We start from the raw sequence: 105222 nt of genomic DNA, 5'->3' as shown, positions 1-105222 counted from the left end.
TACTCCAGTCTAGTCTTCTCTGGCGTGTATTACTCCAGTCTAGTCTTCTCTGGCATGTATTATTCCAGTCTAGTCTTCTCTGGCATGTATTATTCCAGTCTAGTCTTCTCTGGCGTATATTACTCCAGCCCAGAATATCCTAGCACCATCAGCACCATCTAGTATGATCTAGGCTAATTAACGTAAGTTAATACATCAATATACACTAGAAAATCTCCCCAAACTTGCAAAAATAACTGCTGCTTAGAAGAGAAAATCAGAACGCCTAGTTCACCAAAAAAAATATAATACTAAATTGAGCCTTTTTTTTTTTTTTTTACATATTCTTAGTTTTTCTGGGGGCGTAACTGTTGAGCTCTACGTAATTTGTCAGACAAAAGTGATATATCGTACTGTATTATGTAAAACACAAAAACCACAATAGCAGAAACATTAAGAAAGTTTACTAAACTTTGTACATTAAGTTAGGATTTACTGTTAGTAAGAATTTACTAAGTTAGCGAAGTTATAAATAACTGAGTGGTAATTTGAACATATTTGATACACTACTCCAGATAACCTTTGAGTCTTTGTACCGCACGGGAATATACAATAATTTCCTCTCAAGTGATAATCTTTGACTGTTTGACAGCTGAGGCGATGGAGGGAGTTGGCGGAGGAGAGCCAGTGGATGAGGCTAAGCAAACTGAGGCGTCTGGCGAGCTTCCTTCCATCACCGGCCCCCTCCCTCACTTCACACCGGAACACATCGACCTGCCCAGGCTACCTCACTACCACACTTCTTCCGTGCGGTAAAGTACACCAGTTTATAACAGTTTTTATTTATTTATTGACTATTGTGGGGGTTTCAGGGGAATCCAAAATGTTATAACGATTTATATTTGCCATGTATTCGTCTCTCTCTCTCTCTCTTTCTATATATATATATATATATATATATATATATATATATATATATATATATATATATATATATATATATATATATATATATATATATATATAGTATAGTTGCTAAAACAACTATCTGTGCATACCTTGTGGGAAACAATATGAGACCATGTTACAGGCTCATGTAAGCGACTAGGAATATACTGTATTGCTCAGCGTCGTGTGGCTGCTTTCCGACACACGATGCATCGTGATCATGCTCGTGATCGTCATTATCGTCGTAATGACTAGGAATCCGGCCAATGTGGACAATAAATTTGGGTATGTGAGGGCTGTCACCAGTCACACGTAAAATTTCGGAGCATATCGACCCCCACCTGCAGAGATAGTTGTTTTAACTACTGTACTTTTTAGACACTTCCTTTGTTCAAGGATTTCACAGTAGAAAGTGTTTATAAGCCGACGTTTATGGTCTTGTCACGGAATGTCATCAATACCTAAAAACATCACGGTATATGAGATCCATTCTTTATGATAATGACAATAGTGTGACTCAAGCAAGATATATTTCGGACTGTTTAAGAGAAATCTACACAAATAACAGGAAAGAGGAGAAAATCTGTTTGTACTTTTTATCACAGAACTCCAAAACTGCCTTCTTAAACTGAATACATTGACCAGATGGTCTTGCGATATTTTTGCTTAACGAATACCACGAAGACAAGCTGGATAAGAAATGGATCAACTGCCTAGATTTTACTGTGGATCATTTACTTTTAACTTTGTGTTCACAATGCGAAACGACAAATTATTATGTCTCGTCATGTGGTACTAAAATCCATTATAACACTTGGCAGACACGGTAGTGACGCTCAACCAGGACAACCCAACCTGCGCTCATCCCAGCCCACATTATCAACAACACCCACGTCCAGCGGGAACCTGTCACCACCTATTCCAGGATAACACACCACCTCCCATGGGTGTTACCCTGCTCCACCCTCACTTTTCGGAGTCACGGTCTTGGGTTAGAAGGGAAGGCCTCACCGTGAACACACTAACGTCCCATTACAATTTGGGATGGAAGAAGCATCTTATGAAGGCTAAGGTACTTTCGCTCTGGTGACTCCTGTATTACTGGTGGAGTATTCAGTGTTTTTGTCAGTAGTAAGGAAGGGAAAGAAGGAACAGTGTGCCCAAAATGCCAGTTTCAAAAGTTCAAAGCAATACATGTATTGGAAATGGTTGGTATAAGTATCTCATAGTTGGTCATATATTTTCCTAAATTTTTACTATGCATGTGTTTTGATTAATGTTATATATTACGTAAAGTAAGAATGGTGGTGAATTAAAACCCTTGTCCTTGGGTACAAAGGGTCAAGTTTTAAGATTTGGCAGAATATGTTCTTATTCTAATAATTTTACATGGTAGGGCAGGGTTACTCAAAGGAAAGGATAGATTAATTAAACATATGAGGCGTATGCTCGGTAATAATATTGTTATTCTTAATAAATTTGGGTACGTGTCTGCTTTGGAAGAAAAAGAAAAGGTTGACTTAGTATGCAATGAAAGTTTTTGTAATATGGTTTATTCAGAGGTGTGGTCCATTTGTGGGTCACTGGCCACGCCAGCAAGGGTCAGAGGGCCATGGTATACTGGCCGAAACCCGAACCCTTTCCTGGTTCCATCTGATGACGGCGGTTGGTCTATTCATTGTTAGTACAGTAGGAAATGAGGGACCAGTAAATCTGTGATCACACTGTGTGTCCGGGCCGAGGTTCGAACCCTGACCCTAGATAAGAGATACGCGCGTGTAATACGTTTAAGAGTAGACACAATATAGGCTAACAACCGTTTAACCTTATGGTATACCTGTACTGGCTTAGAAAACTACGCGACCGACAGTGTGGACTACAACCAGGCGTGATACACAAGCTGATGTGGATGGAGAAGAGAGAGAAGAGACAGTATCCCCCTCACCCTGCCCCCACCCCACTTGCACCTCCTACCCAGGTGAGACAGGTGCTGGTATGAGAACAGGTGTACCATTGCCTCAACATGTTGTGTGCCTCGTTTGACGGTAAATATTAAAGCTACTTGTTTGATAATCTTTAATATTATTTTCCTGCACGTGTGTATAGTGATTATATAAGAAAGCTCCAACTCTCAACAGAAGGGAAGACTAGTGATGTGACCGATGACCTGAAGCGAGTGAAAGGGCTAGAAATGCCCCTTTGCCGAAAACTCCAGCAGCTAAAGCGCCTCCGACAGATAAAGAAGGTGAGGCACCGAGGAAGGTGTTCAAGATAGTGGTATACATAAGGTACTAGGTACTAGGTTATGATGTCCAATACACCTCTATAGTGTACTTTATTGCTCTCTGAAATAGTGATGTGTATAAAGTATATCTAGAAGTTCCTCCATGATAAGACCATAAGATGATTTACGTCCTCACAATGCGATGTTCTCAGGTGTGTCCTCGGCGAGCGTGGTGGGCAGGGACACCTTTCATGCGGCAGTTGCGTGGCGGTAAACGGACGTGCAATAGTGACAGAGCGACTTTACAGGTGTGGTCATTGTATCCCTACCTTAGTTATAATACAGCTGCCATATGACTGTGCTGTATAGTGTGTGTAGGTGCTTCATGACAAGACCATGCTAGTTGTGTAGTCATTAGTGAGTGTCTTAATGAATGGTTAAAATGTTCTAGTTTTAACAGAGAGTCTACACGATTTCTCTCTAAAGTCCGTCTGTTTGTTGTAGCCCAAAGTTTATGTTGCCATTCACTACACTGCTGCCACTCACTACACTGCTGCCTCTCACTACACTGCTGCCTCTCACTACACTGCTGCCTCTCACTACACTACTGCCTCTCACTACACTGCTGCCTCTCACTACACTGCTGCCTCTCACTACACTGCTGCTACTCACTACACTGCTGCCTCTCACCACACTGCTGCCTCACCACACTGCTGCCTCCTCACTACTGCTGCTACTCACTACACTGCTGCCTCTCACTACACTGCTGCCTCTCACTACACTGCTGCCTCTCACTACACTGCTGCCTCTCATTGCACTGCTGCCTCTCACTACACTGCTGCCTCTCACTACACTACTGCCTCTCACTACACTGCTGCCTCTCACTACACTGCTGCCACTCACTACACTGCTGCCTCTCACTACACTTCTGCCTCTCACACAGGAAGTCAAGTGCCAAAGTGAGCAGCGTGGCCTGTGCCCAGGGATGTACTGTACAATATCTCGTCCGTGGTGGTGTTCCCGGAGGCATTTATGACCATGGGTAGCCTTGTCTATACATACTGTGATATTTCTTCTCCATATCAAGCTAAACACAAGTCATTGATTTCCTTTAACATTCAGTTTTATAGTATTTTGTGTCGTGTGTTTCGTAGAAATGACGAGACATAACCCAACAAGAGGTATGCTATTAGGAAGGGGAAATAGCTATTCACTTGTTCAGGAATCAGTACAGTACTGCTTATATTCTGGGATAGAGTCCATCCTAAGCCTTTGGTAGCGGGATGACGATGTGAACAAACACCTCACTAAATATTGGTAGCGGTAGAATGGATATGTTCCCACACACTTATCGCAAGACTCGTGAAAAATGTCATTGTTTTGGTCTGATTTTGATATTTACTGTCACTGTATAAAGCTAAACAGTGAGGATGGTAGTGAACCAGCGACCCTACGAGGCGAATGCTGTATCAACTTGGTAGAAAAGGGTAATTTCCCAAGGGTAGCTTCTTGTGCTGCCCCCTGTGCACTGTGCACTTTTTGGTCACTCTGGTGAACATGTATGAGTCGTACAGTCTAGCCGCGTCATTTCATTAGGTGTCTCTTCCAGGTACCGGGGGTCCTGCTACGTCAAATCAACGCCCATTTCGGCGCCAGCGGGGTAGCTGTCTTCCATCTTATTAGAGATTTGATCATCCTGAACTTGGTGATAAGTGTGGTGCTGTGCATCAGCTTGGTGCTGCCTACACTGTACCAGCTGCTGGTTCTGGAGGACACAAGCGTCGTGACGGCAGGCTGGACCACCACCAATACCTCCACCAGCAGTACTGACACCCACCACCACTGCCCGCTAGTGCTGCCCACCTACGATGATCCCAAGGTATTGTACCATCGTCAGTTAGTTTCCATTTAAGTTTCTCTATGTCTCTCTCTGTACATTATTGTATTTTTACGTGATTTTGTTGTTGTTGTTATTGTTGGGGGGGGGGGGAGTAATGGTGGATACTAAAATTCGGATGTTGATGTTTGTATGAATTTTCCCGCACTATAACACAAAGTTTTCACGAGATCTCAAAATGAACAATTTGCAGGTGTCCCTTAGTAACTTTCTCAATTTTCGTATTATGTACAATCTTTCCCTGATCTACTTTAATGCATTTTATTTATTAGATCAAGTATTCTTTTCATATTAACCGGTGCTTATCTCATGATCGCGTCTTTTCACTCTGGGTGCACATTGACAAGGGTTTCCACGATGAATATAACCTCTTATTGAAGTTGTAAGAATATATCTGGTTAACTTCAGCAAGAACACAAAAATAATATCCCCAAACGCATCAAAATTACACTGAAACTCAACTCGAATGTTCACTTAGTACCCAAAATCAAATAAACTTACTGTGATTAGTTAAAGGGAGGCGCCTCGTCGTTAGAGCAAGATGGTTATCAGAAAATTAATATTTACAGCTGATTAGTCAATAGCGAAGTTCAGAGAAAAAAAATTATAAATTGGGATTAATCCGTCCGGAGAAGAGAAAACCCGACGACTATGAGAAGGTGCGCGTCATGTACCTTCAAGCATCTCACCAGCCTTTGTGTTACAACAGGGACCTCATATTTCACAATGTCTTTGAACGAAAACACTTCATAGTTGAGAAAATTAATTAAGTGCTAGACAGACTCAGACAAACTTGTTGGCTACCCATTTGGCTTTGCCTCGTTTAGTTGATTCCTTGAACAAAATTTGTAAATATGTCGACCTTGTACCTGTACTATACCATACCTTTTTCCCACTTGATATGTGCAATGCACCCTTTTCTGAGACACTGTTTTGTTTATGCAATATTATTTTAGTTGAGTCGTGTGTGTTCATCTTAGTGTTGATCACAGGTGAGGAACTGCAGCTTGATCTACCTCGACTCACTTGCTGCTGAGCTCAACAACACGTGGAGCAGTGAGGCGACGTGGTGGGTGTCGCAGCTCCTATCAGGTAAGGGTTGCCTCGAGTACTCTCCGCTCTTTCTCGGCTTCTATCCCGTGCTACTGCTGGGCGACACATACTCCGTGGCAGCTGTTCAGGTACTGGCCGTGATGACTGTGTTCTTGGTGTCACTGGTTACTGTAGTGACACGGATCGGTCAGTGGCTCCGTTATAACTCTGCCTTCTGGGGAGGACTTACCTTTTCCAAGATGGTTTTGATGAACTGGGACTTCTCTTTACAGCGTGAACAATGTGTCATGAACAAAAAACGCCTTCTGTTAAATGAAATTCGTGCCGCTTTTGATGAGGACGAATTTCAGCGAGCTAAGTGTGAGCGAACCCGCTCACAAGTGGTAGGACTATTCATTAAACGTTTCGTCGTCAATTGTGTGATACTTGCAGTACTGCTTGTTGGATGCATAATCATCATTTTAGTCACCAATTATCGCTCGATCTTAGAAGATTGGGTTGATAAACTGGATTTACAAGAAATATGGCAACAAGAAACTTTGGAATCGGTGATAAGCTACCTAGACACGCTGACGGTGTGGCTCTTGGGGCTGTTACTGCCCTCTCTGATATCCTCACTGGGGTCGCTGGAGCAGTACAGTAGCCGCATCACGATGCTTCTCTTCATCCTTCGTAACATTTCTATTCGTCTTATCTCTCTGGGGGTGTTAGTGGTCTCCCACCTTATCTATGTCACCAGTAACTTGTCGGACGATTGTCGCCTTGATATACCATGCTGGGAGACTGCTCTGGCACAAAAACTCTACGCTCAAATAGTGTGGGACTTCGCGATGCGTGTAATTGTGACCGTGTTGTTGCTCGCCTACAGACTCCTTACGCTGCCTTTCTCCTGTCTAAAGATCTCACTATTACCGGAGTTCGACGTACCAGGCAGGGTACTTGATGTCCTCTTCCTCCAGACTATCTGTTGGCTGAGTGTCCCCGTGTCGCCATTGCTGCCGGTGCTGGTGCTAGTGTCCCTTTACCTCTTGTTGTGGATGGACGTCGTGGGGGCATTAATTACCACAAAGCCTTCAAGTCACGTGTTCCAGGTGTCCCGCTCTTCGGCCATGTTCATGGTGGTGTTGGCTGTATCCTGGGTGTGGGCCGCCATCCTTACCATCACTGTTTTCGTCTTCATCCCACCGTCCCTGAGCTGTGGACCCTTCAGAGGGCTGCAGACCGCCTGGGATGCTCTCACTTACAACATCTGTAGCTTGGGTGCCAGGATGCGTTGGCTAAGGTAATAAAATTTATACTTGTTGTAATCTTACCCGGAAGTCCATTCTTATATATTTCACTAATGTGTTTTTATTAACGATATTTTCAGTTGTTATAGAATCCCAGTACTTTCTTTTCCTCTTTGTACTCTTCCTCTGCCTCTACACTACCACCACATCACTTACTGACGTACTCATATGATGTTACCTACAGGGAGATGTTGTTTATGCTCAGCAACGTGATAGTGACTGGCAGCGTGGGAGCGGTACTGGTCGTGGCCATCCTTTATTACTTCTGGGTACTCGAGTTCCGCAGTGGGGCCATCAAGCGGCTCGAGAATAAGCTCAAAGGTATATCTCAAGATAAAATATTCCTGATGGAAATGCTGCAGAAATTTCGTGGTAACCGACAGCCTCCTGGTACTGACACAAGATGGCGCCGAGGCTGCCAACGGTGACGACTCCGGGTAGAAGCTATCTTTGGCGGAAGGATAAACAGTTAGCGATGTTATAAAATTGAAATGATAAACTCGTGTTTTCCATAACTGTTTGGGAAAACCTGTTGGTCACTCTGCAAAAAAATTATGAGGATGTCTTCTGTAAACTTACTGAATACTGTTCGAAACCATTTACAATTGAACCGTGATCATCACCCTGAATAATTATAGCACTGCTCACTTTCACTTTTCAGTCTAACCTAACTTATCCTAATCTACTGTAATCAAACCTAACCTAATCTAATCTAACCTAAATAGACTAGATTAGGTTTGGTTTGGTTAGTTAGTTGAAAATAAACAACATAAACAAAATCACGATCTTAAAAACAATGTGACGTGTACCTAAGTGTGGCATCCTTTAGTCACCGTCGCTGTGTCTTAGAGTGAACAATGTTAACTCGTACTGTACATATCACGACATAATAATAAATAACTCCAGGAACTTCTTCTTAAACATAAAAATCCCCCAAAATGTCTCAGCTGTTACTTCAGTTTTTGCTCGTGTAAGAACTTTGGCAAATTGTCAATCAAGAGTTACATGTGTTGAACTACTGCTGTGGTTCATCCTAGAGGTGAAATATTAACACGCACACATGTCGCCAGAGTACACCTGACAAGCGCTCGACTCACCTGTGGTACAAATGAACTAGAGTACTAGACAGTCAGGTACGAGTTTCCTGGTGTGAGTACCGAGCCTTAATACCCCATCATCTAAACCGTAACTCTGATTAGTTATTCCTGATTATGTGCCATAGTTTATCAGTGTTTTGTACAGTGTGGGTGATGTTCTACTGTCGTTTTATTCTTTCTGAGACAAGTTCTAACAACGTACAGTACTTGTCACTGTTGTTCGTGATTAATTGTCACTAAGGCTGTAAAGACAACTTACAATTAAGCGTCTCTTCCCAACAAAACACAAACGTTGTCGTAGAAGCTGATGTAAAACTTTAAATCTTCTAGGAGAAAATATGTAGATAGTGTACTAGGATTGTACACTTATTGGAATTATATTGTATATGAGAACAACACTGAGTCACTGACTATCTCAGAGTATATGACAGTATTCTCAAAATATCTGTATGATCGATGTTTCAGTGTACCGTTTCATCTATTGCTAATTATATCGACCCAAAATTGTGTCGAACATCTGTGTCGAGGTTCCGGAGTTCTTCCACACATTGGTGACACATAATTTTATAATTCATTAAACGTAATAATAATGAAGAAATTGATATATAGATTCACGCAGAAAACAAATGTCAGTTCTATTAACAATTAATACACAGTAAAATATTTGGTCAGTTTATGGATGGTGATGACTCGCTAAGACAAACATTCACCAACGCCTGCAGTTACAACATGCAGTCACCTCTAACCTTCCAGTTATCATTATCTCCGAAAATAAGTTTTAATTACCCCTGATGTGCTTTCAAACAATTTATTTTGAAAAGCCTAACTTATTTTATTTAATTGTATACTGATTAAACCTATTTGACAAGATTAAAGAAAAGATTCAACAAGCAGGTGGACTATTTGGCAACTATGGAACCACTTTCGCTGTCATGGTCACAGCCTGGCGGGGGGTCAAGGGGGTAAGCAGGGCGGGTCAGTGGGTGGGTGGCAGGGTGCCCAGTGAGTGTGTTGAGGTTGTGGTGTGCAGGGTGGACGCTTCAGACATAAAGGATATGATGATTGATCAGTATTCTGGTAAATGTTTATAAGGTCGCCACAGACTCAATAATGGGTGGTTGTCTCCGGGATATTGATTTAAATGTTTGTGTTTGTACAGCGACTATAGTTCCGGTAAAGGAGAATGGAATAAACAACTCTGGGTTATCAGGAAACAACGAGTAGGACGTGGCCTCTGAACCTCTGGTGATAACTAAATGACTTCAGAGTCGCTTATTGTTTGTTCCTCCTCAAGTTGTACTTATTGGTGAAAACCCTGAAGAAAACAACCCTTTATTAAGTGCGCGGAATCACTATAGATATTGACTTGATTTTTACCAAACTTGTGGATTTACGTAAAGGATCTGTGAGATGGAGGCGTACAGGAGCCCAGACACGAACTACCCGAGGAAGGTAAGACAATAATCTGTATATACAGGTCCTGTGTGTGTGTGTTTTGACGATCGAGAGCTGAATTTGGTAGGGAGGTGCGGGTGACCTAGGGGTTGGTCGTGCACCATCTCCTGTCCCCCAACCAGGACGAAGCTGGGTTACTCACCTAGTGAAGAGTATGAATGATAACATTATTATTAGCTATATATAATGATGGTACGAAAACTTGTAGTCTTATGAGAGTGGGCCCCATAGGACTAGTGGCCGTCAGGGGCAGTACGGATCAAGGACTGAAAACACAAAGGACAGACCATTGTGACGTTATAAACTATAGCTCAGGGGCCCCATTCAATGACGTTACCCTGGCGACGCGCGTCACCTGGCGACTTGGGTGCAGTCACAGCTGTTGATGGCCTTTCCTTGGTTAACGTTTGATTGTTTCATTTGTTGGGAATACTCTTAAGGCTGAAGCTTTTCTGAGGCCAGGTATACTAAAATGAATGCCTGATGCTCGTGGGGGGGTCCGGGCATTTCGCTGATGGCAGGGACGAAGCAACTCAATATTTTAGCTTATTAGCAATGCAAACATTTTCCTTTTGCCAGACACTGATGTAAAACTTAAAATTCTCTGGGAAAAAAATATGTCGGCAGTGTACGAGGAGTGAACACGTGTTGGAGTCATATTATATATAATTATATACTGTACAAGGTGAGGGTGTGTGGTGGCGTGGGAGTGGTGTGGATTAGTGTTCACAAGGAGACGTCAGTGAGTCAGGCACCATCCTCGCTACACCAGCCTAGGCACGCCTCTCGCCACCACCACCACCTCCACCACTACAGTATCAGTGATATTAGGAAATTATTTAGCTTTGTTGTTCTACGTAAAAACAGTAGTAAATGATAATGCGGCACACCATACTCTCCCTTCCTACACACCCCTAGGGTATGTCAGGGGCGTGAAGGACCGCGAGTATAAAGCGTCATGACAAGGCACAGGCACGACACCCTCACCAGTGCCACTCAGTTCACCTTACCTTCAGAGATGACATTCCGAATCTAAAAAACAACATAATTCAGAAAGTCACGAAAACTGTACGCGAACTAACAGGCACTTCACATTCTACTACAGTACGATCGTTATTTAAGCTGTACAACAGTCTATGCTGAAGTTATTCAAATCACCACGACAAACTGACTGGTTGATCCCGACAGGACTGGCCAGTGAAAATATGCAGGTTCAATATAAATTTGGTAGCAGTTATGCATCCTGAGCCTGGTGGTAACACTGGCTGTGGACACGGACAGAGTGACAACTATCAGGCGGAAGCAACACCCTCTAACACAACCTAACACAACACAACAACAACACAAAATGGACTGTAGTTATTTCTTGGCACAGAACACAAGTTTCTACTCAGTTATTTATGCCCACCAGCCAGCTGAAGGTCCAGGAAGCTAGATGATGCTCACTTATTAATGCTCACGCCCGTACTTTACTCCGCGCCGCTTGTTGGGAACCTTAATACGACCAAGACGACGCCCAACGTCTTATGAATAACCTGTTATCATATTAAACCTAAACATACACGATTCTTAAGTCATTTCCAATACGTGAAGCACCAGTATGAGTTAGGAAATTGTTGTATTATATGCGATGTACATTTCTGACCGGGTTATATGTAAGGAACGTGCTGATGTCTGTATTATCGGCGTGTGTTCCCCCGCCTCCACCCCTCTACCTTGGGTTCATATTCTCAAAGGTTCGTTCGGTGTAGATTCCTCGTAACTAGATATTAAGAATGCCTGCAATTGTGTGGTTTCAAATATAGCATATAAATAGCACCTACCTTTCCTAGTTAAATTCAGTTAATATAAGTCAGGGAACAAAACTAACAAAACAAAATTCTTTAAAGACTGTGTTTTAGTGCCATGTCTTGTGCTAATTTATTAATTGATATATTTTATTCATTTTTTTTACGCGGGGATTAGCCCACCCCAGCACGGATCACCGACCCACATCGAGGCCTGGGGAGAAATAAAACAAAAATAAAACACATAAAATGGAAAAAAATCAGAGAGAGAGAAACGATGTGTATGTTGCGTTGTTAATGAAAGAGAAACAATTGAGACTCTGCAATTGTGTGTAAATGAGGCAGAAAGTCAGATCACTGATCAGCAACCTGGAAGTTCCCAATGTTCGTGATGCCATATAGCAGCAGGGTCTACCATTTGACAACACATTATGCTTTCAATATCTTCCCAGGCAGTTGTACCTCCCTGTTTGATGGCTGCCTACTACGTAGGTGAAAGTTGGCCCCAATGTTTTCTTTTTATCTTCAGGTGTTATATTAACGATTAAACTTAAGCCAAGCACTTAAGTACATTCTTATAAGCTTCCTCAAGAACTACATTATTATGTTATCATGGGGGTACTACCGTGTTATCATGGGGGTACTACCGTGTTATCATGGGGGTACTACCGTGTTATCATGGGGGTACTACCGTGTTATCATGGGGGTACTACCGTGTTATCATGGGGGTACTACCGTGTTATCATGGGGGTACTACTGTGTTATCATGGGGGTGCTACCGTGTTATCATGGGGGCACTAATGTGTTATCATGGGGGCACTCCACTGTGTTATCATAGGGGTACTCACTGTGTTATCATGGGGTACTCACCGTGTTATCATGGGGTACTACTGTGTTATCATGGGGTACTACCGTGTTATCATGGGGTACTACCGTACATCATGGGGGTACTACTGTGTTATCATGGGGGCACTACTGTGTTATCATGGGGGTACTCACCGTACATCATGGGGGTACTACTGTGTTATCAGTACCACTGCAAGTTATCATGGGGTACTACCGTGTTATCATGGGGGTACTACTGTGTTATAGGGGTACTACCGTGTTATCATGGGGGTACCGTGTTATCATGGGGTACTACTGTGTTATCATGGGGGTACTACTCGTGTTATCATGGGGGTACTACTGTGTTATCATGGGGGTACTACCGTGTTATGGGGGTACTACCGTGTTATCATGGGGTAATTAATTGCTATCATGGGGGTACTACTGTGTTATCATGGGGTACCACTGTGTTATCATGGGGGTAATACTGTACATCATGGGGGTATCACTGCAAGTTATCATCATGGGTACTACTGTGTTATCATGGGGTACTACCGTGTTATCATGGGGGCATCACCACTGTAAGCATCATGCGGGTACTACTGTGTTATCATGGGGTACTTCACTGTTATCAGGGTACTCACCGTTATCATGGGGTACTACCAGGCTATCATGGGGGCACTACTATAGCATCATGGGGTACTCACCGTGTTATCATGGGGGTATGTTATCATGGGGGTACTACCGTGTTATCATGGGGGTACTGTTACCCGTGTTATCATGGGGGTACTACCGTAGGTACTACCGTGTTATCATGGGGGTACTATCATAGTACTACCGTGTTATCATGGGGGTACTACCGTGTTATCATGGGGGTACTACCGTGTTATCACTACCGTGGGGGGTACTGCCGTGTCATCATGGGGGAACTACCGTGTTAACATGGGGGGTACTGCCGTGTCATCATGGGGGTACTACTGTGTACTATCATCACTTCCTACTCTCATGGCATATAAGGCTCTGTTATCGCGGATTATCACTCACCTGTTATGGGGTATTATTCTCTGTTATCACTGTATATCACTTTCTATCATCGTGAGTTGGCATCAGTGTCGGCCATCATGGTACTACTGTAATTATGGATACTTACTTTATGTTATAATAATGTATGTATGTTGGATACTAGCATAGAGATCATACTTGATATTTACTAGTGGTGAGAGTTGCGTTTAACTGGTGTATTACATCATAGGAGGGATGAGGTGATGAAACTGTTATTAAGGTCGTTTGTAATAATTCCTCTATTGTATTTAGGCACCAGAAGGGTCAGGGTATTCAGTACAGTTTCTTCACTAAGGGAGTTTTGATTTGTTCGTATTGAAGGAAGTGTATCCAAAATGAGGCGAGTGTTTCAATAGGAATGTTCCGTCCCACCGTCTCGCATGTCCGTGTGGGTGTTGGTGTGTAGGAGGTTACCTTGAGCTGCCCTGAGAACATTATTGTAAGTCGTGCGCTGGAAATATAGTGTTAATTATGTTATATCGGTCGACGGTAGTTCGTAATAGGGGGTTATGTTGTGGTGAGTTGAAGGTCATGATAGGATACAACGTGGTGAGGAATCAGTGGCAGGTTAAAACCTTATCGTTAAATTTATCTTGATACAAAACATTTAAATTGTGTCTTTCTTCCGAAGTGTATATTGTTTTATGATGATTTTGTTGTGTCAGTTTACACATATTTGCCCCCACACAGTTTGGTGGCAGGTTGCGTGTGGTGATCTGAGATGAAGTTCCGAGCATTGGTTCACCCACACGCTTATACCCTGTTTGGCAACTCTCCCCGCCTCTCGCCTGCTGCTCGTGTCAATACTATTCGTTGATCGTAATGATAAGGAGGCGGCATCGTGGGATATGACCCTTACTAATTAATCACGGCTCTTATTTTGTATAAAGCATAATACAAGAACGTCGTTTTTGATGGGTTTTTATCAGGTATTTAGAGGTGATAGGGTGTTTGAACGAAACATTTTGGTCATCACTCATTCCATCATCTTGCATTAATATTACGTCTGTTTACTGAATTTCGAAAAGGAATGTAGCTAAATAAACTAAAACACACATATTTATAAGGTTTGGGCCATCTAAGTATAAGTAAATTCGTTGAAACTGTTGACAAGTCACTGCATCATGGGGGTGTTGAGTGAAGACTTGTGGTTATCACTCAGACTGGCAAGGCAGGGCAAGGCCAGATCGCACGAGCCGGGTTAGTCCTCATCTTCACCTGGTTTTGTCAACACGGTCTGAGGTGCCTCGCTGCTGTGGCACCCATCATCAACCACTACCTGACTCAGTGTTACGGCCATGTCATGCAGGACCTACTGTAGTGAGGAATATGGTGACAACTTTAAGTGAAGTGAAATTTGATAAATAAATTATTCTGTGCACGGTAATTGTGGCGTCAAGGGAATATGAATAAAGATTAATAATTTATTTATAAAGTCACAGGTCGGGGTTATCTCCATAACTTTGCCCTGAAAGTTACAACAAATCTCCATAAACCTTATTTCGTTATAAGAGAACGTAACACTAGATTTTAATCCTTGCACTGCCACTGGAGAGCCTCGACTCAGCAAAGGTCTCAGAACTGACGCATTTATTTCCCGTTCAGAATCGTTCCTTTATACCATTTTAGCTGAACATTAAGGCAAGATGAAGGCGAGCGTCGTGGAGAAGAAGAGTTACGAACAGTTCATCCAGGGCGCCATAGACCAGTACAAGACTTCCCGCCAGGATATAATGGTTAAGTTCCGGTATGTGTGGTCATTAAGCAAGTTACTAAGACGACTATTTATTTAAGCTTCGTAGATTATAATAAGCTTAATAAACAGTAATAGCGATAAAATCAATAGATGATCACAAGCTTAATGCTATAGTGATAACCGTGCATTGAGGTAGAGAATCGTGTTGATGTTTTCAGTAGCGCGCAGACGTCCAGTTGGTGGCGGCTACATCCGTACATTGGGACAGCAGTAACTAACATGCATAAAGAAGTGTTGTCTGTAGACCTAACTAACATGAGTGATGACATGGATAAAATGGATAGATAACTATAATGGGTTAGGGTTGTGTAATTGACTGGAATGACTTTAGAATAGAATAGATAAATAGCTAAGGAGTAAGTTTTGGTTGTGTTTTTTGATTGGAATTATAACAATGATGGGATCGTGGGTACGGACTAGCGATAGATGAAGTAGGGTAGACTAGGAGAGCAAACTACAGTCAATAGGAACAAGAAGTGTAATACAGTGGATAGCTTCAACGTTATGGAATTTAGACAGAGGCAACAAAGTTAGATGTACCGTACTTAGCTAATAGCGTAATGTATAGGTTCTAACCGATTGCCATGCAGTGCCGGATTTAGACCTGTGGAGGCCCATGGGCAGCCTCTTTGTGGAGGCCCCCCTCATTATAACTACCCAAGAGGGTGGGGTGGCGAGTGAAGCGAGCCTAAACATCTGGGAGTTCCGGGGGGCGCTGTAAGCCCCCTGGAAAAATTTTGAAATTTGATCACTTCTTTGGAGAATTTTGAAGCCATATGCAGTTATATTGAGGAAATTCGAACATTGAGACATTTTTAATTAACTGTAAATATATTGATAGTGTACAAATTCCCATGAATTTTAAAAAATGAAAATAAAAATAATCCAAATGAATAAACAAAAATAAAATATTGTAATATGTGGAGGCCCCCAGATTGTTGAGGCCCCTGGGCAGCTGCTCACTTTGCCCACTCCTAGTTAGGTTAAGTTTTACAGTTAACTACTTATACTGCAATCCTTTGAAATACGAGTAGTTTGATAGTTCGAAGTTGTATTGTGCTTCCACGTAAATACTTTAGTAGAGGGAGCTGTACACGACGTTAGCATGACAAATGCTTGAAGAGTTGAGAAGTTATAGCATAGTTTAGGTTCATATACTTTAAGAATATACTGTAGTGTGGGGTAGTTAGGTGATTAGAGCAGCATAGAAGACTAGCATATCAAACTGGGTAGTTCCTAACATCACTAGTGACTGGTAAAAGTGTAGCATAGCAGACACATAGTAACAGAACACAGAGATGATAATGCTTAGTCTTGGTATACTGTATCACAACCTGGATATAGATGCACACTGTTTGAACTTAATAATTTTTTCGTCATTTTCACTTCAATGTTTAGTTTAATACTTGGTCTTCAAATCCGATGATGTGAGGAAAAAACAATCCTGACTGTGAAGGAAACAGCTCAGTGGGTCGTTCCTTCTGAAATCATAGACCAGTGAATCAACCAGAGTACCGTCTTCATATCTGAGGGTTGGCGACCACGGTCCTCCACTCCAAACGTTCTCTGACTTTGAAGGATTTGTCATTTCCTTAAGTGTTGAGGTCGTGGAATGGCTTTACCTGTCGTTTTCACAGTAAAGTCGTTTTTCCTTGTTCTTTCACAGGCTTAGGGTTCTATATATTAAAACAAGCGTCTCGAGTGAAATTACCTTAAGAAAGTAAACGATCATTAAGTCCGCGGAGTGTATACAGGATGGTAGTGATAAATAAGTAGTATGATGATATACACGTACTGGTAGTGGGTAGATTAGGTGGTGATGACACTTAACTGGTGATAGTGTTAACTGGTGTTAGTGCATTGCTTATACGTTGGTGGTGAATTATCTAAATGGACATGGTGCTCATTGTAAATTTAATGGTGTTAATTGTATTTAATGGTGGTGAGTATAACGTTTATGATGATGGGATATGTCTTAGGAAGTTTTATATTTATTATTGGTATAAATTATTCAGTTTAGTGTTTACAAAGGTGGTTAAACAAGACCCACAATTTTCAAAAGTTCATTTGGTCACTGATTTCTAAAGAAGGGTTTAATTTGACCATTTTTATTATCGTTAGGTAAATGTTTGCTTAAGTTTACATTTTATTAATAGACACATTATAATTTATGACTATATTAGATTACAAATGAATGTTCGTGTGAACCAGTGTGTATATGATGCTGTTTGCTTGTGAATATTTATTTCGAAAGTTAAGGTTGATTGCTCAGTAAATTATTGGGTCCATTAATTAATTTATATTTGTTATAAGAAATTAAGACTGAAATTTACGTTTTGCGACCATTTGTTGAGTAAACAGCGAGCCTGAGCCGATGGTCGGATTTTCGTCAATGTTACTGAACTACTGAACTATGATGTAATTAATGGATGTAAAAATACATCTGATTGGTTGATTTATTCTAATGCACAACAAAATCATCAATATTTGCATACAATCTTTTGACTGAGTTTATTGTAACTGCTGTATAACAGTGGCTAAGTGATCTGCAGTTCTGTAGATGGTGATTTTTATGTTATTTTTGTGTTTTAACTCAAGGCAGCCAGCAGTGTGGTGCAATTTGACATCTTCAAACACATCTTAAAGAAAAAATAACGTATGTATGTTTAAGAATTCAGCCGTGAATAACAATGAAAAGGTGAAATGTTTGCGTTAGAACACGTAAGCCAGCGTTGATTGTGAAATAATTTAACGAGCGATAATTTTCTAACATTTGAGTGATAATTGAGAAACAATGTAGTGAGTCTTGACTGCAACACAAAGCTGTTGGGTTTGTTGTCAAACTTTATAGAGAATTGACAAGTGATCACGGGCACGTCCGTGCCCAGTGAAAGTTTGAACACTCGTGACAGCGTACAGCGAATGAGGGTGCGCCAAGTCGGTAGACTTGCATGATTAATTAATGCCTTCCTAAAGAAACCATCGACATGGGACCAGGTTTGTTCCACTCTACGAATTTTTTGCGATTTTTCCACCAAATTTGATGAAAAACGATTGTGCAGTTTCGGCTGCCCAGAACAGACAGACAGACACGCCTAGTCCTATCGTATATATTAGATTGACAATTTTTAGCGAGTGATAATTGTGACTTTAACGAGTTCGTTGAAAGACATTTCAACAAGTGATGATTGTAAAGGATTTTTAGGGGTGATTGAAGCATTTTAGCGAGCACTTAACATAAGCATTTTATCTAATTTGACTGAGAAACTGAAGTATTTCAGCCAGGTTTAATTTTAAAACATTTGAATAAATGTTGACATGAAATGTTTGAAGAAATGTTGATTGTGAGGTATCTAGTAAATCATTGATTGTGAAGCATTTAAGCAAACGTTGATGTGAAGTAAAGGTGTAAGAGTTGGGTGTTAACTCTGGGTTGATTAGCCTAATATGGGTGTTGACGCATCGTGTTGTGTGTGGGAAGGTGCTGTGCGGGTTACGTGTGTTACTGAGAGGGTTAACCCACCGACTGACTCCTGGGTTGACGTCTCCTCTTGGCCGTAGCATCCCTGTAACATTAAACCACATCTTAACATTAATGAATTAATGTTGTTCAGAATAACTCACTATGTATGCATCGGTACATGGTCCTTCCTTGAATAATTTTGAGAATATTCCAGGAGTTCAAGGATGAAACAGCTGTGAGGTGAGCCATTGCAATGGTACTCTTGCCAGGGTGTGGGGCGCAGTACCGCGCTAAAACATTATTGGATAAAATGATGTGAAAACTCTAAGGAGTTACACATCTCTTATCCAGACAGATTTTTATATCATTTTCGTTTATACAGAATGATTTTAAATTGAAATTCTACTCTAAAAATGTTTTAACAACAGTAGAGAGAAACATCTACTCATAATGTATAATACAACAGAAGTAACCTGTTTTATGAGGTGTATGTCGCCCCCCTCCTGCTCCCTCAACCCAGCAGAGGTGACGACCCCTCCCTCGCCCCACCTGGTAACACTACACCCTCTCCAGGTACACCACAGGCGTGTACCAGCTGCCTCAAGAATACTGTACTCCTGAGATGCCTTCACCGCTATACCCCTCTCTCTATGTTCACTCTCCTCATGTGTACACCGTCATTTAATACACGATACTCTCACAAGCTCGATAGTGTAAGCTGGGCCGGGAGGAAGACGAGTTACAAGGTCTCTTTGGCTCCGAGAGTGAGTGTGACAATTGGCCGGGTTCTCGAGAATTCTGTACGTAATATTTGTCATCTAATTTGTGTCGTGTGAACATAGTCTGGTTTAGGTAGAGTTTTGGTGTAATTTGGGTTTACTTTATAGATTATATATGTTTTATCATAAGCCAGACGGTAAAGTGTGATCTGACAGCTTCCGTAAGGCGGTAAAATGGATCGTAGTATCGTGAAAGTTATTTACCTGCGTTACTGACCTAATAGCCACCCATTAAAGTCTTTATTGTTAAGTGAGGTAATTATTAATGCTAAGTATACGTCATTCGCCTCTCTGTCCTGTACAAAGGCGAAAGTCTCTACTATATTGGTAGTATACTGACCACCTCACACACACGTACGTTCTCCGCCCACCGCCACTCTCCGTCCCACGCACTCACACACGAGGCCGCCGCCCCTCTTCCTTCTCCTACACACACCTGCTACTCCTCTATAGTTGTATTATTCATCTCCTCCGTAACACTACCATCTGTGTACCTGCCTTATCTTACTTATTTACTTATATTTAACTTATCTCTTCACTTATATCAATAATTTATCACAACTATCCCTCACCATCGCGCCTTTATACGTGTTGTCCCTCTAGAGGAGATAAAATTAACTAATAAAAATGGTGTTGATTTTGCGTCCTACGTTAACTTTCTCGCTAACCTAACCTAGCTATTAGTTCATCGTGGTTTGTAGGCTGTCAGTTAGTCAGTCCGTCAGTCAGCAAGTCAGTCAGTTTTATCTGTGGTCCTCAGTGTTTCCATATATAAAGCTATAATCTGAAGTATCTTTTATCAAGTGTTGGTTCGGTTTAGTTGGAGGGTGTTGGAGGGTGTTGGAGGGTGTTGGAGGGTGTTCTGGCTCACTCCTGGTGCCTCACTCACCATCATTGTTACTACCATCATCACCACTACACCATCATCACCACTACACCATCATCACCCCATACTGTGGACTCAGGGTATAAGTGCCACATCACTACACACATTACCCAACATGTCAGATCTTTAAGACAAACTCGTTGTATACATTCGATACGTAATACACACGGTGGTGGGGAGGTCACGTGTGTGTGGTAGAGGATTGGTGGTGATGGTGGTAGAGGAATGATGGTGATAGTGGTAGAGGAATGATAGTGATGGTGGTAGAGGAATGATGGTGGTGGTGGTGGTAGTAAAGGAATGATAGTGGTGGTGATGGTGGTAGAGGAATGATGGTGATGGTAGACAGTGTTAATGTAGGACGAGGAGGAAATGATTCAGTTACCTCACCTGGCCCTCACTATCACCTCACCATCATCTCATCTGAACCTCACTATCACATCACCATCATCTCACCTGGACCTCACTATCACCTCATCATCTCACCTGGCCCTCACTATCACATCACCATCATCTCACCTGGACCTCACTATCACCTCATCTCGCCCTCACTACCAGTATGAGGCAGAGGGCGAGGAAGGACTGTACAAACATGAGATATTTTGACGGTGAAGTGTGTGTGATCTCTCTCTCTCTCTCTCTCTCTCTCTCTCTCTCTCTGGCTCTCGCTCTCTTATTCTCGCCTTCTCTCTTACTCTCCCTCTCTCTCTCTCTTTGTTTCATTGCCTTTTAACTTAATTAGAAACGCTGGAAATGAATAGACTAATTTTAACTACATTTAAAAATAATTCTTTGCTTTTTTCCTACACAACTTGTCATTTCTCCTTCATATTAAACACATTTCTGGTTATTTTACACGAGGGTCACATTAAACAGCGCCGCTTATATTTTTTTCTTCTCATTTTTCTCTGGTTAAATACGTCTTCTCTTTAACAACCTTTCGCGGTCACTTTATTGAAGGTGGGGGTGGGGGTGAGGGGGTGTCAACGTGAGGCAACTGAGACATGTTTTACGTCACCCGGAACACATAAACAGGGTCCAGCGTGCAGTCTGTGTACTGTCTGCTGCCTCGAGAAGTTCATTTGAGTGTTAGAAAAATGGGTAAACACTTATTTGGAAACTAATGTGGTCGTGTGGGGTAAGGGTGGTATAGGGTTAAGGTGGTGTGGGATGAGGGAAGGTCGTCTGGATAAGGGAGGGTCGAGTGGATGAGGGAGGATCGTGTAGGTGGTGGTGGAGACGACGGTGGCGAGGCTGCTGCTGACAGGAATGTGGCTCCGCTCTGGGCCGTGTGAGGCTGCCCTTGCTGGCTCTGGTGCACTTTGTAGGACTAAACACCCACTGAATTAATCATACTGTAATGTATAAATATATATAATTGTATAAAGTAACCAGAAATCACATACTCTGCAGGACCAAGCATGGTGCTTCATAGGGTATAAGAACGAGCTGGTCTTACTCCTCTGATTAAGTACCAACCAGAGGAAGGAGGGAGGGAGGGAGCACATTGATAGGCAGGTCAACACTCCTACCCAAGACATCCACATGTCCTAGAGATCTGTGCAGTGAAACTATTACATTATAAGACAAAATAGAAGATAATTTTTCTATTAAGTACCGTCCAGAAGAAATCCTCGTAAGGTTTATTGATTGGAGGGAAACTGGGGTGATGGCTTGTCGGTGGGGTACTTACCTAGTCCCTACAAAAAGTTATGTCCCTAAAACATCGCTGTAGAATAAATAATTTCCATACACATAGCTGTATTTTCCACCAGTTACGTACGGAAATCTTGGGAGAATGGCCATACAAAATTTTCTTCCCTTTTCCGCCAACCTTTTAACAAGTCAGATGCATAGTGTGAGTTAGTCCACGACTCCATAGGGGTGTTTATGGGGGTGTAGCTTCTTTTGGGGCTTCTATACACTAACATCAAGGTACTTTGTAAACATCAAGGGCCTTTGTAAACATTAAGGTACTTTGTAAACATCAAGGGCCCTTGTAAACATCAAGGCACTTTGTAAACATCAAGGTACTTTGTAAACATCAAGGCACTTTGTAAACATCAAGGTACTTTGTAAACATCAAGGGCCTTTGTAAACATCAAGGTACTTTGTAAACATCAAGGTACTTTGTAAACATCAAGGGCCTTTGTAAACATCAAGTTACTTTGTAAACATCAAGGTACTTTGTAAACATCAAGGGCCTTTGTATATACCTTTGTAAACATCAAGAGACAAGTAAATATTGAAGGGAATGAGGGAGACGTAGGGAATGGGGAAGGAAGTTACAGTGTAAGGAAGCAGAGAGAAGGAGGGCAAGTGAATGAAGATGGAAGGAATGATGAAGAGGAAAGGGGGAGGGAGGGAGGGAGGTAAGAATGGTAGAGAGTTACTCGCCGCTGGAACACGACACTTCACTCACAATGTCTGTGTCAACTTCCACCGCCCTTGTCCAGTCAGGTTAGGCTAGGTGGAGGGTCGTGATTACAGTTGACAGGTGGAGGGTCGTGATTACAGTTGACAGGTGGAGGGTCGTGATTACAATTGACAGGTGGAGGATCATGATTACAATTGACAGGTGGAGGATCGTGATTATGGGGAACTCCTGTTTTAGTTATGATTAGATCAAGTTAATAGACGAAAACTATTTAATGTCGTATCCCTACACTTAGTACAGTGGAAGGACCCGCCTCACACACACACACACACTCACACTCTACGGCTACCAGGATTAACATAGACCTTTGTAAATGATCTCCCTGTGTCGAGTCTCACCGCCTCGCCCCCCCACCCATGGCACTCACGGCCGCAGTGACCCACCCGGCAGTGTGGTGAAGATGAGAGCCGCAGAGGACAAGATTGTGACGAGATAATTGCAGGTACAAGTTGACTGAGGTTCGTGATCGAGGTCAGTGGTTCGTGATCAAGGCCAGAGGTTCGTGATCGAGGTCAGAGGTTCGTGATCGAGGTCAGTGGTTCGTGATCGAGGTCAGTGGTTCGTGATCAAGGTCAGTGGTTCGTGATCATCAGTGGTTCGTGATCGAGGTCAGAGGTTCGTGATCGAGGTCAGTGGTTCGTGATCAAGGCCAGAGGTCGCCCTATATTCAACCATTACATGAGGTGTGTAGTTAGCGAGACGTGAACAAGACAACATTCTAACAGGCATTCTTAAGATAGTGAGGGCGTGGTGTTATCAGCGGCCCTCTTGCCTACCCACAACTTAGCGCCTGCCTGACCCTCCTCCATCAAGCATTATAATGACCCATAGTGTAAGTTAGGTGTTATCTTATCATTATCAGTGTATCTGAGTGACTGACGGGCCTAGAGTGACACTACAGGGGGAGTGGTAGGGTAGATAAAAGATAAGTATGTGTAGCTCTTTGATATCCACTCACGTTTCCACCCCAGAAAAATATATTGATAAACAAGAAAGGTTCAGGATTTTAAGACGAACTTTGTCCATGAATGAGAGAAATTTAATGCTGGTTTATTGTTGTTTAGTTCTTAATGTGGACAAAAAACATTATTCTGGAGTGCACTATTTATAATATTTTGAATGTTTAATAATCACGTTTGAGTTTTGTTCATCAGAAATAAGAATGGATATATTTATTTGTTCTCAGGTATTCAATTAGCCGTTATAACCTCAACACATAGAGGAATGTTGATTTTTTTTTACCTGTAAGGGGATACGAGCATATGTCTAACTGGCTTCCTAATCAACCAAATAAATGTTCTAGCCAAAGTTACTAGCTGCAATATTTTTTTTTCATAATAAGAGAAAAAAAAAGATGGGATACCACAGTCTCTTTCTCTCAGTACAAGTGAGTATAACAAGGTGAGGGGCGGGGATGATAAGGGTAGGGCCATAATAATAATGCCATCTATTAGGTCTTGTTACCCTAAAGATCCGGAAGAACGACACTCCCTATACACCCACTGCACCTACACCCACTACACCTACACCCACTGCACCTACACCCACTACACCTACACCCACTACACCTACACCCACTACACCTACACCCACTACACCTACACCCACTACACTTACACCCACTACACCTACTATATCACATAACTGGAAAGATAAACTATATATATTCTTTAGTTCAGTTCATCTTGTCTTTCAGTAAAAACACGTTTCAAAGCTTATAACTAGCTGGATCACGTGAAGATTAGGCACCCCAGTTTATTTCAGTATTAATGATTGAACTCCTTAACATAGCCAAGCCCTCGGCCGCAGCTGGCGTTAGGGTGTGTCCTGGCTGGGGCTCGAACCCTTGACGTATTAGTGAGAGTTACGCGCGTTACCGGTGTACCACGTTCTGGTTTATAATATAATAGATGATACTGAAATGGTGTTTTGTGTGTGAGACCCACCAAATACGGTGTACAGTAATTGTGTCAACATTATTTCCTTATTCTCATAATCGTAATATTAAAAATAGGAAATTGGTTTACACTTTAATCTGTTCTCGTGAGTCTATATAACTTCAGGCAATAAACTTCGGAACTCAACTTTATTGCTCTATACAAGTCTACGGGGTGAAAACTTTGGTCTTCCCACGACATTAGTGGCTGGAACTATTTCATTAACTAGTAACACCTTCCCATCATATCCAGGTGTCAGATGAGAAACCTCTGGACACAACAGTCACCCAGTCTTGCCGTCATGAGAACGATAAACCATCATTTCAAGGCAACAATCATCATTTCCACCTACTGTTGTTGACCCAGTGGACGCCTCCCTGTTCGTCTCACAACAATCCCTCATCTTCTTGGTCCCGTCAGCAGGTTTTGATCGTAGCCACGCAGTCTTAAGTGTTAGTACATGTATCAGTGATGGTAATTTTTGTCATAGTTTCGTATTGCAAGAACGTTGATATTATCTTAGCAACTCGGCACCGTGTGAAGGCGAGGGAGCCTGGTTGGATGGTGCGCAGCTCAGATTGTTGTCGGACTAGTTTTTTGTATTACCGGATGTTGGTATGACCTAAGGTAGAACTAGAGGACTTACTGTGCTGATGGTCGCTCTTTTATGTTCTGTATTTGATAGTGGGTTACGCTGTCTAGTTGTGAGCTGGGTGTTGGGGGCACTGTTGGCTGGGTGTGGTGTGGGGTACTGTGGGCTGGGTGTGGTGTGGGGTACTGTGAGCTGGGTGTGGTGTTAGGACGCTTCACTTTTTCTATTTGGTGTTCTATAGATTCCTACTTCCTGTACCATCACCTCGTCTCCACCATCTGTGTACGAGACATCTGTGATCCCCCATGTCCTTGCTGTCACTATTCCAACTTGTAGAACTTTTCGTCAATCTGAAGCCATTTACACCTCGGTTTAAGACAGTGTTGAACTCCCTTACCGCAAACCTTTTATTCCTCTACGGTTTAACCTCCATCGGTTGAAAATATCCTGATGCCTTCGTGAATAGATATAACGACGGCACATTCTTATCTCTTACTGCGTTATTTATTTATAAGAAACACTTCATGACTATGTTACACTGATATAAGTTATAATTAATAATGTTTATCAATTTTAGGTATTTTTTCACTCCTCTGATGGTGGTGGTGATCCTTGAGGGGCTATTAGGTAGTGACGTAATATATTTCCTGATTATGATTTGACGTCAAAAGTTTCTGGAAATGGTGTTATTACGTGTGTCTTCAGAAGCTGTGTGTGTTATGACGCCTGTTGTTTATAATGTCTTTTAATTGGGTTATTAGAGGTAGACACGAGCCCACACTCCTGTATTCATTTTGGTGCCAGTGAGCAGTGTAGTGCGTGTATATGAGGATGGACGATCTTGATGGTGTGTGAGAGTAGCAGGTAGGTGAGGTGGTTACAAGTGAAGTATAATGTTATTCCCGCTACAGCAACACGAGCCTGGCCACCCCCGCCCGCCGCCCCACCCCGGAGCCCCCTGACAAAGATGTGGCCCCCACCAAGGAGGCGGCCAGGACCAACAGGGTGTGGGGCAAGACTAATGGAAGGAGTGGCCCATCTACCCCCAACTCACCCGCCACAAGACGACCTTTATCTTCTGAGGTCACTAAGAAAGACCTCAGCAATAATAGCCGCCCCAACAGTCGAGCGGGCACCCCCATCAGGCGTGGACTAGGAACCAGGAGTGCCACCTCCTGCATGATCAGGCCCCCAACTCGGGAGAAACTAAGCAGTGACTCCTTCAGTAAACCTCGAATCCAGAGACAGAACAGCAGTATTGTGGACCGGCACAGTCCCTCCAAGTTATCCAGGTCACCAGGTAGTGGCGTCAGCAGGCTAGCAACACCTCGACGTACTGACAGCCTCACGAGACTCGACAAATCCCCGGGCATGGGCAGCACCCTAAGACTGAGCACCTCACCCCGCCCAGTCCAGCTCATGAGGCACAACACTTCCCTCTCCATGAGAACCTCGTTAAGAGGCGGTGCTGCCTCCAGTAGAGCAGATGTCTTAACAAGTAGTGGAACCCCAAGTAACCTTCTCACTAAGTCTTACAGGAGAGCTGATGCCAACAAACCAGAAGGCAGCAAGATAGACAAAGCTTCAGGTACGGGAAACAAGACAGCGAGGGTGGGAGGGTCTATCAACACTGCCATCTCGCCCTCTGTTGCCAGACTTACTGGTCGCGTCACTAGTGTCAAAACCAAAAGTTTCCCCATCGAAAAAAGTTTATCCTTTGTCACAAAGTCTGTTCGAGAGCGTGGAATTAACAGCAGCCTCCAGCCCCCGGTAGAGAGTACTGACGCAGACGGCCGCTACAAAGAGGCAACATCCCCCAACAGTAAACCTTCCAGAGGTAAAAACAATCAGTTCTCGGGAGGGAGAGTTAGCACCAGTAACTTGAGCACTCCACAAGAGCGTGGTGGCTCGAGCAGAAAATTTACGGAAAGAAATGTTCCTCGAGGCACGTTGACCAGGGAAGGAAGTACGCTGAGACCTCGAATTGCAGAAGAGAAGTTTCGCCGTGTTCCAACCCCTACAACTGTGTCTCCCTCCAGCCAGGAGTCAACAGCAACTAAGTTATCGAGCAATAAGGTGACTGGCAGGCCTACGGGAGGGAACTCTAGGCACATCCTCCCCAAGATCACTCTCACCAGAACCAACAGCAGGAGCAGTCTGGGTCGCGACGACACCCCCACCAACGGAAGGGCCACTGACAAGGGTAACAGCAGGACCGTGTGTCGTGTGTGCCCTAGCATGGTGTTCTGTGGAATGCTGTATATATTTCCAAACGTAGTTTTTTTCCGACGTTTAGTAATGAATCGTGCGCCAGGTATTCCTAAGTAGTGTGAGCTTTCTTGATAACCTCCTGGGTGCGCTTCTCCCTGAACCCGTGCATGTGGGTTACTTTCATTATCATATAATGGGAGTAGTGCATCTCAGGTGTGTTGACCCGAGGCGGGGGCCCTGCTTAGGTCATGCAAGCTGCCAGTCATCGTGGAAGGCGGGCGGAGAGACCCGCTGGTGTGCACGAGTCTTCCCCGTCCTGATGTACAACAATCTTTGTTGGGCTCACGTTCACAGCAGTCAGCATGAGGGACGACGCCCAGTACATGTTCTTTAACTTCGTGTGTGTGATGTGTGGCTGTGCTTATGACTAATAACTGGATTATTTTCCCTGCAGTTTATACAGCAGTGCATGATGTGTGTGTGTGTATACGGTAGCGTTGAGTTGTGTGGAGGCTTGATAATGTTGTAGCTTACAGGTGAGGATGAGGACGCCGCCGCTGGAGACTGTCACTGTGTCTGTACATTCTTCTTCTCTATGAACATTATTCATGTGCCATTCATATCATGGAATTAATTGCTACATTTGTGCTCTTTTTTTTTTCTCCTAATTTTTTTTCACGACCATGCTATACCACAGTTGATGTGGATAATTATGCGGCAGAGTTGATGGTGCATTATTGACCACCTGGGATGCAGAATCTCAAAGGTTCATATGGAGAAATATTCCTTAAAACTCAAGATGTAAGACTGTACCTCATTGGTTGGTTTTAAGATAAAGCAAAAAGATAATATTATAAAAATGGCACATAAATGACATAGAGAATAAGATATACATTCACCAGAAACAAGTTCACCCTAAGTGTCCCTCTAACTGGGGCTAAGATGGCGTTTCTAGTTAAAGTTTTGTCTCATTAGGAATTTGATTGTTTTCGACTTTGTTTATGCTATAGAGTCAGCCAGTTGGGTGTATTGTTACACCTCAAGTTACAAGGAATATTTTGTCTTAGGAACCTTTGAGTCTCTGGACCCGGGCGTGGGGGGTGACCCAGCTTACAGCCATGCCAGGCGCCCCACACGGAGGCCGGAGACCACAACCCACACGCAGTGTATCCCAGTTCATGATTAACTTGTGGTGAATAGTTGTGTAGAATTCCAGAATTAATTACAGATGTGCCTAAAGTCATGGCAGCGAATTAGTATATAGTTCTGACTAAACTTTTAATAATCACTAAGAGAGATTCATCATTAAAAGCCAATAATTACACTACAGTACGTTCAGTGTTGATGTACAGTAGACACTTGTGTAGTCTCCCCTGAAATTGGAAGAAAACCAGGATAACTTAAATTGAAATAACAAATCACTCCGCGTTCCATATTTGTACAGCATTTAAAAGAAAATAACTGACTCTTGGATATCAAGGGATGTTTGAAGACAAATCATTAAGAGAAGCAAACTCAAAACTCAAGAGCTCACCTAACTTGATATGACGTCACGTGTAAACAAACTCCCCTCACGGTCTGTTGATGCTTCCATCTAGTTGTGGTACCTCCTCCTCCCTACCACCCACCATTACCTGCTTGTGGTACCTCCTCCTCCCTACCACCCACCATTACCTGCTTGTGGTACCTCCTCCTCCCTACCACACACCATTACCTGCTTGTGGTACCTCCTCCTCCCTACCACCCACCATTACCTGCTTGTGGTACCTCCTCCTCCCTACCACCCACCATTACCTGCTTGTGGTACCTCCTCCTCCCTACCACCCACCATTACCTGCTTGTGGTACCTCCTCCTCCCTACCACACACCATTACCTGCTTGTGGTACCTCCTCCTCCCTACCACACACCATTACCTGCTTGTGGTACCTCCTCCTCCCTACCACACACCATTACCTGCTTGTGGTACCTCCTCCTCCCTACCACACACCATTACCTGCTTGTGGTATCTCCGCCATCCCCTGCTTGTATTGCCTCCCCAGTATCATATTATATTGTATAGATAAATCCTAGGTATGGCCCTCTGAGACACTGCTAGTTGTTGTATTTCATAATTATGTAAGAGCTACGAGTACTGTATATAGTAAACCTCCAGTGTGTATTAAGTGTAGCGAGCTGTTCTTTCGTGTACTTGTTAACTCCACAATATATTTTATACAGCTGTGTAGTTGATGCTATGCTATTTTGCCTTAACATGATTTTCTTTAAATTTTTTATACTTCCATATTACTCATTCAAGGTTTTATTATTTGTTAGTTCCAATTTATTTAAGTTGGTGAAATTTAGATTTTTTTAAAAGAAATACTCCATTGTGTCTGCATATGGACATTCACTGGAGGCCAAATATACACGGGTATACGTTAAATTTATTAACCTTTTTAATTAGGTTATATAGTAGGAGTAAGAACAGTAGTACTTCTGTTACATGAGAAGTCATTTGTCGTACTAACTGAGGTGTGTTGCAGGCAGCACGACCCGCGCCGTCCACCGATCTACCCACCCCCTCGCTCTGAACTTCCCGCCACGCAGACGCACTATTGATTTGGCTCCCCCAGGCTTCCGTGCCGTGAGTTTCCAAATAATTTTACATTTCCTATTAATTTCTTTAGTATTAGCTTTCATTCTTTTTTGCTTTTAATTTAAGTAATATGTACGTAGGTTTTATTTATATATAAAATCTCCAGGAAAATCTAGGGAATCTCTAAAATTTAAGCTGTTTTACACTGCATTTCCCTATTGAAACATGTAATATTTTATTTAGATCTCGTTGGAAATGAGCTTAAGTTAGTCGAAATAGTTCATACGAAGTTGTGCAAATATTTTTGTTATTCTAATGCATATATAATATACTAAAATACTTGATTCTTCATTATTTTCCAGGAAGTTCCCAAGATGACCTCCAGAGGGCTCGAGGGGTCTCACCACCCCTCGGTGATGACGTCACACTCCAGTGACAACAAACCTGCTGGAAGGGGAGTACCGTCACGCACAGACAACTGTCTCGATTTCGAAGGGAATATTCGGCCCAGGAGCTACATAGACAGTGGTGTTAGTGAGGGATATGGTACGGGGGAGGAGGTGAGGGGTCGAAATAGTGCAGATAAAGTGGGATATACAGACGGGGAGGTTGTGAACACGAGGCCAGACTGTGAGGGCAACAGACACTACAACGCCTTCAACTACTGGCGGAGGAACCTGCCTGACGTGTCTAGTGAGATAAAATATATATTACGGCCAGGTGATCTCAAACTCTCCCCGGATGTGAATGGTAACCGACACCTTATTTACAACTCCGAGGCCCGCAGTGTTGAAGGCGGGAGGAGAGGACCGCATGAGAGGCGGGTGCTCGAGCTAACCTCCGACGGGAGGCCACGCCCACGGAGCCTCACGTACTCCCTAAACGAGTCCTCCAAATACTACGCCCGACCATTGACGCCTTATAAGCAGCGGCAAAACCCTGACCTCAGCCCGCTGGTGTTGTTTGATCCTGTCGGAGAATCAAACACCGACGACAACCTACCTTGTGGGGATGTTGACAGGGGGCCGCCCCGCTACGGCGACAATGACACCATCGACTATGATGACGAGACAAGCGAGGAACGTCTACGCATAACCCGCTGCCGCCCAAAATCCGGCTCCTTCAGCGACTACTCGAGGTAAGTAACTCACTACTATGTCAAGTGTTGCATTAAGACTAACAGGTGGTGTTGATGGACGGTAATACCTCACACCTGTCGTATATAACTTCACATTCACTTATTTTGGTACCTGGTGACTAAGGTACTGCACAGTAGCTAAAACAACTATCTGTGCATGCATTGTGGGGAGCAATATGGACGATAAATATTGTTATATGAGGGCTGTCACTAGTCACACGTAAAATTTCGGTGCATATCGAACCCCACCTGCACAGATAGTTGTTTTAGCTACTGTACGTGTAGTTAATGGAGGGAGTGTGACGCCCACCATGAGGGAGCAGAGGCAGATGCTCACACTCATAAGATAGAGTTTTTAAGGTCATAATGAAGTGAATTAAGATATAGGACTTGGTAACCAGGTGAAGTATGTTAATAGTAAAGATGAATGAGTAGTGAATATACTGTAGAAGGTGGTGGTGAGGAGGATGGTGATGATAGGTAGTGGTGAAGGTATGGTGGTGAGGAGGATGGTGGTGGTAGGTAGTGGTGAAGGGATGGTGGTGATAGGTGGTGGTGAGGAAGAAAGTGACAGGAGAAGAATGAGGAGAAGAGTCACAAAAGGAGGAAGAAGAGGAAGGAAGGAAGACGATTACGTCAACATAACACGACTAATAACCTTAATAATGTTTATGGTCTGACTAAACTACTACTTTTATATACAACTTACCTCACCTAACCAGTAGACCATGTTATTGTTAGTGTGTAATTGTGGTTGTTATTTTTAGTGCAATTGTGGTTGTTATAAGTCTAATTGTGCTTGTTATTCGTAGTGTATGATTGTGGTTGTTATTTTGAGTATAATTGTGGTTGGTATTTTGAGTATAATTGTGGTTGGTATTTTCAGTGTAAGTGTGGTTGGTATTATAAGTGTATAATTGTGGTTGTTATTAGTGTAATTGTGATTATTAGTGTAATTGTGGTTAGTTTGAGTGTAATTGTGGTTGTTATTAATGTAATTGTGGTTGGTTTGAGCGTAATTGTATTTTTATTATTAGTAGTATATATACTTATATATTTGTGTGTGTGTCTTAGTGTATGTATATGGGTGTATGTGTATATATGTGTATCATGTGTACCGGTATGTGGGTGTATGTGGGTGTATGTGGGTGTACAGTATGTGTGTTGAACCGGACGCGTCGGCGACATAACACTATTGATCATGTCTGGACTTATGGTTAGTTTGTACACCCCCACAGCTAGTTGTACATCATCACAGCTAGTTGTACACCCCCACAGCTAGTTGTACACCCCCACAGCTAGTTCTACACCCCACAGCTAGTTCTACACCCCCACAGCTAGTTGTACAACCCCACAGCTAGTTCTACACCCCCACAGCTAGTTCTACACCCCCACAGCTAGTTCTACACCCCCACAGCTAGTTCTACATCACAGCTAGTTGTACACCCCACAGCTAGTTGCACATCATCACAGCTAGTTGTACACCCCCACAGCTAGTTGTACATCACAGCTAGTTGTACAACCCCTACAGCTAGTTGTACACCCACCCCACTAGTTGTACACCCCCACAGCTAGTTGTGCATAGTTGTACACCCCACAGCTAGTTGTACACCTCCACAGCTAGTTGTACATCATCACAGCTAGTTGTACACCCCCACAGCTAGTTGTACACAGCTAGTTGTACACCCCACAGCTAGTTGTACACCCCCACAGCTAGTTGTACATCATCACAGCTAGTTGTACACCCCCCAGCTAGTTGTACACCCACAGCTAGTTGTACACCCCACAGCTAGTTGTACACCCCCACAGCTAGTTGTACACCCCCACAGCTAGTTGTACATCATCACAGCTAGTTGTACACCCCCACAGCTAGTTGTACACCCCCACAGCTAGTTGTACACCCCACAGCTAGTTGTACATCATCACAGCTAGTTGTGGATAAGCACTAACTCAACAAGCTATGCATGTGGCAATGTTGTGGTATCCAGTGTGTGTGTGTGTGTGTGTGTGTGTGTTCTTGGTAAGCTTGTGGTTAGGTTAGGTTAGGTTCGGTAGATCCTTATTGATGAAGGCACCGTGTCCCTCCCTCCCTTGTTGCTGTGTCACTCTTCCATGCTGTCACTCACACCTCCACGCCGTCACTCAGACCGCCATTGATGAGTCATCTGCTTGGGTGTGGTGAGTGACCAAGAGCAACGTCGGTGACTCATGGTGACTCTTGCAAGGTATTTATTGGCTGGTCTTCATGTTTTGTGCGAAATTGATTGGTTCCCGCTCGTTTTCTGTCGTGCCATGAGCTCAAATCCCAGATTGTGATTGGTAGAAGTCCAGTGCGGTTGTGTTGCGTAACGTGATTGGGTGAATTGAATGCAAACGCCTTGGGGTCTGATTGTATCACGAAACATGATTGGTAGACATACAGGTCCTCGTGAGAGAGAGAGAGAGAGAGAGAGAGAGAGAGAGAGAGATAATGCAGTATTGGGCCTGATAATGTAGAGGGGGGGGGGTGGTGAGTCTTGATATGGAGGAAGGAGAAGAATCACAATTCATATCACTTCCTTCATGTCATTACGCTTCCTCCCACGCCTGTTGGTCCTTGGTTAAATGGCGTGTACATGATCACCTCCCACGCCTGTTGGTCCTTGGTTAAATGGCGTGTACATGATCACCTCCCACGCCTGATGGTCCTTGGTTAAATGGCGTGTACATGATCACCTCCCACGCCTGATGGTCCTTGGTTAAATGGCGTGTACGTGATCACCTCCCACGCCTGATGGTCCTTGGTTAAATGGCGTGTACGTGATCACCCCCTCCTGGGCTAGATGACCACGACGTGTTTTGCAGATCTCGGATAACTTCTTCACTTTAGGTAAATAGATCGTGACTCTGCATACAGTTAGTGGTGTCCGCGCGCTGCTCAAGCTCACCTGGGATACTTATAATGTTTGTTGCATTTTTTACCAATTTTTATGCATAAGAATCATCAGGTGTGTGGTGTTTAATGGTGTTTTATCTGCGTGTTTTACGAGGTTGATGATGCTCTCGTGTATAACTTGATAGCCTGTGTGTGTATCATATGTATGGCTGGAGGGAATCTCCTCTCTACTTGGTGGGCAGTCTTGTCCCCTGTTGCTCCCTCACTTCTCTCACCCCCCTTCCCATTTCTCCTTGTTCCTCCTCCTCTGCTTCCACTCTACTCATTCTCCTTGGCTCTTCTCTTCCTTATCCTTTTCTCTTTACTTACTCCACCTCCTACATCCTTGCTCCGTCCCCCCTTTCCTCTCCTCAGCCCTCCCTTTCCCGTGTCCAGTCCCCCCCATCCCCCCGCTCTCGCCCCATGGTGCCTGGCGTCCACTAACCTGCCTCTGCCTCCCACAGGTTAGTCTCTGCGCGGCCCTTCGCGTCGCCTGGCAGCCGCTCCCCTTGCGGCAGCACACTCCATGTCGACCATCTCAACGACCCTGCCCGCAGGAACTCGGCGCCCGTCGAAGTATTCAGGGACCTGGTGAGCGCCCTACACAAGAAACAGAGCGACTGTGTACAACCACCCTTGAGGGCAAGCGAGTGTTGGAGGTCCTCTGGGGACGAGAGTGTTGATAGTGAGGGATTCTTGTCGGGACGCTCATCGGAGGGGGACATCAACCACAACTCCCACAAGTTACAAGACCTCGACTCCGTTACCCCACTCGAATTTGATACTGACGATAGTGACCTCTTCGAAGGCTTCTACGACATGGGGAACATCCAGGGCGCGGAGGGCAAGAAGGCAGGGAAAGCCGAGAAACATAAGGGCAAGGGCCGGGGCAAAGGTGTTCGGGGCAAGTCACCCTCGAAGGCAAAACTATATGCAAGTAGAGATACATTAGATGGGGGTGACAGAGGACCCGTGTGTGCCTCCCCCGTCAGCACACCGGGCACCATCGCGGCAGCCACAGTAGGCATTTCCACGGAGTCTAGCGTCCCTCGTCCAGTCCCAGCTGCATCCCAACGTCCCACTACCATAGTAACTGACTCATGGAAAGAGGCACGAAAACCTAAACCTCTTGCAGCGGGTGAGGCTGTAGCCGGGGCCACAGGTGTAGCCTTCGTGGATTCTTCCTCCAGCTCGGAGTCCGTCTTTACAGAGGCGCGGAGCGGCGGGGGACCCTACAGCCTACACGATGCCCTCACTCCCGGTGACGGGGCCACCACGCCTGTGTTCACAGAGGCGTTGGATTTGCCCATTGATGCTATTATGTCCGGCCAGTACAGCTCAAGTGAGACTTCCACTGCCTCGTCCAAACCCCCTACTGTCGCTGAATCAGTGAAGTCCACCTTAAGTTCAACCGACGACTTATTAAAGAAAACGCCACCAATATTAGAGACGGAAACTAGTTTAGAATTGTTAAAGAAAACGGCGAGTGCTGATGTCACACGAGAGAAAACGTTGGTTGGGTCGGGGAGGCATGGAGGGAAGGTGCCGGAGGCCACACCCCCCCATTCTTCCCCCACTCAGGTAGACATAACAACACACACACGAGTTGAGGAGAGTCAGCAGACCCCTACACACGTTCACACGCCGTATCTGTCCTCCGACCAGCGCGCCCAATATGTGAGTGAGGCTGTTGTGGCCCCTATACATGGCGTCAGTTCAGTGTCCAGTGGGGATGTGGTTTGCCCTGATGGTGTAGATCTTGATTTTAGTGTTTTCTCGAGTGATCAGTGTGTGTTTGAGGAGCATAGTGGAGAGTACTCCGGCGCCCGGTCCACAGAGCAGCCGCCCAGGTATCTTTCGCTGTCAAACAGTGCTGGTGAGGAGTCTGTCGGCTCCTTCATTTGTGTCAATTTAGAGCCTGTGTCCTCAAGGCCCAAGACACAGTCTCTTGGGGACGTTCTCGAGGACCAGGATGATCCGGGGGACAATTGGTCCCCTGAGGGAAAGCCCAGGTCCTACTCCGCCGACGACCTCGAGTTAGACCTTGAGGACTACGACGACGAAGAAGACTACTACGTCGACGAGGACATGCCACAAGCTTCGGCGGCGGCTGCCCGAGGTGGGGGCAGTAGTGCATTCAGGGTATCCCGCCATCGTAAGGTGGAGCTGCAGCCTGCTAAGCCCTTGGCCGCCCGCTCCAACAATAACAACAACAATGCCGCCAAGAATAGAGCCCTGTCGGAAAACTGCATCTCTGGTGAGTAGACAAAACCTTTCATGAGTAATTTCTTTCTGTTAACCTGAACTTTTGGTTATTGAACCAATATAAGAAAAAAATTACATGTACAGGTATTATATTGTATCAGCAGTTTTCCTACAGCATCCACTTTTGTAGTTTTGTCAATGATTGATAGGAACTATGTTAATTTTTAGTTGAAAAAACATTAATTTGTGGCGATACCGTGAGTGAGACGCCACACACTGGTGAGTAAACGCGTGGTGAGACAACGTCCCGGGGAGACTGTTGGGGGACGGTGACCTCAGCTTCCTGTAGGAGTCCGCGATACAAGTCATCCTCCCCGAGGACTCCCAGTCATACCATCCTTCACAAAACACCCGTAGCACTGATCATAACACTCCCCTACACCATACCAACACCATCCACCACGACATACAGCACGGACCACACCATCCACCCACATCGCACCGCCCACCATGACACATGTCCACCCACCCACACGACGCCACCACCACACCCACACGACGGGTGTGGTGGGAGGTACAGTGTGCCAGTAGCTACACTATATCAAGTGTTCTGTCATTGACGATCAAGTTCCCACGTTATGTTGCACTTGTTAACGTGTGGTAAAAATTTGTCTAAATTGTTTGTTTTCAGGATCAGTGACCAATTTATTTTCTGTTAGCTTCTTAACCCACAAATGATAGGGAACACATGAAGATAAGACACCCCACCATATTTCACCTGATGATTAAGCACCCTGTAACGGTTAGGTCAGGTCAGCGTGTTTAACTGAAATACCCCGGGGTGCTTAATCTTCACGTGCTCCAACAATAGATGCAGGTTGGTTGCTAACTTTAATATAAATTATTTTACTCTACTTTTATTTCGTTCAAGTTAAAACCGACATTTGTAAACTATTTATTTGTTTGAGACTTGAAGGATAAGGTAACACAATTTGGGTATTTGAATAAACTGAATGATATATAAGATTCGTTCTTTCGGCCCCAGGTGTTGGAGGCACCATCTGGTCCGCATTTTGGCGCGCAAACCTCTTGGCCTGGCGGAGTTGAGGTGAGGTGAACCGTTCGCTCGGCCCTCTGTCGACTCTTGACCCCGTTGGTTACGCCTCTGTGTCACGCATGGCTGGGTTTTGCCCTTGGGATGGGTAGAAGTAATTATCCAATTTAGTTAGCCCCAGAAGGGTCCAAAACGCCGTCGAATAGCTACCGAGGAGTGTTTACGTGAGGCGCATTGGTATGATACAGTACAGTACGCAGCTCCAGCGGGAGGCAGGAATGTTGATCATTGTTTAATATCTGTGAGGAGACACTTAAGTTATTAGATGTTGAAGGTATTTAGTTGTGTGCGTTTGTGTCTATTTTTTGCGTTTACAAGATTAATTATCAAAGATGTAATAAGAGGATAACCTTATTTGGGACAGATAAATTTTATCGTCTTTTCATAAGGTCAAAAGATGAACAGTAAGGAAGAGTCGCCGTTCATGTGCTTGGTTAGAGATTCAGGTGCTGGTGCAGGGGGAACACAACCACACAGCGGAAGGGAAACCTGTCCCGCTGGTGGCTGGAGAGGGTGGTGGTGGTTGGGGAGCCAGACAAAGACCCCCCCCACCCCTCCGACACTGGTAGGGTGGGGGGGGGGGGTACACCTGCCCTTCCTGTGGTAACGGTGTTGGAGTGGTAACGAGGTTTGTGAAAATCTGAATCTGTACAGGAGATTTAGTAAACAAAAATTGACCGAATGTTTTGAATATCGTCAGGAGAGTATTAAAGGTTCCCTGTGATGCTGTAGTACAAGTAAGATAGATTGATGAGTAGTTACGGTCACGGGGATAATGTTGTTTACCCATCACTGAGACTCAGGGATGGAGGGAGGGACCAGGCCAACCAACAAGTGGCTTAGATGAGTGACAGTGACGGTTTGTTATTGTTGACAAATGAGTGACAACAGAGACCCGCTAATATAAGGGTTTAGTTGTCCAGGGATAATTCTTTACATTCATATTTCCGCTTTGTGTCCTGGCGATATCTCTAATATTTCAGCGGATTTTCTATCAATATATTAAAGCTGCTTCAATGTAATCCTGCGGTGGGTCCTCCTGCTCACCATATTAGGATATTAATTTTCTACCCTTTTCTTGGCTGTGTCTTTTATAAGTAATAAAAATGTCTACATGATTTTTTTTTTCGTAGTGATGGTAAATATTGTGTTGTAGTAGGAAGTAATTCAAGAGTTGTGAGGGAGAGGAAGGGTTTTGTGGTGTAGTGAAACATCCAGGTTGTTCATCAGTGACTCATTCTCCAGGTTGTTGATCAGTGACTCATTCTCCAGGTTATTCATCAGTGACTCATTCTCCAGGTTGTTCATCAGTGACTCATTCTCCAGGTTGTTCATCAGTGACTCATTCCTCAAGTCATACCTAATGAACGCCTCACTTATGGTATACTCTTATTATAATTAGTTATGTGTGTGTGTCGTTGCTGTGTCGGGTGGTATTATTGGTTGGGTTAATGCCATTTGGTGTTGGGTATTTGTAAATATTCTCTTAGTTCTCGTTTTCTGATACACGAACTTTTCTAATCTTCATATTTTCATCTGCAAATTCTTTTCTGATGACTGTTTTTAGAGTTTGGCAATTATGAATCATATTAACCCTTTTGAAGACGATAGTTTAATCTCTTGAATACAACGGTTTAACCATTTGAAGACTGGTTTAACCCTTTGGATACTGGTTTAACCCTTTGAAGACTGGTTTAACCCTTTGAAGACTGGTTTAACCCTTTGAAGACTGGTTTAACCCTTTGAAGACTGGTTTGATCCTTTGAAGACGATGATTTAACCCTTTGAAGACTGGTTTAACCCTTTGAAGACTGGTTTAACCCTTTGAAGACGATGATTTAACCCTTTGAAGACTGGTTTGATCCTTTGAAGACGATGATTTAACCCTTTGAAGACTGGTTTAACCCTTTGAAGACTGGTTTGATCCTTTGAAGACGATGATTTAACCCTTTGAAGACTGGTTTAACTCTTTGAAGACTGGTTTAACCCTTTGAAGACGATGATTTAACCCTTTGAAGACTGGTTTAACCCTTTGAAGACGATGATTTAACCCTTTGAAGACTGGTTTAACCCTTTGAAGACGATGATTTAACCCTTTGAAGACGATGATTTAACACTATGAAGACTGGTTTAACCCTTTGAAGACTGGTTTAACCCTTTGAAGACTGGTTTAACCCTTTGAAGACTGGTTTAACCCTTTGAAGACAGGTTTAACCCTTTGAAGACGATGATTTAACCCTACAGGACTCAAAGGGTTAAACACTATTATTATTAGCATTGAGGTTAATTAAGCCCCGCCATGCTGTAGGAGACCGCGTGGGGGAGTGGTCGTCAACTTGGTGTCAAGAGCAAGTAGTGAAGATAGTGTTAATGATGAGACTGGATATTCTCACCGGTCTCCTCATGTTAACTTTGGTACGTATGGAACACCCTCGAATAATTCTCAGAGCTTAAGAGTGTGTGTGTGTGTGTGTGTGTGTGTGTGTGTGTGTGTGTGTGTGTGTGTGTGTGTGTTGCTTTGTGTTTTAAATGTGCAGTAAACTATCGATGATCTTCTGTTCATTATGTTAACTATATTAATGTTATCTCGATGTTTAGGTGATTTTTTTTTAAATGTTGATACGTCTGAGATTTTTTCTTATTCGTGAAAATCTGATAAGGCGTCAACAAATATTTCTCCTTCTGTTGTTATTGATGATGTGTATGAGATATGTCCTTTGGCGTCTCTCTCTCTCTCTCTCTCTCTCTCTCTCTCTCTCTCTCTCTCTCTCTCTCTCTCTCTCTCTCTTGTATGTGTGCCGAACAACTTTTAGACAACAGGAAGACTCACAAATTCTCCTCTCACACCTCCCTGACCCGTACCCGTTAGGCGATGGTGGTGGTGATAGTAGTAGTAATGGTGGTGACGGTTGGTGGTAGTAATAGTGGTGATGGTGAGTGCTAGAAGGTGATACTAGTGGTAGAGTAGGGCTCAGGTACAAGGTGTTGGGTGTCACCAGGTGTACGAGGCGGCCAGACCATCCTATAGTCGTCCAGGTAGGAATGACGAGACACTTGTTGAATAAATAGTGTCGTGGTGTAACGGCATAGCAGAAAGAAGGGTGGGTGTGTGTGTGTGGTAGATAAAGGTCATTATGGTGGAGAGTATAGTGTGGTTGTGGTCTCTCTCTCTCTCTCTCTCTCTCTCTCTCTCTCTCTCGGGGTAGTTATTATTTGCAGCGATAGTGAAGGAAATAAACTAAGCGTCGTAGTACTAAGATACGATGTTATATGAAAGAGATAAACTAAAGCCAAATAAGTTGTCAGGTCCCGATGAGATATTTACCGGAGTATTAAAGGAATGTGAGGAAGAGCTTAGTATACCTTTTGGCGAGTGTGTTTAGCATGGTATTAAAAATCGGGCGTTGTACTAGAATCATGGAGGATAGCGAATGTGATGCCGATTTTCAGAATGGGAGAAAGATTACTGTCTTAACTATCGTCCAATCAGTTTCATTCAAGCGATTTCGAACTGTGGACGATGGATACGACTATGATGTGGTTAACTTTAACTTTAGCAAAACATTTGATTTGATAACTCACGAAGGACTGACACAAAAAGCACTTGGTACTGGAATGGATGGAGTTCTGGATGAGTGGAACAATATACTAAACGATATCATTAACTCGAAATCGTTGGGAAGCTTCAAAAAATAGACTGGGCAAAGTATTATATGAGTGATGAAGGCTGGGTGTATACGAGGCTGCGTAGTATTGACCAATAGGCCTACTACTACTACAGCCTCCTTCATTCTTAAGTTCTTATTCTCGTGGTCATCAGCTAGAGAATGTCAGGGAGAAGAGAAAACGCCCAGATGCAGGGAAAACCACGACTATTCAGGGGAAAAACCCGAGTGTGGTGCCCTGAGTCTGGGGAATATTGATCTTACAGTCTCTCAAGCATGAAAATCTTCCTCCAACTGGTATGTCGTGTTTGTTGATGATTATTGATATCTGGTGTCATGTTTTGTTATTGTAAAGGAATGAAGAATGAATTGTCGTACGTTTGTGTGATAGATTATTAATATTATTAGTGCAAATGTGATTATTGACGTCCTTGTAAATTTAAATAAAACCCTTGGAAGTGTGCCGTGGTAACCCGGTATCGAGGAAGCCACAGCAGGCAGGCGCGCTTACAAGCACCTGAGTTTCGCGTGAGTGGTGGTGGTCGGTTAGTCACAAGAACTGTCCCTGCTTGACGGTCGTGTCTACACCTCCAGGGACGAAAGTTTGGCTACCTGGCGGGCGTTCGTCTCGTCACAACCCTATGAAAATATTGAATCATTATCTGTGTATTATAGTGAGAATTAAGTGGTTATGTTCCTACTATGTGTGGGCGAGGTGAGGAAGTTGGCGTTATGGGTATTGGCACTGACGGGGTATAGGGAATATTATGACCCCACGCCCGACACACCATTACGACCTACCGTACGAGAACTGAGGAAACGATTTATAAGTAAGTTATTATCATTATTATTATTAGTGTTGCTATTATTGTTATTATTTATTATTTTTATTTTATTTACCCTGAATCATAAATTTACTGTTGTTAAAATAATAAAAGTTACGATGCCTACTTGAAGAAATATTGGCAGTGAAATAGTCGATAAGTTTGTGAATGCCGTAGATGCAAGACACCGGCTAAGGCGACTCGCTGTTCCTGACTTATGTGAGGGTTACACGCCTGAGTAAGTCGCTGACGAGGTGAAGACACACACACCTGTCATTGATGTTGTCTTGATCCTTGGAGGCGCAGACGAGGTGGTGACCCGCTTACACTCACAGCCACACCTGTTTTAGTCTCAGCCACACCTGTTGTAGTCTCAGCCACACCTGCCAACTAGCCCCTCATTGCCAACTACTCATGGGTGTGAGGAGAGTTGATTGTAGTGATGATGGTAATGGATGATCTAGACTCTGTGTGACTTGACGGTGTGGTGGGTGATAACAATGGTGGCAGTAACAATAAGACGAGACAGGTGGTGGTAACAATAGCTGTGTTCTAATGACTTGTTTCACTCTTGTCATGGTTAGCCTATGAGCGGAGGAGCTGTGTGTGTGTGGTGTGTGGTGAGTGAGTGAGTGTGTGGAGGCTGGTGTGTGGGGCGGGAGGGAGGAGAACACTAAACTCGTGTCATGTTACCCTGTCACCCTGTCCTCTATCATGATGACACTGGAGGTCGTTGTCATTAGATAGCTTACAATTTTAGAAAGGTCAGGTCAGGTCAGGTTAGGTTAGGTTAGGGTAATTTTATTTTGTCTCAGTGTTATCATAAAGTTAAATGGAAGTCACAAGTAGATAGCAGCTATTTCTTATGTAGGTGTGGGTTATATATACTTTACACCAGCCTGACGCTATTCTTCATTGGATTTTGTTTTTGTTGTAAATGAAGCGAACTCTGAAATTATTGTTATCGTTGTTATTATTGATTATTAGTCTTATTGTTATTATTCTTAGTATTGTTATTGTTGTTGTTATTATTATTATTATTATTATTATTATTATTATTATTATTATTATTATTATTATTATTATTATTATTATTATTATTATTATTGTTGTTGTTTTTGTTGTTGTTCCCAGAGAGTATGAATTTATTTTATAATTTTAGAGACGTGAGGAAGAAGAGGAAATCACAGAGATGGATAAATAAAACAAATGTAAAATACACTATAATTATTGCCGGCTCAGATGTCGAGTCGAACCGGTTTGATAGCGGCGTGGGTGTAGGGGGAGGAGCAAAAGGAGGGGCGATAATGAAGAGAATAATAAACAGGAGGGGGAGGAAGAGCAACATCAGAGGAAAGAGAGGAGAAATAAAAAAAATGATGAATGGCAAAAACAAGACAGAAAAATAAATAAAATAGACTACAGGAGGGGGAGACAGTTTTCGGTGTTCAGGAAGAGAGGAGACGGGGGACTTGTTTTCGGTGTTCATATAACAATAACATAACATTACAATAACAAATAACAACAACATAACATACTAATTATAACATAACTCTCCAAGGTAAGGTGTTTTAATTAATCATCAGGTGAAGTAAGATATAGGGGTAGGGGGCGAATCTTCAGGTGATCCCAGACGCTCTCCCAGCCACCAGTATACAGAGGTGAATGTGCACACCAGCGAAAACACGGTTAATTACGTTGAATTTGTACAACAGGTGAGGTGGAATGACGGTGGAACGCGATGTGGTAAGAAGGAGGGAGGGTTGTTACCTGTCCCCCTTCCTCCCCCCTTTCCTTTTTCCCTTCCCCCTTCCTCCCTCCTTCCCTCTTCCCCCCCTTTCCCTCCTCCCCCTTCCCCCTTTAGGATGTTCCTCTCAGGGCTGGGGGTAGAGTTAAGGGGGATGGTAGTGTTATTGGTGGTTCTTTGTCTCCGGTTGGTAAGGCGCATCACGGCACCACCACCACCGTACTACCACCACCATCCTATCACCACCTCCCTGCCACCACCCTATATGATGATGATGATTCTGCATTACTCAGAATTTTTTGATGGCGCCTGGCCTCTCGGGGGGGTTGTTCTCGTCTGGCCTCTCTCGGGGGGGGGGGTTGTTCTCACTTGGCTTCTCGGGGGGGTTGTTCTTGTCTGGCCTCTCGGGGGATTGTTCTCGCCTGGCCTCTCGGGGGGTTGTTCTTGCCAGGCCTCTCTCCGTGTATCTGTTGTAATTACTGATGAAGATTCTGTAGAGTCAGTATTAAAGGTATGCTGGAAGTAACGCAGGTAAAGGTTTATGGGTTAAGTTTTTATACCCGAGTGGTCTTTTCTTCATTTAAGAAAATAAACCATTGCATAAATGGGGAGGGAGGGTCACATTAGGCACCCCGGGGTCACCACTACGATGCTCTTCCTAGTCCCCTTCGTCCCTGTTCACCCAGCAGCACAGTAGGTACCTGCTGTAAGTCGAAATTTGCGAATTCGTATTCAGGGACAAGTTGTTGGAACTTCCAATAACGTGCTTAGACATAAACCATTGACTCTTCAGGCTTCTACGCCCTGGACTCTTCAGGCTTCTGCGCCCTTAACTCATGAGACATAAGGCAAGCATGAACTTGGCATGCTGCCCTGTTGGGCGTTTTAAACGCTTCTGCGCTTCACCTTACACAAGAATATAGGGGGGTGCCCAATAAATAAAAAACAAAATGTGTAGTGAGCTTCGTGAACACACGTTTGGCGTGGTTGAGTGACTGAGCAGGACTCACCATTATACAGCAAGGTAATGGCCTGGAGCCGGGTCCTTACTGCTGACCTAGCCAGGGCAGAAAGGCTAGAGGTCAGAGGTCATTTAATAGGTAAGGAGATTACCACTTGCATCAACATTAAAGAGAATAAACTAGACACATGCTCGTAGTTTAATTACCGTGGACGATGTAATTATACAAACATAATTTGCTTGTTTGTAGTTTACATTATGTAAGTATTACTCTGTTAGGCAGGAACTAATACAACGTAATGTACAGGAAAGTGTTCTCTGTAAATGACGGTCTGTTTAGGTAGTAACTCTGGTATGTGAACCGTAGTTAGAATAAGAAATTTGATTGTACCTGTGAACCGAGTTGTGAGGTTGGTGGTGGAGCCTAACTCAACCAGGCCAGGACAGGTGACCTTGGGTGGGCAGAGGGTCACATACCTAGCGTACCTGTGGCTGGGGTAGTGAAAGTTTGGTATGCTGCGCCGCGTATCGTCACCACCATAACACACACATCCTCTTGGACTATGACACATGGGTGTAGTTGTGATCTGGTTTTGTATTATTCTACCAGTGTTGTCAGGGTGTGTAGTATAGGTGTGTTGAGCGTCATTCCGTGCTTGGAGCGGTGTCATGCTTGTCACCACCACCACCACAGCGGCTCTTCAGTAGACTCGATCACCCAAACTGCATTTTTGAGGCCCGCTGTATGATATAAGAATTTGTTTACTTATATATTGATTGTATTAAGTCGCCAATATTTTCGTCTGAATTCATTTTAATTTATTATTATTGTTGGTTGATTATCATTATTGAACAAATAGAAACTGGCCTTGATTTGTGTGTAGCAATAGGTAGTGTGGTGAAACAGGTAAGCGGCTAGTGGGCTATTGGGTTTGCTGCTAGTATTAAGTCGTTAGTGTATCTGTTATCTTGATGTACCCGCTAGTACACTCATTTCTCAGTGGTGGTGGGGTGTGATTAACGACCATGCAGCCCTTAAGGTCGCTGAACTACACCTTTCTCCCGTACAACCTTATACTTTCTCTCGACAGGATGCCCACTGGTCGATCAGGGAGGTCGGGGTAATTAGTCGGGGGAAAATATACCGACTGGTCAGGTGGTGGGAGAGCGCGACGTCCCATCACTTTCAAATTTCGGGTAACCTGAAGATTAGACACCCCATCAAGTATTAGCATCATGGCCTTTTGACGTCTGTAATGGTCACTTAATTTTGAGTTAATTATACACATTAATAAAGTTCAGAATATATATAATCACAGTGTAACGCTTGGTTTTTAATGACAGAACTATAACACAGCAGCAGGAGATACTGTGATTATCAGTCCCCTGGCAACACGCTACCAACCTGGGGCTTCCTGCACTGTCTTGTTATTCCGCGCGAGAGAAAGTTACCCTTGGCACAGCTTTTCACGCCAGGCTTCCTCAAGTGTATAGCTCCCGGGTTTCTTAGCTTATTATTATTACTTTTTTTTATTCAACAGTAGCTTTCCAGAACACACTCCTCTCCTGGGTGTAGATGAAAACTGGTTCATAAAAGTTTACAACAGAATTAATGCATCAATATTAAATTACATAACGTATTTCCTCGTTTTGTCTTCCTGGGAAAAAAAAAGTTGTGATCAGTGGTTAGTGAAGACTTGTGGTGCTCCCCTCGCCATCCATCACGCCGTCAGGCAGTATGATGTAATGGGTTAGGTCAGGTTAAGGGGGTGGGGGCTGTGGCTGCCTCGGTAATAATGTGACTTATTACAGCTCCCGGGGCGGGCTGTGTCGCGCATGACCCTGATATGGGGTTGAAAGGATCCAGAGAAAGTAGTGGGTTAGGTTAGGTTATGTTAGTGAGGAGGGTCTGGCGGTCACCTTCGCTACTGTGTGGTGAATGACCCGCCCGGATTCACCCTCCTGGCGCCATCACGAGTTTCTCCAACATCATTGTGACTTTCTTCATGTAAATTAGTCATGTTGTGGAGTGTACTGTGGGTCACGCCAGCAGTGCAGTTTACTCGACCACTTCAGTTGACCTGCAGACCAGCCACAATAAGACGCCTCCACGCCTTGGTGTAGAGAATGCCGCCCATATCTTACGAACACAAAGATAATGCTGGCAGGGGATTTTAGACGAATTTTTTATTTCGACTGTACTTTAAACCTGTACAGTACATACCCAATACTAGCCAACAGTGAACTGACCGACAGTCCAACCCGCTAGTTAGCTAACAGGTGGTGAAGAAATTATAGAACAGCTGCAGTTATTACCGGTGGCAGTATATAACTATTGTATGCTGTAGTTAACTTGTCCACTGTATAACTTTGGTATAATCTGTCACTAAGCCCCAGGTCATGGTCTTTTGTGCTACATAGTGAGTATAATAATGTAGCCGCTACCGTCCACAGGCAGGAGAGTGGAAGACTTGAGAAAGGAGAGGAGGCTTGTGAGAGGCAGGGAGGAGGGAGAACTTGTGAGAGGCAGGGAGGAGGGAGAACTTGTGAGAGGCAGGGAGAGTTTTCATATACCTTCCTATACAGTATGTGTGTTGGTGCCATACAAAGCAGTGATACAACAGGTTAGCTTTAAAAACACAGACATACATTACGTTGGAGAGCCTGTGATGTAACCCAGTGAGCCGAGACGAGCACGACCAGGTTAAAAAAAAAAATCACGCATAGAAGGAAGTCGAGGAGATGTGTCAAGTGATAGGGCCATGTTACCGGAGTGGCCACCACCTTAATCCGGGCTCAGGGGAGGGGGTTGTAAGGGTGAAGGGGAGGGGGGTTAAGGAGATCTTGAGACGGTCTCTGAAGATCCTCCAGGGGTCTACCAGTGTCACGTTAACAAATGGGGATTACTCAGGATTTGGGGGATTTAGGAAGGTGAAGGATTTATAGGAACTTGTAGTCGGTCCAATTGCGTGGTTGAGTAAGGAGGATGGTGAAGGATTCTTTATTTGTTTGAGTACAGGATATGAGGAATCAAGGCTGTTCGTCGCCATATCACACGGGGGGCGGTTCGTGTGAGAGAGATTAAGAAGTTATAGTATTATACGTGTAACTGGAAATAAGTGAAGATCGATCAGGTACACTTTCAGGGGCGCTCCACTTCGTTACCACCAGATGGACTCGAACTGGTGACTGTCGGGTCGGAAGGTGATTGCTACTCGTATTTCCACTGGGCCACCGAACCCTGCAGCTGTGATCTATATACATATTTCCTTGATAAAAACTGAGAATGAGAGGTGTAGTCACGACACATTAAGCTGGGTTGTTGTACACTGTTACATCTCTTATAACTAAATAATTGATTGGCTCACCTGAAGATTAGACAACCTAGCTTATTTCACCTGGAGCTTAATTATCATAGGGTGATCTTTTTCAGGTGAAGTAACTTGTTGGTGTATGATCTTGAGGTGAGGCAATCAATTCTTTTCACCTTAAGGAGCAACCATTCTCAACTATACTTGTGATTATTTTAGATGTTCGACCTTACATATATACTTACATATTCCTCACCATTAATTTTTACTTCAAGACAACTAAATAAAACACTTTTATACGAGGAATAATGTCGCTTAAACACATCTTTTAGGTTAAGGGCAAACTTGACTGTCATGGGAGGGGGGTGATGTATTGTTTGCACCTCCCCCCACCCCCTCCTCCCCCCCTCCACTGGCTAAAGATGAAGGTGGTGGAGGGAGTGAGATATGGTAAGGGTTGGGGACTGAGGAAGGGATGGGGAGAGGGAGGGAGGGAGGGTCACATTAGGCACCCAGAGGTCACTTACGACGGTGCTTCAGGCTGTATTCTTCACCTGCTGGTCTTTCGTGTTCTATACATTTACTTAATTATGGTGTTGATAATTGTTGTAATTTATTTCCATGAATGACATTAACTTAACGTTTTCTCGCTTCTAATCTTAACTGAAGTTCAATATCCACTCCACTTGAATACGATAACTCGGGTATTTGTGTACGATAACTCGGGTATTTGTGTACGATAACTCGGGTATTTGTGTACGATAACTCGGGTATTTGTGTACGATAATCCGGGTATTTGTGTACGATAACTCGGGTATTTGTGTACGATAACTCTGGTATTTGTGTACGATAACTCGGGTATTTGTGTACGATAACTCTGGTATTTGTGTACGATATTTACAAATCAGATGAGTATGATAATTTGAGAGTTCATTAAGACATCGACAGGTGACACAATGTAACGTAAGTGTGTTGATAGGTATCGCAAGGTAACATAAGTGACAGTGTAACGTACAGTCGGTGTCACAAACTGTAATTAGCCTTGTTACTGGCTCCGTCAACAGTGAACCGAGCCAGAACAGAAGAGATGAAGTGAATCAGGTTTGTCTGTGGTCTTGTTACGTCTATCCAGAGCTATCAGTTAATGTTTGTTCCTGTCTTGTTATTGTCTGTGTGTTGCTCTTTATCATCTTTAATACTACTTCTCTCTCTCTCTCCATTTCATACAAGTTCTTCCCCCCCACTAAGTGTTGAAGTAGACAGTGCCAAGAGGCTGTGAGGGGATGGGGGAGGGGGGGTCCAGGGTGCCGTGAATTATTACACGGCCAGGCAAACTACAGCAGTCTCTGATTAACTAACGGGTACAGTTGTAAGTTGAATTGTTTAACTTGGCTGGCGGCCAGTTCATGTTTCTGTCATGATATAACCATTCATTTTCCCCACTGTGTACGTCTACCGCTATGTTTGTGCAGGGTGTAACACAACCCAGAGTTTATGCCACGGTCAGCCACCAACACCAGCTCACATTCTCTCTCGTATCAGGTTTTTGAGAGAATTATGCAACATTCAATCCTTTTTATCTGCCGCTGCCGTCGGGTGTCTGGCTTTGCAACGTAATAGCATTAACATGAGGGCGGGCGTGAGGGAGGCGCTGCAGGCCGGGTCTTCATTGTGGTGTGGGACTTGGCGCTGGTGGCCAGGAGTGTCTTGTGCAGGACCTCTAGTATGTGATCTAGAACAAACAGTGTCTGACTGGTTCTCCGGTGAGCTGGAACTGCCGTGAGCTCTGCTGTTGTCTCCGAGTGTTCTAGAAACGTAATTGGTGCCCACAGGCAGACCTGGAGGTGCCTGCCGGTAACCATTAAGTAATAAGGGAGGTCACAGGTTGAATCTCTATAGGAAAGTTTGGTTGGATAAGGAACTATTGATCATATCGTCCGCATGGTTGGTGGTTGTATCTCTTGTTCTTGTAAATATTTATCAAACCTGGAACATTCCACATACATGGACATACCTGCACGTCACCATGAACAAAGGCTAGTAACTGTACCACTAATGAACACTGTGGGGACATCTGACCCTGAGAAGAATAAAAACACTCCGAGATATTGTTCGGTAGTCAATCAATTTTACGAAACATTGAATCAAAATCGAGTGAAACATTTACAAACAGCGGATAAGTTCCCCTTCACCGTACACCCTGTAGCTAGGGGGGGGAACAGAGAGAAAATTACGGATAAATTTTACACAGCTTCACATTTTGTTCCTGAAGTCACACTGCATAACGAAGACTATTATCGTACTGTAATGAATCTTTAGTTATGCGAGTGGCAGTAATTACTAACCATGGCGTAATTTCGTTTACCTGAAGACCTCGTGAGTGTTGTGGCTGCTGACTCATTGATTGTGGGAAACTTATTACCCAACAAATAAGACTGAAAATTTTAGTGCGTGTAAACTGATCAATATTGTCCGTCGCCCCTGCTCTCACGTCCTTCCTGTGTCACGGTGCTGCTCACGGCGTCACACTTGTCTGAGTTTGTATTTCATATTGTTTTTTTATGTTTGTTATTTTTCCTTTTATGCCTTAGTTAACATTACCAGATGGCGTTCGTTTATTATTATTATTATTATTATTATTATTATTATTATTATTATTATTATTATTATTATTATTACTGTTGTTATTATTATTATATCAATATTATTATCATTATCATTGTTGTTGTTTATTTGTTTATTCAATGTTTAGTAATCAAGGCTTGCATGGGTAGACCTCTGAAGTGAACTATACATAGGAGTGATGAGATCTCTGGAGTCTGTTGCAGTGTCGTGGGACTGTTAGCGTGATGCGATAACAACATGAGTAGCGGCGGAAATACCACAGTTAGGAACCACTCTTACAGGAGATTTGGTACATGAGCTTACAGGTGTGGGTCTCCGGGGCTGGCGGGGTGGGGTGGCGAGGGGCTCCGGGGCCGGTTGTGGCAATATTATGTACAGGGCAGGAGTTTTCTCTACATGTGCTATAACTCAACCTGTCAAAGTATCGTGGGAAAGTGACAGAAGAGTTATATCCCACTAGCGATTTCCTGCAGAAGTTTAAGGTACAGTACGGAGCTAAGAGAACTAGGGCTTTTCTCTACTGACGATGTTGACACCCTCTTCCCTCCACCCACCCACACCCTCATCCTTCCACCCACCCCTCCTCCCTCCACCCACCCACACCCTCCACCCACACAAGGAGGGAGGAGTTCACCAAGCCGTCGTCTCCCCTGATGTTCACACACTCAGGTTGAATGACACGAGAGAGAGTGAGGAACGGGACGGGCGCCTGGCAGTACTGGGGGGTACAGTCCTCACCGCTGGGTCCCCTGTAAATTACCGCTGCACCCCCTGTAAACCACCGCTGCGTCCCGTGTAAACCACCGCTGTGTCCCCTGTAAACCACGGCTACACCCCCTGTAAACCACCGCGGCGCCCCCTGTAAACCACGGCTACCCTGACACTTATATCATCAACTAAAGCTAATACATACAACATAGGAATCCCAAAAATGCAGTATCATGTAAATCTAGAATTAATAGTCGAAAACATTAACCAAAAAGACTCCAAGTAGACCTGTAGACCTCAGTTTGTTGGTCACTGTTACTCGGTTAGGGGGAGAGTTATGTTGGTCGCGTGTTGATTTCATTCCTCACGTGTGTGGCTACAGACGTCCATGCATAACTATGTACCCAGCTGAGGTCAAGCGGAGGTATCTCTAGCTAGGAATAGTGATGTCCTCCTCATGTGTTCAAGGCTCTTAATATGTTACACTACCACCAGGGGGAAGGTGGTACATGAGCAGTGCAGGGAGGAAAGGTGAGTCAGGAAGTAGTTGATGATTAGTGTTTATTATGTTATTCTGTTGACTTGTTCCCGGTGTCTCCTACTCTCCTGCCTTGTGTTTGTCACCTCTGGCTACACTTGTCTCATTAAGCTGTTGGTCTCATCACAGCTGTACTAGTGGGTGCTCCTCGACCAGGTCCTCCCATCTCTCACTCACTATAGGTCACTGCTACACCGGGTACAGTACACCATGTATTAGCTGGGGTCACACAGGGCACCTTCAGATAGGAGAAGCTTTTAAGTATAGTGGCACAACGTCCATACCTATTGATGTGTACAGGAAGATACATTACATATAGTCGTATCGCTTCCATAGTTATCAGGGAACAGTCGTCTGCTCGTCTTCTTTGGGTGACTAACGTAGAAAACACTGCAAGAAAGTCGTCGACACACTCCCACGCCCTGGTTAATGATGAGGGCGCGGGGGGCGTGGATCTGCCCTTTGAGGTACAGGGTGTGAGGTGGCGGGCTGAGGGTGTAAGTACTGTGTGTAGGATTAGGGAAGAGTGAGGGGTGTAATATTAGGGAGGTGTGTGTGTGTGAACTGGTAGAGGCCAGAGATGTTCTTACACCCACCAACACTGTCTCACTCACCCCACTCCTACACTGTACTGGCACTACACCCTCACACAACACTATACCCTCATACAACACTATCACTACACTGACACCCGCTAGAGGAAATACTGAAGCTGGTTAGTTATACTGTGTGATTTTTTTTATTAGCAATCGAACTTGAGCAAGCACTAGCGAATGCGCAAAAACAAATGTTCGTTTACTAGTGTTCGTGTACTCTTATCTACATTTTAAACCAAGCATGTAGGTTGAATTCAGGCAGATACATTAACGGCCTGAAAAATTAAGAGACATAAAAATTCAAAGGAAATCGAAAAATAGACATTCTTAGCGAATTTGTTGCGGACCAGACAGACTCTCCTCTTAACAGCTAACCTTACACACTTCGTCGTCTCGTCTCTCTGGTTCTCACTACATCAGGGTTGTTCATCTTTGTGAATCCATGAGCTGAAGCCATTATATATCCGGAAGCGATCCACGGAACCATAACACTGCAGTTGAGGCTTCCGGATCAGGCACACCCATCAGGAACAACGGGGTATAGTGAAGATGAGTAATGCCACGTTTGACGAAATATGTGCCGTGAAATTTGAAGATCCTTACTTGCCGGTGCAGGATTTACATTGCCTCTTGTTCACACTGCACAAAACCTGACGAGCCCCTGTAAACGCACTAGTGAAGGGGCCTGTAGTAGTACCTCTTGACTATCGTATTGGACACCTCAGTTTCTGTGGAATACAAGAGTGAAGAAGTTAATGTCCCAAATGAAGATTTAGTCAAGTAACGGACAGGTAAACGGCTATTCAAGGGCCTGCAATCTAAGCTGCAGAAACCTGTAATCTTCGTCATCACTTCCTCGTTCAGATCCACCAGGAAGCACCACAATCACGGCGAGTCACAGCGGTATCTCCAGAATTCGAGTCACTGACCATAAGAAGAAGAAGAAGCAGAAGAAGAAGAAGAAGAATCAGCAGTAGTAGTAGAGTGTGTGTGAGATATAACTAACGACCCTTGAGTAAGATAGTTAGGACGAACGACCTTGAGTCTCATCTTGTAGCCAACCTCCTACACTTTTGTCATGTTGTTTGTCTCTCCCTTTACTAAATCTGTCCCCTGTCACCCTCCTATACTCCTCCACCCGTCTCTTCTTCCTCTTCCACCTGCATCTGTCCATTCTTCCTCCTCCATGTCCCTTCCTCCTCCCACTCTTCTTCCCCCTCCACCATGGTAATATAACTGTTGTGTGATCGGGATTATCGCCGTGTATGAGGGTGGTGGTCGGGTGTGGGTGTGGGCTGGGTGGTCGGGTGGGCGTGAAGTGTCGCTGGTGGCCATAACGACCTTGTGGACCCTCTACCGCCGCCCCCTTCCGCCGCCCACCACTCTCTCCTCCACCACCACCCTCGTTGGGAGCGTTAGTGGCAGTGTAGTGGTAAGCCTGGTAGTGCCGATGCTTGCTCGACTCTGCTGACACCTGGTGACAGACGAGTGTACTTATAGTGATGCGTTACTCGTGTGGTGACGCTCTGTACTAAAACCAGAAATTATTCTTATCAGAGAAAAACTATTTGTAATTTAACGTAGAAAAGACGAAGGAAAGAGGGGGGAAATGATCTACTTACGTACTCGTTTGTATATGATGTTTACAGTGTTTAGAAAATATAAGTTAGTCATCATATCATCGGTTAACTTTGAGTTGACCGCTTGACAGACAGACAGACAGACAGACCTTTACTGTAGACATTTAGACTAGGGTCGTCGGAAGCAACAAATTGTATCAGATTAACACTAAATATCTTAATGAAATATAGAATTAAACAGAAAATTTTGACGAGGGTTTTAGAAAGTGGCATTAACGTCTTAAAAAGTGTCATAAGCGTCTGAGAAAGTGTCAAAAAGTCTTAGAAAGTGTCAGTGTGATCAAAACAATTATGTTAGTGATTGTGGATGTATACCTAAGAGTTAAGTGAATATATGTATGTGAACAGATAAATATTAATAGCTAGAACTCAGTTGGTTGGTGATAGGCGTAAAACATCGTCAGTTGGTTGGTGATGGGCGTAAAACATCGTCAGTTGGTTGGTGATGGGCGTAAAACATCGTCAGTTGGTTGGTGATGGGCGTAAAACATCGTCAGTTGGTTGTTGATGGGCGTAAAACATCGTCAGTTGGTTGGTGATGGGCATAAAACATCATCAGTTCGTTGGTGATGGGCGTAAACATCGTCAGTTGGTTGGTGATGGGCGTAAAACATCGCGTTGGTTGGTGATGGGCGTAAAACATCGTCAGTTGGTTGGTGATGGGCGTAAAACATCGTCAGTTGGTTGTTGATGGGCGTAAAACATCGTCAGTTGGTTGGTGATGGGCATAAAACATCATCAGTTCGTTGGTGATGGGCGTAAAACATCGTCAGTTGGTTGGTGATGGGCGTAAAACATCGTCAGTTGGTTGGTGACGGGCATAAAACATCGTCAGTTGGTTGATGGCGTAAAACATCGTCAGTTCGTTGGTGATGGGCATAAAACCTCGTCCTGATAGTACTGGTAAGACTGTGGCAAGATCTCAGGTGAGGTCTTTCTAACTGTGTGTGTGTGTGTTCATGATGGTTGTGTGAGTCTTGAGTGTAGGAAAGTTGGTTCATATTGTGGGACTCGCCGTAGGACAGCCTCGCCCCCCCCCCCAGGTATATTCATCACGAGTGACCGGTGATGAACAACTGCTGTCACAAGTAGTTGGGGGATGTAGTGTGTGGTGGGGGGATTGGTTGGCAGTGGTTGTAGGAGGGGCAGAGAGGGTGCGTGGCTCAGTAAGGAGCTGGGAATAAACTGACTCGTTTAAACACACTTGTGCCTTAGTATGTAGATAAATACTCTAGTGAATTCTCCAATGGTGTTTTAATATATAACATAAACATATATAGCTATAAAACACTTGTATCGCTATTCATAAATGTTTGCAAGTTTGTTATTTTACATTAAGCAACGTTATAGAATTTGTTTGAGTTGCTCATTTCAAAGAGTTTGGCGTTCGTGAAAGTTAGTCCTATAGGCCTGTCTGCTCGTTAGGGGCCGTGTCTATACAACACACTGACTACTAAGCCTTTGGCGTATAAAGAGGTCACTTAGGCCGGCCTGCTCTTCATTGCCTTCAATTCCCCAGCTGTAAAGTTACCATAAGTGCCTGTTGACAGTTGGATGGATGCTCTTGCCCTGAACCAGCTACTTTAAGACAGAAGGCGACAGTTTTATTGTGTCCTTTCAGCACTTATTACCTCACTAGCAGTACTGGCTGGTGGTTTTTTTTTTTTTTACACAGAACTTCATTGTCCTGTGTTGGTTGTATCCACTGCTGCTGCACCCTTGTTACCTTCTTAATTATATCTAATAAATCTGACAAATCATAATGATATTTTGCATAATTATAAGTAATGTTTATCTGAAAATTAATTATTTTAATAAAAGGTCGAAAACATTCATCAAGTTAGTATAAGCTGTTAAATGTATTAAGGCCGTGTTATGCCGCGGGCCGGGAACAACGAGAGGCACTTGTGACGCCGCCTGTGAACAGCAGATGACGGAAGCAAATGCTGCCTGACCTTGGCCACCAGTTGAGGGGAATGTCTGCGGTGAACCTTTTTGTGGGAGGGTGTGGACACTGATGATGTGCACCATGATCCCACACCACACCCGCATCCAGCTGTCTGACTCAGTTGGTACAGTCACCTCCATGGGCGTCCAGAAAAAAAAATAAGAATAATGTTAAAAGAGCGTCAGTAGCTGGCATGAATCAAGGAAATAACAGTTGAGAGTTGGTAATGGAAATATTAATTTATAAATGTCATCATAAAATGGAGAAGCCTCGTAAATTGTGCCCAGGAGGATGCTAGTTACAGCCAAGGACTAAAACCAGTTTCTAGTCTGCCCTCCATGGTTACAGCTAGTATGTTTCGGGCTAGTATAATGAACGCTACGCTGATTAAGAGGTCCGTTAGAGCGTAAAGATTGTGACCTCTAAGTTTTGTTTATTTATATTGTCCTCGCTTTAGTGTTAATTTCATTATTTACACATAAATAATAAATATAACTACGTCATTTTGTGATTGCAATTATGATAAATTCAGGATCATTCCTGAGAATTTACTTTATTCAATTTTGAGGAAGGTTGATGGAAGAGGGTAAATAAAGTTCTGACGATGTTTTACCATTTGTAGAAGTGATCGACGTTTCCCAAGCGTAGTTTATGTTGGAAGGTAGAGGTTGTTATAAAGGATGAAGTGTTGTAATAGGATGTTTGTGTGATGTTTTAGCTTTGCGGTGTACCTACTTCCTGAATTTTTTTCTTTTACACTTATCATTACTCTTTCTACCTCTTTCCTTTCTTCCTATACTCACAGTTCCTAAAAGTAAACCCATTTGTATCACCAAGCCTAGCAGAGGTTGTATCGACTGATCAGAGAAAACAGAAACGAAAACTTGCCAGTATATTAATGAACAGCGGGAAGCAACTGAAGACTTGTGTACAGTAGTTAACTAGAGTATTGTTTGGGAGAATAATGAAGTGTTCGAAATCTTGCAAGAGCAAATGACAAACAGTGAGATAAATATTATAACTGCAACAACCCGAGCCTTGGTGTAGTGGGCAAGGCCTCGACGGAACAACATTGAAATTAAAACTGATGAGGCACTGATAAAGTGAAGATGATAGTGAAGGTGACGACCAGAGCAGCATGAAAGTGATAGCAGAGGGAGACAGTGATGATAATGGTTAGTATAAGAAAACAGCACATGTAGCTTATTGATTCAGGGTAAGTAATTTATACGCCATACATCTGTACTCAGTTGAATGCTTTACTTAAGTATTTTGTTAAACAGTGAGTACCTGTATGTATTTTTTTAAATAAATAATTTTATATATAGAAGTTGAGTGGAGGATGAAAATGGAGCGCAAGCGACTTAACCTCAGTAGGGTGAGCGAACTGGGTATTCAGGAATATGTTTTTATGATAACTGGTATGAAACTCAATTTTGTTTCATAGATATACTGTAGTATATCTAAAACTCTCCACACATTATTCCAGGTTAATTTATTCTAACCAAACCTAACCAAATATGAGCAAACCTTCCCTAGATGATATTAGGTAAGACATGGTTTGCTAGTAGCGTAACCACAGTTTAACGAGGTTTAAACTGGTATAACTGAGGCTTTGTCAGAAATTATTCAGTACTGTGACGTCACATAAAATGGGTATAGTTCATGTATTTTCATTTTATTAACTTCACTGCTCCAGTTATGCCTCCCCTAACTTCCATATAAATAATTAGTTAGGGACAGTGTGGCTACAGCACACTGTATAGTAAACCTTCAGCGCATGAGGTGGCATAGCTGACATTGTATTTAACCACTTTCCATTCTAACTGTAAAGTTAGATACCTATTTATAAACAGGTAAACTGGAAATTCCCCAGCATCGACCCATCGAACCAAAGGGCAGATGGCGAGTGTTTTACAGGGGGCGGATCCAGGGGGGGTCCTGACCCCCCTTTACATCAGAAAATTTCGATACTTTTTTATTTAATGCAGTATTATACTTAGCCGTTTTTGTGTAGTAAAAAGTAATTATTATTGACTTCAGACTGTCTCCTAATATCAAGTGCACACGGCTTCAACATGGCTCGCTGTGCTCGCCATGTTGCCCCCCCCCCCCCTACCTTTTGATATTACTGGATCCGTCTCTGCATTATCAACTTGGCCACCACATACCATACGTTTATTAATGCACAGTCGTAAGCTCAGATTTACATGAACACTTACACGAAACAGTTCACCTTACACCTGCACCTTAACACACACAGTGACACTTACGATTTCGCTTATATTTTTCCACAGATGTTATTATTAAAGTAAGTATTTCAAAGGAGGCGAGAACTATATATTTTAATAATAAGTATTTTTTTCTGTCTGCAAGGTGAAACACGTAAAGAAATTATTTATTTACCTTAAACACTCGACAAATCTGCACCTTCTGCAGTCACCGCGTGTCGTCTGTTGACAACCGACCCTTCCGGTGCTGGTGTACTGTACTTGTTGGGGTCCGACTAATTACCCAAATGTAGCCAAATGTAGCCAAATATAGCCGGAATGAAGTCAAATAATGGTCCTAGATGAATAAATCGGACTGCTAATCACTTCTCGACTAGTATTTGGTGTCAGAAAGTCACAAAAAATTGGTAAACTTAATTTAATCTGAGTTAATAGATCAAGTGCATGTACCTAACCTAACCTAACCTAACCTAACCTAACCTAACCTAACCTAACCTAACCTAACCTAACCTCGACTAGTATTTGGTGTCACGAAGTCTAAAAAAATTGGTAAACTTAATTTAATCTGAGTTAATAGATCAAGTGCATGTACCTAACCTAACCTAACACAACACAACTCAGATTAAATTAAGTTTACCAATTTTTTGTGACTATGACACCAAATACTAGTCGAGAAGTGATTAGCAGTCCGATTTATTCATGTAGGACCATTATTTGACTTCATTCCGGCTATATTTTGCTACATTTGGGTACATTTGGGTAATTAGTTGGACCGTACTTATTGTACTCTCACGTCCACAAAAAAACGTAAAATTACACCATAACGCTAAAACAAAGTTTTTTTCATTTTGGTACCAGATATCAAAGTAAGTACTTTCTGTTTAATATGGCGGGAGGAGGTCCCTTCCGGATAGGAAGTTCAGTTAGGTTAAGTAGGTTTCTTTGGTTGGCTGGGTCAGGTCAGGTCAGGTTCGGTTCGGTTCGGTTCGGTTCGGTTCGGTTCTATTAGCTTTTAATAAATGTCGCCTCGTTTAAAATATTTATTATGGTCAATTTGTAGTTTCGACCAACCACGGAATTTGTTGATGAAAAATACGTCAGCACTAACGTATTTTAGGGTTGTGGGATTTCAGACATCGTTGTATCAAGGAAAGCTTAAAACGACAACATTTTTGGACAACCCACCACCTTTATTTTGTTCCCAGCGTGTAATTGGGAAAAATAAGTTTTTGACTGAGAATGGCGGAAATTTTACCCAGTGTGATACCTACATTACTTTAAACATGTAGGCTATTCGTAATGACCCCCAAGTTAATTCGAGTACACATAATAACACCAGGAGCTCATAATGACCCCAGATGATTAATACTGTAGGTACTTATGATCCCAAGGGACTCACAGGTGTTCATAATGGTGTTAGGTGACTCACATGTACTCCTAATGACCACAAGTGCTTATTATGTCAATTGGCAGTGGTATAAAATGCAGTATAGTACAGTATTTCAATTATCTTTTTCAATACATGGGTACAGTATTATCTTCCATATGGACACTCATGCATCCAGCAGGTACTTGTAAGTTTAGTATTTGGACCATGAATTTAACACGTCCACATACTGTACTGTTATGCGTTGTCTTACACACACACACACACACACACACACACACACACCCACCCTCCCCCACACACGTCCATAGCCACACACACACACACACACACACTGGAATGTACAGGAGTTCAGAGTATATAACAAAGAACTTTTTCCTGTATTTTTGTAAGTTTTATGAATTGACTGTCTTTAATTTTCAGGCAATGGCACTGATCAGCGAGGAAGACGGAGTGGCAGCAGCGGGGATGTGGGTGTGGTGGATAGCAATGTTCTCCGGAAAGTGGCCAGCCTTACCCTTGACCGGGCCACCATCGACAAGAAGGTCACCAAGCCAAAGTTTGTTCCAGAGAAACTAGACTTTAAGATTTACGAGAAGTTTGAAGGTAGGTACTACGTGTACCCTGATACTGTGTTGTTTGGTATAAAGTACATTTTATTTCATTGATGGTGCATTTACTATAAATATCAATAGGAAAAAGGTTGATTCATAGATATGGCTAAGCATGTACTGTACAGTATTAATAGATATTATATATTGAAAGTGAAAAGAGCTTGAAAGATGTATAATACAGTACTACAGTAAGCACTGTATATGTACACTATACAGTGTAGGTAACAGGTATTTTCAATGTCTTTAACAAATATTTATAAAAAAATCAAGCTCAAATCAATATTTAGCTATCCTTCATACAGTGTTTATAATCTTCAAATCTTTCATAAACTAGCTTTTCGTTTGGCAGATACAGTACTTTACTGTATTAGTGTATAGTAGTAAATACAGTTACAGTAGTTGTTTAGTAAAAGCTATGTCCAAGATGTAATTATAAATCTGTACCTGGTATTCTATTTTATTCTTTTAATGTCAACAGGTCAAATGTTGATCAATTGGTTTGTAAGTGCTTTTAGTGAAGGTCACTACTTGCGTCATGTTGTCACACCACAAGATCTCAAGATTCTCGCCACACAATTTTGTACTCATCTTTTGGCTGCTGGAGTCATAAACCAGATAGAAGATGTCAGTGCTCCCCTTGAACTTCTTTTTAGGGTAAGAATATTTATTTTATTTTATTTTATTTTTTTTAATGTTTAAGCTATTGTTTAAATGAATAATGCATTAAAAGCACAATGCATTTGATAGGCATTTCTGTAGTTCAGTGTATTAGTGATTTTTGTGGACCATTTAGAAAGGCTTGCTCTACAGAAGCCCACAGTCTCCTCGTTTACTCCTGGTCTTACAGTTCGTGGCTTGTCATTTATGGAACTAGTCTATTTAAACTTCTTCATCCATCTTACAGTTGAATTTCTGTGTGGTGCTTCCTTCTTGGAATGAGTCGTAAATTTTCTTCTAACTGGTGTTACAGACTTTAACTCAGCTAACCAGAGGACACAATTCACCTTCTCTTCTATTGAAGCCATTCAGTATAGTGTTGGGCAGATTATCAGGAAAAAAATAAAAAAATAGAATAAATAAATTTCTTTGATTATAAAAAAAAGGAATACATTACCCCTCCAATGCATTTTACAGATTGATTTTATCTCCTATAGAACCTAAATTATTAATATTTTAAACTGCACCAGGACTTTACGGAACACCTTGTTATAGCAAATATTAATTGTGTTATAACCTTTACAAACCTTTAATCTGAATCAGGCAGATACTTTTTCTGAATGTTAATTTTCAATGAAGTTACACAAGCATAATTCCACCAACATAATTCCAAGCTGCTAATGAGCCAATCGGTGGCAAAGAGGATAAACCTTAATGTATCAGAAACTCCATCGAACTTTATATTATTACAGTGTCAGATTAAGTGACACAAGAGTAGTGATAACCATACATATGTATAATGCTACAAATTATTTTCAGAAATATGTTATCAATTTATACTCTACCTGTAATTATGAGAAAGACTGGGGTTATTGATACAATTTGCTTTTGCAGCCTGACCTTATGTACTTCTGGTCCCATACCGAAGCCTGCCCTGCACAGATCTTGACCCCGGGTAAAATATCTCCCTCTGCTTGGCCACCACCAAACTTTGCCGAACTTATTTCATCAGGTCGCCCAGGAGCCAAGTACACAGAAGCTGGTATGTTTTCATGTTTAAAAAAAGACAATTATGACACTCCGATAAAACATAGGGTTTTACCGTAATGCATTGTATGACTTTACAAGGTTCTAAGATTCATTTTACAGTATTAGCATTATGTGAAGGGATAGATGGATGGGATTAGCTGTAGCAGTGTTCTTCTGAAGCCAAATGGTTTTTCTCGGTTAATCAAATCGTAATGTTTTGAATGTTTCATTTCAGTTGTTGATAAGTTAGGATAAATCTTGGATATGATGGTTTTCAACTTATATTGCTGGTTTCTGATATTGTGTTTGGAAGTGGTCATGATAGGCTGTTTATTTTTGTGAATTTAATTTAAATTATAAGAAGATATTCTCAGATATGCAAGGTTGCTAATATGTAGGTAATTACAGGGTTTACAAAAAATTTGCGTACAGTACTGCACAGTACTGTACTGTATTTTAGTTAAATTATGATTTTTCATTGAAAAATTTCAATTATTTTTCTTCCATTCATTATCTGCTTGCTTCTTGCATGAATTTGTTTTAAGTTGCTATTTAACGTAGTTTGATGGTTGTAATACAGGAACTTTTGGATCTCAAAAGGGTCTTATTATGTTCTCGGGTCAATTATGCAGTCGCCTTCACCTGTTAGATGTTTGGTCTTTTGCCACTTTTACCAAATACAATGCAGTACTATATTGAGATAGTTAGTGCAGCCTGAGGTGGAATTCAGATTAAAGTCACACCACATGATGTTCATTTGTAAAAACCATCAAACAGTTTTTGTTGTTGTCATTATCTTTTTAATATTCATGGAAAGATGAAACATAAACTGGAAAAATGTTTAAGATGAGGAAAGTTTTATCATATAATTCATGCAGGTATTATCTATTGGTAATGATGTATTGCCTTTAACATATATCCCAGAATGTTATATAGTAACTGATCAACTTTTGACCAACTAGTATGATGACAAATGGTGAAGAGGATAAAGTGAAACCGGGAGATAACATTTGCGTTGAAAATACATTTTGACATGTTATAAGATGTCAAAATTTAAGCTCTGTGTTGAGGTATTGTACTTAGACCGTCACATAACATGGCTTTAATCATTCTCTCTTGGCAGAATTATTGTAAAACTATGACAGAATTTTGTCTTGTCTTAAAGTTACAGTGTATATTTAACATATACAGTATGCTGACATCAATGACTGCCAGGTGGAGTTGACTGCATAACCTGCTTTATTATCCTGTTTCTTAATCAATGATACATGGTGTTAATACAGTACTGTACTACTTTCTTGTATTTTACTTAATATTATTTTTGCTTCTTAAAATGCTTGAGTCTTTCCTATTATTTCTGGTTACTTCAACTAATCATTATACAGTTTTAAATTCTGTTTTTAAAATTACATTGGTGTATAGTCACATGTATATACACTACTGTATTCATATTGACTTGATAATTACACATTACCATATACTGTACTGTACAGTACACATATACTGTACAGACATTGGTTATATTCACATGATCACATTCACATTATCTTATGCAAATACATTTACAGTACTGTACTATACTTTCACTTAATACTTTTGGGGGAGTTTCTTATACAGGATGAATCTTTACATTAACACTTGTATACAAATGTGTTTATTTACTTGCATATGCAGACATTGTGTACACATACATTCAAATACTGTACAGTATAGTAAACCTTCCCAATACTGGACTAATTTATATGACCCTTGTCCCTTATTGGAAGGATTCCCTTAGTTGGAGGGTTCTTTCCTCTTCCTCCCCCCCTCCTCCATGGATACATAGGATAATACAGTAGATATAAATTTCATATATTATTCCATACTATCAAAATGCACTTCTTACATGGTAATGAATATTGTTCAATTTGGGTAGCTGCTAATGAGCCGATCAGTAGCGAAAAGGATAAAACTGCTTGTGCTTTTGTTCTTATATAAAATGTTAGATACTGTACCTGCTTACACATTTATTTTAATATTCTAATATAATTTATATACTGTATAGTCCCCAAAAATGTATCGTTAAATTTTCTGTCGGTACAACTTGAAACGCTAGATGAAATGCTTTGATGTGATCCCCAGTGCATCATCTTAAGTTGGTATACCTATTCAGTCGAATGTACATACCTGGAGCTTGCAGATGCCTGCCCCACAAGGGGTCACAGCTCAAGGTTGAAGAAGCCACGGGTCTAGAAAACAGTGAGGGTGAGCTTTTTTGGAGAGAGAATTGTGAACTCGTGGAACAATCTTCCTGCGAGCGTTGTGACGGCACCGAGTGTGAGCTCTTTCAAGACCTGACTTGACCAACACTGGAGCAGGTTCTGATATATTCAGGAGCCACTTCATGCCCAGTACTTGGGTGAGTAACAGTGACGTGACCAACTGCCCAAGCAGGTAATGAGCTGATCAGTGGCGAAGAGGATAAACGTAAAAGTAAAAAAGTAAAAAGTGATACAGCTGAAAATAGATCCACCACTCACAATCCCCATTACTTATGTCCTTACTTCACCAAGTACTGCCAGGTAAAATTGCGAGTACGTACGAGAACCAGGGTGAGGTCGATGGAACTTTGGCTGACTCTACATTATGATGGTCGGGAATGATGTGTGAAATTTTTATTGCTTTATTTATTTATTTATTTATTTATTATCTTTTTCACAGATTGGTTTAGTATTGGGGGGTTTACAATACCGTATATACTGTACCTGTGGTTATATTTAGGGTACTGATACACTTTAACATGGAAGTGTTCACTTACTTCACTACTATTACACACACACACACACATATATATATATTTATATATATATATACATACATACATATATATATATATATATATATATATATATATATATATATATATATATATATATATATATATATATATATATATATATATATATATATATATATATAAATAAATGTGTAAAGTAAATGAACACTTCCATGTTAAGGTGTATCAGTAAATATAGACATAGACATTGAACATACATGGACACATAGATGTACACATACACATACAGTATTCAGAAAATTAGGCATACAGTATATTCACATATTATTCTTTCATAGTATTCTGACATACTCATTCTGCATAGCCTGTAAAGCATTATGCAGGTAGTTAAAGTATTTAGAGCTGCAATTTTGGTAGGTAGTGAAATCATAAATATTCAGTCTTTATAACTAACCATACTGTTCTGTATAACTAACCCACTGTTTGAAAACAGACCAAACCCCAGGGAAGGGCACTACAGATGATACCCCCCCTTGTGATCCTAACGGGGTACTTGTCGAGCCTCAAGTGCAGAAAGTAAAGAACGGGGAGGGAGAAGGTAACATGCATGTTGTGCATGGTTGTCCTCCAGTCCTGTGCATTGTTTGAAAAATGTTTCTCCTTGTGTGATCACCAACTCTGCCTCATACTCCCAATAGGTTTTGAAAACCCTTGTATCAATCTGTGGTAGCATGTGGGATGTGTGTTTTGGCCAAAGTTAGAAAGTGGTAAAGTATTTGCAGAAATTATGTATCTTTAGATGCATAATACTTCTAAATTATTTTGTATCCTTTTGTAACTTTGGTCTCAGTTCATTTGATATTCATAGGCAACTTTGAGTTTTGCATTGAAGAAAATAGAAATAATACTGAGAGCCTATAACCTTGATTGCCCTGGACCAAAGAGCGCCATTAATTTTTACTGGTACTGATATTATTTTTGCTTTGTTGAGGATTCAGAGTTGATGTAGAATTGCCTAGCATCTTGTGTATTTTCTTTTCATTGCTTTTTTTTGTGTATCCAGTATTGTATTTGTTACCTCTTCTCTGATTATGTGGACAGTGAAGTCCACCACCTCTTTTGCACCATACTGCAAGTTGCAGCAAATGTTAATTTTTATAAAAAACTCTGTGACACCCCCATTGTATAAGTACAGTATATCAATTGATTTAAATAGTGAAGTCACTAAATGAAATGCATGTGTTTGAAAAATACTTGTATATACTGTACTATATAATCTGTACTATAAGTAAAAAGTGCATGATTTAAAATTTATTTTTTTAAATTTTATGATGAATCTGAGTTTTCATGTGCAGTACTTACAGATGTTTGTATTATTCTACAATAAATTTCCAAGATACATTTTAAGATACCATAAGACATCCATTGTAAAAATAGAAAGTTTATAAACTGAGTATGAGAAATGCAGAAAGCATGAGAAATTAGAAGCAGTTGTTGAATGAGATTCAGTTCAGAATATTACAATATTTGTACTAATGCTTCCAACTTTTTTTGCTGAACAAAATTTCTAAATGAAATTAAGGTAAAATGATCTCAGTAAGAAAGTGTTGCAAGTTTTTAAAATTGGATTTGGTGAAGTTGTATCATAATGGTTGTTTTCTACAGGGTGCTGTGATAAAAATGGTACCAGGTCATTTAATGCCTACTTCATAGACCCAGAAATTTGCTACCCAAACACTAGGAAAAGTATTAACTGCTATTTAAAGTTAACTTATTTTGTTTCATATAATAATTAGTCCTGACACCTCCACTTTATTAATCCTTTTAGTATCCTTTCAACTTTACAGATATTTCATTCAATTTTCAGAGTTCCAGCAGGTTGTAATGGGCCTCAAGCGGGAACACAAAGATTCCCTTGACCGAGTAGAGCGAGTTCAGGAGGTGTCTTTGTTCAACCTTAGAGGGGAGCAGGCAGAAAAATTGTGCCAATATGAGCAGAGAATTAGGGATCTTGAACTGGAATTAGAAAAACTCAAAACATTCTCAGCAATACAGGTGGATATATATTTTATTTATTTTATTTTATTATTTTATTTTATTTTATTTTATTTGGGGTTTTAGTAGATAGACTAACTTTGTAATTATATGGAAATGATATAGTTTTCACAATAACTTTTTTCTCTTGGATTGAGTGTTGGGTATCTACAGTAGATATGTGATGTCCAGGATTCAGTGACTTGGTGCACTATTTTAACTTTTTTATAGGACACAGAGTATCTCTCTTACATACCAGTACAGTTTATTTTCGGATCTAGACATAAAGTTCAAAATAAAACTTTCAAAGGAAGAGGCATCGTGTGAGTATGTATACTGTGCTGGTATACTGTACAGTAATACCCTGGTTAATACTGCCCCATAGAGCACTGTTTCGTTGTAGCTTTATGTTCAAGATGCTTAAAAAAGAAAATTTTATAGGCAAATCTCAACCAGTACCACAGACCTTTTCATAATTATATTTATATCATTAGTTCTCTTTTTTCAACCTCAGACTATTGCCTATATTGTACAGTTTTAACATATGAATATTATTCACACCAGTTTCTGAACTTTGTGCCTTTGTTAATTCAGTTGTATTTAAGTGTCCATCTAAAGGCTTCATTGTGTACATACTGTATACATACAGTACTCAAATTTGTTTAAAAATTAAAAGTTTTTCTTTTTTTAGGAACTTACTGCCAAGACGAAAGCTGACTTCGACTCACCAACCTCTCCAAACAAAACAGCACTACCTGCTAGTGGCCCTCAATCACTGCCCCCTCCTCCCCCTCCCCCACCCCCTTCTACAGAACAAGGTGTGGCTGATGCTTCACCCTCACTAGCCCAACGCATGGTAGCAAGCCCATCTTCCTCCTCTCTATCACAGCAACCTTCAGGAATGCTAGGGATGGGAGCACCTCCACCACCACCTCCACCACCATATGTACTATTTGCACCACCACCACCTCCTCCTCCTCCTCCTCCTTTTCCTAGCATGTACCCCCCTATGCCTCCACCTATGCCTCCCCCAATATTTGGAATGGGTGGTCCACCACCACCACCACCTCCTCCTCCTCCTCCTCCTCCTTTAGGTATGGGTGGACCACCACCTCCTCCTCCTCCTCCTCCTCCAGGGATGGGAGGACCACCACCACCACCTCCTCCTCCTCCTCCACCAGGAATGGGTGGACCACCACCACCTCCACCACCACCAGGAATGGGTGGACCACCTCCCCCACCACCACCACCAGGAATGGGTGGACCACCTCCCCCACCACCACCACCAGGAATGGGTGGACCACCACCACCTCCACCACCACCAGGAATGGGTGGACCACCTCCCCCTCCTCCAATACCTGGTATGGGTCCTCCTCCACCTCCTATGCCTCCAGGCATGAGAGGACCACCTCCTCCACCAGGAGCACCGCCACCTCCAGGTGGACCCACACCCTTCCCAGCCCCTCCACCTGGTGGTTGGAATGCTGCCCGGCCAGCTGGTAAGTTGTTTCCTTGGATGTAAGGCAGGCATGATGAGTGTTCATATTGTCAAAAAAACAAAATAATAAATAACTTTTGGTAAAATTTTCTGCACAGAAAGCTTGTAGGTACTACTGTACAGTACTGGTTTAATGTATTAACATACTAAAGCCACAGAGCAAGATTGTTGAACATGATGAATGATTTAAAAATTTTATTATGCCTTTAAGTTTTGTTTGTATTAATTTTTAGAATTATATTTATTTTAATATTGTTTGAATGACTATTTTTTTAAATTTTTGAAATGCCATTGGTAATTTCTTCAGATTATTTTGTTTGACTAACTAATTTATGCTTTTACTTTATCAGAACCCGACTCATCGTGAATATATTAATTTGCACTTCAGACCTTTTCTGTCTTTGTCCCTTCTATTTTTTTAATTATCTTTTCTTCCATTTCTGTCCTAATCCATATATGCATTTGTATATATGTATGATAATGCTACACCATTAGATATACTATAACAACTTAATTTAATGACAGCATGAAAGTTGCATGTTAAGATGAGGTGTACATAAAAAGAAGTGCATGTGTCCGCAAGATGACTTTAAGATATGGGCGAGCATAGTTATACATATAGCTCTAAGGTGTCATAGTTCTTACAATAGGTGCATGGACCTAGATAAGTGTATGCTTTCAATATATAAAGTGTGCTACGTTTTCTTTAGATTTTATTCTTACCTAAGGGATTAAGCCATGAATACTCAGACCTCCAAAGGGTAAGTTTCTGGTCGTTCAGCTCTCGTATGCAGTGTAATATATGCGTGAGTGCTACTTTACTAATATTTTTATTAATTTAGATTATGCGTAATTTTAATTTAACCAATAGAAGTATAGATATATTTTTAGTCACGTAGAAATGCTACTTCAAAATCACAGGTTTCTAGCAATTTTGTTTTAAGTGATTACTGTGACTTAGTTGTTCTGTGTATAGTAAATATAATATCTCCAAAGAAAGTCTTACTAAACTGCCATATACTTTTGATCAGTTAATTCAATCAGATTAAATTCAGACAGAGTATTCTGCATTTTGTATGCAGCTTGTGATGAAATTGGTTCTTTGGTCTGTTAATCATATACTGTATGTATGTCTTTCAATATCTAGAATGATGTTTCGTGTGCATTGCTGTCCTTAGTGGCACTGCAGTAATAATATCGTCTTAAGATAAAGTTGTACCTTTCCATCTTGTACTAAGAACCACTTAAATCTCCCTCAGACATTTTGCCACCCAATTCAAGACACATTTTGTAGGATAAAAACTAATAAAAGTTCTCCTGAGAGATGCACAATATATGAATTTTCTTCTCAAGTCATGTATACATTGTCTGTCATGGGAATTGAACCCAGATAATTTATTGGTTGTAATTACAATCATAAAACAAATGTAATTGTTTGACCTAGGAATCACTGAATTCATTATTACCCAGCATCTGAAATCAAAAAGCTAATGTACATTTAAAATTATAATCTCCCTTTCTATTTAACCCTATTGATTTATTAAAACAGTGTTCATTACATGTCTGAAACTTACTATAAAGTAGAATTTATGTAAATAAGTTTATTAAATCTAGTGATTGATTTCACATTGCTAATCTCATCACAAAGACCAGTTGATAGTACTATGTTTTGTTAGTCATACCCGTACTGTGCTAGGTAGCATATTCCTGATGTCACTAGTTGATCTGAAACATTGTTTTTCTATTTACTTTAGTTCAAAAGGGATTTTCAAAGGTAGATTTTTCACAGATATAAATTTCTTTGTTTAGTACTTATAACCAGTGATGCTCATGTTAGATGTCTTGATACTTGATAATTCATTAACAGTGAAGATTACCATTGATCAAGGAGTGAAGTGTTCACTTCATTAAAAGTTTACTTTCTTTACTTCCTTTCACTATGAAATCTTGGATTTATTGAGATTACAGATCATGGGTTATGATTGATGGAAAAGCTGCAATATTAGTAATTAATGATAAGAATTTTATTAAAAGAGTAAAAGTAAGAATACTGAAGCGTAAGTTTTAAGACCGTCTGCATATGAGACATCTTGGTTATTTTTTAGTTTCTGGTTAAGATTTCTTGGTTGTGCTTCAATACACTAGAAGTAATATTCTATAACATAAGGCACTTTATGACATATTGCAAACTAACCTTCAAAAGATCTGATACTGTGACCTCTTTGGAATATGCTATGGATCTTTTTTTAGTGTCCCAAGACATAGTGCACTCACCTAGTACTCTCTTGTCTGCTTGCTCCTGCCTGTGTGTGCTTGTGTGTCCTTGGCCACACCTGTACGTGCTCCTTATGGTGGTGGCACTGCTCCCGGAACCTCTACTCCTTGGTGCTGACCTCTCAAGTTGTGCCAGGTCAGTACATCACACATGACATCATTTGTATTTGTATCCAGATGACCTTTCTACAATTGAAACTCAATTTCTTTGAACTTGATAGCCTAGTATCTTCGACATTTTTATTGAGACCAGATAACAGGAAATATGTTCAAAACTATAAGAATTGATGCACAGTACATTGTTCAAAGAATTGGGTTACAAAACAAAAGCAGGAGAAACAAATACTGAACAGAACAGAGATTCTCTTCTTCACAATCTCTCCCTCTAGGACTGGGCTACCTCCCAAGCAAGGAGTTGAATATTAATGTGAATGTCAAGTGAAATTAGTTTTAAATTGTTAATTTGAGTCCCCAGTATAGCAAACTCCTTTGCTGTGAGGACTGTCCCCTCCATACTATGGAGGGAATACAGATTCTTGATTAACAGTTTCTCATTGATTATATTGGGACCCTCGTGGGTAAACTGTGGGAACTTTATTGCTAGTGATCCTTGCTGTGCTGTCAGATATTTTCAGCATTAAAGATCAAAAAAAAAATTTGTAATTGCCATTTCTTCACATTGTTCACTTCAAGGTGGTATTAGTTTCTTTATTGCTCTTAATATTTTCCATTATTTTATGTCTTATTACTTTCTTTCTCACACACACAAGCATTTTACCACACTAGTCCATCTATAATCCATATTTAAAGTAAGTACTGTAATATTAATGTACTGTACAGTTGCCTACATAGGTTATATTCCTCATCTCACCAGTGACTATGATGCAGTGATAGTCAAGGTACCCAGCTGGGGTGGGATGATTGGGGGTGGGGGGGATACAGAGTCCAGTAACATAATTATAATACTGTACTAACATATAATATCTAATGGGCAATTAAATGTAAAGTCCTCCCACCAGCCCCTGGTTGGGATACGTTGACTCTGTGACATTGCCACATGTACTATGTTGCCTGTGTGGGAAGGAACACAATATATGCTGGCAACTGTAAACACAGAAAGCTGTAAATATGTAAAGTATTATTTTCATGTTGAAAAGTTTAGCATGAAATTTTGAGTCCCACTCTATCAACCTGGCTCATGGTTAGGACAGTGGAATGTATATACGGTAGTTTGTGTGGTTAGAAGCAGAAACATTTGAATAATTTGTTGAAGAGTCTGCTAGTCAGTCTGTATATGATGTGTTTTCTTCTCACTGTACCTGAGTGAATTAATTTATAACTTGTTTCTGTACTAGATAGTTATAGGTGAGGATGTTATAGTTTTAACATACTGTGTAAGGAATAAAACAAGGCCATTACTCTTGATTTAGACTTAAAAAGGGAAAAAAAGATCTTATTACAGAGCTCACATTTAAAACAGAACTCATTATTTTAAGAAGTATCTTGATGAACCATGGTAGCTTTTCAGTGAAATTGCAGTAAAATTTTACAATGTACAGTAGGTTGGAATGCATGCCTCTTGATTTATTCAGTTCAGATGGCTAATTTTGATTTCTTCAGATTGGCCAACAGGTGCCCAAACATTTAATTGGGAAGGACAGTAGTGTCAAGATATGTCCATTTTGTTACATCATAGTGTGTAAACAACACTTGTCTTACTCCATGCCACCACTAAAAGATGTTATATTTAGATGGGCCATTATTGCACAAACAGTTTTAGTGTACAAAGGTTTTATGGAGTTGATGTAAAAAATGAAGACCAAAATTGCTTATGCGAACGTTACTACATTTTCCTATTTTGAAAATTAATATTCACAAAATGGATTGAAAGTGGAATTATTTTCTTTCTGGCATGATACAGTGGAATATTAGATCAGTTATATAAAGAAATAGAGTAATCAATCATCTTCACAGATATTTTGTTTCAATCAACATTTGGCCAAGTTTTCTTTGTGTCATTTATTTTTTCATTCTAAGTGGGATTTAGGAATTCGATTTGATGTATGATCTAGTTTCATAATTGAAGTGTTCATATGTAGAGATCAGTTTTACAAATGTGGTGTACAATACATTATACAGTATATCCTGTAAATAGAATTAAAGGGGTTTAATAAGATCAACTGGAGAGGCTTGTCAGCCATAGATCCAACAGACAGCTTTTTGTTATCTATGATAAACTGTTACATATTTTTACTGGTAATTTTAGTATATTATTGACTTGGAATAGATGGACTTGGTTCTTTAATTGCTTTTTCCCATAGTGCTTCTCTTATATTTATTCTCAGTTTAAATATAGTTTGTATATTTATAATATAGATTGCCTTCCAAATCTGCTTCTTTAACCAAAAGTAATGTTGAATCGCTATTATTCATATGTTTACTTTATATTGAATTACAGAGCTCAATAGATATTCATATTTCTCTATACTGTACAGTATATGATATTTTACATATGACCTACCGGTACTCATTTACTTTTTTTCATATTTTATTTTAGAATTAGGATATACCAGTACAGTACTCTTCATTTTGTATCAGTATCTTTGACTTAACTTACACAGAGAGTAAAGTTGCTCCCTCTCCATGTTTTACTAACAGGCTGAATAGATTTATTACATTGCAGAAAACAGAAAAGAATATTGCTGAACAACATTTCAGGTTTGACTCATTCCAAGCAGGAGGATGTACAGTATAGCACAGAATCCCCAGTTTGTCCACATAAGAAATGTTGACCCGATAACTGTGGTAGAGTGATTCACCGATCAACTCCCAGTGCGAAAAAACAAACAAACCTCAATCGAATTTTCCCCGAACATCATTTTAACTCGTGTGGATTTAAAGATAGTACAGTACTGTACCTGTATGCAGAAGTATGTTGAAACCAAATATGAGTCCATTAATTACCTTAGTTTGGCCGTGGTGAACTTGTGAAGTCAGTGGGTTTTGGGTTGGTGGGGCGAGGACACACATCTGGACTCCAACGTGACCGATATGACTGCTTCATCAGCAGTGTGGGTGGGAGGATTACCCAGTGGGACAACTGGTGAGTTAAACATTCCATACTTGACCCCGCAAGATATGAAATTTTGGCACGCTGCATCAAAACGTTTTGAATTCCAGAAAGTACGGCGCACTCCTCCGCTATCATTCAAGAATGTATTTTGCAGTTATTGGGTTAAACGAGGGATTCCTATTACAGATAGTTTGTCTTTCAGTAAACCAAAGTAGACACCCTAAAGGGTGCTTGACAATTGGTGATTGAATTATGAAAAAACCTCAACTTATCAATACATAAAGGGGAATCAAAACATTGAAATTATTATGAGCCAATTTGTGTTATGGAACTCCTGTATGAATAACATGCATCTCACAAGGGAGTTTATAGGTAGAGATTCATTTAAATTATTTAATTCTAAGTATTGTAGTTTTTAGGTCAAAGTCAATTTTAAATGGTCAGTAAAAACATGCAATGAAGCCTTTTCCACCACAACTAAAACAGAAGAAGTGTTAGCACTGAAGTATTATACATCTTGGTAAATATTCTCTTCTGCTTGGAATGACTTTTATCATCACAAAAGTAAGTTATAGAATGTCATTGATTTTTACAGTGTAACCTTGCAATTATGATTACAAGTTTTAAGTCTAATAAACTGCTTTTCAAACAATATTTAAATCATTAAAACAACTACACTGCTAACTGTTTTAGATGCTTAGGTCTTGTGCAACATGATAGATTATTGGTGCAGCTTCCTCATTGTACAACTGTATTGCATTTGACTACCTTTCAACTTTAGTTTACTGTGGTGCACAACAGTGATGGTAAAAAAAGTGCCTTTGTTTGAATCATAGTGTAAGAATATGTACAATTGGAATCAGTTCATTCTCTGAAAATATGAAAATGAAAATCTTATTTTTCTTCCTGTGCTAGATAAGAATTATGGCACCATTAAGTAATTACATGCTGTTATTTATATTTATTGGTATACTATGGTAACTTGCTTATTGAATTCCTTAGCCTCTTAATCTATTGTCAGCTTATTTCCAGTAGTCAGTTGCACAGTTGGGAAGCTCTCAGTGACATATTGTCAGCAGATACTGGACATGCTGACTCAAAATATACCTGAGTTTCTGTTTCATGCTTCCAAATTTGCTGATACACTATACTCGCATTGATTCAGATCGTTATAATTCTGAGTTTGGTTTAATTCACATGTTTTAAAAAAAATTAATGTAACTACTGTATTTGAATTCGGAATGAATCTGCAATAACCGAGTACAGTATCAAGAGATCTGAAAAGTGTATCCAGGGAATTTTTTGAATAATTCTGCATATAAGAATAATTTTTAAATAAGTTAAGATCAAGTTTGTACTAAAGAATAAATGTATGAAAAAAAGATGTACGTATTGTACAGAGAAAATGTGAAGATTGTAGTACTACAGTACCTTGATTTAATTTTAAGAATTTGCATTAATAATTAAAGCAGAAATTGCCTGATACTATTAGGCTGAGGAAAAAGGAGCTTAGTACAGTGAGGTATGCTATAACAAATCTAATTAGTTCTAGAACCTTGTTCGTTATAGCATTTGTTCGTTATAGGATTAATCCGTTCCAGGCCTCCAAATACAACCACTTAACACTGAAAAATATAATATAAAATTGTAAAAATTGTAAAAAAAGGCATAAATATGCATCTAAACCCCCGAAATAATGAATATCATTAATACTTGTAATAAAAAAAACAATAAATTAGTAAAAAAAGAAAAAAAATTCGTTTTAGGAGTTTCGTTCGTTATAGCATTCTCAATTTTATAGGTAAAACCATTCGTTATAGGAATATTCGTAGTAGAATCCATTTGTTATAGCATACCCCTCTGTACACAGATACTAATGATAATTTATAAGTATACGTACAGTATGTTCTTAAAAGTGAAATTATAAGTAAAAAGTAGAGTTTAGAAGTGACCCAATGATAATTTATAAATACAGTACATGTTCTTAAAAGTAGAGTTAGAAATGGCTTCATGATTTTTATAAGATTTTTACACGTGACTATTAAGCAGTAAGCAGTGATCCATAAAGGGAATGAAAATTTTAACTTCTGTATTACGAGGTTTCACTGTAATCTTCATTTTCCGTTGTATACTGGGTGTAAATTGTGATACTACATATCGCCTAATATTTTTGCAGGTACCATATATGTTGACTCCTCTAACAGGGTAAAAGTTCCACCCCTCAAAAAAAATATATATATAGTATACAGTACGTGTATATATATTATGAGAATTGATATATTGTCTCATTACAGTCTTGCGTAAAAAGCCTGTTAATCCCAAAATGGCTATGAGACCTTTGTATTGGACAAGGATACAGTTAACTACACCAAAACCTGTAAAACCTGAACCTGAACCTGAACCGGAGCCTGAACCTGAACCGGAGCCTGAAGCTGAAGTCAAAGATGAAGATGCCACTGATGACAAAGAGAATATGGAGGAAGGTGAGAGTGATGGTAAAGAAGAGAAAGATAAAGACAAGACTGAAGAACAACAAAAAGAGTCAACTGGATCACTGAAGAAGAGAAAGTAAGGGTTTGTCTTTTACTGAAGTACAGTACTGAGGACAAAATGACCTCTTTATATTTGGCTTTACTTACTTCATGTCAAATTAATGTTTTATTCCATCATGAGATAATTATTGTGAATGATATATTTTAGATTTTAATGTTTTTCTTTCATTTAACATAAACAATGTACTACAGTACTGTACTGAAAAATATATTCATGTTCTTAAGTGTAACGTTCAATGGTATAAGGTTGTATTGCCCACCAAACACTTAGTAAATATACATATCAAGGTATTACTATACAGGGCACCAAATTCAAATTAACTGCCCAGGCCCTTTAATTTCTGTAACTCCAGCATTTCCCGTAAAATGGTATTAAAAATTCAGGAATTTACTTTATGAGTAATCTTGAGATGTAGACATTTGGGTAAATAGACTCTGGTTTGTTTCTTGATTTAGCTTTGTCTGGATGTAGGTAATAAATAAAGGCTTGATGTCCTTGGATATTTGCTAGAAGTGAGGCTGGTTTTACAAACCTCCTCTATGTTAAAAGTCTGACAGGTGAAAACATAGTGGTGCTCTGGATATGCTGCTTCACAAGTCATCACTTCTTGGCACTTTTCAAAATTTTTTTTTTAATGGTTAGAGTTGCTATAGGAAAGGTGGCTAATGTTCAGATTTGCCCCAACCATCTTATTTCTGGGTTCTTGGGTTCCAAACCTGTAGGATTTTGCGGGCATATACCTATATATTTACTTAGCCTCTTTGCCACTTATCAGCTTACTGGCTGGTTGGGAAGTCAGTCTATTTGCTATTACATATTCTTAGAAAAGTACTGATAATGTATGGACTCTTGAATGTACCTGAAGATGTGCTCCAGGTTACTCTATAAAATATGCTTTCAGGATCAAGCCATCGTCAATGAAGATGTGAAATTATACTTATTGGTCATCAGTATCTGCAGAAATAATTTTTAAATCTTTCATTGCAGAAGAATATCTGATGTTCCACTTTGGGATGAAATTGAAGAGGAAGAATTTGATGAATCAGAGTTTGTAGATTTATTTGCAAGACAAGTTCCTCAGCCAAAGAAAAAGGAAAAGAAGGCAGATAAGCCAGTTAAAGTCAAGGTAAATTTACCTTTAAACTTGGATTTCCATTTGTCTTTATTAATTCAAGAACTGTAGTAAGGTATAAGAAATGTTGCAAAACTCACATTGGGGTGGTAGAGCAGGAGGTGGGAAACAACATTTACATAGAAATTGAATGTCAACTTGTCCATTATATTGGTAAGTCACATTAGTAAGTGCTAATTCTGACATAAAAATATGTATCCTAGCAGAAAGGCTTCATATTTGGTACTCTTCGTGCATTACCAGAATGATCAAAAGTTCTGAATTTGTTTTTGGTGCTCCCAGTATCCTTTAGGGTGGTTTATGATGGGAACCATTGTGTCTCAGAAATAAACACTATTTCTTATGAAGTGACTAAAATATCAAGAAGGATTTGCAGTATGTAATACAGAGAACACATAAACAAACTCTACCTGCTGGAAAATCAATGCAGTTGATATGATGCATGCTGGTTGGCTTTAAGTGGAGCACTGTGATTGACTGCTTTCATTACTCTGCATAAACAAGTAGGTTGAAAGAGCAGATAGGGTTGTGTATGGTCATATTTTTTTTACTTTCATGTGTAGTAAATGTAATTTAAAATAGTACTGTAAATGATTGTTGAATTTTTGGTTATAATTAAGATTTGATTTTTTTTCCTTCATGTTATAGCAAATTCATAGAGTACAGGGTCATACTGAGTGTTTGTGTTTGTATAAAGAGTGTGTTATACATAAGAGTGCATAACCCTATACTGTATTGTACTATACTATATGTGTATGTACTGTACAGTATAGTGTTTGTTTCTGTAAGAGATTGTATTTTTGTGGAAGTGTATAACTATATTATTGTTGTCATAATATATGCAGTATACTGTATATATAAATGTTAGTGTTATGTTGTGTATAAAATGTTAATAACAGATTAGATTCACTGGCAAAGCAATTGTTGGATTATGATGCCTCGTCTATCAGTGAGACTTCTATCTTCTCACAAGAGTCATAAGAAGTGTGGTCTTGGAATGGATATAAATTGTTATTGTTATTACTGTATGTTCAACAGCATCAACTGTAGACAATCTTTTGGCATAACTCCAGTTTTATAGTAGATATTGTCAGTGCTAGATATAAAATATTAAGTGTCTGTATTGCCAGCTTTGTTTGCTTCTCACATCTTTTGTATTTATTCATATGTATTTAATATTTTATAATATTTGCAACCACTCAAAATAGCTCACAGCCATGTGAACAAATAACCATCAGAGGCTACAATATTTACTTGAACTTTAAACATTTAGGACAGGAGTATCTATGAGGCCATCTGTACCTATTTGTATGCATGAAAAAAATGAAAATTATTTTAATTCAACATTTTACCTTACAGGTTGCTAAAGTTCTAGATAGCAAGAGGTCCCAAAATGTTGGAATTTTTATAACAAGTCAGCATCTTGACAGCGCAGATGTTGAAAATGGTAAGTGGATTTTTGTAGAAATAAGTAATACTGTAGCATCTGGAAATTTATGACTGTTTATTAAAAAATACCTTAGCGAAATGTGACAAAAAGTGTTGGTGTGTGAGAGAGAATATTATGGCCAAAATATTCTGTATTTTTTCTACATGTACTGTGCTACAACAGTAGATCAAACCAAACATTACCAAAACCTAAAGTATTGAAGAATACCTGAACAAAATTGTGTTTCCTGTAAATATATTGTATCTTAAACGCAAGAGGCAGACAGCAGTGGTGTTATTGGGAGAGAATCTACTTTCAAAAATTGACTTCATGTAATTTCTACAGTGCAACATTATCATAGATCAAATAGAAGATTGAAGCAATTTGCATAACATTATGTTTGCTGTAAATATATCCTTATATTTTCCTTACAATTATAGATTTTATTTTATTTTATACATAGCAGTCAATTTTAAACCATCTAGTCACTTGCTTTCCATAAAACTAGTACTGTACTGTACTAGTTTAATTTGGGATGTTACTGTATACATTTAGGGAATACAGACCATGTTAGTGGATAGTTCACCTGTTGTTTATATACCTGTAAGTAAGTCATGACCTTTACACATACATTGTCTTCGTAATCATGATTTCCTTAATTCCAATTGCTAGGGATAATAATTTGTATAGTTTTTAAATGTATTAAAATAAACATTCATTAAAGTAACCTGTTTGTTGGTAAAAAGTATCACTACAGTATATTCTTTTGTTAACTTTCAGCTGTGTACAACTTTGATACTTCAGTTCTGGACCTGGAAGTGTTACAACAAGTATATGAAGTGGTATGTATACTATATATTTATTTATAGATTTGCAAATTCCTCATAATGTTCACAATGTTTCTTTAATACAAAGTACTGATATGGTGGCCGTTCAGCTGTGTATAGTGTATAGTGCAGTGCTCAGAGGCTCTCATTTTTTTAATGAATTTTTAGAGTCACTGTACAGTTTAAGTAATCTCCCCATTAGCCTGAGCAGTTGGTGCCGAGCTCTTCCAGGAATAAGTGATTTATGGGTAACGGGACGAATCTCTCAAACCCAGAAAAAGTCCCACATCTTCGCCCGGAATTTTTCCGGGTACAGTACTGTACTGGGAATAGCTCCCGAGAGTCGAATGTTTCTTGACTACGCATCTCCTATCTCTCCCATTACATTTAGCTAGCAAGCACGAGAGGAAATATTTAGAGAATGAATTCGATACCATAATGGTACTGAAGAAATTTTCTATAAGACTATTTGAATAAAAGATCATTACCGTAAACAAAATATTTCAACATGATGTAATGATGGGGACTCGAGTCTTTTATGAAAAACATAAGAAATATTTATACCGGAGTCTATGAAATCAGTTCTAATTAAGTTAGAAACACCATTTTTTTTGCTCAAATCATGATTAGTTTAACTAAAAGTTTGGTGAAATAAATATACGTATTAAAAAATACTACTATATGATACGGGCGTGCGAGGCGTGAATGGACATGTGTATCACAGCCAAGACAGTGGAATTATCCACCCTGCACTGGGGAAAGTTTCTGCGAGTTTAAACAATGCATCTCACGCAGACAGACACAGAGCTGTATTTATTTATGCACTGTACACGTACAATATATTGTAATTAAACAAAATAATGTACACGGTACTGTATATACTGTACTCGCCAGCAGATGCTGTCGTCTTGAACCTAAAGTAGGCATACACTGTCCACTCTGCTGAATGTAATGCGTTACTGATTACCCGGTACGTCTTAACACTTGTGATTTATCTGGGGTAGGGGATTATTGGGTTTCATGTAATTGACCAAACCTGATGCAGTGTCAGGTCACAATTTGTATATAAACTCTTCTCTAATTTCCGGTGGAGGAGGGGTGCGGGATTAGTGGTTTCATGACTTGAAGGCTAAAGATGTCTTGAATAAAGACAAAAGCTAAGGTGCTCCAGTGTTTCCTTTTTCCTTTAACTATGGTACTTTTACACAACTGAATGAACAGTACAGTAAATGTAACAGCTTTAACACTTTGTTCTTGAAGATGATTTAAGTGCATCATGATGCTAGGCTCAGAGAGGATTAGCTGGGAAATGCATCAGCCTATCATGGGCATCCCATGCAGTCACATCATTAGCCAATCACAGCGCGTGAGCCTATGGTCCAAGTCACCCAATCGATGGTTCCACCCTGTATGTAGCTGGGATATACCACCAGTTACCACCTATGTAACTAGTTGTAGTTTGTCTGGTAATCCCATCCACTAGTCCCCTATGAGCTGGTTATGATTAGTAATCCACTAGTTCATGATAATGTAATTGTGTGGTGGAGTTCCTTGTAATCTCTGTTTGTTGGTGTTTCATTTTTTATAGTTTTACATTATATTATCTTTATTTCTAAGTCACACTACAGTACTGAAATAATTTTCCACAACATTTATAGTTTCATTACATATAACAGTACAGTATGTGGCCATTTCACAGGCCACAGCTAACTCAGGACCTGTGTTATGTTTCGAGTTTTACACTTCATTCTGATGGCTGAAATCTTAACAACTATGGTGATAGTCTTGTTGGATTCCATTATTTTCTTTGATTTATTTTTTATTTTAATTTTAAGAAAAAAAGGGGAAATGAATTTCGTAACAAAGATGCTTAATTAAATTTAATTATTTGTGCATCTTTTCAGAGAGGAAGTGATGGAGAAGTGACCATGATAAAAGCACAAGCAGAAGCATTGCCTGATATTCCTCTTGACAAGCCTGAACAGTGAGTACTATACTTTATCACATGATAAGGTTATGATACTTTGTTTACATTTGTTTTCACTTTAAGTCTCTTCACCACTGATCGGCTCGTTAGCTGCTTGGGCAGTCGGTCACGTCTCTGTTGGCAAGTTCAGTAGGCAATCATTTAACCGCCGATCGTTTATCCGAGCAAAGGCTTTACCATGCTGTATTAATTGCAACTGATAAAGCATAGATAACCACCATACTGACACACCTCTCAAAGTTTTTCATCACAGGTACTCAACTTTTTTTTCCTATCGATAAGGAATTTTATTTTGACTTTGCACTTTTATCCATTGGGTTCTCTTTAGGGCATTTTGAAAATAATTAGTTAATTACAAAGAGAAAAGGCAACACACAGTTACTCAACTCTTTAAAATGGTACACAAATAGGCATGAATTGACGCGATTTCATCCAACTCGCAATGCCACATCTATTGTATTGTACAGGGTGTATATAAAAAATTTACAGCTTTTGGGTACATCCACATTCCAGGAACCTATATTATAGGCAGTGAACCTGTACTATCTAATGTATTGATTAACAACTTCATAGGTTAATTTGACATCCTCAATCTTTTCTTTTGATGCTCAGGATATGTTTTTCATTACATGTCACATTCATTGTATTTTAAATATATATGTACTGTATATGCAGGTATATAATTATTATTATTTACATTTTTTTCAGGTTCTTGCTAGACCTCTCCAAAATCAATGAATTTGCAGAGCGTACTGCATGTTTTATGTTCCAAGCCACATTCACTGAAGAAATTGGAGTTATACACGACAGAATTAATATGTTACAGAGTACCATAGATGTAAGTATTTGGGTTATTCTAGGTTTTTTGTCATGATGTCTATTATTTTGGCTTATGACTTCCACCAGGCAACTTCTCATAATATGGGCTGGTAGTTGGTGTAGTATTAAGTCCAGTGACGACCCCCAGTTAGGATAATACTTTAACATTAAAGAAATATCAACAATTCCCACCTCCCATTACACCCTCTTCCCCAAAATGAAGATTCTGGTGCAACAATAGTGCTCTTGACCGGTCGGCCTTAAAATAACCAAGTCTGATTCATCCATACAAACTGCACCAAGAGTTAAAACTCTGCCATCTTATTTTGGTCCATTCTAAATTTTTCCTGGATGCATAATGGTGATGCTCAGTAATATATTGCCTTACTGGGAATACAGTAGTTTGAGCTTGGTGTGAAGTTTATTCTTGTCCCTTGTTTGATGTTTCTCAAAATTGGGTAGAATTTATTTTCTTTTACCTTTGCCCTCATTTACAGATTTCAAGCTTGGTTTTTATAGGGTTCTGTGTTTCAAAGCTTTTATAAGAGGTATTTTAGTTTTTGAAGGCGAAGGAGTTTCTAGATTCCCATTTAGATTTTTTGGGAGCTCTTTACTCTGTCTTGCACCTTTGTGCTCACTTATTTTGGGGCTGTGGTCATCAGAAGGGTCACATATAGCACCAGGACTGTACAGTAAAGGAGAATTGATATCATAGGATATACTACACCCAAAAGATGGCAAGCTGGCTTTGGACAGTTTTGTACATCTATGGCTAACTGCATTTTCCTCAGATCAAATGTACTGTAGACATGTAAGGCCTGTAGATTATGACTTGCTGTCAACAGCCATGTTGAAGGCAGCACCGTTTAAAATAATGGTTAAATTATTTTTTGTTCAGAAATAAATATGTTTTATATTTAAGTTGTACAGGTAGTTGTAAAGGAATATACAGTGAAAACCACAAGTACCAGACCACCTGAATAACACAAGAATGTTGTAAAAAAACCACGCTGTACTCTGTGCAGGCGTGTTCTCTCATGACCGATAAATAACACACATTGTGAGAACACTCCCCAGCCAAATATGTTTGGTTAAGGCCCCAAAGAACAAAAAGCACCTTACCATAAAGGATAAACTTGAAGTGGTCTACAATAAATGCTCTGTTCTCAAGATAATGCAGAATTTTGGAAATCAATATACTGTACTGTATACTGAAAGCATATCGTAAGTGTGATGCACTTCGTCTCGAATGAAAGTGGGTCCCATAAACACTTGCATAATTATCACCACATAACACACATCGCCAGGTAGTTGTGGCCTTGAGATGACTGTGCATGTTGCCACTGATTCATGTAATGAAACTGCAAAAGTTGTGGGAAAATCATTTCATTACTCTAATGCGATTGAAGTCGTTCATTTTTGGCATCACCCATAGGAGGATTCAAGGGCCTGAAGGAGCTATTTTTTGCTCATAAATTATGTGCTATTGTATTTCATGATGTGCTATGTAAAGTTTTCATTGTTTAATATAAAAAAAAAATGGTAATTTTTGACGTATGTAAAATACAGAATAATCAAGGATTTGAATAGATACCTTTTTACTCGTAGTTAAATGAGTAGTACCTAGGCAGCAATCAAATTGGGAAGCATATTGTCTAATGGTAGACCCTGCTGTCATATGGCATCACAAAAATTGTGACCAAGTCTCAGGTTGCTGATCTGACTGACTTTCTTTCTCATTTACACACAATTGCAGAGTCTCAATTATTTCTCTTACTTTGACAACACAACATATAGAGTACATAGTTTCTCACTCTTGATCTGTTTTATTTGTTTAATTTTTGTATTTATTTATGGTTATTATAATTTTTTGCACCCCAGGCCCCGATGTGGGTCAGTAACCTGTGCCGGGGTGGGCTAATCCCTTAAAAAAATCTACCTTTGACAATGAGGTTCTCCAGAATAAAGTGGATTTTGTGAAAATATCCACATTACTGTCAGAGGTATACTCTACACATCCACTTTATCTCACACTGCACAATTCCATTCATACCACATACAGTACATCCGTACATCAGGACTTGAGAACCTTAAAAAATCTTCTCTGTGGCTCCGAAAGCTTCTAGACTTGAGAACTTTACCTACATCTATTTTCGCTTTAAATAAAAAACAATGACATTTACTGAAAGCATATCATAAGTATGATAGGTTTACATGAATTTGACCTAAATAAGCCAATCTGTGTGAGTGTAATATACTGGCTGTTGTTTTGAACAGTTGATATGGACGTCTGAATAATGGATTACGTCTAATTAACGACATCGCTATTGCTTAATTAGTCCGGTACTCAGGGTTTTACTGAATAAAGATCTATGTTTTTGGATGCATTTCACAATTTTTCTTTTACTTTCAGGTGCTCCTGATAAGTGACAGCATTAAAAGAATATTTGGGATAATTTTAGCTCTTGGAAATTATATGAATGGTGGAAATAGAACAAGAGGGCAAGCAGATGGCTTTGGGTTAGAGATTTTACCCAAAATCAAAGATGTAAAAAGCAAAGAGGCTTCATACACTTTACTGCATTTTGTTGTCAACAAGTACATTGAGGTAAGTGTTCTAGATGTAGGCAGGGTTGGATCCATGAACATCCCAGGTACAAGACCATTTCCCTTTGATATTATACTGGGATTTACTTTTATGCCATTTTAAGGGCTGTTTTTGATGTAGTACTCACATGATTACCTTTATTTTACCCCCCTTACTAAGCATAACCATTGATATCTTGTTTGACATAGAGGACTTGTGTATGGGAACCCTCTCTGCTGAACAATATTGTCTAGCTTTAGCCAAATCAAATATTAAAAATGGCATCTCCATTGTGAAAGGATTAACTGCAGAATATAATAATAATAACAGCAATTGGTATGTTTTATAATTCCCAAATCTCAGCTGGCATTTTTCACTGCTTCTTTCGCTTGTTGCATTGCACTGCCTTCAGTGAATGATCTATCACAATGCATAGATCTTTCCTTATCAACAGTGTCCAGGAAAATGTTAACAGAATAGTTATGATTAAGGATGTAGTATCCTATGTACAGTCTTACATTTTTTTAATGTTAAAAACCATTTACCAGTCTTGAGACCATTTTGAACAGCTCGTGCAGATGTTTTTGAGTGATTGTAATATTGTCTTGACTTGCTACCTTCCCAAATATCTTTGTGTTGTCTGCAAACTTGACAATGTGACTTGGTATAATTTCATCTATGTCATGAATGGAGATCACAGACAGGATAGGTCCAGTGGTATATCCTTGTGGCTCTCCACTGTTTCTTAAAAACTCTTTGCTGTTAGCACTAAATATCATCATACACCATCTCCCAGGACAGACCAGTCCTAAAGTCCCATGATTTTGCTTCCGTACATGATAAACAGTAGAGGAAATAAAATATTAGCTGTAAGGAACTGCAATTATAAAAGGGTACAGTATTATTGTTTATACCTACTGAACATAGATATAATTAATTGTATGGAAGTATTTAATTTGCAATTATTAATGATTATTACGTATTGCTACCAGAAATATGAAGGTCAAGATGCTGGCACAGATAAGGTACAGCTGCCTATCCCAGATCCGTATATTGTTGAACGTGTTTCAAATATCAAGTTTGAAGATTTAGAGGCAGACTTGCAGGAAATCTCAAAAAATCTGAAAGGTGAGATTATTTGTATGTTCATTTACCAAACCTTTGAGTTCTCATTTTAGAGTTGTATTGGAGTAGGTGTTAGTTGAGTAATATAGGAGTAGGGGGATTTCTCTCTGGGTTCGAGAGATGATGTAATGTGCAATTTCTGAAACTGATGAGAAAATTTTCCCGGTACAGTACCTGAAAAATTCCGGGGATGATGGATTTTTTTCCGGCTTTGAGAAAGTAGTCTCGTTACCCGGAAATCTCTCATTCCCGGAAGTGCTCTGCAACAGTTATTCTGTCTAATGGAGATATCACTGTATATACAGTTAGCTATAAGTGTAAAGTGAGTTATATATAGGGAGCAGTGCAGTAGGTGTAAGTTGAAATTTGTTGACAAGATAAAAATGGAAGTAGTACACTATTGAACAACATGTGTATGAATGGTTTGTCAAGAGGGATAAAGGGTACAGTACGGTGATGTCAAGTAATCATACAATTTTAAGAAAATATTTTATTTGAGGTATTGGTAAATATTAAACAAATCCATATACAGGTAATATGACTTTTATCCTCTTCACCACTGATCGGCCTGTTAGCCCCATGGGCGATCGGTCACGTCTGTTTAATGCTATGGATACTGATAAATGTTAATACTTTGATAATGAATATGTTGCTGTAGTCTTTAGATGTAGATTGTGTGATACAAAACTCTCTACTGTAATTAGAGGCACTTTATACTGTAATATTTTTTTATCTTTGTCCTTAGTGTGTGAGAATCGTGCTGAGAAGGTGATCAGGAAATCAGATGAAGAACATCTGCAGCCATTCAAGGATATCATGACAGAGTTCTTTGTCAAAGGTAATTTAGTGTTCAGTGTAAGATTTTAAAGAAAATACTTTGAACTTTTTGATATGAATTGAAAAGGTTGAATTCATTTGGTACCTCAGATGATGGGACAGAGGTAATTACTTTATTCAATTTTTATTTGCCCCTAATATCACATTTATTCATTAATATTGATAGTCACTTTGCAATGACTTAGCCATGACTTTACTTTATCATCTTTGCCTGATAGCTGCTGGGGGGTTAGTCACGTCTCTTGTTACACACTGCTGACAAGTATTGGACATGCACAGGCTCCAGAATGTATCTGAACCATCCACACCAGTGTTGTTCAAGTCTGGTCTTGAATGTGTTCACACTCGGTGCTGTCACAACATTCTCTGGCTGGGTGCTGCAAGAGTTCACAAATCTCATTTAAAAATAATTTTCCCCTGACAATTTTTTAATTTTGTGGCTTCATCAATCAGAGACTTTAACCTCTAATATAATGGACATCTGCTAGTTCCAGGAATGCACACTGAACTGAGTAATGTCCTCTGTGGTGTTTATAGACTTATGTTAATTCACCCCTTGTCCATCTATAGTACTGTACAAGCTAGGGTTCCTGCAGGCTTTCTAATCTCTTTGGATACCTGAGGAGTAATTAGTGGTCATAATGACGCTTGGAAGATTTTAATTACATTATTTCAATGCTAATTACTCGCCAACTATAGGTTTCCGAGGTGCAATTTTTGGGAGATGTGCCTATAGGTTGTTTCATTGAACATTACTAGTTCCTCGTATGCCAAGATTAACATTGGCTTTAGTTTTACTTTTATCCTCTTTGCCACTAATCGGCTCGTTAGCCACTTGGGTGGTCGATCTTGTCGCTGTTACACACTGTTGGCAAATAATAATGGGCATGCACCGGCTCCTGAATATATCGGAACCTGCTCCAGTGTTGGTCAAGTCTGTCCTTGAGTGAGCTCACACTCGTAGCTGTCACAATGCTCTCTGGCAGATTGTCTCCTAAGTAAGAAAAATGCTGTAATGTGTAGGAAAAATCAATGTATTCACAAACTGATTCATTCATCTTCTTTTAAATGCCAAGAAACATTAACATATTAGTGTACTTTAAAAATTATTGTGTGGTTCCTGCCCCCCTCCCCCCCTTCCCATGATAAATGCTCATGGGTATGTTAATTTTCTACTTGCAGAAACCTTCTTATGTTAGTTTCCAGAAGTCAGTGATGAATTATAATTACCTTGATCTATTTTCTTTTACAGCGAAGGAAGAGCTGGAGACAGAAAATGAGAATCTATGTGATTGCAAGTTGCAGTGAGTACAGTATATTTATTGTTTATCTTTAATTTGTCATTAAGCAGTGGATTTGGGTTAATGGGAAAGTTAGAGAATTTAAATTGTTTTTTCAAACCTAAATGAATTGTGTAAATTATGACATTCACTCCTTGGAGGATGGTGTAAACTTTGTAAATTTAACTTGTAAAAACAAGGTTAAAGATGAAATTTTTTGCTCTATACTAATGTAGTTTTATGAAAATAACATGGTTGATACCAGCATATGCTGGGGGTGTACAAGAGTTTTTGGCAGTGTAGAGCAGTGTCTGGTAGTGTACATGAGAATGTGGCAGTGTACAGGAGAGTCTGGCAGTGTAGAGGAGTGTCTGGCGGTATACAGTCATGCCTTTGTTATCATGCCTAATTGGGACCGCGCCGAGTGTGTGATAATGAAAAACTCGATAACGAAAGTACAGAACCTATGGGATTTATTCTAATTGGTTCCAGGCACCCAAGACCCAACCCCAATTTTCCCATTTTATGACCATTTAGATCAGGGGTGTCAAACTCATGGCCCTCGGGCCAATTGTGGCACTTGGGATGGTCAGGTGTGGCCCGCAGGATGACGGTAAAATTTATCATCCCGTGAAATTATGAAAGAAATAGATATAATCACGTTTATTTAGTAAAATGAATTTTACATACTTAAGATCAGACAAACCCAAATGAGGTATTCCTGGTAAGCCAGGTAAGGCAATATGTGAAGCTGTAAACTTCAATCCTGCAAATATGTGATATAGCACTTGTGTTGGCCTTGAAGAGGGTAACTGAAATATGAATTGGCCCTGGAAAGGTATTGAGTTTGACACCACTGATTTAGACCCACTAAATATATAGATAATGTTATGGTAAGTATCAGAAAAACACATAGGCATGGCTAGGTTTATTACAGTGATGAAAAGGGTATGCTCAATACTGTAGTCCACAAATCATCTAGCTATGCTTTCTTTATTTGAGTCCCCCGTCTGAGGAGTCCGTTTTCTCATTGCTTCAGGACGCCTGAGTCCTCCGGTTTCTCTCAATCTTAGAGTGCACCCGAGATGTCGTTATTCCTTAGAAATGACACAGAATTTGAAATTGCAACTGGGGTTGCAATTGTTGAGGCAACTTAGATATGTCTGATTACAGCAAATGTGCTATTGTCAATTTGTAGTTGCAAGATTTTATCCTCAAAAGATGGAGGTGAAACAAATGGGTAAAAACACCTGGAGGCAACTGTGTGATAATGAAATTCTCAGCTTGAAAAATGCATTATAACAGCAGGTGTGCAGATTTTGATGGAGGCGTGATAACGAAAATTGCGATAACCAAGGGATGACTGTACATGAGTGTTGGACAATGTACAGAGTGACTGGCAGCATACAGGAGTGTCTGACAGTGTGAAATTTAGTATTTACCTTCTTTTTTTCTTCTTTTTTAAGTTATTGTACAGGTTGTAATACCTAAACTGTAATTTGTTATATTTAGGAGTTGGAGTATAAAAATAGACAGTAGATTAATGGATCTTCACATTAACAGTATTTACAAAGTAATAAATTTGAAATTACATCCAAATTGTAGGGCTGTTTAATTAATATCACAATTTTTAACTTGCAGATTTGATGTGGTTATGAAGTATTTCCAGTTTAGTGGTAAAGGGAAGGACGTAACACCATACGATTTCTTCAGTGTATGGTCACCATTCTGTAATGACTTCCTTAATATTTGGCAGAAAGAACAACTGAAGCTTGTCAAACAAAGGTTGGTTATAGTACAATTTGTTTTTCATAAAGAAGACAGAATTGGGTTGAAGGGTTAAATGGGAACCAATTTATCAGGAATAAGGTAACTGGATCAGTAACACAAAATATTTTGGCTCTTGTTTGATTGTTGTCGGTGGGGGTACAACATTATGACCAATGAAGAGAGAAGATATGAACACTTAAGAGAGTGACTGAAATGAAAATTGAGCAATATTTGGTGTACAGTGTAAAGACTTGGGTAAATTCTGTGATATATATTTAAAAAATTAGGAATTTTTTAAACAAATTACCCACCCTGAAGGAGACATGTTTGAGAGGTACTGTACTTGGCTTGGACAACTCCCACTAGATAATTTCTTGGGCATTCTAGGATAGTACAGGTAGTTCTGCTATAACGCGATAATTGTGTTCTTGTAAAATATCGTGTTATAGAAAATCGCGTAATAGAAATAACAGGGCTTATGGAGAAAATAGGGTTAGGTGCAGTTTACTCGAAATCGAAAAAATTTAGTAGTTAGCCTAACACAAAGGATAGCACAGTCTAAATAAATGTTACATTCATATCTAATAATGAAATCATACAGTAAATTTAACACTTTACCTTGAAAAAATATGAATGTAACTTGATGGGGGAGAAGGGTGATTTTGAGGTTGATAACATCAAGCTTCTCTTCAAGTGTTATATCCTTTCTTTTACGATAATCACCGGGAATTCTATCATCAGAATGCTTTTTGGAGATATTCTTCTTTACCATATTCACAGTTAATACCACAAAATTGGAGAAATAGTAAGCAAAAATCGCGTTATAGCAAACAAGCGATCGCGTTATACAAATATTGTTCCGAATTCATAAATCGCGTTAGAGCAAATTCGCGTTATCAAAACACGCGTTATAGCAGAACTCACTGTACTTATATTTGCCCCAACTTCAATACAAAGGCTTCCTCCCTCTTTGTTACTAACATATTGTTTATTTCATTCTTTCTTACTCCAACATCATTCCTTCACTCCGTATCCATTGTTGGAAGAACATTTTACGAAGGTGATCCAGCACAGGCCATTCATATAGTGGTTCACTAGCTAGACTAAACTAGGAACATGCAAATAGGAGCATGACAATTGTGCTTCTATGAAAAAGAATAGTCACCATTTGCATACACCCCAGGTTTGCCATAGTAACAGAGACCAGCTGGGATTCTACCTCTGCCATCTCCCTAGCAATGCTCATTCCCCACACACACACACTCATTTTGCATAGTTAGGAGTTGGGTTCCACATTACATTCATCGTGTTCTTCATTTTCCTCCACAGTTTCCCCTACCAGGCTGTTTCAGTTGCTATTTCCTCTCTCTTCTGTTTTAAATGTGTGTGTGTTGGGAGTTTCTTGTTTTACCCTGGATTTGCTGTGTGTCCTGTAATCCTGAAAGTTTTCCTAAGGGCTTGGTTCTGACTCGATGTGGTTTATTGGTTATGCACTGACATGCACTTTTTCTCGTCTTAACAAGGTTTTTTCTCCTTCTTTAGCCTTGCCACTATATATGGGAAATTTTATAATGAGGCTTCTTTACATTGCAGAATGAAGGAAGCAGAAGAGAAAGTGAGGAAAATGACAGAAGAGAAGAAGGATGTTGCCAAGAAAACCAAAGAGGCTGGTGGATTGAAAAGCAAACTTAAAGATAAATTGAAAACAAAGCAGTGAAGTGAACCAGTTTGTTAATCAGCCAAGAATAGGATTTAGAACTTATATTTAAGTGAGAACATTACATATAATAGCCAGCTATCAGATTCTTGGTCATAAAACTGTGATTAGGATTGATGTTGTGATACTCGTATTAGAATTTTCTGGCAAGAATGACTTGAGTGTACTATACTGTATATTTTTCAGGTTTTTTTGACATTCTTAATTGTTTGATAAGGCTGTATGAAATGAAGCATGTTAATGGGAGTTTTGTAGATAGTAGGCCTATTAAGCATATTCTGTGTAAATGGTTTTTAGATACTTTTGAATGATCAATGTAATTGACATGACATTCTTTTTTCTTTTTTCTTTTTGCAATTGAAATTATTATAAATTATGATTTTCCAGCAGTTCATTTCTTACTGTATCATCAAAAATGGAATTGATAATGCCTTTAAGCTGATTAAAATTTCCTGTTGATATCGGGAAAAGGACTTAGTATCCATACCGTTGGTCTTTCGATGAGGGCAAATATTATGAGGGGCAGTGATTTTTGGGGTTGAGTGACGTTATAATTGTCTGTATGTCAGAATGTAAGTCATACCAAACTGAAAATAATTATTTTAGGTGCCATTTTGGACAAACTGGGGATATAAAAATCCAAGAATTTCCTAGGGTTTTGTAGCTATGAGAATCTGAAAATTTGGAAATATAATGAGTGTGATAAGTCAGTACAGATACTTTTATTTTCAAAATTTAATGTTTTTATTTTGGCCAAATACTTAGTCACAATTTGTACATTCACATATATTGTATATTTTCATTATCACTCCATCATATCCATGACATAATTGCTAAAACTCTTAGATTTATCAGTATTATTATGCTTTTCCATATTATAGTTCATATAAAATTCTTAGTATGAGCAAGGTATTTGTATACATTACTCTCATTTATTCACTGGCTTTCTGTCTACAGTAAATATTCTGCAAAAAAAAAAGTATTACAGTAAACACTCCGAGTACTGGACACCCGAGTAATGACTCGTGCTGATGTGGACGTCTGATTGTGACTTAATTAGTCAGGTACTCGGGGTTTTTACTGTATTTTATTATGAAATTAGTATCCATTTGGGTTTTGGTTGCCTTATATCATTAACCTTGTATAAATAAATAAATTTATCATTCATATATCCCATCTTACCATAGTGACTAGAGAATTTGGCCTTAATGAAGAATATACTGCCAAAAACCATATAATTTTTGGATAACGCCTCACTTAGCTCTTCATAGTCACTCGGGTGTTCCGGATCTCATATTGTATGGTAGTTATGGTGCTTCCAAAGATGAATCTTGCATGGTGTCTGGTAGTTGAGAGGCCAGCTGTGCTTTTCATAGTGTCTTTATAATGATACTTGTTAATAAACTAATTTTTTATATTGTACCTCTTATTTACCCTGAATATTTTTATACCAATGTTGCCATATTGGACAGTGTGTTTAGTGTGCAGAAAAATTTTACATATGCTGAGAGGTTTGTGATGTGATACTCTGTGGTGGCCAGTCTGCGAGTGAAGGTGGTGAACCCTTTTCTTTTCAGGTAATTTATATGCCGTTTGTTGTTTTATACGAATTATACCAGTGTCCGTGCATATAATCTTATGTATACTGATAGTGATGAGGGAGCACTCGAGGTACCTATATAATGATTGGGAAGGCCCAATTGATACGGACTGGTGTACTATAGTGAATTAGTGTGGCCTTGTCTGAAGGTTATGGTATTTACGTCTGTGTACGACTAGTAAACATAGCTACCTCGGGTATCAGATGAAAATATATGAGAACAATGATCTGGAAAAAGGATTAATGTATCAGACATGTGAAGTGTTGGAAATGACCCATAAACTATACTCCAAGGTACTGTCTTATGTACAGTAGCTAAGACAACTATCTGTGCATACTTTGTGGGAAACAATATGAGACCATGGAGATAAATTTTGGTATATGAGGGCTGGGGGCCATCCCTGGAATGGCCCCTAGGGCTCTTCACGTGGTAGGGCAAATAGGAGGGCCACAGGGTGCGCTGTCCCTGGAGGGCGCCTGGGAGCAGTTGTTTTTGCACTATTTAGAACATTGGGAGATATGACGTTAAATAAATTCCGCAAATCTTAGTATCATAGCACCATGAACAATGTAAAGGAGAATAAATATCCAACAGGGAGACATAAGTTGGGGTGTTGTGCTGACTGAGTGCTCTGTTCTCCTATTGGCTGTTTTTGGTGTATTTACATTTTAGTCCACCAATCACAGATAAGTTAGGGATTGCTAGATGTATGCAATATGTATGACAACACGACCAAGCAAGCTATAGGGCTCCTGGGAGGGGGGTGTCTCTGGTACAGTCCCATGGAGAGCCATCAACCCTGGGAGGGCCCCTTGGGTCTCCCCTAGGAACTCCGCCGCCTCTGAGAGGGTTTCTGGGGGCGCCCCCACCCCTGGGAGGGCCCCTGGGGTCACTGCTGGTTCTGGGAAGATTTCTGGGATCGTCACTGCTCAAGGGAGGACACCTGGAGTCGTCACCGCCCCTGGGATGACCCCTGGGGTCGTCGGCGCATGTGGGAGCGCTCCTGGGGTCGCCGGCTCCCCTGAGAGGTCCCCTGGAATTGCTGCCATACCTACAATGGCCCCTGGAGTGTAGTCGTCCCTTGTACGAACCCTGGGGTCGCTGTAGACCCTTGGAAGGCCCCTGAGGGTGTGGCTACCCCTGGGATGGCCCCTGGGGCACTTCATGTGTAGGACAAATGGGAAGGCCACAGGGAGCACTGTCCCTGGAGGGCGCCTGGGGGCTATTTTTTTTGCACTATTTAGAACATTGGGAGATATGACGTTAAATAAATACACCGCCCATCAATTTTCCAGTATCATAGCACCACGAACAATGTAAAGGAGAACAAATATCCAACAGGAAAACATAAGTTGGGGTGTTGTGCTGACTGACTGCTCTGTTCTCCTATTGGCTGTTTTTGGTGTATTTACATTTTAGTCCACCAATCACAGTTAAGTTCGGGATTGCTAGATGTATGCAATATGTATGACAACACGACCAAGCAAGCTATAAGGCTCCTTTGGGGGTGTCTCTGGTACAGTCCCATGGAGAGCCATCAACCCTGGGAGGGCCCCTTGGGTTTCCCCTAGAAACTCCGCCGCCTCTGAGAGGGTTTCTCGGGGCGCCACCGCCCCTGGGAGGGCCCCTGGGGTCACCGCCGGTTCTGGGAAGGCTTCTGGGATCGTCACTGCTCATGGGAGGACAGCTGGAGTCGTCGCCGCCCTGGGATGAGCCACTGGGGTCGTCGGCGCATGTGGGGAGGGGCTCCTGGGGTCGCCAGCTCCCCTGAGGTCCCTGGAATTGCTGCCATACCTACAATGGCCCCTGGGTGTAGTAGTCCTTGTCACGAACCCTGGGGTAGCTGTAGGCCCTTGGAAGGCCCTGAGGGTATAGCTACCCTGGGATGGCCCCTGGGACGCTTCACGTGGTAGGGCAAATGGGAGGGCCAAGGGGAGCACTGTCCCTGGAGGGCTCCTGGGGGCAGTTGTTTTTGCACTATTTAGAACATTGGGAGATATGACGTTAAATAAATCCACCACCCATCAATTTTCCAGTATCATAGCACCATGAACAATGCAAAGGAGAATAAATATCCAACAGGAAAACATAAGTTGGGGTGTTGTGCTGACTGACTGTTCTGTTCTCCTATTGGCTGATTTTGGTGTATTTACATTTTAGTCCACCAATCACAGTTAAGTTAGGGATTGCCAGATGTATGCAATATGTATGACAACACGACCAAGCAAGCTATAGGGGTCCTTTGGGGGTGTCTCTGGTACAGTCACTTGGAGGGCCATCAACCCTGGGAGGGCCCCTTGGGTCTCCCCTAGAAACTCGGCCGCCTCTGAGAGGGTTTCTGGGGGCGCCACCGCCCCTTGGAGGGCCCCTGGGGTCACCGCCGGTTCTGGGAAGGCTTCTGGGACCGTCACTGCTCATGGGAGGACAGCTGGAGTCGTCGCCGCCCCTGGAATGACCCCTGGGGCCGTCGCCGCTCCCAGGGTCGCCAGCTCTCCTGAGAGGGCCCCTGGGATCACTGCTCCACCTAGGAGGGCCCCTGGGGTGTCGTCGTTCCTTGTAGGAACCTTACGGTTGCTCTAGCCCCTTGGAGGGCCCCTGAGGGCGTGGCCTCCCCTGGGATGGCCCCTGTGGCTGTGGCCACCCCTGGGATGGCCCCTGGGACGCTTCACGTGGTAGGGCAAATGGGAGGGCCAAGGGGAGCACTGTCCCTGGATGGCTCCTGGGGGCAGTTGTTTTTGCACTATTTAGAACATTGGGAGATATGACGTTAAATAAATCCACCACCCATCAATTTTCCAGTATCATAGCACCATGAACAATGCAAAGGAGAATAAATATCCAACAGGAAAACATAAGTTGGGGTGTTGTGCTGACTGACTGTTCTGTTCTCCTATTGGCTGATTTTGGTGTATTTACATTTTAGTCCACCAATCACAGTTAAGTTAGGGATTGCTAGATGTATGCAATATGTACGACAACACGACCAAGCAAGCTATAGGGCTCCTTTGGGGGTGTCTCTGGTACAGTCACATGGAGGGCCATCAACCCTGGGAGGGCCCCTTGGGTCACCCTTAGAAACTCTGCCGCCTCTGAGAGGGTTTCTGGGGGCGCCATTGCCCCTGGGAGGGCCCCTGGGGTGTTGTCGTTCCTTGTAGGAACCCTAAGGTTGCTGTAGCCCCTTAGAGGGCCCCTGAGGGCGTGGCCACCCCTGGGATGGCCCCTGGGATGCTTCACGTGGTAGGGCAAATGGGAGGGCCAAAGGGAGCACTGTCCCTGGATGGCTCCTGGGGGCAGTTGTTTTTGCACTATTTAGAACATTGGGAGATATGACGTTAAATAAATCCACCACCTATCAAATTTTCAGTATCATAGCACCATGAACAATGTAAAGGAGAATAAATATCCAACAGGAAAACATAAGTTGGGGTGTTGTGCTGACTGACTGTTCTGTTCTCCTATTGGCTGATTTTGGTGTATTTACATTTTAGTCCACCAATCACAGTTAAGTTAGGGATTGCTAGATGTATGCAATATGTACGACAACACGACCAAGCAAGCTATAGGGCTCCTTTGGGGGTGTCTCTGGTACAGTCCCATGGAGGGCCATCAACCCTGGGAGGGCCCCTTGGGTCTCCCTTAGGAACTCCGCCGCCTCTGAGAGGGTTTCTGGAGGCGCCACCGCCCCTGGGAGGGCCCCTGGGGTTACTGCCGGCTCTGTGAAGGCTTCTGGGATCGTCACTGCTCATGGGAGGACACCTGGAGTCGTCGCCGCCCATGGGATGACCCCTGGGGTCGTCGCCGCTCCTAGGGTAGACAGCTCCCCTGAGAGGGCCCCTGGGATTGCTGCCGCACCTAGGAGGGCCTCTGGGGTGTCGTCGTTCCTTGTAGGAACCTCTGTCCCTTGGACGGCCCCTAAGAGCGTGGCCTCACCTGGGATGGCCCCTGTGGCCCCAGATGCCCCTGGGATGCAATGCCCCTGGGACGTAGGAGGGCCCCTGGGGTGTCGTCGTTCCTTGTAGGAACCCTAAGGTTGCTGTAGCCCCTTGGAGGGCCCCTGAGGGCGTGGGGGAGGCCCCTGTGGATGGCCACCCCTGGGATGGCCCCTGGGACGCTTCACGTGGTAGGGCAAATGGGAGGGCCAAGGGGAGCACTGTCCCTGGAGGGCTCCTGGGGGCAGTTGTTTTTGCACTATTTAGAACATTGGGAGATATGACGTTAAATAAATCCACCACCCATCAATTTTCCAGTATCATAGCACCATGAACAATGTAAAGGAGAATAAATATCCAACAGGAAAACATAAGTTGGGGTGTTGTGCTGACTGACTGTTCTGTTCTCCTATTGGCTGATTTTGGTGTATTTACATTTTAGTCCACCAATCACAGTTAAGTTAGGGATTGCTAGATGTATGCAATATGTACGACAACACGACCAAGCAAGCTATAGGGCTCCTTTGGGGGTGTCTCTGGTACAGTCCCATGGAGGGCCATCAACCCTGGGAGGGCCCCTTGGGTCTCCCTTAGAAACTCTGCCGCCTCTGAGAGGGTTTCTGGGGGCGCCATTGCCCCTGGGAGGGCCCCTGGGGTGTTGTCGTTCCTTGTAGGAACCCTAAGGTTGCTGTAGCCCCTTGGAGGGCCCCTGAGGGCGTGGCCACCCCTGGGATGGCCCCTGGGATGCTTCACGTGGTAGGGCAAATGGGAGGGCCAAAGGGAGCACTGTCCCTGGATGGCTCCTGGGGGCAGTTGTTTTTGCACTATTTAGAACATTGGGAGATATGACGTTAAATAAATCCACCACCATCAATTTTCAGTATCATAGCACCATGAACAATGTAAAGGAGAATAAATATCCAACAGGAAAACATAAGTTGGGGTGTTGTGCTGACTGACTGTTCTGTTCTCCTATTGGCTGATTTTGGTGTATTTACATTTTAGTCCACCAATCACAGTTAAGTTAGGGATTGCTAGATGTATGCAATATGTACGACAACATGACCAAGCAAGCTATAGGGCTCCTTTGGGGGTGTCTCTGGTACAGTCCCATGGAGGGCCATCAACCCTGGGAGGGCCCCTTGGGTCTCCCCTAGAAACTCGGCCGCCTCTGAGAGTGTTTCTGGGAGCGCCACCGCCCCTTGGAGGGCCCCTGGGGTCACCGCCGGTTCTGGGAAGGCTTCTGGGATCGTCACTGCTCATGGGAGGACAGCTGGAGTCGTCGCCGCCCCTGGAATGACCCCTGGGGCCGTCGCCGCTCTCAGGGTCGCCAGCTCTCCTGAGAGGGCCCCTGGGATCACTGCCCCACCTAGGAGGGCCCCTGGGTGTCGTCGTTCCTTGTAGGAACCTTAAGGTTGCTCTAGCCCCTTGGAGGGCCCCTGAGGGCGTGGCCACCCCTGGGATGGCCCCTGGGACGCTTCACGTGGTAGGGCAAATGGGAGGGCCAAGGGGAGCACTGTCCCTGGAGGGCTCCTGGGGGCAGTTGTTTTTGCACTATTTAGAACATTGGGAGATATGACGTTAAATAAATCCACCACCCATCAATTTTCCAGTATCATAGCACCATGAACAATGCAAAGGAGAATAAATATCCAACAGGAAAACATAAGTTGGGGTGTTGTGCTGACTGACTGTTCTGTTCTCCTATTGGCTGATTTTGGTGTATTTACATTTTAGTCCACCAATCACAGTTAAGTTAGGGATTGCTAGATGTATGCAATATGTACGACAACACGACCAAGCAAGCTATAGGGCATCTTTGGGGGTGTCACTGGTACAGTCCCATGGAGGGCCATCAACCCTGGGAGGGCCCCTTGGGTCTCCCTTAGAAACTCTGCCGCCTCTGAGAGGGTTTCTGGGGGCGCCATTGCCCCTGGGAGGGCCTCTGGGGTTTTGTCGTTCCTTGTAGGAACCCTAAGGTTGCTGTAGCCCCTTGGAGGGCCCCTGAGGGTGTGGCCACCCCTGGGATGGCCCCTGGGATGCTTCACGTGGTAGGGCAAATGGGAGGGCCAAGGGGAGCACTGTCCCTGGAGGGCTCCTGGGGGCAGTTGTTTTTGCACTATTTAGAACATTGGGAGATATGACCTTAAATAAATCCACCACCCATCAATTTTCAGTATCATAGCACCATGAACAATGTAAAGGAGAATAAATATCCAACAGGAAAACATAAGTTGGGGTGTTGTGCTGACTGACTGTTCTGTTCTCCTATTGGCTGATTTTGGTGTATTTACATTTTAGTCCACCAATCACAGTTAAGTTAGGGATTGCTAGATGTATGCAATATGTACGACAACACGACCAAGCAAGCTATAGGGCTCCTTTGGGGGTGTCTCTGGTACAGTCCCATGGAGGGCCATCAACCCTGGGAGGGCCCCTTGGGTCTCCCTTAGGAACTCTGCCGCCTCTGAGAGGGTTTCTGGGGGCGCCATTGCCCCTGGGAGGGCCCCTGGGGTGTTGTCGTTCCTTGTAGGAACCCTAAGGTTGCTGTAGCCCCTTGGAGGGCCCCTGAGGGCGTGGCCACCCCTGGGATGGCCCCTGGGATGCTTCACGTGGTAGGGCAAATGGGAGGGCCAAAGGGAGCACTGTCCCTGGAATGGCTCCTGGGGGCAGTTGTTTTTGCACTATTTAGAACATTGGGAGATATGACGTTAAATAAATACACCACCCATCAATTTTCCAGTATCATAGCACCATGAACAATGTAAAGGAGAATAAATATCCAACAGGAAAACATAAGTTGGGGTGTTGTGCTGACTGACTGTTCTGTTCTCCTATTGGCTGATTTTGGTGTATTTACATTTTAGTCCACCAATCACAGTTAAGTTAGGGATTGCTAGATGTATGCAATATGTACGACAACACGACCAAGCAAGCTATAGGGCTCCTTTGGGGGTGTCTCTGGTACAGTCACATGGAGGGCCATCAACCCTGGGAGGGCCCCTTGGGTCTCCCCTAGAAACTCGGCCGCCTCTGAGAGGGTTTCTGGGGCGCCACCGCCCCTTGGAGGGCCCCTGGGGTCACCGCCGGTTCTGGGAAGGCTTCTGGGATCGTCACTGCTCATGGGAGGACAGCTGGAGTCGTCGCCGCCCCTGGAATGACCCCTGGGGCCGTCGCCGCTCCCAGGGTCGCCAGCTCCCCTGAGAGGGCCCCTGGGATCACTGCCCCACCTAGGAGGGCCCCTGGGGTGTCGTTCCTTGTAGGAACCTAAGGTTGCTGTAGCCCCTTGGAGGGCCCCTGAGGGCGGGATGGCCACCCCTGGGATGGCCCCTGGGACGCTTCACGTGGTAGGGCAAATGGGAGGGCCAAAGGGAGCACTGTCCCTGGATGGCTCCTGGGGGCAGTTGTTTTTGCACTATTTAGAACATTGGGAGATATGACGTTAAATAAATCCACCACCATCAATTTTCAGTATCATACACCATGAACAATGTAAAGGAGAATAAATATCCAACAGGAAAACATAAGTTGGGGTGTTGTGCTGACTGACTGTTCTGTTCTCCTATTGGCTGATTTTGGTGTATTTACATTTTAGTCCACCAATCATAAGTTAGGGATTGCCAGATGTATGCAATATGTACGACAACACGACCAAGCAAGCTATAGGGCTCCTTGGGGGTGTCTCTGGTACAGTCACATGGAGGGCCATCAACCCTGGGAGGGCCCCTTGGGTCTCCCCTAGAAACTCTGCCGCCTCTGAGAGGGTTTCTGGGGGCGCCATTGCCCCCAGGAGGGGTTGCTGTAGCCCCTTGGAGGGCCCCTGAGGGCGTGGCCACTGGGATGGCCCCTGGGATGCTTCACGTGGTAGGGCAAATGGGAGGGCCAGGGAGCACTGTCCCTGGATGGCTCCTGGGGGCAGTTGTTTTTGCACTATTTAGAACATTGGGAGATATGACGTTAAATAAATCCACCACCTATCAAATTTTCAGTATCATAGCACCATGAACAATGTAAAGGAGAATAAATATCCAACAGGAAAACATAAGTTGGGGTGTTGTGCTGACTGACTGTTCTGTTCTCCTATTGGCTGATTTTGGTGTATTTACATTTTAGTCCACCAATCACAGTTAAGTTAGGGATTGCTAGATGTATGCAATATGTACGACAACACGACCAAGCAAGCTATAGGGCTCCTTTGGGGGTGTCTCTGGTACAGGGAGGGCCATCAACCCTGTTGGGGAAACTGGTTCACAGGGGGCACAGGGCCAGGGAGGGCCAGAAACAGAGGGTTTCTGCGCCACTGGAGGGCCCCTGGGGTGTCGTCGTTCCTTGTAGGAACTTTAAGGTTGCTCTAGCCCCTTGGAGGGCCCGTGAGGGCGTGGCCTCCCCTGGGATGGCCCCTGTGGCTGTGGCCACCCCTGGGACGCTTCACGTGTAGGCAAAATGGGAGGACCACAGGGTGCACTGTCCCTGGAGGGCGCCTGGGGGCAGTTGTTCTTGCACTATTTAGAACATTGGGAGATATGACGTTAAAAAAATACACCACCCATCAATTTTCCATTATCATAGCACCACGAACAATGTAAAGGAGAATAAATATCCAACAGGAAATCATAAGTTGGGGTGTTGTGCTGACTGACTGCTCTGTTCTCCTATTGGCTGTTTTTGATGTATTTACATTTTAGTCCACCAATCACAGTTAAGTTAGGGATTGCTAGATGTATGCAATATGTACAACACCACGACAAAACAAGCTCTAGGGCTTCTGGGAGATCCCTCTGATTTGGCCCCTGGAGCCGCCCCTGAGAGTGTCTCTAGGGGCCCCACCGCCCCTGGGAGGGCCCCTGTGGTCTCTGCTGGCTGTGGGACGGATCCTGGGGTCGTCGCTGTTCTTGGAAGGATCTCTGGAGTTCCCGCCGCCCCTGGGGTCGTCGTCGTCCGTGGGAGGGCTCCTGGGTCGATGATACCTGAGAGAGAGCCTTTGGGATCGCTGCCGCTCCTGGGAGGGCCCCTGGGGACGTCGTCGTCCCTTGTAGGACCTCTGGGGTCGCTGCCGCGACTGGGAAATTCCCTGGGGACAACTCTACCCTTGGGCTGGCTCCTGGGAGGGACCCTGAGAGCCCGGATGACCGTAAGAGGGCCCCTGGGGTTGCTCTAGTCCCTGGAAGGGCCCCTGAGGGCGTGGCCACCACTGGTGTTGCCGACGTCCTTGACAGGTCCCCTGGGGTCATCGCCGCCCAGTTTTACCCAGTAATTTCCCTCATCTTTCATGCCTTGCCCAGTGAAGGTGATTGATGATAGTAAATAGAGAAAAAATAGGGAAAAATATAATGTATTGTTTTATTAGTTATTATCACCCAAACAAATGTGGAACAAATGAAGGAATTAGGTAAATGCCTTCTGGTGCTGTTTTCTGTACAATTACCCTAAATATTAAAATTTTTCTATCCCAAATGAGGCCTTTTAGAAGAATTTGCTGCCGATCAGTACTATATATCATTCAGGGTACCGCCCTCATGTCCGAGGATTGGCGACCACGACCTCCACTCTAAATGTTCTCGGACCATTTTTAATTTCATCCATCCATCCCAGTCTCAACCTTCCCCTGGCCCTCTTACCCTCAACTTTGCCCATTAATATTTCTGTTATTATCCCCTCATCGCTAATTATATGACTAATGTAGCACAGTTTTCTTTTTCTCTACATTTCAGTAATCTTGGAGCAGATGGCTAACACCAGAACACATTGTTTGATTTTGTTATTTTTTTCAAGAGAGATTTTTGGATGATAGTAACAAAAACGATACAACAGTGCACAGACCCTGATAGAACCTGACCTAACCAACCAAAGAAACTCAGTTACCTAACTTCTTAGCAGGGGGCCCAGACCTCCTGTCTAGGGCAGATCCAGGAATATCAACATTGTAGGGTAGTGTATGTGGCCAGACGTCTAATTTCTCTCTGTGTTTGTCTATTTTCTCTTTGTTAGGCTCAAATACATACATAGTTACATACATGAAGGAGATCTCACACTAAGGATGGAGAGGAGAAATGAAACTCACAATAGCGTTTTCTCTTTATATATTATAGGTACAGAACAGTCAGGTGCTGGGAAGTTGCTGCATAGTAGAAGTGCTGTGGAGGAGCTTCTTCAGAGGAGGTCTTCTCTGCTTAAGAGCTTGGTGTTGTCTGCCATCACGATGATGATGATGATGATAATGGAGATAAAATGGCAATGCTTTGCCATGGGAAGGGAGAGAAGAGGAAAGATAGAAGGAAAGTTATGAAATGGGAGGTAAAGTAGTAGAAAATAAGAGCAGGTGGGCTATCCACCTAGCTGAGACGATTTGATTGGCTGTGGTGATGGCCGCACCAAGTGGTCGCCCGAGCTCAAAGGGAACGGGGGAAAAGTTAAGCTAGCTAGCAAGGAGATATTTGTTGTTGTGCTAGTTGTAGAGGTCTACTAGGTCCTTGTGTAACTAGTAGAAGACTCATCTTTTTATTTTTAATATTACTGTATGGTCTAAAATAAGGTGTGACTGGCATCAAGAAGTTATTTATGGTGTGGTGTATAATGGGTCTGGCTATAGGGTGCTTGTTAGTGTTGGTTAAAAGGAGGTGTAGATAAGGATGTGTTATTTGTTTATTGTTTAGTGTACAGTAGTTGTGGCTCTTCAGGGTTATAGAGAAGGCTTTTAGGCCACCAATTGTGTGAGCTTGTGGTGTCCTCTGTTTTTAGTCGAGTACAGTACTGTATATATTTCGTCTTCCATGACTTCTAGTTTGTACCATACTCCCTGTGCTTGTCTGTATGTTTAATGGCAAAATGTTGTATTTTTCGTGAAGCTCTTATATTTTGGTTGTGTATGGGGGAAATTGTTTGGAGGTTCTGCGGATGGCTTTGTTTTGTGTTGCCTGGAGTTTTAATTGGTTGGCACGGCTGATCATGCTTAATGGTATTGGCGGGTATTCAAGATGGGGGCGGACAAGTGCTTTAAATAGGTGTAGTTGTATTTTCTCTAGTCTATTATGTTCTGTTATGTGTTTATTTATTCCTGTTCTTGTTAATGTTAACCCCAGTATTTTTCCTTCGTTTGAGTATTGTATTTCTTTGTTGTTTACTGTGATTGGTGTTGGGTTTATCCTTGAAATGTGTCTGATTTTCAGTTTCTGTGTATTAGTTTTTATTTTCCATTTCTTCTCGTAATTATTGATTTGTATTATGGTGCGAGCTGTTTTCAATGCCATCATCTGTTTGGCCTTGCCTGGATGGTGGATGATCTGGGTGACATCATCAGCATATGCAATGTATTCACCGTGAATTGGTGGTGACATGTCTGAAGTGCAACCTGTGAGAACCTCGGTCTTATTATATATCAACTGAGAAAACTAAGGTGTTCAACAAACAAGCTGGTAACCACAAACATGGCCCCGCCAAGCTTAAGATAGGTAACAACGCTATTGACTAAGTTTCTTCTTTTAAATATCTTGGTGTCTCCGTCCCTTGTACCCCTACCTGCCATACAACAGCTAACCCGCCAATGTACTGACAGATTGAAACCTCTTAGAAGTGTAGCGGTGTGCAGCCCACATTATGGTGCTAATATTAGAATTGTTAAAACAATGTACCTAGGATATATAAGATCTCTGATAGACTACCACGCACCAGTCCTGATCCTCCGTGACAGGAAAGAAATTGACAAACTCGAAAAAATGCAAATTAAAGCACTCAGAATTATCCTAGGATGTCCCATGAGCACTAAAGTACTTACCAGTAACATGTGGAAAGAACTAGGTATACCCAGTGTCAAAGATAGAATAATTGAAGTCAACCTCATGATAGCCCTGAGGCTTTATTCGTGGTGATCCT

The 105222-nt window shown here is 41.6% G+C and overlaps 3 protein-coding genes across 3 annotated transcripts; 2 read left to right on the top strand and 1 right to left on the bottom strand.

Annotated features, from left to right (window-relative positions):
* The first annotated feature begins 644 nt into the window (after nt 1-644).
* On the top strand, nt 645-8291 carry LOC121854155 (transmembrane channel-like protein 4). The gene is made up of 8 exons (XM_042348586.1): nt 645-791; nt 1749-1999; nt 2779-2905; nt 3066-3172; nt 3364-3459; nt 4761-5030; nt 6041-7383; nt 7575-8291. Exons 1-8 carry the CDS (start codon nt 671-673, stop codon nt 7816-7818), a joined length of 2559 nt encoding a protein of 852 aa, XP_042204520.1. The 5' UTR covers nt 645-670; the 3' UTR covers nt 7819-8291.
* Nucleotides 8292-15262: 6971 nt separating this feature from the next.
* Nucleotides 15263-93240, top strand: LOC121854327. The gene is made up of 25 exons (XM_042348926.1): nt 15263-15363; nt 26378-27669; nt 30201-30301; nt 30616-31391; nt 34770-36562; nt 60229-60411; nt 60898-61073; nt 61971-62118; nt 65375-65479; nt 66749-66936; nt 67607-68032; nt 68216-68414; nt 70815-70823; nt 76055-76328; nt 77301-77439; nt 78805-78892; nt 79655-79716; nt 81606-81685; nt 82397-82526; nt 84921-85115; nt 86087-86222; nt 86965-87057; nt 88309-88360; nt 89978-90121; nt 91700-93240. Exons 1-25 carry the CDS (start codon nt 15263-15265, stop codon nt 91821-91823), a joined length of 7014 nt encoding a protein of 2337 aa, XP_042204860.1. The 3' UTR covers nt 91824-93240.
* Nucleotides 93241-99119: 5879 nt separating this feature from the next.
* On the bottom strand, nt 99120-101134 carry LOC121854316 (basic salivary proline-rich protein 1-like). Its single transcript, XM_042348915.1, has 4 exons — nt 100995-101134; nt 100271-100691; nt 99716-100016; nt 99120-99451 (listed from the first exon to the last, which is right to left on the bottom strand). The coding sequence occupies exons 1-4, from the start codon at nt 101132-101134 to the stop codon at nt 99120-99122; spliced, it is 1194 nt and encodes a 397-aa protein (XP_042204849.1).
* Nucleotides 101135-105222: the final 4088 nt, after the last annotated feature.

Source organism: Homarus americanus, unplaced genomic scaffold (assembly GCF_018991925.1).
Source record: "Homarus americanus isolate GMGI-L3 unplaced genomic scaffold, GMGI_Hamer_2.0 scaffold50564, whole genome shotgun sequence".
Taxonomy (NCBI): domain Eukaryota; kingdom Metazoa; phylum Arthropoda; class Malacostraca; order Decapoda; family Nephropidae; genus Homarus; species Homarus americanus.
Note: the sequence above shows the minus strand (reverse complement) of the source record. Positions and strands in the feature narration are given on the sequence as shown.

Bases quoted from the DNA above. Each gene is read 5' to 3' on its own strand.
- LOC121854155 (XM_042348586.1), top strand. From the start codon at position 671: ATGAGGCTAAGCAAACTGAGGCGTCTGGCGAGCTTCCTTCCATCACCG. The intron at 792-1,748 runs GTAAAGTACACC...AACACTTGGCAG, and splicing joins TACCACACTTCTTCCGTGCG to ACACGGTAGTGACGCTCAAC. The intron at 3,173-3,363 runs GTGAGGCACCGA...CGATGTTCTCAG, and splicing joins GCCTCCGACAGATAAAGAAG to GTGTGTCCTCGGCGAGCGTG.
- LOC121854327 (XM_042348926.1), top strand. From the start codon at position 15,263: ATGAAGGCGAGCGTCGTGGAGAAGAAGAGTTACGAACAGTTCATCCAG. The intron at 36,563-60,228 runs GTGAGTAGACAA...TTTAATTTTCAG, and splicing joins GTCGGAAAACTGCATCTCTG to GCAATGGCACTGATCAGCGA. The intron at 62,119-65,374 runs GTATGTTTTCAT...GTTTGAAAACAG, and splicing joins AGCCAAGTACACAGAAGCTG to ACCAAACCCCAGGGAAGGGC.
- LOC121854316 (XM_042348915.1), bottom strand. From the start codon at position 101,134: ATGGCGCCCCCAGAAACCCTCTCAGAGGCGGCAGAGTTTCTAGGGGAG. The intron at 100,692-100,994 runs GTACATATTGCA...TACCACGTGAAG, and splicing joins GCTTGCTTGGTCGTGTTGTC to CGTCCCAGGGGCCATCCCAG. The intron at 100,017-100,270 runs GTACATATTGCA...AACTGCCCCCAG, and splicing joins GCTTGCTTGGTCGTGTTGTC to GAGCCATTCCAGGGACAGTG.